At 37.9% G+C, this 134,904-nt stretch overlaps 12 protein-coding genes across 13 annotated transcripts; 8 read left to right on the plus strand and 4 right to left on the minus strand.

Moving 5' to 3' along the window:
* Positions 1–31,782: 31,782 nt before the first annotated feature.
* Positions 31,783–33,871, minus strand: ift22 (intraflagellar transport 22 homolog (Chlamydomonas); the record flags this gene model as incomplete). The annotated part of the gene is made up of 5 exons (XM_079243600.1): positions 33,657–33,871; positions 32,559–32,641; positions 32,343–32,426; positions 32,012–32,214; positions 31,783–31,931 (listed from the first exon to the last, which is right to left on the minus strand). The coding sequence occupies exons 1-5, from the start codon at positions 33,699–33,701 to the stop codon at positions 31,783–31,785; spliced, it is 564 nt and encodes a 187-aa protein (XP_079099726.1). The 5' UTR covers positions 33,702–33,871.
* A 698-nt stretch (positions 33,872–34,569) lies between these two features.
* LOC306757878 (protein BCAP-like) lies at positions 34,570–43,277 on the plus strand. Its single transcript, XM_079243051.1, has 15 exons — positions 34,570–34,733; positions 34,852–34,975; positions 35,068–35,199; positions 35,347–35,421; positions 35,615–35,686; positions 37,561–37,677; positions 37,768–37,953; positions 38,036–38,145; positions 38,251–38,386; positions 39,152–39,262; positions 39,633–39,737; positions 40,758–40,858; positions 40,936–41,098; positions 41,911–42,036; positions 42,188–43,277. The coding sequence occupies exons 1-15, from the start codon at positions 34,573–34,575 to the stop codon at positions 42,359–42,361; spliced, it is 1,893 nt and encodes a 630-aa protein (XP_079099177.1). The 5' UTR covers positions 34,570–34,572; the 3' UTR covers positions 42,362–43,277.
* A 1,254-nt stretch (positions 43,278–44,531) lies between these two features.
* LOC306758086 (CCN family member 1-like) lies at positions 44,532–46,480 on the minus strand. Its single transcript, XM_079243302.1, has 5 exons — positions 46,348–46,480; positions 46,040–46,253; positions 45,610–45,951; positions 45,319–45,515; positions 44,532–45,240 (listed from the first exon to the last, which is right to left on the minus strand). Exons 1-5 carry the CDS (start codon positions 46,387–46,389, stop codon positions 44,926–44,928), a joined length of 1,110 nt encoding a protein of 369 aa, XP_079099428.1. The 5' UTR covers positions 46,390–46,480; the 3' UTR covers positions 44,532–44,925.
* A 9,451-nt stretch (positions 46,481–55,931) lies between these two features.
* Positions 55,932–57,186, plus strand: bcl10 (BCL10 immune signaling adaptor; the record flags this gene model as incomplete). The annotated part of the gene is made up of 3 exons (XM_079243599.1): positions 55,932–56,049; positions 56,392–56,680; positions 56,777–57,186. The coding sequence occupies exons 1-3, from the start codon at positions 55,999–56,001 to the stop codon at positions 57,184–57,186; spliced, it is 750 nt and encodes a 249-aa protein (XP_079099725.1). The 5' UTR covers positions 55,932–55,998.
* Positions 57,187–59,495: 2,309 nt separating this feature from the next.
* mcoln3a (mucolipin TRP cation channel 3a) lies at positions 59,496–63,498 on the plus strand (the record flags this gene model as incomplete). The annotated part of the gene is made up of 12 exons (XM_079243403.1): positions 59,496–59,717; positions 59,809–59,973; positions 60,069–60,222; positions 60,452–60,533; positions 60,612–60,708; positions 60,853–60,952; positions 61,077–61,189; positions 62,329–62,478; positions 62,614–62,715; positions 62,816–62,938; positions 63,056–63,262; positions 63,358–63,498. The coding sequence occupies 12 exons, from the start codon at positions 59,496–59,498 to the stop codon at positions 63,496–63,498; spliced, it is 1,656 nt and encodes a 551-aa protein (XP_079099529.1).
* A 1,708-nt stretch (positions 63,499–65,206) lies between these two features.
* ssx2ipa (synovial sarcoma, X breakpoint 2 interacting protein a) lies at positions 65,207–71,305 on the plus strand. The gene is made up of 14 exons (XM_079244175.1): positions 65,207–65,344; positions 66,153–66,290; positions 66,499–66,662; positions 66,747–66,953; positions 67,362–67,472; positions 67,570–67,705; positions 67,804–67,879; positions 67,966–68,146; positions 68,366–68,516; positions 69,035–69,165; positions 69,326–69,499; positions 69,601–69,715; positions 69,980–70,133; positions 70,891–71,305. Exons 2-14 carry the CDS (start codon positions 66,257–66,259, stop codon positions 71,024–71,026), a joined length of 1,770 nt encoding a protein of 589 aa, XP_079100301.1. The 5' UTR covers positions 65,207–65,344; positions 66,153–66,256; the 3' UTR covers positions 71,027–71,305.
* A 242-nt stretch (positions 71,306–71,547) lies between these two features.
* LOC306758617 (guanine nucleotide-binding protein G(I)/G(S)/G(O) subunit gamma-5-like) lies at positions 71,548–74,194 on the plus strand. Its single transcript, XM_079243953.1, has 3 exons — positions 71,548–71,686; positions 72,539–72,681; positions 73,936–74,194. The coding sequence occupies exons 1-2, from the start codon at positions 71,606–71,608 to the stop codon at positions 72,662–72,664; spliced, it is 207 nt and encodes a 68-aa protein (XP_079100079.1). The 5' UTR covers positions 71,548–71,605; the 3' UTR covers positions 72,665–72,681; positions 73,936–74,194.
* A 1,109-nt stretch (positions 74,195–75,303) lies between these two features.
* gpt (glutamic--pyruvic transaminase) lies at positions 75,304–92,840 on the plus strand. Of its 2 annotated transcripts, XM_079244213.1 has the most exons (12): positions 75,304–75,468; positions 79,898–80,084; positions 84,002–84,091; positions 84,275–84,383; positions 84,512–84,645; positions 84,819–85,062; positions 85,740–85,819; positions 85,905–86,041; positions 86,207–86,381; positions 87,984–88,139; positions 90,104–90,216; positions 91,978–92,840. In XM_079244213.1, exons 1-12 carry the CDS (start codon positions 75,434–75,436, stop codon positions 92,066–92,068), a joined length of 1,551 nt encoding a protein of 516 aa, XP_079100339.1. In that variant the 5' UTR covers positions 75,304–75,433; the 3' UTR covers positions 92,069–92,840. The 2 variants fall into 2 exon arrangements, with proteins under 2 accessions (XP_079100339.1, XP_079100338.1); XM_079244212.1 differs by lacking the exon at positions 75,304–75,468 and having other exon boundaries at positions 79,538–80,084.
* On the plus strand, positions 75,786–77,072 carry fuz (fuzzy planar cell polarity protein; the record flags this gene model as incomplete). Its single annotated transcript, XM_079243978.1, has 1 exon — positions 75,786–77,072. One exon carries the CDS (start codon positions 75,786–75,788, stop codon positions 77,070–77,072), a length of 1,287 nt encoding a protein of 428 aa, XP_079100104.1.
* Positions 92,841–104,427: 11,587 nt separating the features above from the next.
* On the plus strand, positions 104,428–105,519 carry c1ql3b (complement component 1, q subcomponent-like 3b; the record flags this gene model as incomplete). The annotated part of the gene is made up of 2 exons (XM_079243454.1): positions 104,428–105,048; positions 105,340–105,519. 2 exons carry the CDS (start codon positions 104,428–104,430, stop codon positions 105,517–105,519), a joined length of 801 nt encoding a protein of 266 aa, XP_079099580.1.
* Positions 105,520–107,206: 1,687 nt separating this feature from the next.
* LOC306758457 (N-acetyltaurine hydrolase-like) lies at positions 107,207–110,347 on the minus strand (the record flags this gene model as incomplete). Its single annotated transcript, XM_079243785.1, has 4 exons — positions 107,207–107,417; positions 107,738–107,878; positions 109,339–109,604; positions 109,916–110,347. The coding sequence occupies 4 exons, from the start codon at positions 110,345–110,347 to the stop codon at positions 107,207–107,209; spliced, it is 1,050 nt and encodes a 349-aa protein (XP_079099911.1).
* Positions 110,348–110,937: 590 nt separating this feature from the next.
* Positions 110,938–115,080, minus strand: pter (phosphotriesterase related). Its single transcript, XM_079244382.1, has 5 exons — positions 115,038–115,080; positions 114,109–114,570; positions 113,532–113,797; positions 112,752–112,892; positions 110,938–112,473 (listed from the first exon to the last, which is right to left on the minus strand). Exons 2-5 carry the CDS (start codon positions 114,538–114,540, stop codon positions 112,263–112,265), a joined length of 1,050 nt encoding a protein of 349 aa, XP_079100508.1. The 5' UTR covers positions 114,541–114,570; positions 115,038–115,080; the 3' UTR covers positions 110,938–112,262.
* Positions 115,081–134,904: the final 19,824 nt, after the last annotated feature.

A 134,904-nucleotide genomic window follows, 5' to 3' on the forward strand; every position in this document is an offset into this window, starting at 1 on the left:
ACTCAACTCAATCTGTTGGTTTCCTTATATAGGCTGTTATGAATTGGCCTTCATTATGTTTTCCCCTCTGTCTGTAAAGCGTCTTGAGATGGCATTGCCGTGATTTGACGCTATATAAATAAAGTTGAATTGAATTGAATTGAATTGTTGTTGGTTCCTGTGGGATTAATAGTTGATAAATGACTGAAACATGACTCAGTATTTAGTTCAGTGTCATGAGTAATTACTTCTGCCCTTATAGCTGCTTCTGAACAATGTGGGAAGTGTTAAAAAGATCCAAGCAATGTTCAAGTGTAATATTTAATCAGTGACAACAAAGCAGCGAAACAAAAAGGTTTTAGCAATATTTCAATATGATGAGTAATCCACTGTAAAAATTATTAACTTTGGTCCAATATTTGTGAAGGCAAAGAAAAAAGATTCACAGAAGATCAATTGTGTGTAACTGTTTCTAAATTATACAGTATCTGAAACAGAACATTCAGAGTTTACTAATAGTCTGTGTGACTAACTTAGTACTCCATCTGTGATATGAGAGCGTTAGAAATGCAAAATAGGTCTTTAAGGATTCCAAAGTGGTAACTTTTCACTGATTTCCTGCTTGGAGGTGCAACCAGAGAAGCCACGTATCTGAGATCGAAGCTGTAAGACGACCAGACGTAACCCTATACATTTATGTAAAGGACAGTAAAGTGTAACATCTTTATATTAATTTTAATAACTTAACTACATATTTTAAACATGTAGTTAAAAGCCCATGTGCATGCTGCTACATGCACATGGGCTAGGTGGAGCCCAGCTTACATTTGACAGGATTACTGTGTTCCCAGTGTTTATCTGCTTTATACACTGAAGCTTTTGCACCCATCCATTTGTGAATTGCACTAGACTCCAATGACTTATAACTATGGATCTGCTTTAAAGTGCAAGTGCTCACACCACAAACAAGGTAGCTAAAGATGTCGATTGCGCAGACTGTCTTTCGGGACACTCAACTGACTCACTGACATTTGAGGAAAGCCTAGGAATATACTAAGCAGGCAGCTTATAATAATCCCCCATAAACAAAGATGTCTCTAACTCTGTGAACAACAACCGGCATGGACAAGCCATATAAAGGAATGAAAAACTGTGAATCTGATCTGGGCTGTGGAATGTTGTTGCTCATGTCTTGCTGTTAAACAAAATCTGAAAACTTCGTCTTTTGATATATATATTTTTGTATATATTTTCTTTTAAAAAAGAAAAGAAAATTAAATTGATTTACGACTGAACGCATACTCACACTCACTGTTAACTGGGGACAAACTAGTGACCTGGTTTGGTTCGAAAAGAGAAAAGGGTGAGAAGTTTGACCCTCTCTGACGAGATGTGCAGACAAATATTTTTCTGAATAAAGTTTCTCAACCACAAAGATTTAGGAGTGATTTGCAATATGTGATATTTTACATTTTTCAGAGAATCCTGCAAAATCTCTGTAAGCAGAGGGCTGCAACTAAAATGAGACGGTCTTGATTTTTAAGCCCTCAGGCAGGACTGCATTAAAAACAGATATGATTGATATTAAAAAGCCACAGTCTTTGGAGCCATCCACATGATGTCTTTTTCAGGGAAAGCCTTGCTTACTTTAGCTGGTCAATGCCAAACCACAGTCTGCACATATTACAACACCATGGCTCCGTATTGAACGAGTTTGGGTACTAGACTGGTCTGCCTGCAGTCCAAAGCTGTCGCCATCCCTAAACATGTGGTGTATTATTAATCGATAAATAGTACAAAAGAGATCCATGAGCCACGGCGGTTGGTCACCTCAGTTTCCAAATCCTTACTAAACGCTGTTAAAAGAAGGGAAGCGATACAACACAGACGTGATGAGCCGAACTGTTGATAAGAACAAAATACTCAATGCCCACCCAAAAGGTTTTTGGAGGGGAACAAAAAAAAACAAAAAAACACAAAAATGTTTCATAATTTGGTGCTGAATGCATACTCCCTCATTTCAAGCCAATGTGAAGGAACAAAGGCATGATGATGTAACACTACTGTCTGTTTGTCATTAAGGTAACAGAAAACATGGATCTGAGAATATCATGTTGAGTGCTGGAGAAGTATATGCAATGCCTAATAATCTAATGTTAGACAACAGTGGGGAATTTTTTCTTTTTTCAAAGTCTTTCATTCCACAAGTAGTAAACTATGAGACAGACCTCTGTAGCAAGCCACTTATTTGACACTTAACCAAGCTAAATTTGTTTTAGAGCAACTTTAAACAGGCCAAAAGCATATTTTTTTTGTTGCACCAGGAAGTTTACAGATTAGGACCCTCTCACAGGACATAATATCAACAAGATAAAGAGAAACAGAGGACTCTCCAATGCATTTCACCCCGTAACCTTTTTCTTTTTATGGAGCTAAAAGCCAACTACAGATTTTTTTTTTTTTTATTTTAGGGTCATCAAGTTCCAAGTCAAAGATCTAAGGTTTTATTTCAACAGCAGTGAACTATTAGTTGATATTTCACCATATGTGCCATATGTGAACAAGTGGTAAAAAGCAGATAGCATGAGAGTTTGAATGAAAGATCGGGCAGCACAAAGCGACCAGGAAAGAAGAAAGAGGACAAGCGGCAACGATGGGATCCCTTCTCTTCCTCTGAGAGGAGTGACATTTGGAACAAAGAGCTCAGTTATGTGAGCTGTTCTCACTGGGACAGGCAGACTGACAGAGGCCAAATACTCCCAGCCCGCCAAGTCAACCGCCCACGTAGGGTGGGGTCACTCCAGGATGACTCATTCATACACGGAGAAACAGGAACACGCACACACACACAAAGTGCACTGTTTTCTTCTTAAAAGCATTACTCCTGTGAAGTAACGCTGCAAAACTGCGAGAATGTGCTTTGTGAAAATGCTAAAGAAAATAAATATCTTGAACTCCTGATCACACTTCTCTTCCAGCAGTCGCTTTGTCAGCAGCACAGGTGAAAGTGTTCCTGGTGGGATTGCCTGTCTGGTTGTCTGTCTCAGTCAGTGATAGCGAGTGCGTAGTCAGCCTTTGTTTTCACTTGCCATCCGGGCAACCTGCCAGACCAAGTAAGACTTTTTTATAGTTTGTTTCTAGAGCCCTCCTTTTTTTGAAATAGCGCTTTACATGGTTATTTGGAAGGGCTTTGTCAGTGTTTCAGCATTCATTTATTCACAGTAAATTACACCAGCCAGACAAATAAAAAAAATGTTTACTGGAGTTTTTGTGGTTTTGGTATCACGAATGGGGTCGGCTAAACAACCAGTGACAGCTTTTGCAATGTTCCCTCGAACATTTCATTGTGTTTCTTTTTGTGTTTGCAGAAGGCAGCGGACGAGACAGGACGTATACGTTTCTGCTGGTCACTGAGCTGCTAATGTTAATTTGATAAGTTCAATAGAGCCAGCCGTTCCCTAGCAACATAATATTTTCCCATAAATAGACACTAATGAACAAGACGAGTTCTGGTTTCAAGACCCATTTTTATGAATGATTACCAAGTATGAACATTGCCATAATTGTGCTGAAGACTAAAGCCAAGGGAACTCCCTGAAAAAGAAAATGTTACATTTTTTGGAAAAGTTTGTTTTCACAGCTTAGTTACAAAGTCATCAGTCTTGAGTTTTCATTTGTCAACCCGAAAGATTTATTTCATTATTTAAATGCAGACAAAAATTCATGTAATTTTTTTCTCTGACGCTTAAAGGGCAATATGTCTGAATGATCACAAATGATTAATTTTGATTAAAGCTTCATTAAGTTTAGTTGACATTACATGAGGAGGGGATTTTAACTACGACTATATTTGTCATTTGTGTCAGCTGCTTGATAGATCTCATGGCAGTATTGGTTGGTTTAAGATTGGTTTCACACTCTGGCTAATAGAAATGTCACACTTCAAGTCCACAATAACAACAGAACAACAGCACTTGTGTGAGTGAAGAGAGCATATTAACTTGTACACATGACAGGACACAGACAAAATAAAAAAAAATAAATTAAAAAAAAAACAAACACAAAAATCAAGAAAGATGCAACTTAATTTAAATTTACTTCCATCTGTCTGAAATTATATTTGTCTTTGAAATAGTAAAATTAAACAAGTAAGTGCAGATTTGGTGGATGATGAATGTGTGCTTCCACATTTCTAAACAGCTACTGTGCAAAAGACAGAATAAAGTGTTCTGGTGCTAAATCCACCATTAGAGGAGAATCCTCTAGAGATATGAAGATCTCTAGATGGCAAACATGCATCATCTTAGAGCACACAATTTACAAATCAACGAGGTGTCCAAGGTGCTCAGAAACCTGAACCATGCTGGGTTTTCATTCTCATACAACATAAAACACACTTACACTGAAGTAAAGTGTTTGATACGAATTATTGGATACAATACACGCCTCCTGTTACTGGAAGAGTATAATAACTTTTGTGACACAAATACTCAGATGACTGTAAGGTTGTTAGTACCCACAAGTGTTGTCTTTGTACTGTCAAGTCCTAATGAAGTTTGCTGCTTTGACTGCAGAGCTCTATTGTTGTCTAGGTATGAAAACTAAAACAATCCTAAATAGAGTGACATGTTCAGAGTATTTTTTTCCTCTTCTAAAATAAACGGATCTCACATGCATCACATTTGTCCTGTTGCCATTTAAGGACCTCAACCTTGTATAAATCTTCAACTGTTTGTTGAAAACTACAAAGCTGCTTGAAGAAATCAATTTATTCCTGTCCTTAAACATTTGGACATAAATTGGTAACTCGTTTGTACACTTCCAGGCTGCCACATGCTTTGACAAATAAGGTTTTTTTTTTTTTAATTTAAATTTAAAGTCTTTTTAAGTAATAAGAACATATAATGCAGTCAATCTAATCCTACAGAAAAAACACTACGAATAAGTCAATGTTTACAAGTGAATGGACTTGTCGGTTATGACAGCATTAATTAATCCATATTTGGAGATTTACTGAGATATGAAATATTTTAAATGGAGGAGCGTGACACAGAGACAGCCAGGAACAGGAGTTTAACTCCTGCAGATCTGTGCTTTGCATTCACAGCGCTGTAAAACCATTCTGGATGAAAGAGGCCACCAAACAGCCTTATGTTATAATAAAAGTGAGATCAAATACATGGAGGAGCAGAAGAATTGCTCTGAGATCACACATGTTTAGTTAACACCAACCAGATGTAGGCATACAGTGTGATTACTACATCACAGCGAGGATTGTATACCCACTCAGACAGGAAAGAGATGGCAGCTGTTAGCCATCATCAAGAACGCACAGGCAGCCCTAAACTATAGGCTGTAGCCGTGCCTACACAAACACACGTGAACTTATGCACATGTTTGCGAATGTATACGCCACGCAGGCGGACACACAAAAGAACATGCGGAGGCATGAATACCCGCACACAAACTAATCCCTTTTATCTGATGTTTAACGTCAGGGCCCACTGTACGCCTTCCGCCATCTTAAAAAGCACCAAGCTTCTGGCAAATAACATAAACATCCTGAAATGACCGCTGCTCTGCGTCATAATTTCTTTTCATAACAGAGCCTGTTGCCTGGTTATTTCAAGGCTCTGATGGACCCTGAAACCAGAAGTTTCCTCACTCCTCCTCTGTTGTTATTTAGGGAAGACTTCAGTGTTTCCCTTTCTGCTCAGTCTCTCCCTCGGCTGGGTGTGGTTTTTCGAGAGGCAAACTTGTGTGAATGATGTGGACTCACTGCAGTCACAGCCTTGACTCAGTCCACACCCTTCAACTTGAAGAGGAGTTAGGAGGTGGAGCAAGCACGGCAACTGCTCGGAGCACAGTTTGAGCTTGGACTTGAGCTCTGAAGCTTTAGGGAGCTGTATGAATGCACGCTGTGACCTGTGTTGACTTTGAGTTGCACACTCTGACTTTTGGATCTCCTCTGTTTGTGCGTGTGGAGGCATCAGGGTCATTTTATTGAAAAAAAAAAGACATTTCTGATCCATTCAAAGATATGTGTGAGTATGATTTCAATTTCTGCTTCTGAAAAGTGAAGTGCAAGTGCTCTGGCGCCTTTAAAGGTGAAAATGAAAGAGGTGATTGAGTCTGCACGCTTAAGATAAAACGGTGCCTGTGATAAATGATATGCTCCTAATTACTTTCTGAAAAGTTGCTTGTCTTCTCTCTGTGTATTTTAGAGGTTTAATTTTAGTAGTTGTATGTTTATTTTTTCATTTAAATTATTCAAAAGTATCCTGCTTTTTTGGGCTAATCTTTTATAGCAGATTTAAAAAAGGTTTTAAGCCCCTCTGGTTGCTAATTTCTTCAGAAAATAAATGCTTGTGACTGTGAGTGACTAAGAGGCGATAATAGAAATGAAAAGATAAAAAAAAACTAACAAAAAGAACTAAAATTTTGTTTAAGATTAGAAATGATAAGCTCTTTTGGCTTTTGTTTAAAGCCAATTTTCCATCAGACTTGTTAGACTTCAGTTGAACGGAAAATAGCCAGGCTCATTTGGTTAGGACGACAGTTGATGAGTTTTGGCCTACATGGCGGGCTTTGGATGACTCTATGTTTTCTGTTGCCTCTAAATCTCTTATCTGGAAGTCACAATTTAAAATATTTTGGTTTGGAAATCTGCTTTATCAACCTTTTGCAACGGTTTTTAGTCAAAGTTTCCACTGTCTATACTGATGGAGAAATAAATGGCTTTTCCACTCATCATTTCTTTGACCTTCCTCCACTCTTCTGAACAATGAACAGCTTATCTTTTTTTTAAAAGCTGCAAATCACTTTTTATTAGGGCCACTTTCACTTAAAATTGTGCATGTTCAATATTATGTAACTTTAACATGCTTTTTCATAGGTTATTAGTTTAATTCATACATAAACATTAACAAGTAGATTATAAAACTCCATGCGAGCATGTGGCTTCTCTTCTTTCACTTTCCATCTTCCTTCCTCCTCTCCAAATGTTGAAAGTTGACACAGACAGAGGAAGTAGCTGGTCTCTTCCACCTGACATCACTTTGCGATTACACACACTGGTCTCCCCCCAGTTCACTGCCTGTCCAGTTGGCTTTAATAGTTGATTTGGGTTTTCTCTGCGCAGTAAAAATCCAGCTGATACTGTCAAGAAATGAAGGGTAAAAGCACACTAAAATCCCAGAGAAAACACACCTGCCTCCATCTGTATGACAGCAGGAGTGTGTTGAGATAGTCCAGAGCTGGTTCAGCTTCTCTAAGCGAGGCCCAACACAAAGGACTGGTGGCAACAACAGCAGCATGTCACTGTAACAAGAAATTAGATTACAGAAGAATCAATCTGCGCTGATAACCTCTGCAGCATTTTTTAAATAGGAAATTAGTGTAGTATTTCATACAAAATTCATAATACTGTGATATATATATATTTTTTCATTTTATTTTTCCAAAAGCTGGAAGGTATTTGGCAGTGAATTTCTGCTACAGGTCAGACAGCGTAACAATGAACATTAAATGTTAAATTAAAACTAAAATTGTCACCAACAATACACTTTAACTATTGAAAAGTTATTTTACAAAAATAACAGGAAAGAAGTTACATTCGGCATCTTTTGGCTGTGGTGCTGCTGTAAAAGGACTTGACATGAACATTGGATCTAATAAAGCACACAACCATAAAACAGGACTGAGACAGTGTCCAGGCCTTTCTGGTTGGATTTTATTTGCCTGATATTTCAAGTGCGCATTGGAAACTTGAAAACATTGTCTGTTTTATGGATTATTTTGTTTACATAACGCAGCTGCAATAATGTTGGTAATGGTGGGGAAAGAGCTTCCTTAAATTATGACAGGAAATTTAGGTTTAGTGCTACATTTTGGATTTGTGGCACATTTTATTCTCTCAGATTCTCTTTAATTTATCACCACTAGCAATGGATCTGACATGTAGGGCCATAACCTGTCTCCTAACAGCTTTACTGTTGATTATCCTGCAAATTGGTTACGGCAGTTTTCTTTTCCATCAAAGTAAAAACTTTAATTGCATGAAGAAGCATATCTGCATCAGCAAGGCGTTCCGAGTAAAATGAGGAAGACAGAAACAAAGGCTGGGAGATAGAGAGAAAGAAAGCTGATGTTCTTCTTAGGTTGAAAGGAGAGGAAAGTTTGGAAGAAATGGAGGAAAGAAGAGATGAAAGGCAAATTCTAGGCGGCAACGGAGCGTTGGAAGAGTGTGAGAGGATTTGTTCTCTTCGGTCTTGTTTACAGGAAGTTCTTTTAAAGTTCCACAGATGGCTGCATTCACAAAAAGGATTTTTATTGCATTTTTCCAAGCCTTGTAAACCCTTTTTACCTTCATTTATGTGTGGGAAACTATGATTACTGCTGCTGCTACTGCTGCTTGGCTTGAGGCTCTACTCATCTTGGGGCTTTGTCAAAGTAGCTTGCATACCTGCTGCAGGTTGACTCCCAAACCAAACTTTTAAAAGTGGATTTCATTGTTGGCAGTGTGTGGATGCATCCATGTGAGTTTTATTCTTCGATCCAACTACCTTGCAACACTTTAGGAAGGGACACTATTCAAAAAATGGCTACAAGAAAACAAAAATTCTTGTTTATTTCAATTATTTGGCTCACAACTGAACTTTGTTATAAACCTTTTGGAGGAGGCATTTTAAAAACTCCATGACATTCATTCATATCAGAAAACAGATATTTCTAAAGTTAAAAACAGAATGTATTTGTAATAAACTATGAATAGTTTTTCTGAGGACACAGTCAAACATGGTGTCCTCAAATATTTAAATTACTGACAAAAAAATTAGTTGCAACACACTTTTTTTTGTTGATTTTCATTACCTGTTATCAAGGAAACATAAGATTGCAAATTTTGTTATTTCAATAAGCAATTGAAATTAATTGGTGTGTTCTCTAAAATTACTTTGTAAATTAACTGTATAGATTTTATAGTATTAAATTTTCTTTTTTATTTCTAGTAGCTTATTTAGACTTAAATTGTTAGCTTCAGCTCCATGTTGCATACAGACTGCAAATATGTGTCATTTTCACATATTTCTGTAAACTGAAGGATCTTTAGGATCTCATGAGATTCAAAAAAGTCTGTTTGGTATCAGCCACCTAAAATACTAATTTGGTCTTCCAGGCAGGCCTGGTTGTAAGAACATGAACCCACTGAGGGCTCTTTAAGGCGCTGCAAAGGCTTACATTCACCCTGCAGCATGTAGAGACGTAAATAAATTTAAGGGCTCTTTAAGGGCTTTTTTTTTCTTACCACGCAGACTCACTGCGATGTGGGTCTGCAAGAGATTTAGAGGGTAAGAAGTTTCTGCAGAAGTGATTTGGCTCAAGCTGCCAAACCCTAGCCAAATTAATTTTGTTGATTTGTTTCACAGGCAAATGTAAACCATCGTATGGTTTATAATTAAGCCTATTTTGAAGCATTTCTTTCTAATGTAGTTTTACACATATGTAGAGGATTAGATTATATCTAAAAATAGACATTTACACCAGCTTAAGTATGTCTGTGAAAATCTACAAATGAGCAATTAAACAAGGCCGTGATTTTCAAATCTTTAAGATCCAATTGGATTGCAAATGTAAGGAAATATGAGTCTCTTATCTTGTCATTTTAATAATTAATAATAAGCTCCAGAAAGAAAAAAAGTTGTAGTTTTGAATTTTTTTGGTTACCCATTAAACATAAAAGATAAATGGGTGTTTCTAGACAGTTAATTCTGCTGAATGTTGCAGCAGTCTCTGCAGATAAAAAAAAAAAAAAAAGAGAGAGAAATTTTAAAGGTAGTCTTTAAAAGTGAAATAGTGACAATGCATCAGTCAGAAAAGGTTGGTAACTGCATGACCAGAGTTTACATGTCCAACAGAAGACGTAGAGTAACATGAGATGACATGTAAATATTCTAAAAAGGCACCACTGGTGACACTTTTAAGCTAGTTTTCCCACAAAAAAACAAAAAAAAAGTTATTTATAGTTTGACTGGGCTCTGCATTTCAGTGGTCCTACAGTTAAAACAAGGAAAAGCAGGTAATCTGAAATTAAATCTCTCTTTTTCCAAAACTGTACTGTTTAATTCCGGTAAAGTTTTTACCGTCTACCAATACGTCATGTCTATTTGCTCTGACTTTCCACTGCTCCCTCTTCCTGCGTCTGTTGTGCCACTTCCCCCCCTCTCACTGCCTGCTGCTCCTCACACCACAGGCACAAAGCCAAATGGCTGAGGAAACCCTCCTATAGCATAAAATAAATCTGCACCGCTTTTGCCTCCACTGTTTCCAGTGACACTTAGCTCACTGCTATGAAGACTTGTATTGGCAAAGGACTGCTTTGTCAATACCTTTAAACATCATGAACAAAGCACAAAAACAGATCTGATTGTCCAGTGGCTGTAATTGAGAGCAGGTTACCGGATGCCATAGGTCAAGCTAGGATAAGCCAACCATTAGCAAGCCCCAGACAGACCCCGACCAATCATGTGTGCTTTGGCTTGCTCCCAGAAAAAAAAAAAAAAAAGAGTCTAGCCAAAATACAGCACAGCTGAGGCTGTTAAAATCACGGGTCAATCACAAGAGAAGCGCTCTGGTGAGCAGCTCTCCAGTGAGTGAGAAGGTAAGCTGAGAGGAGCAGGGATTGTTTAGCAGCCTCCAATACATGAGATCCATCGATGCGATGAGTGTTGGGTTAATGCATTCCCACATTGCAGAGGCAGCTGCTGACATTTGGTGTCTTGGAAATGGTTTTGCTTTCTAGCTGCCTAAAGCAGCAATTTATGTTTCAAGCATACTTTTCCACCTGAAAAAAAATATGGTGACAAAAAGCAATTTTCTGTAAACTTTATGACTGTCATTTAAAAGAACATGTCAGCGCATGCAGATAAAAAGGTTTCAGCGCAGAGCTTCAGGCTCTGCTATAAGCATCACATTTGTTTTGCAGTTTTCAGTGGTGTAAAGCTGCAAAGGTTCAGAGCAGTCAATTTGGTTTTCTCTTTTTTTTTTAACCCAACAGGTCCTTGTAACTGTCAAGAAATGATTTCCTATAATATATCCTAAAAGGCAGTTCACCGGAGAAGATTTCACATTTGACTGAGCAACATTCAGAAACCATGATTACAGTTTCACAAAATATGCCATAACGTTAAGGTTCATCATAATTAAGGTTCTCACTTAGGGTAATTTAACATCTTCTGACATGTTCATAAAGAATTATAGAAATCTGCTGAGATGAACGGCAGCTGTTCTTTTAGTCTTATTTGCGTTAGAAGACTGAAGGCTAGAAAATGAGTGAGGACAAAAAAAAAAGTGTGCAGGCTGAATGGCGGGCATTAGTCATGTATGTACTTCCTGCTGTTATTGGGTAGCTCAGGCGGTCTGGAGCTCGGCCAGGCCAATTGTTACTCATTTAATTGTCAGTCATAACTGAGGGGCAGCAACAGGCGAGGAGGGAACAGGTTTTATGCTGGCTGAAATGTAAGACCGTTTAGACGATGCCATTTGAGTCTTACCTTCACATCACTATAACTTTATTCGTGTTGCTTTTTCTTAAATTGTGTTTGAAGTCATTTTGCTGATGAGACTAAAGGGTCTATGTGCAGGTTTTCTGCTTACCAGCATTAAATGCGGTTCAGCTACAAAGCAAAAGAACACATTAGCGTGAGAGAGATGGAAATATAGACAAAGACAGGCAGGCAGCACTGAGCTAGAGTTACTGTGGCTGTCAAAGCTAAGCCAAGAAATAGAATATATCACGGTTATCGTCAGCGAGCTGTGAATTTCAACCAAAGTGACAGAAGACAAATACTTTTAAATGGCATCTACAGCAGCACTGAGAAAAAAATTGGAGGCAACATCAGGTATTCCTCAGCCTTAAGCCTGTTGGTTTAGCAGCTTAATTGTTCACCCTGCTCCCCAGATAATGAATTACTTTACAGAGATGAATTTCAAGCCTACAGGGTTCTGGTGACAGAACTAAAGAGCCATCAAGTGTAGAAGGCCAGAACAACAAAGACTCAAAACTCCCTTTAAAGCTGTGTTTATATAGATATTGATTATACTGCAGAGACTTAAAACTTAAAGTGTGTTCAAGCAGATTCCTCTGACTCAGAGACAACTAAATAAATTAAAACACACTGAACACCTCCTTTCTATCTTGACATGTTGTAGCAATTCCAAACTTTACAGCCAAAACTGGCAGAAGTATTTAACAAAGAATATCTGTGTCAGAGGAACAGGAAGACTGCTGTTTACTCTGGACTGGTCACACATATTTCCTCTTCATTATAGTGAACAGTGCTGAGATAAATGTTTGAAAGGAACAGCCACATGCACCCCATTACTGTTGTGTCTGGGATACAAAACTAGTGTTTCTGAGTTGCCAAGTCACATTTTGTGCTTCATCTTATTCGTGCAGGTGAATTTGTGGAATAAGGACAGTTTTATGTAATCTAAATAGCAGGGAATTCTTTCTAAAATGGGTTTAACCCATTTAATATTCTCAGTTTGAAATATAAAAAGCATACACTTCCCCTGCCCCATAACTAAAACTTTTGCTGGTTAGGGTCATTTTTAAGGTCCACGTGATTGCTTACAGAGTCCACAAGCTTCTGCACTGCAGCTAAGAATTCATGAAAGTGTGTACAGCATAAAGTATAAAAGTGGAACTTACTGGGAATGACTTCTCTATATGTTTGTAACCTGTTTTGCAGATTTAATAGTTAATTGTTCTGGGTTGAAAGACAGACAGACCCAGACACACTCAGAAGATGTTAAGTTTGTTTTTCAGTTTTCTTTGTTGTCCGCCAGCACACAGAAGCTCCTCTTACTACGTATTATGGTTCTTTCTCATGCAAATCTCATAGCAAAAGCGAAGCATGAATGGAACTTTAAGTAAATCTGCAAAGTTCCACGATGTTGGATATAGCTGTGGAAACTACAAAGTGACCTGAACTAGATTTGTTTACATGTCACATCTCTTTTTTTCCTCATCTATCAGCTCACCTATGAAACCAGAAAAACATTTTTAAAATGATTAAACAAATTTTAGACTGGTAAAAGACTGATTTGACAAATTAGACCTTATCTCTGCAGAACTCTTAGTAATTCATTCATCCACCTTCTCGTGAAACAGGCATTATTTTCATACATTTCACAAGAGCTTGAGAAACAAAGCTCTTGTGAAATGTATGAAACATTGTATGAACATTGTATGAATGTATGAACATTGTTAATTAGAAACTGTATTTATTTACTGAATACAATCAGCACATGTTTAGTTCATTATGGGCAAATTGGCTCGATTTGTGAGGCAAATGTCCAAACAAATATTGAACAGAATAAAACGTTCAAAGGCTGTTCTTCCTGCTAAAGGGATTTATCTGTTGTTTGTTCTAGTGCTACTGGAAGCTAAAAACCAGTCTTTGCAGTATTTGTCTGCAAAATAAATGAATTCAGGGTGGTTGGAAGGGTGAACAGACTTTGTTACTTTGGCTCAGCTAAATTCTTCCTTCTCTTACCCTCATGTCCTTCTTCTATTTAGCCTATATAAGGCAGAAATGTTTATTCTCAGAACATCATGTCGTTGTTGCTAAACTGAAAAACGCAGATCTATGAAGCGCATCCATTTTGGTGATGTTGGTTAAAATGACTCCATCTCCTTCTCTATATGGCTGTTTTGTTGCTGTGTGTAGGAATATAAAAGCATGAGGTTTAACTGTGACAGTGAACCAACACAGGCCTGCAGAGTTTCAAAGCAGACATATAAGCTTGATGGATGACTTATGTACAATCTCATAAGCACTCGCTGACCCACCTGCGCCAGTTCCTACAATCACCCGGAGCCTATAGATTAAAATGCCGCTCTGTTTGTCCAGGTGCATCAGTGAAAGAAAACTACATTATCCCCCCCCCCCCCCCACACACACACACACACCACAAGCATGACGTGAGGGAGTGCATGTGCTAACATTTAAAAGTGTGTGTCCCATAATTGCCCAGTGATGAAGGGGTGAATGTACTCTGTCATGCTGATGTTTACTCAGATGGACACCTGCAGTCTGAACTCTTTTTCACTCCGTCTTCACCTGCAACATTGTATGCATCTTTCTTGCTGTGTGTCATCCCTCTTCCCTCTTATCCGTCCCTTCTCGTCTTCCTCTGTCTTCCCAAGCAGGATTGTGAATGCTGGAGTTGGAGGGATTCCTGGCAGAGTGATTTGGTTGTGATCTAATGTAAATCACATTGCCAGGGATTTCCAACCAGCTACAGCTGAAACCCCAACAAGTTTCCATTGCATATTAGACTGCCACTATAAATAAAGCCGTGCTCTTAATGATTTTTCCTGATTAGATAATGGTTAAATTGGAAAAAAAAGAAAACACAATAAATGTTACAAGTCTTTCTTACAAAGCTGTACAAAAACTACACATTTTGTTTCTGCTCTGAATGTGTTGTATAATGATAGGGCACTTTTTTGTCTTCCTTCCAGCCTGTCTAAGGCTTAGATTCCATAAATCTACTAATTTTTCAAATAGGTTTTTATGCTTCTGTGTGAATGAATGAATGAATATATATATATATATATATATATATATATATATATATATATATATATATATATATATATATATATATATATATATATATATATATCCATCCATCCATCCATTTTCTAAACCGCTTAATCCAATTCAGGGTCGCGGGGAAGCTGGAGCCTATCCCAGCTGGCTTTGGGCAACAGGCAGGGTACACCCTGGACAGCTCGCCAGTCCATCGCAGGGCTATATATATATATATATATATATATATATATATATATATATATATATATATATATATATATATATATATATATATATATATATATATATATATATATATATATATATATATATGTGTGTGTGTGTGTTGGTGTGTGTGTGTGTGTGTGTGTGTGTGTGTGTATACATGTGTTTCTTTTTGTTTTTCTGCCCCAAGTAAGTTGACTATCTCAACTTGGCATATAGTGGCAGAAAAAACACTTGTCAGGAATGTTAACAGCTATAGATCTCTATACTATAGAGTCTATAGTATAGACAAACCACTTGTATAGTTTTTGTACTGAATAACTTGGGTGTCTTTGTCTTGGTTTAATTGCCCAAATCATATTATATAAACAATGAATATTATTTTCACAATTATTTTAAATAAAACAGCTAATTATCAAAGGATAATTTGTGAAGCAACAGAATAAAGAGACCTACATGCAGATGTTAAAGAAGCATCATTTTAGTGTTAGTCCCCACTTAACCTAAGCTCACCTGCTGCTGACATAACTGTACAGACATGCAGGTGGTATCAAGCTTTTCATCTAACTCTAAACATAAAATCAAGTGAGCACATTTCAAGAATTACTCCCTCTGACATTCATGATCATGCTTGCTCAAAGCAAACAGAAATTGGACACACCATTTACAGTCTGTGCCTTCCAGATGCCTTCCATAAGAGTTTGGTGGAGGTGAAGGGCTTAGCTCGCTTCGTGAACAGTTCAGTGAAAGCCTGTGTTCACAGTGGCTAAGTTCCGCTCCTCACAAACCTGTTGCAGCAGCTGTAAGAAGTCAACATGGACTCAAAGGCACTTGTGATTTAGGGCTTCAACTCGTGACAGACACACATCTACACAGAAATTAACATAGAGGAAAAAACACACTGTGCTGAGTTTTGAGGTCCTCGTTCCTGCACATAATAATGTTCCAAACCTGCTGAACCACAGCTCACTTTGTTTTCCATAAATACTTTTATTTCAAAGGTAAAATAAAGAATATTTCTGCTCTAATATGTTGCTGGATAGTCTCAATGACATTAAGCACTGTTTTATTTCTCTTCGCAGCAGAAAAGGAAAAAAACAGGATTTTCTTCGATGTGAAGACCCAAATAAGGACTGGAAAAGAAGAGAGATGGCTTGAAGAAAGGGTTTGCAAGCAGGAGGCTGGGAAAGGAGGCTTAACTCGTATAGGAAGGAAGTACAGGAAATGTCCTATCAGGAAAACAAGTAGCAAACGTAATTGTGAACTCTGAGCTCATTTACTGTTTGGGTGGTCATGAAAGCAAAGCACTGATTGTGTGTCTGTGCATGTGTGTTTGACACTAACATTATTCTTCATGTGAATCTTAAAATTTAAGAATGTTTTTGTGTTTTTCATACAGATGAAAAGACTTCAGATCACAACATTGGAAAGCATTGAGCAACACAGGATTAAATAAAGAAAAAGGTTTTAGGTGTTTTTTTTTTTTTTAGATAAGGCCTATGTTGTTTTTAGTTAGACAGCAATATTGACCCTGATTAATCCTTTTTTGGTTTTTGTTGTAAGAATCTGATAGCATGTGCAGCTTAGTGTGTGTTTATACTGTAGAATGTTTTATTTTAACTGTATTTAAGTTATCACCGTCAAACTCAATTTTTTTTTTAGGTGTTAATGCAATCACATATTTTTTCCATTTTAACAATGCTAACTATTTATGCATGTAAATCTACAGTCACTGGCACACTTATCCAGAGGACTAGGTATGAATAAGAATTCAGTTTCAAAGTTCATTGAATAAATCAAGACGTAGAAATGTCCCAGTTTTTATTTTATTTTATTTTTTTTATCAAGGAAATAAAGCAGATTAAATATTGTTGTAAATATTACAAGTAAGTCAAACAAAAAAACCTAACAATGAGAACCAGAAGTGCCACTGGAGCTGCCGTCTGAGTCTGAGCTAGCTGAGAGTGATGGACAGGATGCTGAAAACAACAAAATGTCAATTTATACTGAATAATCCAGCAGTGTCCAGTTCCTGTCTTTGAGGGCCACAATTGTGCAAGTATTCCATGTATCCCTGCTCCAACACACCTCACTCAAATGAGTCAGTCATTATGTTGAACTTCGTTTGCGGTTAGATCCATTTAACACACACCAGGTGTGTTTGAACAGCAATACATCAAAAACCTGCAGGACAGCAGTCGTGGAGGACCTTAAAAAGGCAAAAGTACTTTCAGTTACCTAATTATGTTAAATATTGCAATCCTTCTGGAAACTGCGTTGTCTCACCAGTAGCTTCTAACCGGTAACTGTAACCAACTCTGCAGGGATAAAATAAAAAGACAAAGAACATCACAACTTTGTAGCAACTGGAACCAGATCTACGCTGCCACATCTGAGACAACAATTACTCTGAAACCTGAAAGAAGATTTTTTTTTCTGAATATATTTAGTTTTGTCATGTTTTCTATGAAAACATTTTTAACTCTTACAACTCAAATTTGCAATTAACTTGCATTTAATGACAACTGACGACACAGAGCGACTTAAAAAAAAATCATGATTAAAACATTCAATAACCTAAACAGTTAATTGAGTTTTTTGTTGTTCCTTAATTCATTTGTATATATTATATTGTATACATGTCTTTTAGATACCCAGCAAGAGCCATTTACTATTGTTTGTATTAATATTCAAGGTTGCACAACTTAATAACTATTTTTATGAACAAATGAAATGTGGAGACATGGGCAAATTGTTTTTTTTCTGTCATCTCTTAATGTCCTTGCTTCTCGTGGCAATGTACAGGCTATTAACCTTTCTTATCTTTAAACAGCGGGGGGGTTCAGGTGCCTGGGCTCAACCTCCTGTGCCTACTGAGCTGATAACAGTTGGATCTTAAACAAGTACTGGCTCAGTTCAGCAGGAACCGGAGTTAGGCCCTCTAAAGACAACAATTCATCCACAATCAACGGGTTTGGATGGCATGTGCAACCAACAAATCACACTTTCTGAAACAGTAATTTGCAGCAAACATAATGCTTGTCCAGTATTGCTCGCAATAGAGCTGTTTTTTCCCCAACTTAACTCAACTTTTTTTGGGGGTTTTTTTGGGTTTTGGCTGCTTTAAAAGTCTTTTCTACTTGTACCACAAAGCCTCATCAAGGCCATTCTGCAAGAAACAGCCAGGTCAGTGCAATACTCCTTTAATCAGAGCAGAGGAAGCACATAAATGTACCCGGACATCCTCTCCGAACCTAAACCTCACACACTAAAGCTTGTGATGGAGGAAATCTGCTTCTGTTGGTTTGCTATTTCTAAAACATCACAGCAGCAGAGTTTTTCCAGCTGTGTTTGCCACATTGTGCAAGTCAAAGGCTCCAGGAAAACTGCTTTGGGTGTCCCTTCAGCTATGCAATGCATTTCATTAAGTATATGACATGCTTTTATTCAGTTTCTTCCTCTGCTGTTAAGCAATGTACTTTAATCTGTGAAAACCAAATGATGGTTATAATTTCAAAAGTTGTAAACAGACAGTTTGAGTAGGATAAAGCTAATTTCACTGCCTTTATTGATGTGTCTTGCAGATTAGGATTTGTTATAAAAGATTATAGATAGTTAGAGGTTGATGTGCATGTACATTGTAATTCTTGTATTAAAATTGTATTCATTGTAATTATTATAGAATTATGCATGTAATTTATTTATAATTATAATTAATTATAATCATTGCACACTTTATAATCATAACCAATAAATAATTATAAATAACCTTAATTTAATCCAGTTTAAATTACTTCAACCAAACTTGTTGATAAATATTTCATTCATTAATTCATTTTCCAAACCGCTTATTCCAATTCAGGGTTGCGGGGAAGCTGGAGCCCATCCCAGCTGGCTTTGGGCGACAGGCAGGGTACACCCTGGACAGCTCGCCAGTCCATCGCAGGGCCTGATAAATTTTTCAAATTACTGAATTCAAGACATCTGATTGGACTTAAATACTTCAAACAATCCAAGTTAATGGGAAAGGAGTGAGAGAGAAAGAAAGAGAAAGAAAGAGAGAGAGAGAATATCCCTTTAAGTTTTAACCAGTTTCACTGGTCTGGCCGTTCCTTATTCTCTCAAAATTCCCTTTAAAGTACTAAATCACAAATAAAAAATAATTATAAATCAAGGTAAAAGTGAAAGAAAATAATAACTATAAGAATATCAAGTTATATTCAATATATTATTAGCGATGTTATACGTAACATGGTGAATGACATTTAATGTTACAAGTCTCAAGCTGTCTCATCTAACAGATATGCTCACATTTATTTAGAGCTTTTCAACTCTTCGGTTAATCCAAACAACCTTGACACACTTGGACTATTTTTTTCTCTTACTATTTAAAACCTAAGAAAAAAGCAACACATAACGAAACTGTTAATTAGAAAATTACAGCCTTATAACAGAGGTTTAGACAAATTGATATTAGTGAACATATTCTAAAAAAAAGTTAGATGCTGTTTTCTTAAAATTTGGGCAGCAGAAAAGAAGCACAACACTTACTTTTATGACCAAAATAAAAACAAAAAGGACTTTTGATCAGCTCAGAAACAGTATTTATTGTGTTAAAGAATAATCATTTGCTATGAACCTTTAGCTTTTTAGATATAAATACAGATCTTCACAAAAAAGAATCTGGCTGAAAAAAAAAATATAAAGGAGAAAGAAAATATAAAGAACAAAACAATGTTGGCCAAATTAAAATAATTCTTTGTCAACGACAGCTCACTAAAAATAGACCTGACTAAAGTCCTTTTAGTCTGTGTGGGCTGTCATTGAACACACCACACTTGGCTACTGACATTGAAGGTAATAAAAGACTGTTCAACCAAACACAGAAAACACTCGACGAGCCAGAGATTCAGACGTTCATTGCCACCAGATATTGGACATTCTTTGTGATTCTTTCATGCTTTAAAGGCTGATCCATGAAAAGATGTTAAGAAAAGTCCATTCTTTTTAAATATGAGGTCTTTATTTGGCTTGTTAATAAAATGTAACAAAAATGTATATCTTTTTGGAGGAAATTTGACATTGCCCTGCGATGGACTAGCGAGCTGTCCAGGGTGTACCCTGCCTTTTGTCCAAAGACTTCTGGGAAACGCTCCAGCTTCCCCACGCCCTTCATCGGACTAAGCAGTTGGGATAATAAATGAATGGATGGAATTTAACATTTTTTACTATGTGATATGTTAAAGTTATTATAGTGTAATCTTCTGCTGCCTGGTATCTATTAGGGGGCAGTATCAGATTGTGTCCAATGGGATTTTGAACAAAGATTTATCCATATAGTGATGCAAAATGTCTCCGAGACTGTATGCATGAATTATAATATGTTTGGCTTTATAGGGTTCATTTAAGATTTCTTTATACTGGTACTCTAATAATTTGGCTCATCACTCTGACACACCTGCAACCAGGTAGTATACAGTTTATCCCCCCCAAACCGGCCACCTAACAGAAAACTAAACGTTAAAGATGTTGGTAATTGGTCAGTGTTTGGACTATAAATCCAGTGGCTGCAACTGCTGAAAGGGTCATTTGCACTTACTTCCAGAAATACATTTTTTTGCTATTAGTTGCTAAAGTTTTACAAATTCTGAGACAAGTAGAAATGAAAAAGCAATACCACAGCTGCAGGTTATTGCATGTGTAAAGCTCTCAAACTGGATTGCAGTAATGCCACACCTGTGGCCTCTATCTTTCTAAAAAAATAAATAAATAAATAAATAAAAATTAAAAGCATGATCTAAGTTGATAAAAACCACAGATACAAACTGTGCACTTGGATTTGGAATACATCTGTGTTTCACAGTATTTGCCTTTATGCGTCTCCGCTCCTTTGTTGTTTTCCACAATCAAACTCAAGTTTGGCATGAGAGCGAAAATCACTGTAAAAGCAAACTATCTGCGTTTATTTTTCATAAAAAGAACGATTAGGTGAATGCTTCCTTTGTCACGACAACACATGCTGCTGAAGAATATGTATGACCTTCCTTAAACAGTTATCTAAATGAAAGTGACATTAATGATGATTGATGGTATAATATCCAAAAACTATTATTATTAGGTGAAAGGCAAAAAATACTTCTAATTAAAAAAAGAAATCAGAAAAAAATCTCCCCTTTTTTTTTTTTTTTTTTTTAAATATCGGGCTTTAACGGATTAAAAAACTATGTTACCATGTCTGTTTCTATAAGTCCAAAGGAAGAGGAAATAGGAGACTTTAAGCACCTCATTCCTGTTGTTACCCATGTGAATTCTGCAGGCATGAGTCATGCACCTGTATTTGTTTTTCATTTGACGTGTTGTATCAGCACAAAACAGCTTCACATTAATGGAAACACACAACTGTATCTGCACAAATTTCACTCTTACATAATCCTTACTTTTCACAGGTATACAGAGCCCACTCCTACAACATACAAGCAATGTACCGGAGGCTGGGTTTTCTCTCTGAATATTAATGCACCACCGGTGAGACTCTCAGCATCAAGTATCTGGAAAAACACAGATGTAACATTACACTGAAGGAGAAGCCAGTTCGCGTGACTACAGATCATCTTCGCAATGTGACAGAAACCACAGCAACAGCTGTTATTATGTGTGTGTTATGTGAAATCTGTGTTCAATAAGATAGTAAATCATTCATAAATGTGCACAGCTTGTTTTTGACAGCTTTAGAACCCAAACATAGCATGAAGCCTCAGACTTTGATAGCTAAAGCAGACTTTTTAATTCATGCTTGGCACTTCAGCATCTCAGAGACCATTTCACATTCAAGCATGTTTTCTAAAAATGGATCTAAAATGGAAAATCTAGAATAGATTGTGTTTTATTTTTCTAATAGAATGTTTTATAGATCATTTGAATTAAAGTACTCAAATTGCAGTATATCTCTAGGGTTTTTAAATTCCTTTTATGAATCATTGGAGATGAGTAATGACATTAAGTTAATGTGGTCTGAGGTCATTTGGTTCCAATTGTAGCTGTACGATTTACAAAACCAAAGACTGAGCAAGACGATGTGTATGTGTGAAAGTCAGTCTCCGTTGTTCGGTCATCTGGGTCTTATGGTTATGCCTTGTGAATGTTACCTTGATTGACTGTATTTTTAACATTATCTACAAGATTTATGTAATGCTTCTTTATCCTCTGGGTAAAATAATGTTAAAAAGATTGTGCATGTAGTTTACTTCCATAGATCAAATCAGCGGTGCTACTGACATCACTATGCTTGCAAAATAGGATTTAATTTGTTTACAGTGGCTGGGGAAGCAAAGATGTCTACAAGGTTATTGGCTCCAAAACACAAAGCCAGTTAGTATGAATGTAGAAGTACATTACAAATTATAAATTTTTCATCAACCCACTGACAAATAGTGATATTATTACAAGTGGCATTTCACATCATTGGTGTAAGAGAGACACAGGCTTGACTACAGATAAAATGGCTAATGTTCACTGTCAGCAATCTGAAAGTATTACATAAACTTGAAAATATTACATACTGTATAGAATAGGCTCACTGGAAAATAATCAGATTTATGAGATTTCCTGAATTTTAATAGATTTAAAAAACACACTTTCACACCCCATCACTTCGCCCCATCATCATTTTCATCAGCAATGTTTATTTATTGATAGTAGATGATTTAGAAAAGAAATTATGGAGCATCTAAGAAGAGAAAAGCTCAGACAAGAAATCCATATCCATATCTTTCAACTTCACCAAACCTAAGTAAATTTTTAGTTTTGAAATTTTAATTTTAACATGACCTGACGAACAATTGCTTTGTAAAGACACTATAAATTGCAATGTTTTGATTCATAGGTGAGGTGACACAGACTGCTCTACCTGCAGCAAATTACAGATGTTGCAAGCCTTGATTATTCAGCGATAGAAAAACCAAAACTCTAAATAATACTTGATTGTATTGTCATGAAGCATGTGGTTTATTAGTCAGTGGCAAAAATACAAAATAGTTCTCAAATGTAAAGAAGCTAATAAATAGTCTTTTTTCCCCACTGCATCATTCACTTGTATAATAACATATATTAAATCTTTTAAAATGCAATTTATGAAAGGTACTTCAGAAAAACCTTACTTAATTTATTCATAAAATAAAAAAATAAAAAAAAAGACGCTCCCAATCTGAATACATAGATGCATGCATGATACAGCAACATTTCTCAGCTATTATGCTTGCATTATTTTTAAACAGGTATATTGGTTTCTCATGTTACCCAATAAAAAAAAAAAATCAAAGCTTGATAATTACAAATTTAAAGTGCTTAAAACTGCTCTAATATTAAATTGAACCATACGAACTTGTCATGTTACTACACCAGCTCACAAATGGTGAAAAGTATCAACAAGAAAATTACATTTGCTGAGGAAATGAGCCATTACATAGTTGCCATCAAAGACAAAATTACTTCTGAGATACTAGTCTGAAACTATATAACATTGTTGTTGTGAAGCTGCATCAGTATGTAGAGTTATATCAGTTAATTCATTAAAATAAATTAATTCTTCAACTTGAAAATATATTGAAAATATAAAAATCATTCCTAGTGCATATCAGTCCTTATGCTGATCATTGTTGATAGCAGGCAGATGAATCCCTTGACATCACAAATAAACCAATCAGCAGGAGAGCCATAAAACAGAAACAGATTTGCTCTGAACATGCTGTTGTGCAAGCAAACAGAAGCTGATTGAACCAGTGAACATATCAGTAAGTTCGAAGGTAACGTCTGACAGCTAGAAGGGAAAAGCTCTCAAACATGCAACTGAATGCAATGGAAAGAACAGCTCATCTTGAAACAACTCTTGTATACACCAGGCGGGTTAATAACCTATAATTACAGTGAATTAATATGTCATGTTGGCTTAAATATATGAGATTGTGTGAGCTGCTGTTTATTTTCAGTTTGAGGAAATCAGCGATCATGCTTGTGTTATTCATGAAGGCTGTTAACACATGAGGAATTAGTACAATCTCCAGGTCAGACAGGATTGTGTGCATGGCTGTAACTAATGAATAGCATGAAATACAGGTGCACCTCAAAATCCAAAAGCTACTCAAGTGTGTGGTGTTTTACAAGTTTTACCTGTAACAGAGGAACACTTCAAGGCTGCTATGTTGGGCAAAGTCTCGACAGATCCCAACAACCTAGTTCATATTATTTGTTAATGTTTGGAGAGCTTCAAAAAGCTACCAGCATTTGATCTTGCTCTGTTGGGAGAAAAGGTTGATAATGGACAGGATACTTTGTAAATTACACAATAGAAATAACTGTAATGTTGGGCTGTTTTTTATATCTATTATGTATTCAAAGTTGTGTTTTTTAAGGCAGCGTTTTTAAGTATAAGCGTGTTTGAATTCAGTGCTGTGGGCACTACAGCTGTCCACCAGAGGACAATCTAATGACCCATGCAGCAAATATTGATGGCATTTATCTTGCAGGTCATGTCAAACCACTTCACTGATCATCACAATTCTCGGAGGTAGTCAGGTTAGCTTATTATTTTTTTTCGCAAAACTGTAGCTGTCAACCTCACACAGTGGGTCAGAGAGTGAGCTGCCAGCTGTCTTATTGATGGTAAAATTGATCAATCTAGTCTTGTTTTGTCTGCGAGTAGATCTGATCACTTTCAGATCTTCTGTGGAAGACAGGAACATCAAAACTGAGCGTGGCCCATTCTTGTAGGCCAAACCAGCATCCTTGGTGATAAATAGCATGTGCACTGGGATGTTGTGTTTCTGTCTGTATCTGCTGTAAGGTCATTAGATGCCAGACTGAATGCACTTAGCTGATTAAGCGCTTTCACATAATGATACTTGAAACCTTATCGGACAAAAACACAAGGCCAAGGGCTGTGGAATTATTTCCAGATGGACATTCAGCACACAGATCAAAAGTGAATTTTGCTATCACACCATAATGACTTGTGGAAATCGTTCATAAACATCATAATTCAAGAGAAAAGTTGACACTTCTTGAAATGTGACCATGTTGAAGCCAAGCGTGTTTAGAGAAGGCGCCTTGTGCCCATAAGAACTCCAGTATGAGACCCTTTCTCACTGGTTTCAAATTTGAAATCTACACCATGTCTTTCTTTTATTCAGTCAATGGGCTTCTCTATTGTATTGCTGGAAGAGATAAACTAATGAATGCCATTGAACAAATATTGTGGGGCCCTTCTGAAGGGATATGTCAAATCACAACTGTTAAAGTGGAACTATTATGTGCATTTCAGGCTAATTTATTTTTATTTCTGAGCCCAGAAGGGCTGGGATTGATTGAGTTATCGTCACAAATCGCTTTATTGACTTCAGACCGACCCTCTCCGTAGGCTGTCAGATCAGCCTGTGGGCAAATCGAGTGGATTGAGACTCTTCTGCATTAAGCCCCGCCTCCAGCCACTGCACTACATCGGGAGCGCGCACCGCACCTGCTTTTGCCATCATTGTAACATCTCATAAACACAAGGATTAGGCTAATATGAACTCAATAAAAAAAACAAAATACCATGACAACACATAGCATACAGCCCTACATGTTGGAACCTGAATCAGATCCTGAAAACAAAGTGGAAAACAGCAACCCACAGCAACAAATGCAGCAGGATGTCTCTCTTTGGTAAGCTCACCAGCCATCGTTGGAAATAACTTTATCCCACATTTTCCACCCGCCTGATGTATTTGTACATGCCCTTGTTAACCAGTAGAAGGTAACCAATCACCAAACCTTATCCCCTGGGACGTCACAAGGATTTCCAAGTAGAAAAAACTCTCTAAAACGACACGTTTTTCATTGCCATGGAAACCGAACGGAGAGCGTGCTGGAACTCAAACTCAAACTCAATCATGCGTTTAGGTGATTTAAAAAAAAAACAGTGCTGTTCACATGTCTGATGAGGATTCAACACAGTAACACTGTAGAAAGCTCAGAAAACTTCAATTACCATAATAGGACTCGTTTAATATTTCAGTTGAATTCCTTTTAAATCTACAAATAACATTTTTGTTCCTTTTTTAATGACACTGACAAGACTTGCATGAGCAAACAAAGGCAATAAACCATGCATGGGGAAATGTTGACCAGCATCATAGCTTATGCAAACATCAATATGTTAATACATATATTACATACATTGTTGCAGAAACTGTTTAATCTCCATATGCATAACTGTTCTCTATACTCACTGAATACACCATTGTACTGTGCAGATAATTACATAGAAACAAAGACACACTTTTTCCTGTGCATTCCATTTGGTTTTTTGTACTTTTCAGTTTTTAATTTTAATAATTTTATCCAATTTCCAAATACACAAAATAATCCTCTTGTCAAGCAGCATGACCACAAGGTCTCACAGATAAACTCTGCAAACAGCAAATCTACATCCAATCAGGGCATATCTGAGATCACATTTTATGCCAGTTGGAAATAGCCGTCTGTTGCAGATGGATTATACAATACTGGATGAGAACACGACCAGACAGATAGAAAAAACACACAAGTGCAAGATGAAAGGCAGAGAACAAACACTGATTTGAATTAAGATGATAATTTCAAAGCAGCAAAGAGTCAAGCAGTGACAGAAGCGGTTTGGCATCTCAGATTATAAAGTTTCTACATACGAGATTAAAACAAATTACTTCATCACCTCAGTCTTGGCAATGAACCACAGTCCCCCCCCCCCCCCCCCCCCCCCCCCCCCACAAGAAAATGAATGGGGTCCTTATATGTCTCTATATCCTCAGGACTGAGACTGATTACTAGCCGTTACTGCTGCTCAGTCACCCGATTTGTGTGTTTGTGTCTACTGCCAAGGCTGAGGTGGTGATGTCATTTGTTGTAATCACATCTGCATCTACAGACCATTTTAGAGCATGAAAAGAACTTCTTCACCACAACCTCTATGCCCACCGTTTTGTCTTTCTGGCTGTCTGTGTTCATTTCTGTCCATCTTGGACAGTTTCATTCTGTCTCACTTTATGTAGGACATCACTCCTTTGAACACTGAGGCCTTGTCCACATGTAGCAGGAAATCTCACAAAACAAAGATAACTTTCTGTGACTGGCCTATCGTCCAAAAAAAAGCACATATTACAGCATTAAAAATTATTCTTTCAAATGCGTTAGACCAAAGTGAAGATTTGTGAATACTCAGTTTGTGCATCTACATTTGGACACAACTAGGACTTTAGGTTTCAAAACGTCCCTGCCTGCAACAAAAAAAATGCTCTCACATCACATATGTTTACACAAAGCATGGATGCCCTCTAAATATGCTTTACAAAGCTCTATTGGAATTAAGAGTGAATTAGAAATAAAAAAACAATGTTGTTTGGTTTCAAGGTATTTTCTAGATGAATGAAGAGATTATTTGGTTTTACAAAAACTCGAATATGTGTGTACATGCATTGAGTTGAAGGACATCAGCAATAGCCAAATAGTGCTAAATACTGTATCTTTAAGATGATTAAAGACACTGATTAAATTTCAATGTTGCCTTTATATTTTTTTTAGGCTTTTGTGCTTCAATATATATCTTTGATTGTGAATATTAAGATACCATGCCTGTAAATATTGCATTCATTATTTACATCATGGCTTTCTTTACTTAAAGTAAAGTAGAGTAAGCCTTCTGGATGGAGATGTCAGATGTTTCTCCAGATATCTGTTGGAGCCACTTCCCCAGTGTGGGGGACGTAGACCCCATTGTTTCAATGACCACGGTTACAACTGTTGTTTTTCCCTTCCAGGCTTTCTCCAGGTCTTCCTTGAGGCCTTGGAGTTTCTCCAGTTTCTTTTTTCTGAATTTTGCAGAATTGGAGTTGGATATTGATTACCACGGCCTTCCTCTGCTGCTTTTCCATGATCGGTTGGTTGGCCATCACCACTTTGACTGTGTGAATCCAGAAGTCCCACAGGATGCTTGTCCTCTCATTCTTCACCACAATGGGAGGTGTTTCCCATTGTGACTTAAGCGTCTCCAGTCCATATTATGTCAGATGTTTCTGTAGACTATGCCAGTTACTTGGTAATGGTGTTTGATATATTCTTTACCTGCCATTATCTTGCACCCTGCCGGGAGGTGTTGCTTCTGGGGTTTCTTTGTACAGTCTGCACCTGGAGTCCTGCCTGGTTTGGACTTGTTCATATCGACCATTTCTGTGATCTGTCAGTCATACATCCCCTGCAGGGGCTTTTGCTCCCATGTTGGTTTCTCCATTGCATTTTTCTTCAAGTTCAGTTCCTGAGATATTCACTCAGTACTTAGTCCCTTGGATCCATCTTCCTGATGTGCTTGTGGAGCTTGGACCTTTCATCTTGGATAGTGGCGCTGATGCTACTATACACTTTTATGCGCAAGGATAAATATATAATGGGGAAAAGGAGCTTACAGAGGCCACAATGCTAACAGCATATCATTGCATGAGCTGACCGGGGTTTCATCTTGTACACATGTCCATTCCTTGAAAGATTTATCAACAATATTTTCCCACTTGTGAATAGTCTTTCTCCCCATGTTTACTCTTTAGCATGGTATTAGAACACACCTGAATGCTTCATAACAAAATTGAACAAATCTGGTTTCATAAAGGTGAGCACACCTGCTGATGATTTAGTAATCACATGCATGTAATTAGCACCACCTCAAACTGCTTGAACCAATGAAAGCAGTGAAAATATAAGACAACTGCTTCAAAAAACTTGAAAGAATGAAAATTAAGCTGAATCTGGTGAATTTGCTACAACAGAACTCTGAAAGTGAAAGCATCCAGGTTTTATTTTGGTTTCTAAAAGAGACTGATTAGTGTGAAAGGTTATGAGCTTCTTTTCCTTTTTTTATTGCTTGTTTGGTTAAGTGTGAGCAACATTTGAGTCCACACCCCTGACCAGTTAGTGGCAGAAATGTACTGTTGCATCCTAATCAGCAGTGAAAAAAGCAAGGACAACACATTTTGTACATACAACTTTAGCATTTTGTCAATATATATTTATTCATTCATTATCCTAACTATTTAGTCTTATGAAGGGTCACGGCAAAGCTGGAGCCTAACCTTGCAGTCTTTTGGGCAAAAGGCAGGGTAAACCCTGGACAGCTCGCCAGTCCATCACAGGGCCACACAGAGACAAACATCCACTCATGCTCACACTCATTACTAAAGGCAATTTTTAAAGTAAGCAATTAACCTAACATGCTTTGGATAGTGGGAGGAAGTCAGAGTACCTGGAGAGAACCCACGCATACACGGGGAGAACATCCAAACTCCACACTGAGGCCTCGCCACGAGCCAAGGATCAAACCAGCGACCTTCGTGCTATGAGGCCACAGTGCTAACCACTATGCAGTGCTGCCCATATATTATTCATTCATTCATTCATTTTCCGAACCGCTTATTCCAATTCAGGGTCGCGGGGAAGCTGGAGCCTATCCCAGCCGGCTTTGGGCGACAGGCAGGGTACACCCTGGACAGCTCGCCAGTCCATCGCAGGGCCACACACAGAGAGACAAACAACCACACTCATGCTCACACTCACTCCTAGGGACAATTTAGAGTGACCAATTAACCTATCATGCATGTCTTTGGATGGTGGGAGGAAGCCGGAGTACCTGGAGAGAACCCACGCATACACGGGGAGAACATGCAAACTCCACACAGAAAGGCCACTGACCAAACCAGCCAAGGATCGGACCAGCGACCTTCTTGCTGTGAGGCCAAAATGCTAACCACTACGCCACCGTGCAGCCCCCCATATATTATGTATTATTATATTTTTCTACATAGAATTAAACTCATGCTAACTATTTTCTTATTCTCTCATCCAATCCCTGCTTGCACACACTGAAAGAAATACCAGTCGGCATTCCTAAACATCTTAATTGATTTTATTTTGACCATCTTTCCATGAAACTTTGGTTGAATTATGCTATTTCTGGAAATGGTGGTTTGAAATATTTACATATTTGACTTGCTAGACTGTCAACACAATTTAACAGCAATAAACTCACCACATAATAAAACAGAAACAAAGTTCACCCTTTGTAAAAATGATGATGCAGGTTGAGTTAATATGCCTTTAATAACAATAGTAGGACAGTAGGATGAGAATATGATCCCACAGTTTCCCCAAAATAAACGAATGGTATAATCTCCCAAAGCATTATGACATCTAATGTTTCAACTAACATTTTGGAAAGCACAAGACTTTCAGGCAAACATTATTCCTGTTGTGCCTCTAATTCATTGTAGTTCTATAGCATATTAAATAGCACCCTCTAGTGATTTTTCTACACAATATATAATCCTGTCTATGTTTGCAGCAGCAGTACAAGATACTTATTTATCCCTCGTGCACACTGCCGAGATTTGTCAAATAGGATAGGGAAAAGTATATTTATATTGCTAGAGGTGCAGTGATTCATATTCTGAAACATACAAGTTACTTTTTTTTTTTTTTTGTGAACATGCACTGAAACTGTTACTAAATGACACTGGTGGCTGTTGTTTGCCTTGAAGGTTTATCCTCTGTTCTTAGTTGTTTAGTGTCTTTACACCATTTGTTTTCCTCTGTATGTGGGCTGCAGAGTTAGTCAGAGATTGAGAAATGGCTCAGTGATCCATGTAATACAGAACAACTGCATGTACACACGTACTACTTCACAAATGATTGACACATTTTGTCCCTGCCTTTTATACCTCCTTATACTTCACTTTCAAACCATGAAAGCACCCAAATGTAGAAACTATAATTATCCATTTCATGAGACCATTTTAGATGCTTGCACACATCGTGCAAAGTCTCACTTACTGCTATCTGCACACCAAGATGCATGAGAGGCTTGTTCCTTTCATAAATCTTCCGTGGAATTATATTGTGTTGTTAATGCAGTTTATTACAAATCTCTAATGTGCCAGTGAATTTAAAAAAAAAGATCGCTATAGAAGCATAAAGCTAAAGAATCTTTTTTACCTGCTTCACTGAGCCAACTTGATTGCAATTTATAAATAAAAAAGATGATCTCCTTTTCTTCTGATTTTGTTTTTCTGATGATATTTAGTGTCATTAATTTAGTGACTTTTGGGAAAAAAAATTATTGACCAAAATAATTCAAATTATTTTGAATGAAAGTTATTTTATTTGTTGTAAGTTGCCTTTAGACATGAATTCCCAACCTTCCTTCCCTGTGGACCCCTTCCTGTGCATGTGTTGACACCATAAAAAGGGTTGTACTTTTTTATTAGCTAGCTTCTCAGTATAAATTATGCATTCTGGCTGAATCCTTTGCTTTGGTAAAAATTAAAGTAATTGCCAACAAGTAGCCTATTTATTCTTTTTTTTTTTTTTTTGCAAAATAAGGATGAATCATCACTGTGACATTTCTCAATAATGTCTCAAAAAATAATGAAAATGAATGGAGCCTCTCAAATCACTAATCTTATGTAAATGAAACAACTCAATTAGATTAATTCAAAATTAAATAATAAAAAAAACCCTTAAAACAAATACACCTCAATTTGTCCCAGTGTGGACATTGCCCTAATTTAAAAGAATAATAGCTCTTGGTCCCCAGGTTGGGAACCGCTGCCTTATGAACTTGTGACCACAGAGTTGCTGAAGTAGTCCTTCATTTGAAAGGGCTCTGGCAAAAGAGACATAATTTGGTATGATGATTTTGAACATTTAACATTTTTTCTCTTTTTTTATATTTGACCGTTACATTCCCAACAACCTCTACTTATCTTTTTTTTTATTATTAAAAAATAATGTATAATCATATGCAAGGAGAAAACTACACAATGGTTCACATTTTATTCATAAAAAGTATTATAAAGTGTTCAATTAGAATTGGGATTATATTATGCACAAAAATTTTATGCACTGTCATTTTACATTTACAGAACTATGTGATGATAGACATCTCTTCTTGCTCTCGATTCTCCGACATTGCGTTTACAACATTTCCCAAGTATCTGTAAAAGGCCTGTCTCACTTCTTCTGGTTCTTCTTCCAGATTGGAGTGAATAAGCTGCAGTCTGTTAAGATTTGATGCTGTATCAAAAAGAGTAAGTGTGTTAGATAAGACAAGTATTTGTCACATAACAGATTTTAAAGGCCTGCAACAATGTTACCTAAAGGGAGCCGTCCATTTTCAACTTCACTGCCAGGTTTGTGGTGAGCTATAAGCAGACACTGTTTGTCCTGCAAACTTTGAGAGGAGATGAACATGGAATGCCATGTCTCAATTTCTTTGAGATGACTTGGAACATCAGGATTAAAAATGATCACCACACCGCTGCAGTCTTTCATGAGTGCAGGCCAGCATGATTCATATCTGTTAGGGAAAAAAATTTCATAATACCCCATCATACTGCAAAACAGGAGGAAGGAATTAAAACAAAAAATGTCTTATAAAACTGAAGGAATATTATATCAAAATGGGGTAATATTTTTTTCACTTACTTAAAATCACCTGAACAGTCCCAGAGTTCAACTTCGCATGTCTTGTCAGCACTGCCCTCAGGCTGCGATTCAAATTCCAGAACCCTGAAGAGAGTATATTTTGTTTGACTAATATGAAATAAAACCACTACTAACTATTGTTTGAATGATTTATATGACAGTTGTCACAATAAAATATTCATCTAAGCATGTTGTTACATTACAAAGGGTTTGCACCTGACTCCTTGGGTAGGTCTGTACTCGTCACCCACTTTTTCAGTTGTGTCGGAGAGAAAATTTGCAAGAACAGTTTTTCCACTCTGAAAGACAGGGACACGGTTTGTTTTCAAGAACAACATTTATATAATAATTAGCACATTTTCCTACATTATTAGTTGTACTAGCTTCACAGTGATTCTGAAAGGATTATTTCAGTTTACTTAGCTATCTTAACTTGAGAGATATAGGAAAGATGAACTCATGATAAAAATATATTTGTGTTTTTAAAATGAACTTTTAAAGTATTAACACAATTACCTTGAAATTACCCCGAAAACCCAAAACACTAAATGACATTTTCTTTAGTCATTAGTTCACCAATAAAAATAAATATAAAGTAAACTGTGTAAAAAAAAATTTAAAAAAAAGATAATGTTTATTACATTTAATTTTTAACAGTCATTTTCACCTGAGGCTTATATTGATTTGTCCAAACAGGACACTAAAGGTGTCTGGCTACTTTTTTTTTTTTTTTTTAATTTTGGCTACTAAAATTATGTTATATACACATTCCTAAAGTTTATGTAGCCACCATTTTATCAGTATAACAACAATCATTCTAATATTTGGTCACATGATGGATCGAAAAGCTCTACATTATTTTGAGTATACAACTTTTTTTTTTTCTTGTGATCAATACAGGTTTTACTAGCAAAATATCAAAGCAGGGCTTTAAAAATGACTCATCTTACAGTTAGGTGTCCTTTTAGAGACTGGCTAACAATGCTTAGTATTACTAATTTGGTATGGTACACATTTAGATTACCAATAAATATAATGACATTTATATCACAACAGTAAGAATTATATGTTGCTAAAAGTTAATAAAAACAGTTTAATACCCATTACCTATTCCCTCAAGCCCCTACAATTTTTGTTGAGACCTTACATTTTTATACAAACCCTGGATTTTAAAATTGACGCAATAACACCCTAAAGGAGGCTTGATCATTTGCAGAATTAAAGAAACTTTGACGTAAAGATAAAGCACATATTAGGTAGGTGTCGTGTCTACATCTGGAAGCTGGAATGACATACACTACAATATTTACGCACCTCATTGGGACCAACAAAGAGTACTTTGGTTTTGAACATTTCCATACAGTAGAAGCCGACGATTAGCTGTTCAGCTAACTAAAGAAGCCTAGCAATGCAAACTCATGCGAGTAATATAAATAAATCTCTTTTTTTTTAATGTAATGTATTTTAAATTTGAGTTATATCACACAAAAGAGAGAAATTTAGCTTTTTACATTGCTATAATCTGAACACAGTCTGCAGAATATGGTGTAGCTTAGACAAGCTATGGGTGTAGCAGTAGCAGTAAACTTCCTTACTGTTTCTATGGTTTCAGCCAGTCTTTCTTCTGTCTACACTTCATTGGCTGTTTGATGGTCTAGTCAAAATTACTCCCGCCTTTTTATCTTTAATGAACAAATCAGCAGATGGCAAATGAAAACATGGTATGACGTTGCTTCAGTACTAACCAATCAGTCTCCAGCATCAACACGCCCCCCCCCCCCCCCCCCCACCCCCCCCACCCACCCACCCCCACCGTTTAGAGTAGCGCAGCCGTTTTAACAATTGACTGAAAACTGAAGCGTGAGTGATATTTATATTTCAAGCGGCGTGATTTTTGCTAGGTTGATTGTTTCAGGGCCATTTGATAATTATGTATCGTTTCGTGATTCGATCTGTTCGTTAAATTGTCAAAATATTTGACATGCTATGACTAACCAAAAGCTTAGCAGCCACCTAACCTTGCCTGTTGGGTTGCTATGGAGTAAGCTTGTTAGCTGAGGTGACAACTGGCTCAGTTAATAATATTGAAAACATTATATGCAGTATGACATGCATTTGTTCCTTATCTGTTAATTGTTAATTATCTCACTGTGGACTCTTGGTCTTTTCTCCTTGCCTGTGTTGGCTATTTATACTGACTGTTTTGTTGTTGTTGTTGGTAGTACGAGATATGTCTCCAGAGAGTGAGCTCCAAAGTCCCCCCGTTGGTTTCACTTCCACCAGGGAGGATTTCACTATGAGTCGAGGGGATCTAGACAGCAATGGTGAGCTTGGAAGAAGCAACATGGCAAACAACAGTCAGCAAACAAGACCTGAACCTCAGATCAGTTGGTAAGACCATATAATGCATAGATATTTCAGCATGTAGTCTAATCTTTGGAATATATGAACCAACAGTTACAAGTTTACTAACTTGAGGTGTTTTCTTACTTTGCTCTCTGTCATTTAGCCATGGAAACTTTCCAGAAGGGAAAAGCCCTCTTCTGAAGCTACTGATTGATGCAGAAGGAGCTGCAAACTCTGCTGCAATACAACTTGTGTCTTTTAAAGATACACTGGAAGAAGAATTTGCTGTATGTGTGATGCAATTTCACATACCTCATGTTGAGTTTAAACCACCCAAACACATTTTTCTTTATTTAAGCTGTGTTTTCTGTCATTGTAGGATTCAGGACAGGTTTCCAAAGGCAAGCGCCGAATTACAAGACAGAGAGGACTTCTGCTGGAAAAGTTGGAGGATTTTAGACGAATAAATAAGTCTGTGCGACAGAAACTGAAACAACTACAAGATACAGAGGTTAGTTTAGAAGGTGTTAGGGTCATGGTTTTATTATTTTTAGTGTATGCAAGCATTCCAACTTAAACACTTTGTGGAAATATGTGAAAACCTGCTTTAGTTAATTGTTATATGCTGCTTTTATTATTTTTTCCCCTCCTCTTACAGGCTTATCGAATTGATGCCAACCAACAGATAGACATCTTGCTAAAAAAGATAACACAGGCTGAAAGTGAAAATGAGGTAATTGCCTTAAAACATTTATATACTATGCTTAAAATTCTTAAAAATGTCATTTCAGTTTTGTGATTAAGTTAACAGAATGACATGGCACAGAAACCTACTCTGTTAAATTTGAGGAAACTAAAGTTGTGGAATAGAATAATGAAGTTGCGAGCCTCTTATGTGTGCTGACTGGTCATGTATCCTCCCCTAGAATTTGAAAAAAAACTTGATTGAAACTGAACGTAGGATAGAGGAGCTAATGAATCTGCGGAGAGAAGAGCAGGTGAGCACAATAGAGTTTTTATATATTTTTGTATTATATACACACACACTACTCACAAAAAGTTAGGGATATTTGGCTTTCAGGTGAAATTTATGGAAAATGCAATATGTTCATGCTACAGTGATATAATATCATAAAAGTAAGACATTTAAGTAGAAGGATGCACTACTGATTTCCTCATCTCAAAAAATTCATTCAACACAAAAGGTAACAACAATGGTAGTTACACCACAACAAAAAATTTGAACGTCTCAATATCTCGTCATGTGCCCTTGAGCATCAATTACAGCTTGACAACGACGTCTCATGCTGTTCACAAGGCAACTTATTGCCTGCTGAGGCATGGCATCCCACTCTTCTTGAAGGGCAGCCCTCAGGTCATTGAGGTTCTGGGGTGCAGGGTTTTGAGCCTCTACACGACGGCTCAGCTGATCCCACAGGTTTTCAATGGGATTCAGGTCTGGAGAGAGTGCAGGCCATTCCATTTGAGGTACACCAGTCTCCAACAGCCGTTCCCTGATGATGCGGCCTCGATGAGCAGGAGCATTGTCGTCCATGAAGATGAAATTAGGCCTGTGCTGTTCATGTAGGGGCACAATCACTGGATTAATGATGTTATTCAGGTAGTATGGGCTTGTCACTGTACCATTCACAAAGTGTAGGGCAGTTCTGTACCAAGTGGACACCCCTGCCCACACTGTAACACCGCCACCACCAAAAGCTCGCCTGGTGACAACAGTGGCTGATGCATAGCGCTCTCCCTGACGTCTCCAACATCGTTGCCGGCCATCATTTCTGCTCAGTGTGAATCGACTTTCATCAGAGAACAGCACTGAGGCCCACTGGTTCCCCGTCCAGCGTAAATGCTCCCTGGCCCATGCAAGACGATGATGCCTGTGCCTGGTGGTGTGGTCAGGTACCCGTGCAGGTCGTCTAGCACGCAGACCACGCTGATGTAAACGGTTTCGAATGGTCTGACGTGACACTTGGGTGCCTCTCACCTCTCTTAAACGTGCCTGGAGTTGAGTGGCATTCATCATCCGGTTTCTCAGGGCAGTGTTCACAATGTAGCGGTCATCAGCACGGGATGTGGCCAAAGGACGTCCACTTCTAGGCCTTTCTGTGACTCTTCCAGTCTCTGGATATCTCTGTTGCAACCTGCTGATGACACTCTGTGACACTCCAAGCTCAGTGGCCACTTCTGTCTGAGAACGTTCTGTTTGAAGCATCGCAATGGCAAGGGACTGTTGTTCCATTGTTAGGTGTCGTCTTGGTCTCATGATGTCAAAATGTGAACAGCATGATGAGGACAACTGTTTAAACACCAGCTCTAATTGAACCAGGACATTTATTGGTCAATTCAAGGATCACACACCTGCCGTGATTTTTGCCATTAAGCTCCTTGTTAGAGAACAGCAACTTGTGCAAAATGTATTGAAACATTTAACAGTTGGACATGTGCATTTAAAAGCTTAGAAAAGATCACATTAAGTTCACCTGTACAGGTTTGAATGCATTTTAGGCGTGTTGTGAAATTTCACCCAAAAGCTGAATATCCCTAACTTTTTGTGAATAGTGTAATGTGTGTATATATATATATATATATATATATATATATATATATATATATATAGATATAGATATAGATATAGATATATAGATATAGATATAGATAGATATATATAATGTGTATATAGATAGATAGAGAGAGAGAGAGAGATACATACATATATACACACACACATATATATATACATATATATATATATATATATATATATATATATATATATATATATACTGCATGTGATCACATGCAGTGGTTACACACTGCTGAAAACATTGTGTTTGCAAGGATTTGTTGGTTTCCACAGGAGAACATGAAAAGTGCAGTTCACATGACCAAGTCTGTGGAGGCAACCCGTGCTCACCTGCAAGGGCAGCTGCGCCACAAGGAAGCTGAAAACAATAGGTTGACTGTACAGCTTCAGGTACAAATCCCCATTATCACCATAAAGCTCTATGAAGAATCACCTATAAATGTGTAATGTAGATTCAGTTACATTTATGGTGTTTTCCAGTCCCTAGAAAGAACTCTAACAGAGCAGAAGATGGAAATTGATGATCTGAAAGCATCCATTACCTCCCTCACTGAGAAGGTAGCACGGGACAAGGAATCTCTCAAGAAAGCAACCCGAGCGCAGAAACTGAGAGCTGAGAGATTTGAAGCTGCTATTGAGAAATGCTATGCACAACTGAAAGAAAAGGTTATATTTAAAATGGTTATATTTATTGTTTTCAGAAACTTTTATAAGCTGGAGCTGATCAGTATCTCTCTTTGACACGCAGGATGCTTTGCTGGTCAAAGCTCATTTAGAAAGAGACTCCAAGAAACGGCAGAAGGAGCAGATGACAGATGAGAAAGACAAGCTTGTTGCTCATATAGACTTACTGAAGAGGTTGGATGTTTCTCTGTTACTTATATCCCCTCTTGTAATGCACAGAGGGTATCACTCTGCACACAAGACAAGTTTTTAATGATGAATTATTCATCTCCAACAAAGTCAAATTTCAGACTTGACAACAAGATTGCAGAGAGAGAAAGACGAGCTAACTGCAACTAATGTAACTGCGATGCAAAAAGTGGATAGACTCATCGCTGACAACGGAGCGCTCACCGTCAGTAATGCAGCACTCAAGGTACAAGGTGCCAAACAGCTTATATGAATGAGTCAATACTGCAAAGGGTGTAGAAAACACTTGGCATTTGAAGAAATGTACAATCATGAGCCATTACTAGAACCGGCCAATGGGAAACCTAAAGCCAATTTATGATATAATTTTCACCAGAGGCTACATAATTTCTTTAGACACAACCAGTGTTTTCCCAATGTTCAGTTAGCCTTGGCAGCCTTTTTTTTTTTTTTTTTTTTTTTTTTTTTTTAGCAGCAAGCCTTCAAAAGGCAGAGAATGAAATCATTTAACATGGACAACTCTAAATTGTCTTAATTCAGCCTGCAGTGCCACCTCCAGATGTTTCATTTAGTCAGCCCACAGGCAAGGTAAACTTCAAGAGCATCCAACAAGCTTATTTTGTGTGGAGTCTGGAGAGAGGAAATGAAGCTTTTGTCAAGCTGTTTTAGATTTTACAAGTATGAGAGACATTCCAATGAAGATAATTATGACAAACAGCAAATGCAATGCTATGTGACCAAGTTAAGAAATTGGTCTCAACGCTACCTCTGGTTAGCTTGAGACAGTATCAGTTGCAATGGTATGCATTATTAGTAACTGACTGCACCCCTTTGGCTACCATATTTTGTTGGGGAAACAATGTACAACCATCATATTTGAGATGAACAAAGCATTCATTTGCTTTTAGTGCTTCCAATAAAATTGTGTTGTTCTTTTTGTTTGTTTGTTTGTTTGCTTTGTCTTGTTTTGTTTCTCCCTGCCTGATTGCAGTCATCTGTGGCTCGGTTGGAGCAGCAGCTCGCTGATTGTGATTCGGCCCTCATAGAAGAGAAGATTGTCTGTCAAGAGATGAAACAACAAGCTGAACAGTACCAGCATCAGGTTTTCTAAGTCATGAATACTAAACTGCAAGAAAATAGGTTATGAAATTTAAAAATATATATACATATTTTCTTTACAAATGTTAAATGTAATTAACTAGATAGGTAGATGGATAGATATTTCATAAAAATTAAGGCATTACTTGCAAACTGTGTGGGCTAGAACTACTTCATTTCTAGACAACTTCTGTTCCTTTTCTCTCTTACTTTATGATTAAGCATTCATTTTTCATACTGTTTACCAAGTATTTAATTAATATTTGCCTCTTTAGAGAGATGATTGAAGATATACTGTAGATTACAGTTGTGGGTTTTAGGGCAGAGCAAACCTGATTTAATTCAAATCTGGTTTTTTTCCCCTTCCTTTCTAGGTTGTAGAGCTTCAAGCTGAGATTGAGAGTCTGAGAATAAAACATGCTACTGTCTTAAGAGAGACAGAAAAGACACGAGATGGAAAAAATGCTGATGTTGAAAAGGTACATCTCCACCCACCCCACTCCCCCACTTAACTGTTTGAATGTTATATAACAATTTTTGTTTGAAAACTTGAATTAAAATCTAATTATGACATAATGTTTGGACTTTCTCAAGTATTTTAAACTCTGCAGCTATTTTTGTCCTGCTACTGAATGGCCAGAAAAAATTGCTCTGAGAATTTTTATTTATTTGGTTATTCATTTATTTATTTATTTATTTATTCATTAATTTCAACTGCACATTACCTGAACCTGCATGTGCTTCAACAGACCTAACCAGCTATTAATTCTCAACAGCAAAATATAACTGAAATAATGGGACACTGCACGCTTAGAGCATGCTGCACATCTACACACATCTTTATGAGAGGTGTCGATGAATATTTTAGTTAATACTCTGTCTATTCCCAACGCCTCACTCCTTCTGCTACCCTCCTCTGGAGCCCAGGTGAGGCAGGAGATGGAGGGGCGTGTGGTGGAACTGAAGGCTTACCCTGAGTTACTGAGTGCAGCAGAGCAGAATCTCCTCGAGTGCCAGGAGAATCTGCTACGTTTGGAGAGGAAGTGCTCAGAAAAGTCAGAGACCATTAACCAACTGCAGGTTAAGGTGTGCAACACTAGCTGTCGCAGTCAGACAATGTAAAATGCAAAAGTCATTTTACCATATCTGACCACTAGACGGTATCACAGCTCCATGTGTCTGGTGATGTGCTTCCTTTTCTGGTTGTACTGTAAGTTTGATGTTTGTCATTCCTGGAAAAAACAAACAAAAAACAAAAACTCTGATTGCAGTGCAACATCCTCTGTGTTTTGTGAGTCCTTGTTAGCCACCAAGATCATATTTGTTCCATAAATGTCAGCTTCATAACTTGAAAACTGCCCATGTTGTGCTTTCATGACTTGTAGCAATGAAATCAGTTATTATTTTACTCAGTTTTGCATGAGACAGCATGTCCTTTCTGCACCATTTGCATGTACCCTGATCACATGACTGTTGAACTGTATTCCTTACGTTTACAGATGGAGAGTCAGTCAAAATTACTGAGATCATCTGCAGAAATGAAAGACTCCATTCATGAAGCCAATTTACAGCTGCAAGAAAAAGTGAATTCTCTGCTAAAGTAAGATGTTTAAAGCGTTGCTTCCTTCTGTGTTGTTCAGACTGCGTTAGATGCAGTTGCTTTGTATTTGTGTACAGGAAGACAGATGCACTGCAGCAGGAGAACCTGGAGCTTGTACAGAGGCTCAGAGCTCAGGAAGAAGCTCTAAGCTACAGCAACCGACAAGTGGATCAGCGCTCGTCGGAGTGTCAGGCCCTGAATCGGCAGCTTGAAGCAGCTTTATCAGACGTCAGACAGCAGGTATACCCCAAGGAAGGAGATCTGATTTGATCTAAAAACGAAGGCATTTTACTCTTTATTAGTTGGTATGCTGATCAGTTACATGTTTGTGAAAATACTCTCCTTGTACTGTTAAGCAACACTGGACAGCCCAACTACAGCTTTCTGATAGCAAACTGTATCCGTATGTTCTCCAGATCCCGAACACAAACGTCTGCACAGTGCACTTTGACCTTTCTGCAGTGATTTTCCTACCAGTCCCAACAGTAAAATCTCTAGATCATCACATAGTAAGACAGTCTGTGAATATGCAAATATTTCAGAACGTTGAGATTTTTTCTTTTTTCAGACCTGTTAGCTGCTTTCTCTTTGCTCTTTGCTTTTGAGGATAAGAGCAGTTACATGCAGTACTGGTAGTTACACCATAAGGAGCCTCATCTGGTTGTCTCATCATGTTGTAAAGAAAACGCAGCCATTTCCAAAGCTTTCTTCTTCACATACTGCCTCCTGAACACTCCACAGCTGTTCCCCCTCACATTTCCATCCAGGAGAGCGCAATTCCTTCAGAATGCCTCCCAATGTGATCATCTTGAATGAAGAGCAGCTGCAGAACAAGACTGAAAGAAATTGTCCAGATGTTTGACTGAAAATTTCAACGCTCTGCCTTTATGAAATATGAAACTTTCAAAAGAGAAATGGTTTAAATCGTGCATGTGGATCAGTGTTTTGTGTTTTACCACACAAATACACTCAAACCCTCACAGGACATTTATACATTGAAACTACAAGAAGAATGAAGATGCATTATATTCACCTTTTTGCCATGTGACTAGGTCTGCAAGGTAAAGGACCAGGCTGTTTCTAGAGAAGAAGCACTTCAGACCAAAATCCTGCAGCTGGAAACTGAGAAGAGCAGAAGGGATAACGAATTGCGGCTTCTTCACCAGAGCAAGCTAACTGTGAGTGTCGTGCCTTTTGCATGTAACAAAGAACATGTGAATGTATGCATGCTCACAATACATAGAACTTGTTTCCAGAAACAAACAGTGATATGATTAATGACAAAAATATGAGATGATAACCATTGTCTGAATGTCTGTTCTTTTACAGGCAGAGAAACAATTTGAGGCGCGTCTGAAGGACCTACAGCTCAGTTTGGACCAATCAGAGAGCCACAAACGAAGCATTCAGAACTACATCGATTTCCTCAAAAACTCCTATAAAACAATGTTTGATGACGGGCTACAAACATCAGCTTTTGGATCATCGTATTTTCTAAAATGATCTTTTCAATTTGAAGTTTTTCTGTCTTTCGTGTACTTTTACATTTGTTTTAAATAAGGCTGGAGGCAAGACTTAATTTTGCATCCAGGGAAACTAAAAGGTAACCTTTTGTTTCTCAAATTCCAGCTGTTGGACCGTGAACGTTGAATTTAGTCTGCGATTTGGAGCTGTTTTCCTTGGAATAAGGGCTTTTATTGAGGGCTTTAAGTAATTTTGCTTAAATTCCCAATTTAAAACGTATGCACATTCTGGATGTACGCTCTTGGGGCTTTTGTTTTGTTTTTGTTTTTAACCAAGTCAACTATGAGCTAGCTGCACAAATATAAAGATTGTTCTGAAATTTGAGTTAGAATTGATTATGAACTATACAAATATTTCCCCTTTTTTTAAAAACTTATTATTGTAGCATTATGTTGGACAGGCTAATGTGTCAAATATGTGTATATTCGAGAGGTTTTTTTGTAATTATTTAGACAACGCTAATCATAATTTCTACTGTTTGATAAACTTATTTATTGATTAGATATTAATGTGATCTTGGTGGGAAGAAGTTATGTTTCCTTCAGGAATTTTTCTTCTTCCTCCGTCATCTACCTGGTTTCAGATTTAAAACTGTTCTGTAACTGTTGTTCCAGTTGCAGAACAGTAAGGGTTTAAGGGTTTAAAGCTCAACAGGGTATGCAATAAATTCAAATGTGACATTTAAGTAAAGTTTTAGGTTTAATGAGTGAGTGTGTGAGTGAACCGCTTTATTTAAAGAAAAAACTAAGTGTTTTCATGAGCTTATGCATGCAACCAGCAAATGATCTTATGTTTGATACAGGAAGCAAAGGTCCACTCACTTCTGTCGCATAAATCAATGCAAAAATATGGAAAAATCCAAAGGGCTCACACATTCAAAAAGCATTGCACTGTGGGACCCAGCCACGTTTACAAATGTAGAATGAAGCTTAATCGTTATGGTGCTACAATATATAGGATAAAAATTATGTTCTATGCTTGTTTCCATTCAATTCATAAGTCTGTGAATTTCACGTGACGATGAAAGGACATGTCTGATATTTTTATGTCTATGCGCTCAGCTGGGCTGAGATGAATTAGGGACTCATGTATTGTATTTCCCAGTTGTGAAACTCTTCTTGCCTTGAATTTACAAAAGTAATAAGTGAGCTACATGAAACATTGGGACATTTCCCAGCCACTTTAAACTTTAATGCTGGCATATTTTCATGCTTTTCTAATTTAAGTTAATTTAATTTAATTTAGTTTGGATCTTGTTCTGGTACTGTTGCTTGTGATGTCCTGGACTATCTATGCTAATAAACTGCTGCCCTGAGTTCAGCCCTCTGTAAGACTCCTATATGTTCTTGCAGAAGACATATTCATTTAAGCAAGCGGGACTCCTCAAGTTCTCCGATACAAAGCCCTATTGTGTTTTTGGTGTGGGGATGGAACCATTTCGCCTCTGTGTGCGTCAGTGCCCTGCTTTTCTTTTGCTCATGGGGTCTTGCCAGTTTATGTAATTCTGTTGATCACTTTGGGAATTTGCTAACGCCTGTGATTGGTTGCAGAAGCAGCTTACATCTGACTTTTGGCAGTTTGGCTTGTATCACAGTTCAGCACTGTGCTGGCCACACCCTGAGGTTGTAACTCACATCAGCTTATTTGCCAAAAGGGATTCAGTTCTGCAGAGACAGTTAGCAAAGACGGTAGCTTTACTCTTTCATATATTTAAAACATTTTCCTCTGATAATTTGCATTTGCTTACCGCTGTGTTAAAAACCCTAGATTATCCTCTATACTGCATATTATGGAATGTTTAGATTGACTTTGTTATATTATGATTTCTTCATAAAACAAAGCTCTGCAGCTTGTGCCCACCATCTGCCTCGCAGCAGGAAAACCACTCTGAGGTTTACGTTACAGTCATTCCCATAAGTATTCACTGACATGTAGGTCCTCTCAGATGTGGGTCAACCAGATACTGGAGAAAATGTTTAACTTAAATTATTTCTGACTAAATAGTGTTACAGTAGACCCCTTGATCAGTTTTCTAGATTATTGCAATGACTAATTTTGAGCTTTCCCTCCATAATCTGGAAAGAAATTTGGTTGTTCTTGATCAGTTTCAAGTCAAGTAAACTGGCACACTGCAGTAGGTTTTCTTGGTTTTATTTTAAAATATGTAATCATAAGATCAGGTATTTAGCAGTTAGTTTGCCGGCTTACAGACAGTACATTATGTGAACAGCCCTCTGTCATAGTTGAACAATTTGCACAAGCAAAAGAGGAAGGAAATCAGGATGACAAAATTCCAAGAAAAGCATTTAATATGACAAAAGATTACAGAAGTGGCATCTTATAAATACGGCTGTTGCCATTTCTGCTTCGTCTTATATTGCATGACATGTTTTATCAAGACAAGCACATCAAATATATCGAATAAAACAAGTTTCACAACAAAAAGCTTCAGAAAGAAGCAAAACGTAAGGCTCCAGTATTATGAAGCAACACCATAAATGTTCACAGAACTGATGTCTGCATCTCGATAGTCTTGTTTAAAATCAGACTTTTCTTGACAGTTTCCGTTTGTGAATGTCATTAGAAAGCCTGTGGAGACCAGACAGCTTCTCATTGCCGGCGGAGCAGTTAAAGTCACATTTGCAAGACTCGGTCACCATCACCTTCCTTCTGAAGGTCTGTCCATTTTCGCACCGGAAGCGGACGGAGAGCATCTGAGTCCTGTGAGGTTGGCAGCATCTCTCACTGGGACAGGACCCACATTGTCTGGGCTGGTACTTCCTCAGGCTACTGCAGCCAGCATAGGACAGTTTAACTGGATGGATGGGCTTTCCCATGTGGTTACATTCCTGAGCTTTCTGTAAGAGACATGATGTCTGAGTAAATATAATACTGTGCTGGATCACAATGCAGAACAACTGAGGTTGCAGCTGTACCTTAGAAGTGATTTGTTTGCAGGGCTGGATCTCACAAATTTGAGTTTCCGTCTCTAGTTTACAGTGGATATTGTCATTGGTCACTCTGGTGGAGACTCCAGTACCACAGGATCTGGAGCAAGGTGACCAGGCTGAGGTCTGAGGCAAACATTTCACTCCTCTGGAAATCATGCGGTCCTTTGAATGACTCCTGAAAGCTGTACAGAGAGAATATGTTTCATTTAGGTTTAAAGAAAAATAATTAGATGATAAAAGTGGTTATTTAAAAAGTCAATGTCTACAACTACTCACCACGTAACTGCCCTCTCCATGCCGGCACCAGCTCGTTCTTGTCAGTGAGGTCATCCTCAGATATTTTGTGTTTCCTGTGCTTTCGACTGTGCTTCCTCTTCATTGCAACTTCTGCTTTTGCATCCTCAGTGCAGATGAGTTGTTCACAGCATTTTCCCGGTACTTTGACCTGCTTTGGCTTGGTACAGCCCGGTTTGGGCAGAGAGAGCTCCCGAGGGCACAGGGAGATGCATCCAACCGAACCATCCATGCAAGTACACTGGTGTTTGCAGTTTGGGCGGAAAGTTTCTCCATTCTGGTAAATCCTGCTGTTGAACTCACAAGTTCTCCCATCTGATTTGGCTGTTGAAGAAAAAATGGGAGGTTAGGCATAAAAAAATGGTTTAAAAGGTGATGTTTATGTTAGCGAGAGAAGAGAAGTGCACTGTACCTCGGCAGACTCCCTTAGCTGAGTCATATCCACCTCCAAAGTTGCACTCCAGTCCCTTTGCAGCGTCACATGGCTGGATCTCATTGCAGTCTTCAAAGATCTGCCGTGCACAAACCTTGCAGCATCCACAGCTATCAAGCATGAGACTCACTCCTGCAGCACATAGCGGGACTTCAGGAGGACACTGGCAGTTTGTGGGGCAGGAGGCTGAGACCTGACATGAAACACAGCAACACATTTCTAATCCATTTGACCCCAAAAGTATGACAAGCAAGCATCTTGTGAATGACCATGGAGTATTTCCTCACCAGAGAAATGCAGAGGATCACCAGGACAAAGACTTTCCACATCTTTACAAGCTATACATGCAAATAGTCCTGAGCAGGAAAACACCAGAGCTGTCGAGTGCTTGTCTCTCTCTTTTGGAGACTGTCTCCTTTTATTCACTCTGAGCAGCTGTGACGTGTGTGCAGGCTGAAGAGGTGTCCCAAAACTATGAGAGGAATGCTTCTCTACACGTCCTGCCATGAGCCCAGCAGAAGGTTCCCCCTCTTCCTCCTCCTCCCTCAGTCAGTGTGCCAAGAACCACCCTGCACAGCTTCCATCCTGCCAGAGCTTTCTCTCCAATTTAACCATGTTGTGTCTTTTCCAGTCAAGTGGAAACAGATCCAACTTTTGCACCAGTTTTTTCTACAGTTGGATATCAAATAAATAAAATGATGGGTTGGGTAATGGAGTAACTGCATGCACACAGCTGGAAACTGAAGTAATGCATGTTATTGTTCAATCTTAAACATGCTGTAAATCAATGTGTACATGCTTGTTTAAATATGAATTTCTTTCTTTGTGCATGTTTTTTCTTTGTGTGGCTGTCAAATGCTTTATTCCTTATTATTTTCCTGATGATACTGACAATTTTTAAAGTATTGCATTTATTCTAAACTTTTCACTCCAAGACATTCATCGTGTAAATAGTATGTTTGCATGTGTGCAAATGCAATCAGTTTTATGCACCCGTTGAATCTGTGTTTAGTTTATAAATATGCATCAATATTCATAGATCTTAGAGGGCATGAGTGTCATTGTTTATATGCCATGGAGTATCTTAAATAAATGTATGTTTGTTGTACAATTTATTTATGAGAACTCAATTTAAAATATGGTGTCTGAACAAACATGAGGTAAGCTTGTTTGTTTTTTATTGATACTGCATGTTTCACCTAGTGAGTCTGGGTTAGAAGTGAAGTTGTCTATGATGGTTATGTGATTGTTGTCTTTTTCACTCTATACATGCTTATAAATGTTGCTTTTAGTATTCAAATATAAAAGTGGATTTAATTCAGCATAATTAGCTTAATGTTTACAAAGCACCTGGAGATTTCCATGTTGGAAAATATTTGATATCTTAAAGTTATATATGTTATCGGTTGCAGGTTTACAGCTGCTGCAGACAGTGTGTCGGACTTTTGATTGCAACACTTTTTTTTTTTTTTGTTGTCTCATGTACTTTTCACACAAGCTGTATTTTACCTGGTCTGCTTGTTACATACCATGTGGTTATGTAACACAACATTATCACTGACACATAAAATATTCCATCATCAGCCTATAAATGAGCTCAGCTCCTTATGGGATTCAGTACCAGGGCACTGCAAGTTCTGACATAAATATTGAAGAAAAGCTACATATTTCTATGAGCAACTGAATTTCTATCCCAGCTAAAGGTGTGTTTAGACTGCTGCACGTTGCCTGTGATGGGTGTTTGCATTATCTAACCATGCTTGTGTTAGAAGCCACAGATGAAATTCCAGTCAGTCACCTATAGGGTGTAGGTGGATTAGATTCTGGATCAGTATTTGACTCAGTGTTTCAAAGAGGAGACAAAAGCCTCCTGGAATGTGTAAACCTGAGGACTCTGTTTCGTTTGAAGGAGTGCATCCAGCCTCCCCACACCAAGAAAAAGAAAGAATAAAACTTAGGCCATGCCTGAAGCAAAATTCCTCTCAGGATGAAAGTTCACTGCAGGCTCCTTTGAAAGAGCTGAATAAAAAGCATCCCCTGTCCCCACATCAAACAACAAAGAAAATTATCAGAGAGAAAAATGCCTTTCCTTTCATTAGAACATGTAAGAACAAAAGGCCGATCAGAGCACACTGGCACTGTCTGCTTCTTATCTAATTGAGGTTACACAGGCCATTTTGAGTCCATGCCAGCTCAGGCACATGAAGAGTGAACAAGTGTGAGCTGGGTGCAGTCATTAATGCCTGGAAACTGCTGACTGTTGTGGTTTGGATGGAGAAACTTTTCCCAGAAGAGCTGGAGCATAAAGAATAAAACTATGTTAGGTAAGAAGCACACTGGATATACGTATGTAAAGCAGCTGGAGAACAAGAAACCGTTAAGTGATGTTTCCTTCCCACAAAGCAAGATGTTAAATCAAAAATCAAATCAAACTTTATTTGTATAGCACTTTTCGTGCTTAAAAACAATACAAAGTGCTTTACATTATAAAACAATTTACATCAAAATAGATAAAAATAGATAAAACACTAACACACATACACATCCCCTTTCACCCACCCACAACCACCCTCACCCGTGCCCTATTTGCCCTGTAACAGTTAAAAGAAGTTGAATGGCCAGGTGCATTTGCACCAGATGTGCACCAGATAAGGAAACGATATTCTCAGGGAGCCTCTACACAAAGGGCTACTCCCAACCAAGACCACCCAGGCCATCACCACGGGGGCCACCCGGGTCCGGGCAGACAGGACCCACGCCACAACCGTAAGGCTGCAGCGCTGGATCCCAACCCACCAGACAGGGACAGCCCCCACTGCAACACCCATGCAGTCAGAGCAGGGGCAGCCCTTGGTGAAGAGGACCCCAATGAGGAGAGAGCTGGAGTGATAACTAAACAAAAATAAAATCCATTTAAAAAAAAAAAAAAAAAAAAAAAAAAAAGATATATATACATATATATATATATATATATATATATACATATATATATATATATATATATATATATATATATATATATATATATATATATATATATATATATATATATATATATATATATATATACACACATATATATATATATATACATATATATATATATATATATACATATATATATATATATATATACATATATATATATATATATATATATATATATATATATATATATATATATATATATATAATATAAAATATATAAATAAATAAAATTAACTATAAAGAAGAATAAATATGGATTAATATAAGAATGTTAAAGCTTAGTTATAAGCTAAACTAAAAAGGTCTTGAGCGTTTTTTTAAAAACATCAACAGTCTCTGCAGCCCTGAGGCCCTCAGGCAGGCTGTTCCATAGGCGAGGCCCGTAATACTGAAATGTGGCCTCGCCATATGTTTTGGTACGAACTTTAGGAAGAACTAAAAGGCCAGTACCTGAAGACTTCAGGGTCCGCGATGGTTCATACCTTAAAAACAGATCAGATAAATAAGAAGGCCCAAGACCATTAAGACATTTATAAACCACTAAAAGAACCTTAAAATCAATCCTGAAATGCACGGGGAGCCAATGCAGCGACTTTAAAACTGGTGTAATGTGTTCCCGCCCCCTGGTCCTTGTCAGAACTCGTGCCGCCGAGTTCTGCAGTAGTTCTAAACTAGAAATACTCTTTTTGGGAAGACCAGAGAGCAGGGCATTACAGTAGTCTAGTCTACTAGAAATAAAAGCATGCATTAGTACCTCCGTGCTGGCAAGAGAGAGAAATGGGCGGACTCTGGCGATGTTTTTAAGATGGTAAAATCCTGTCTTTGTAACATTTCTGATATGTTGAATAAAATTCAGCTCAGAGTCAAAAATAACACCCAGATTTCGTACACACTGGGAGGATTTAAAACTCTGCAGTTTGCATGAAATGATCTTTCTCTTGTCTTCAGAACCGATGATTAAAACTTCAGTCTTGTCCTGGTTGAGCTGTAAGAAGTTCTCTGCCATCCATGACTTTATATCTAAAATACAGTTTAAAAGGGTGTTAACTGGCTCCAGGTCATCAGGAGACATGGCGATGTAAAGCTGTGTATCATCAGCATAGCTGTGAAAATCAATGCCGTGTCTCCTGATGACATCCCCAAGTGGCAACATTCATTCATTTTCCGAACCGCTTATTCCAATTCTGGGTCGCGGGGAAGCTGGAGCCTATCCCAGCTGGCTTTGGGCGACAGGCAGGGTACACCCTGGACAGCTCGCCAGTCCATCGCAGGGCCACACAGAGAGACGAACAACCACTCACACTCACACTCATTCCTAGGGGCAATTTAGAGTGACCAATTAACCTATCATGCATGTCTTTGGATGGTGGGAGGAAGCCGGAGTACCTGGAGAGAACCCATGCATACATGGGGAGAACATGCAAACTCCACACAGAAAGGCCACTGACCAAACCAGCCAAGGATTGAACCAGTGACCTTCTTGCTGTGAGGCCACAGTGCTAACCACTGCACCACCGTGCAGCCCCAAGTGGCAACATATACAGGTTAAAAAGTAATGGGCCTAAAATTGATCCTTGGGGAACCCCACATTTTATTTTATGGGTCTTTGAGGAGCATGTATCCATACTTATAAAAAACTGTTGATCTGTGAGATAGGAGTAAAACCATTTTAAAACAGTACCTGAGAGGCTCACCAGACATCTGAGTCTGTTTAATAAAATCTGGTGGTCTACTGTATCGAAAGCGGCAGTTTTTGTGCATCCAGATTGCCTCTTAGATCATTCACAATCTTTAAAAGGGCCGTCTCAGTATTGTGGTTTGTCCTAAAACCAGACTGACATTTTTCTAAGATATTATTCCTGTTTAAAAACTCATTTAGCTGAATAAAAACAACTTTTTCTATCATTTTACTAAGAAACGGCAAGTTGGATACAGGTCTGTAGTTATCAAGAATGTTGGGATCCAGATTACTCTTCTTCAGAAGGGGCTTCACCACCGCTGTTTTAAAGGCGGTGGGGAAGACACCCGTCTGAAGAGAGGAATTTATTATAAGTAAAAACTCAGACTCAAAGAAGCCATAAAATTTCTTGAACAGTGATGTGGGAATAGGGTCTAAGAGCTATTCAAGTTAAGGCACTGGTCAAGTTAAGGCAACTTGACCAGTTTAGTTTAATAACAATGCATGTGTTGCTCTTATGTCATTTTAGCACAAATGTTTGGTGGTACAAAGATTTTAAGTTGAAAATATCACCACATTCTTGCAGATACTTTAGGCCCCGGAGCTTAGAAAAAAGTTTTTTGGGTTTTTTAAAATCTTTTTGGGGAAAGACAGTAGATTTGTTTTTAGTGTTTGCAGTATGGAGTTTTTAGTGTCATTAAAACAGTGAGGGATGTTGATATCCTAAGTTCAGTCAGTTTTTACTTTTAACAAGAATGGAGAAGTTGCCAAGTCATTTCCAAGTTAGTACAACAATATTTGTACAATTATATAATTTAGTCCTTTTTGGAGGGAGATTTAATTTTGACCTGTTCAAGTCAAAGGCATCAAAACATTTGACGTTTTTCATCAAAATAGTTGTCAGATTTTTTTTCATTCACTAATAGTTCTCTTTTTTTTTAAAAAAAGATATTACTTAAAGTCAGCTTTGCTTTAACCAAAGTTGATGCTGTGATTTCTTAATCAGTGTCTCAATTGCTGTCATTAATTAAAACTGCAAGTTCTTTTCTGTTACTTGCAATCTCTTTTCATCTTTCCATATGTATGTTCACATCTTGTTCAGATTGTTGCAGGCTGTTTTCTCCATATAAGAGAACCACCAGCTCTGACTTTACTGCTTTTGGGGCTTGTTTTGCTTTATCTGTGTCATTTTGATAGGTTTTACGGGTTTCAACTTTTGTGCATTTACATAATCCTTTGTTCAGGTCATGTAATATTCCCTTTTTCTTTAAAAGGAGTATAATTGTTCAATAATCAGACTTTGATTACTTTTACTGGATGTTAGCACAGATTTTCTCCAGTTAGAATGATTGGGCAGTATCTTCAATAAAAGCAATTAAAAGTATTAATGTTATGTGTTATTGGTTTCTATGATTGTGTAATGTTCTTTTCTGTAATTTTGACCCAGATGATAATAAAAAAAAAGCATAAGTAATTAAGGCAAAATTTCAGATTATTGCACTTTTTTCCTCATAGCTAGCTGTATATGAATGGTTTTCAGAGCAGAGATATAAGTGATATCATGAAAGCATATGCGTATGTACAGTAACCAGCTAAGATTACTTTTAGCCTAGGTCTTTTCCTGACAGTATGTGTGAATGGATGAGTTGGCCAGAATGTTTTTAGAGAGTGGGAAATGATTTTTTCATATTAGACAAGTTCATACTGGGATATAAAAGCAAACAAGAAGAAATATCCACAAAATATTGGGTGCAAGAATGACTTCAGAAAATGAAAAAGTGACGTGTAAAACAACAGCAATTTTCAGACAAACTTGTTCTGACTGTTATGCCACAGATGGGAATGTCTGTAAGGACTGTTTGTTAACCCAGTTTACCGCAACATTTCTACAAATGTCTCCTCTTCTTTGTGTCTCATGCTCTTCAAAAGGGACTGACACGAAGGTACATTGAGTTCATATGAAACTCACTGTTGACTGTGCATTATTTTCAGGTTGCTGCACTCTGCCGTTTGGCATAAACAATGAGAAATGTCATAAAGCATTTCTGGGGAAAAGTGGGTAACACACTACCCACGGTTTCTGTGGGCAGTGTGGTTGTTTCCTAAGTGAATAAAACAGTTAACGTAGAAGATGACCTTTTAAGTCATGACATTTTAAAGAACGTCTTTCTGCAAGACCTCTCCGCCTGAAATTGTAGGGATGTAATAGCAGCTTTCAGAGCCTGCATTTCCCCTGCATTTTCAGTCATTATCATTACATGAAAAACCTCTCAAGTGGCAACAGAAATCATTGGACATTGTAGATGGCTTGGCTTTCTGCTTTGGGTTGGGTGTTTTTTAAGGATATGGTGCGTACTGCATTGCAAAACATGACAAAACAAGCCAGACGACTGTCTCCTCGGGGAGCTCCCGTCCTCTGCTTGTGGAATATTGTGACTGGAGTCAAGTAAAAAACTTTGTCTGCAAGTGTTGAACAGTGTTGGTGTGTTATGGATGATATTTAAGCCCCCGACACAGCTCCAACAAAAGCATAGCATAGGCATGTTGCTAAAACTATTATAGTCTACTACATATTAAGATTGTACAGTTTTTGGTGTTCAGCTTCTTGACAATATTGAGGGATCAGTTTGTGTTGTTGCAGAAGAAAACTAAAGATCCAAATTGTCTTTAAACTTGATTGAAATTCATCCTGAAAAAAAATTTGATTATGAGTGTTATTATAAATAACTGTCTTCTGTACAACTAATAAAAAAGAAAAAGTGTTATTTGTGAATAACTTGCCAAAAATATTATAATTAGCTGATATTTGAAGGAGATCATCCTTTTAATTACCATTTTGGCTAGCACTGTGGCCTCACAGCAAAAAGGTCACTGGTTCGAGCCTTGGTTGGAGGGGAGGTTTGAACATTGGTCCTTCTGTGTGGAGTTTGCATCGTCTCCCCTTCTTTGATTGGGTTCTCTGTCTTCCCCCCCACTGTCCAAAAACATGTTAGGTTAATTGGTTACTCTAAAACTGTCCCTCTACAACTGTGATGGACTGGCAGCCTGTCCATGGTGTACTCTTCCCAATGATTGTTGGGTAAGGCTCCAGTTTCCCCACGACCCTTAATTGGACTAAGTGGCTAAAAATATGAATGAACTTATTCAGGGACAAAGATTTATCTAGAGCTAGATTCTGGCTTTACTCACAAAACATGCCATCTACTTTTATAAGATGATGTGGTTTAGCTAAATAAAGGACCCATTTATCACTCAATAGTGAAACTGCAGGTACGTTGTTACTTTTAACACATTTAACACCATGATTCTTGTCAGTAGTAAAATGTTGTAGGCAGGTACTGTTTTGTTTGACTTTTTACCAATGTACTTCAGTATTTGGACTGATTCTTGTGCAATACCTAATGAAAATATAAATGATTAATGTATCTTTTCCAGCTTCACTGTTGTGCAGAATTCTAGGATCCCCTTATTTTTTTTTATAAATTTCTTCTCTGAAGAGCCAGAGTTTCTTTATAGATTACCAATCAAAGGTTTGGACACATTTTTCCCATAAGATTTGGATAAGTGGATTCCAAGTTTAATACTTAATTCGGCAAGAAGCCATCACAGGCATCATCATCACCATACCAGAAGCCATTTACAAGAAGGGACAAAGTAACGTCTGCACCAAGCTGTTATAAGTCTGCTGTGGAAAGTTGGAGCAGCAGCATCAGACACCTAAAGAGACTTAACAAAATGGCGGTTTCTGTGTCGTGCTGGTTATGACTCTTGAGCTGATTGTCCAGAAACAAACGCTGTACCAAAGGCTCAAAATATAAACAATTCTCCACTTCCTCTTAACAGTGTTTTCAGAATGAATCTTTGCCTAGGCCAGTGCGAGACAGAAAAGGTAATGGAAGTCAATCTGGCCAGCAGCCATCATCTTCCCAAACTGCCATACATGCACTGCCTCCTCCATAAAATTATTATTATTGTTTTTAATCTAAAATATATATATAATTTTTTTTTTTAATTAAACAAAAACAATAATAAGACAAAACTGTCATTTCCCTCTGTGATAAAGTTTTTTTTTTTTTTTTAGTCAGTTTGAGACCAACAGATCAATTAAGCATCAGGCATTTAATTTAAGAGATAAAACCAATGATGTTTCGTCATGTGACAGGTAACTTGACAAACTTTACATGAAATGTTCACAGCAGCTTGTTAATTTTTTTTTTATCTGTGGTAAATAGCAAGGTGAGCACAGGAGGAGCTTTAAACACACACACACACACACACACACACACACACACACACACACACACACACACACACACACACACATATATATATATGAACTTTTCTACATAAAAGAAGCTTATATAAAAGGATCCAAGAAGTGCATTTTGTCCTTAAGCTGACCTAAGTGCTGGTAATGACTGAAGCCTCATCAGAAATTGCCTCCAGGGTGGCTGTCAAGAAACAGCTTTGAAGGAAAAGAAACAGGGTGGAAAGTCTGTGGTATGCCAAATGGCACAAGGACTAAAAACCAGTGGCAACAGGTCTTATGTGGAGATGAATCCTCCCCAGGGCCCTGACATTAATGGAATGAAAAACAGCCAACATCCTTAGAAGAGCTCTGAAGATGCCCTTCAAGAGGCGTGGAGAACTATTCCTGAAAGCTCATTCAAGAAATTACAAGAAAGCTTGTGTAAGCAGGTTTAGACTGTTTTCAAGAATAACTTTCCATTTTATTAGAATGATGCAAACACATATGCCACAATAAAGGAGCATACGCAGTGAAATGAGTTGTATAAGGAGGTCCAACAGCGCCTCCCAGTGGCGTGAAAAGGGAGAGCGCCATACCTGAAGCAGAAACTTTGAAAAGCGAAACAACTCCGTCATCAGCACTGAAAAACAAAGAAAATTTATCTTTTTTTTCCTTCTATACATTCCAGATTTTTTTTTAAAATTTCTGTTTAATAATTATACGTAGTTAACGCAGGCTGAAAAGGAGATGTGGATGTGAAAGTGACGACAGATCTGGTTATTTCTCTCTCCTTGTGTCGACGTCGTTACCTCGACGCAATCAGGAAGTCCGGGTATTTTTTCTCCCTCATGACACAAAAGTTGAATGAACGGTGGATACGTCACTTTTTATCAGAAAGTAATAACGTGTCAAGTTATGTAAAGTTAACAGGTCATTAATTGTTGTATTTATCTTCGCTGTTACGAGCTGATAACTTAGTGTAGTCGTGATTGTTGACCCGGAACACCTGGGTTCTTGACGGGGATGGATGCTTCTTATATCACTGAAGATGAAATGGCAGAGATTAAGAAAGACGTGAGTATCTTAATTTAGTCATTTGTTAGCATTAAGATAAATTAGGGTTAAGTTGATAAGATGAGATGTGTGGTAACAGTTTTATTCACTGAATATTTAGTGTTAAAGGCCTATAAACAGAGGAAATACCACACCCTGCTTATACCTACATGAACATCCAGCAGGCTGAACATATTTATTTCCTGTTCTGTAAACACATAGTTTAGTTTTTATCAGAAGTGATACAGGAATAGACAACATGAGTTTTGACAACATATTTTGTACATAAAACACAGGCCAAAACTCTATGGAAAATGTTGACAAGTGACTTTTCTGTCCTGCATGGCTACTGTGGATGTCCAGGTGCTGACCAGACTACGGCACTACCTCTGTTCCAAGATCAGAGCAGATCGCCACCTGGATTATCTGCGTTCTCGCAGGATCCTAACTCGAGATGATGCAGAAGAAATCAGCTGCAGGACCACGCAGGCCAAGAGGACGGCCACACTGCTGGACATCTTGGCAGAGAACCCACGTGGTCTGGATGCTTTGATCGACTCCATCCGGGAGATGCGTTCACAAAACTTTATTATCGCCAAGATCACGGATGAGGTGCAAAAGGCTAAAAATGAGAAGATTGAGTCTCTCAGAGGTTAGTTGGAACCACCACAAAGTATTTGTGTCCAATATCTTCCTGATATTTTCAACTGTCGTTCCTCAATTTCCCCTTTTTTTTTCTGTCACTCAGCAGTCGGAGCTTCTTCTTCTTCATCCGACAGCACCTTTAGTCCTCCGACCACAACCAGTGACCTCCCCACTACATTTTCAAACAACTCCACCCTCCTCTTCCACCCATACGGAGAGCGGAGCCCTTCCACGTCAGATGTGGCAGGCTCACTCAATCTGCCATCTTTACAGAAGTGTGGAAACCTGGCCTCTGTGGCTGGCACCAGCATCGGCATCGCTTCGTCGACATCCTCCAGCCTCCCCAAGCCGGGAGACCCAGGAGCTCCTCCCCTTCCGGACGAGGTAATTGTGGAACCCCCCTCAAACATAGATGCCTCAACGACAGGGTGCACCAGTGGGGGAGGTGACCCAAATTTCCAGCCTCTCCGGTCACATTCCCTCACTCCAACATCACAGAGGAGCATCTTTTAAGTTTGCAAGTATCATTAAGACTTCTCCAATACAGATGTAAGGAACAGACTGACGGAAACACACAGCTCAGTAAATGCTCCTTATGTAGTCTTGGTGATGCCTTTGATTTAGCGGTTAGTAAGAAATGGCTACTTGTAATGAACCACTTATAACGATATCTCTCAATGTTTTCAAGAGGGAATGGGGGGAATTTAGCCAGAAAATGTTTTTACAGATTTTGATACTGGTGCCAGCACGTTAGCCTATTTTAATGTTGATCTAAATATCTTAATCATGATGGTACATAAATATGTTCTCCTTAGATGTTTCAGCGGACATACTAAGCTGTGGTTGGATAAAACACATTTGAGAAAAGAAAATAGTTTCAGTCAGAAATGTGTGTTTGATGCTTCGCAGCATTTAAGGCACTGTCCAAACTGTCTCGTGGTCATCAACCGGATTAGTCACAAACTACAAAAAAGCTGACTCACTCTGTCTGTAATCTTTTATTATTGTTATTATAATTATTATTATTATTGTTTTAACCTTTTACTGCTTTTACAACTAAAGTAGGACTTTTATAGATACTGTTGAGAGGAACATATGGCAGCTACAGTTTTGTTGCTGTGAAAATAAAATTATGTACACTGGAGTGACTACTTTAGCATAATGTGTGTGTTGGGGTGTGTGTGCGTGTGTGTGTGTAGTGAATCTGTAGATCTGAATGGTGTTTTCCAGTATTTCCATTCGCTCACTACAAGTGTTTAATCACAAACGAATGATGGAAAATAAAATTTATGCGCTGAATTTTTTTTAAATCTCTGTTTCCAGTCATTTTCTTCATAATAAAAGTTCTCTGTATAAATTTAGCTTATGAGTGTGTTTTGTTCTGTTTTTTATTGTCATTATTTTGAATATTTGATGATTTGCCATTTTGTCCGGAGGCCTTGAGGAACAAAACACATTTCAGACTAAAATGGATTAATACTAAAATAAAAATATAAAAAAACAGGAAATATAGCAACAAAACAATCTTACTGAACATTAACAGTAGGAAATAAAACATCCATCTATCTACTTTCTTCACCGCTTTGGCCAATCAAGGGTGGCGGCAACCACGGGGCGAGAGGCAGGGTACATCCTGGGCAGGTCACTGTAAGTCAGGAAATAAAGTAGTAAAAGTAAAGAAATAAATGCATTTTTTCTTTGTTATACCATATTTGGGGTTTTGCTGAGTGTTCTGTTTTGAGTGTTTTTCCTTTGAAATGTCTTGTGAAATGTTTTTTTTTTGTTGTTTTATGAGTTACTGAAATGTGTGTTTCATATTTCCTTTTTTTTTTTTTTTGTAGAATGATGTTTTTTATTTATTCCTTGCTTTGGGATGCTTTGAGCTCCATATCTCTGTTTTTTCCACAGGGTTCCCTGAAAGTGTGTTGTATTGTTGGCTTTGGTGTTGTGTAAACTTACAAACCCTATACATGTAATCTCAGTTAATGAGCACTCATTTTTATCTTCAGCACGTTCTCCAAAGGAATATTTGAGAGTTTAGTAATTATCCATTAGTGTACACACTGTGGCAGCCTCTGCAATCCGTACGACCAGCTTCTGAGTGCAGTGTATATCTGGAAGGCTTTTTTTTTTTTTTCAGAGAAACTGGAATAACTAAAGATGACACAGAGGAATGACAGTCACTGTGGTGAAGGTTGCTGCAACTGCACCACCCGGTCTTCATAAACAGCACAGAATCCCTGACTAGTGGATGATAGCTCTGTGGATCACTGGGACAAAACAGCTGTTAGCAGGTAACTCATTAATATTATCTTCATATGTTTGTTGTATTTCATTTAGCTCATGAGTAGCATGTGAAACTATGGCTGAATACATTTAAAGCTATGGTACAGTTAGACCAAGATGAGATTCCTGCTTTTTTCTAAAACTATTTGCTGTCATGAGTTTTAGACAAATACGATGACATTAACAGTTTGATTATATAATTGTTTAATAGTTTAGTGAAGTCTACATTCACCTTCTTATGTGTGCTCAATGTTGTGGCCATTTGTGCTTTGAGAAGTAACAGACATAATAATAATCACACGAAAAGTACATCTGTGGTTTCTGAGAACATAAGTATAGCATGATTAGTATGTATTTTGTAAATTTTGAAATTGAACCAACAGAGTAGACAGTGACAGTAGTGAATGTATGCAGGAGAACCAGTCTGATAAACATCAGTATGACTGGAATGGCTGCATGCTTTTCCTGTTTCATAAAGATTTATGATCAACTGCAAATATTCACCTTTTAACTTTTCTGTTTTGCATTTGAGTTTAATGGAGGAATCTGAGCCACTGTTGGCTGGGAGGTCAGAGGAAAGGAGGCCAAAAAGCCACTGCAGATGGAGCACTAACTCTCCAGGGTCGAAGGAGGTGGAGGATTTCAGACGGAGGCTCAAGTATTTCTTTATGAATCCCTGTGAAAAGTACAGAGCCAGAGGCCAGAAACCATGGAAACTGATGTTGCAAATTTTAAAAATTATTATAATCACAGTCCAGGTAGCTTAAAGCATGCTTTGATTTATGGTGAAATGTGAGTGTGCACTGAATAGCTATTTGTCTCACCATGCTTTTTCTCATTTGTGATCAGTTGGTCTCTTTCGGCCTGAGCAATGAGATGATGGTCACATTTAAAGAGGAAAATCTGATGACGTTTAGACATCTATTCCTCCAAGGATACAAGGATCACTGGCAGGGAAGCTATGCACTTTACACTAAAACAGATGTTTATCACATCTACTATATTATCAACAGGGTACATTAAATTCACTTCACTAACACAGATTGTTCATTGCATTGTGTTTATAATGCAGCTGTATTAAAGCTGTTTTTCATGTGTCTGTCTTTCAGTACACCAATCTCCAAAACCTGACTGTTGGCAATCTTGCTTATGAGAGGGTTGATGGCAAGTACACACCTCTGACCATATGTCAAGTGTTTTACAGAAACAGCAGCATCGATCCAGGAACCGACACCTTCGATATTGATCCACATATTGATCAAGGTACAAAAGCTTAAAGTTATGCTATGAAACTTTTTCTACCACCGCAGGGTGCACCCATGTTTAATATTTCCTGCATGATTTTTATTTTTTCTAAAAGCTGATTCACTGGCAATGAAAAATAATCACAATGCAGACTTCCCCATGTGACATGAAAAGGGGAAGTGGGATTTATGGTTAATTATTCCCCTGTGATGCTATCCAATGAATCTGAAGACCTTCCTCCTCACAGAATGTATGTCCATCTACCCAGCAAAGTCACTGCACAACGGTAGCTTGGCAGCACACAAGAATTTCTCTTTAGATTTCAAAAGGTGGGTAACTAAACCAACAAGATAGGTTTGATGGCAGGTGGTAAGCGTGCTGCTGATTATTTGTGTTTACATGTCAAGGCTGCTGTCAGTGAACGTCTTCCTCACTCTGAAAACCATCAATCTGCAGACTGTGCGGCACCACGAGCTACCAGACTGTTATGATTTCCACATTAAGGTTGGTTCTTGGCAGTATCTGTAAAATACCATGTCCTTTACTGAGTTCTTGGGATGTACCAACTAATAAATTATTTAAAAACTTGTTACAACACATTTTACAAGCCATGTCTCTGACAAAATCCTTTCTTTTGTTTTTACACAGATTGTATTTGATAATCGTGCACACAGCGGGAAGATAAACACATATGTTCAAAGCCATGTTCGCTTTTATGAATGCAGGGACTGGAACATGGAAGGCAGTTGTAAGTTATTACCCAAACTCATGCAGTTGAGGAGGTGCGATTGGTTGCAAAGCTGGCAGAGGGACAGAAGCTTTTTATTTTGCTTTAATTCACAACTGAATGGAAATATGGTTCTGATTTCCAGATGGGAAGATCAATTATCTCTATTTGTCATTTGATTCTGCGGTCATCCTCGCCTGCTTCACCTCTCTCATCCTCTGCATGCGATCTGTCATCAGTGGCGTCCAACTCCAGTTTGTAAGTTACAGCATGATGATTGTCTGACAGGTTGACTGAAAGAGAGTGAAGCTGCAGATGAACAGATGAATGTTTTACATCTCTCCAAACCTTTTGCTCATTTTCTGCTTTTTGCATGTGTGTGGTCATTTAGCGTGTTTATTATTTCTCAGTATCTGTGCATCCTTACAGTCAGTCTGAAATGTATTCATTTTAAAGCTATTTTTTTTAACTGCCTATGCTATCAGGTTACTTTGTGGTTGGATTACTAGTAAATAGCTTGGAGCCATTTTGCATCTGGTTGTCATCCTTTTGCGAAAGTTTCACAAAAAGTTTTTCTGTTTTTCTTTTTCAAAATCTCATTTACCATTCAACACTCACCCATCTCCCTCCTCAGTTTGCATCTCTAGTCATTTTGTGTTTCTGTTATGAAATATCTTGTTGATGTTTTTCTTTGCATTCTGATCATTTGGCATTTTATTCTGGTTAAAATGAGTCTTTGTGGTGGTTCTGCATTATTTCACAAACCTTTTCTATATAAAGATGCATGTCAATGCTGTCTCTTCTACATCTTTTATTTTGAAAAGATTGAAACAAATTTTTAAAAATTATTTTATGTAAGTTTGAATGTTTTTTTGTCATCTTTTTCAAATCACTGAATGTTGTGTTTTTTTTCTGATCGTCTTGGCCTGTTTACAGCTGTTTTGCAGCATTTTGCAGGTTATTTAGATCTATTAGGAGTGTTTAAGTGTCTCTTTAACAAATTGTAGTCTGACTGGTTTTATCTGTAGTTAAATTGAAAATTTCATTTGTTTTATATCTTGTTTCTGGGACCTTTGATTTATTTGTAGATGTTTACCTTTATTTTATTGTTACTTTACTGCTTTTTTCTTTTGTTTGATTTGTGTATTTCAATACCTCTTTGTGGTCTTTTGACTTTCGAAAGAGAATGTAAATCTAACTTTAATGGTCAAGGTTTGCAGAAACACCACTAACTTATTCGGATGGTCATAAACATCATACATACACTTTTTTTTAGGTTTAAAATGGGAGCTTACTAGTTATATTATTGATTAATTTCTCATTGAAGTTATTCAACTCAAAAATGATCAGAAAAGTTGTGTGCTTTGCCTTTAACACTGTTGATTGCCCATATGTAGGAGTTCAACATTTTCTTCCATGCCTACTACAATAAAATTGTAACTTGGTCAGACCGTATGGAGTTTGTGAATGGCTGGTATATCCTGATCATTGTCAGCGACACACTGACCATCGTGGGTTCTGTGCTGAAAATTGGAATACAAACAAAGGTTTGTTTTATCTTCATTATCACCTATTATTCACTGCAAAAATTAATCTGTCTTTTAGGATAAACCTGATCTCATGAAGGAGCTTAAAATCAGGTTCTTGGGGTGGTAGTATACTAATTTTGTTTCTTTCTGCAGTTCCTTAACAACTATGATGTCTGTAGTATATTGCTGGGAACAGCCACAATGCTCGTTTGGATTGGTGTTATCCGCTACCTTGGTTACTTCAAGAAATACAATGTAAGAACATTCATGAAACTCTTTTTGTGTTGTGGATAATGCATTTTCCAAATATCAAATGCATATCCAGAGGAGATTAAAGCAATCTGTCTATTTTCAGATCTTAATCTTAACCCTCAGGGCAGCATTTCCAAATGTAATCCGATTCTGCTGTTGTGCTGTCATGATTTACCTTGGGTATTGTTTCTGTGGCTGGATTGTCCTTGGACCCTACCATGACAAGGTACAAAAATTATAATCCACTATATAATCTAATGATTTTCCTCAAGCACACAGGTGCTCTGTTCTGGCATCACATCAGTCACTGATTTATTGAATCATTATCAAAATATTTTTTCAGTTCCGAACACTTGACAAGGTGACAGAGTGCCTTTTCTGTCTTATAAATGGCGATGACGTGTATGCCACCTTCACAAAGATGAAAGACAAGAGTTTTATTGTGTGGCTTTTCAGCCAACTTTACCTCTACTCCTTCACTTCACTCTTCATCTACATGGTGCTCAGTTTGTTCATCGCTCTCATCACTGACACCTATGAAACCATCAAAGTCAGTGTGAGCCAGCCATACTTACTTCTTGTGGGGAATTATTTTTTCTTAAACAATTATATCTTAATTATGTATTTTACCATGCTCTTTTTCAGCATTGCCAGAAGGACAAGGAGCAAGTGTCTGAGCTTTATGCTTTCATTGCTGAGTGCAGGGACCAGCCTGAGTCTGGAAGATACCAGACCGATGTAGAGCCTTCCGCCTGCTGTGTATCTCCATGTTGCTGCTTTGGATGAAATGAAAAGCAAATACAACCTAATAGAAGTGCCGGTGATTGCCCTGATTCAATTCAAGTCATAGTGTCTAATGATATTTCTATAATAATGATTTTTTTTTTTTTTCTTACTTGACTGGATGACTGGATTTTCTGACATGCAGCCTTGAGTTCTACTTATGTTGCTGGAAACTTGTGCAGTAAATTATTAAACCTGCTTAGTTCAAAAGTATTGCTTAGACAAGTTGAACATGTATTCATTTCCCCCTTACTGTACTGCTTTTAGGGGCACTGTGGTGGAACAATGCTCTTTACTCTTCATGAAAGAAGAGTGATATAGAGTAGTGCAATATAGCTTGTAATTGGCCTAAAAATAATGATATTCTATTTTTAGCATGATCACCTCCTATTGCAAAAATGTTTTATAAGTAGCTATGTTGTTTTTGTTTTTGTTTTTGTTTTTTTGTCACTTTTTTTTTTGTGACTTGTTTTAACTCCTTTTTGTACAATTTCAACAAAAAATTTGACCAGACCTGTAACTATACTTTGATTCTAATGTATAATTGTTTTTCATAGTAAATCATATTATTGTTTAAGTATATTCACTGACAGCTGTGGAAAGATGTGTTGCGTCGTAAAGGATTTAAATGATTTATGCAGTGTAATGTATTTAACCTAATTATTCACTGATGTAAAATGTAATATTCATATTCAGTGTGTTTTTTATGCTTGTAATGTTGTTGTTAAGTCATAAAGCAATTATTACACCAGGTAGTAGTTGTGTTCTAAATTTTAGTTAATTGTGTTGAGTCCGGGAATCTTCTAAAACTATTCTGGTAGTTGCAGTCAAGGACCATAGTTGATGATCTAGATCACACACCCACACCCCCACACACACACACACACACACACACACACACACATATATATATATATATATATATATATATATATATATATATATATATATATATATATATATATATATATATATATATATTATATATATATATCTGTAGTGATCAATGTATCCATCCCCAATGATGGCACCCTCCTTTCACCCTCCAGACCTTGGAGGGTGAAAGCCTCCAAGGTCTGGAGGGTGAAAACAACAGTAGTACCCATAGTGATCTGAGCATTGGGGGCTGTGTCCCCCACACTGGAGAAGGGGCTCCAACAGATACCTGCTGTCCAGAAAAGCTTAGTCCAAGGAACCGCTAAGATACAGTGTAGCACTCTCAAGCTCCCAGGACTCTGATAGAGAACCCTAGCTTGACAGATGAACAGCCACCCACCCTACCCTGGGGAGATGGGAGGGGGAGGTGAGAGGAGTCCACGGGTGACGCCGCCAGGTGACACCAGCGTTTTACCTTATGATCTAGAATCTAGATTCTAGATCATAGACATCATAAATACGCGTGTTTATAGAAACACTTACATAATACTGCCACACGGGGGCGCTGCAGTGCTGTCTCCTGTCTAACTTTTAACAGCGTTTTATCTGCATGGCCGCTTACGTCACTGTACATCCAGTTTACGGCTCGCATACTGGGTGCCTAACAACGCCTCCTCCAATAAGAATACAGTTTGTTTAGAGGGCACCACCGGAGAAAGCTTAAAAAAAAAAAAAAAAAAAAAAACTCTGCCCCAGCAGCGTGAATTAACCTGTTTGAAAATCTGTCTGGTGTTGGTCTCTGCATGGCTGCGTTTACGTGTTGTAGGGGGTAATTATTGCCGCTGGCAAAATGACAGCAGCGCTCGGTGCGACAGTGACAGGTGTTTTTGATGAAGGAGGGACTAGTTGATTTTTTTGCCACCACCTCCGAACTTGGAAACTCGAGTGTAGTTGACCCATTTCACGTCCCACAGTGAGTATGTTTAATCTGTGTGTGGATTTAGCATAGTTCTTCATGGTTAGCATACCAACATCATTATAGGTTAAGCAGGCTGTTTTTCGTCTTTGTAGGTTACATAAATTCACCAGAAATACCGTATGTGTGTTGGTAACACATGTATGAAGTGACGACACCTGATACGGATGTTTTTAGACATTAAAAAAAGATTATTTTGTTCTAAACTTGAGTTAGTAAACAGACTGACTAAATATAGCCGTCATTATCCTGCACTTGAATGCCTCACCGCCTCAGTGTTACTTGTGATAAAGTTGTGTGTTTCTGGTTTGCTTGATAAGAAGTCGCCAGAAAGATGCATTGGCATTACACAGTGCTGCAAAGTCTCACACCCTGCATGTGTTGTTTCATTCCTCAACACAAATGCAAAATTTTCCTTTTGTTCGTCTGCGCAACTTTCAAAACAATCCCTGAATACAAGTTTAGCTGTACAAGTTATGGGAGTGGCTCGTATCTGCTTCAGCCAGTTTCACCACTGCATGTTTTATAATGATGTCTTGAGGGCTCAAAGGTTTAAAACACACTAGCACAGTAAATTTAGTAATTCTGTAATGGTTTCTCTCATTTTTATCTCTGTGAATCCTTTCGCTTGAGTCAGATTATTTTACAGCCCAGCAGTTACAAAGTGAGTGGCAAAAAGGAGAGTGTGCTTCAACCCCAGTCTATTCCCTGCTGGCACACATCTGACAGTTAATCCTGTGTGGGTGTAGCATCAGCCCAGATTATCCATTGCTGGTCTATCCCACTGTTTGATGCTCTGTTGCAGGGCTGTGTTCCAGTGAGATATTCTGATCCACTGCCTGGCTGCTAATCCACTTCCCTGGTGGTAATTTATGACATCACATCCCTTTGCCCAGTGGTTTCAGCGATATGGGAGATCGGTGGACAACAGAGTCATCTATGGGTAATTTTTCTCTAATGGGGTTGCATGTGCTTGACAATTTCAAAAATAGAAAGCCTATCAGGCATTCCTTTTTTGGGATCTGCTTGAGGTGGCCCACATTTTTGTCCTCATTTTGAGCAGCGACCTAGTTTGAGTATACCTGAAGAAAGAACAATAGATCCAGTGTACCAACATTTACTATATTTTTCCTTTTTTTTTCTTCTTTCAGAAAACTATGAGATCTCCAGCATATCACATTTGACGATGTCTCCCTCAAGACAAAACAATCTTGTATTGTCGTACTCTTTTCCCTTGTCCAAAAACTCTTACAATGTCATAAGTGCCTTTTGCACTGATAGTAATATTCCTCAGTGCATTTCATACATTAACCAGGTATGGTCTTAATTCTCTTCATCTTCTTTGGATGTGATGTCATTAAACCCCATCACAATGACACAAGTCCTCATTCTTTTACAGGAGCTTTCCTCACTGGGCCTCTCCACATGTATTGAAGCAGATTCACCAGGGGGAGCCAGCCTGAAAGTAGTGCCAATTCTGAATGCCATGTATGAGTTGCTTCAGATTCACAGACGGAGTATGCACCATTTAGAGGAGCTGGAGAAGGAACAGCTAAAGAAATCCAGCACTTTGGAGCATATGCAGATGAGCAATTCCAGACTCAAGGCATGTATCACTTTACCATCTTGGATGGATAAATACTTTTTTCATCCCCATAGGAGAAATTCATAACTAATTATTTTAAAGATGAATAAAATTTGCTTGCTCTGCTTTCCAGGTGCTCTTAAGTGCTCAGGTTCTATTCACTTCCAGCTCAAGTGAAAAGAGGTCAAATAATAATAATTAAAAAAAAGAAGCCTCATGAATAAATTGTTTGTTCAGTTTCAAAACAAAGATTTAAATGTAAAACTGATGTGCATATAGGGCTTATTGTTGATATCCTTGTACATTCAGTTTGTTTAGTTTAATCCTGAAAATAGCCAGCTAATTGCAGGATGAAGCACAGGCTACTAAGAAATCCACTTCTGCAGCTTCAATCTTGAACTGATCCCTTTGTTGTTAATTTCCTTTCAGGACCAGTTGGAGCTGTCCATAAGAGAGAAGTCGGGTCTACATGAGACAGAGAGGCAGCTGCAACTGAAAATCAAGACTTTGCAGAGCTGCTTAAAAACTGAAAAAGACGAGGTGGAGATTTTCCTTTATACTCTAAGCAGAAGTCATTTTGTTTACAAATTTTTATTTGATGAAGCAAAAACATGACAAACTTGTAATTGGTTAACAGGTCCAGAAGCTCCAGAGTATCATTGCCAGCCGTGCCTCTCAATACGGTCATGATGCCAAAAGAAAAGAGAGGGAGTCTGCAAAGCTGAAGGAACGCCTCAGTCAACTACTAGTTGACAGAAAAGATAAAAGAATAGGTAAAGCTGCTATTCTCTGACAAGAGTTTATATGTGTTGGTGTAAACTTTTTAAACAATAAAAAGTTTTTAATTGTTCATAATATTTTTCATAAATAGCTATTGATGTACTGAACTGCTTGGGACGGTCCGATGGCAAAAGGAGCCACTGGAGGACTGCAAAAGCAACAGCCAGGTATCATGAAGCCACTTTGTCACTTGTTCAGTAAATAATTGGTATTTTTTAATCAGAAATGTGTATTCGTTCACCGCTGTGTGCAGCCATGAGGGAGAGATGTACAAATCTTTGCTCAGTGACTACGAGGCTAGTCAGAGGGCCTTGATGTTGGAGAATGCTGAGCTCAAGAAAGTCCTCCAGCAGATGAAGAAGGAGATGATGCATATTCTGAGTCCACGCCAGCCATCATCCAGAGGAGCAACTGCTGATGATAGTCAGGAGCAGGTATTTGACTCATGCAAAAACACAGTTTAGATTTAGATGAAAATTCACCGTTTCTCTACTAATCCCAGTTAAATCCCATGGAGCCTTGTCATGTACATCTCTAGTCACACCTGCCTAATCAGTGCCATGTCCAAACATTTGACCATCCTTTTTTGTTCAGCTTAAGTTACGTTACATCTGTATGTTTACAAGTAAAAGTTGTTTCTATGTTTTTTGCAGCAGGGTGATTCAGATGGAGAGGAGAAGACTGGGGAAACTAGCAGGGAAAGTCTGGACCAATCCTGTGAGCATGCCAAGGAACAGCTTGCCAACAGCATTCGGCAGCAATGGAGGAAACTGAGGAGCCACGTGGAGAAATTGGACAACCAAGGTGCATACATTCCCGATACATATCCTACTTAGACCTTTCTTTTTGGTATCCGTTTTATTTTTTGGTAAAATGAGCATATTGATGTTTTCGGGGACAGACTGGATTGAGCATAACATACATGTTCCCAGTGGGCAGATGCGTTTCTGGGCCTACACAGGTTAATTATTGATCTGACTGGTCTATAAAATCTGCTTGCTGTGTACAAAGTTATGAGGACATTAATGAAGTTGTTTATTTTCACGTTAGTTTGTCTCATTACAATTTCTAAATTAATTGTCAGTGTTCCTACCAAGAAACTAGTTGGTTAACTGAATGTGTTCACAGGTTAAAACAGCAGATCTTAAATTTTGTTATTTTGTCTTCCCGACACAAATAGTCCTGTGAGAAAATAATTTTCTTTTTTTTCTTTTTTAACCATCATTCATCCACATTGACAGTGAATCAGCATCTATTTCTATTACCATTTGCAGTATGCCTGGAAAGAAATGGGAATCATGGAGTGTTTTTTGTCTGCTTAGCTTCTCAAGTGCAGAATCAGTCCAACAAAGATGTTATCCCACTGGAAACTCATGAGGATGAAATGGACAGGATGCGGAGTGAAGTCCAGCAGTGCAAAGAGTTCATTCATGCACAGCAACTTCTTCTCCAAGTAAGCTTAGCTAAGTTTATACTGGGCTCCTCTTTGTGTGTTCAGATTGAGATGAATAAGCACTTTAGAGAAATTAACCTTGTCTGTTAAGGATTCCTGAAAATGATTTCTAGATATAAATTAATAATTAGCTGTAAAAGATGGATTTTTGCTCTTTCAGCAACAGCTAAACACATCATTTGATGATGAGACAGCAGCTCTTCTTAACGACTGCTACACACTGGAGGAAAAGGAGCGCCTCAAAGAGGAGTGGAGGCTCTTCGAGGAGCAGAAGAAAAATTTCGAGAGGGAGAGAAAGAACTTCACAGAAGCTGCTATTCGCCTGGGGCGAGAGGTACTCTGTTCTTTACATGTGACAGTGCAGTCTATTAAAATTTGTAGAATGAGTGCTGTCATTGCATTTGGGTCAGTATTTTTTATTTTTGTTTTGTACAGAAAATGGCCTTTGAGGAAGATCGTGCTGCTTGGCTCAAGAACCAATTTTTGAACATGACTCCCTTTACAGACCATAGATGTTCCTCATCAGATGGTCAAAGTGCCTTATCCATTAGTAAGTCACGGTTTATGAAGGAAAATCATATCACAGCAACAGATGCAACTTTTTCCTCTTAGAAATAGTTGACAATGTTCCTAACTGGTTTAATCAACGTTAGTTTTCTTTTTGTTGCTGCTTTCAAACAGTAAGATAAGTAAAATATACCTAGAGTTTGAATTTAAAGGTCCTGTAATGGGTCTTCACAAACGGGAGAATTAAAAACCCCAGATATATTATATAAATCTACAGCTGAATTATTATTTATATCCTACATTACAGGAAGTGAGCCAGAGATAAGGATGTCTTCAGCAAAAGTTCGACTGGCCAAATCATCAACATACACTACATTCTCCACTCCTAAACCTTCACAAAGTGCTGTTATACCATCTACATCTGAACTTTACAGGACACTCCGACTGATACCAGACAGCAGGTAATACTATCTGTAGATCCTTTTTCACTGCTGGAGTTAAATTTATAAATTTTATATGCGGTTTTTCCTAGGAATGCCACGAAGCAGTTAAAGCTGGGGTAGTAATGTTGGGGAGTGAGCAAGATTTGAAAGTGGCACCCTGTATTGGCTCCTCCCCCTCCAATCAATAATCTGTTTGACACACCACTGAGACGCCCAATCCAGGGCTTTTTTATTTGCAGCTTTTTCCACCTACAACTTTCTTTCTCGGCTGTTTAGCTGGAGGAGGCAAATAAACCAAGCTGGGTGTGGGAAATCCCTCGTGCATTTTCTGAGCTATGCTTGACTTCTGAGTTTTTTCTTCACTACTTTATATTTTCATCCTAACACACTATTTATATGCAGGGTGTCGCTATCAGGTTTATGTTGAGGGAGGGGGAGGAGGGGAGCCGGGAGAAGAAACTTATGAAATATAGGAAATGAACAACTTCAATTTGGCCCAAACGTTTTGATTGGTCAGTTTTTACAGATTTATAGTAAAATGATAAGTCAACTATATTTATTTATTATGATTACAAAATGTATAGACTACTATCAGAACGAGAAACCACTTCACCCAGAGTAAAAAAAAAAAAAAAAAAAAAAATTGTTTCGGAGCAAGATTACCAACTATAGCTTTAAGTATAAATACACAAATAATGTACCGTATACAGTGGCTGTAATTTATTGTGTGTTGCATCAATCATTTGTTGATTGAATGTTTTTCCCTTTTCTCCAGACATCCAAGTCGAGGGCGCTGGCAGGAAACTAGCAAAATCGAAAATGGAGATATTCGGACCAAGTCAAAAAACAGATGTTGCGCTGGTGACTTGAGTATTTTTTCATTGGATGAAGATCAGAACAGTCTAACTTAACCTCTTTTACCTTTTTTTTTTTTTTTTTTGTCATTAGAGGGTTTCATGCATCACCATAAACATTTGATAGATGTTTTCACCATAGAAATATGCAGACATGCACTGAAGTTGATCAAACAGGAAAGCACTTTAATAGGTCTGCCATTCTTCATGTATTTTATTTCTTTCATTCCCCTGTTTTTTCACCAAATGGTGCGGACATGACAATTCATGTTTTTAAACTGGATTCATTGCTGTGATTTTAAGTTTGAAGGAATTATTCTTTTTTTTTTTTTTTTTAGGCCGATTAAGATTAAAATGACTTTGTTTACTATCTAGAAACGTAGATGAAATTATTGTATTTAAATCACATATTGATGATAGATTATTTGCTCTGCAGAGGTGACGACACAATAAAGCTTTTTTTAAGAAATAAAAATACTTTCTTGTTTGATTTGGCGCCCCCTGGTGTCCAATAAAATTGTAGTTCAATAAAGTGAACAACCGGAATCCGGATGTGTTATTTGCTTTGTTTCAGTAGCATCCTCCCAAGAAAAGCGACTTCTGGTCCGTTTGTATTTCATTTAAAAACGAGTGACAATGTCAAGTTCCTCAAGCCTGGTAACCCTGAGGAAGACGGTCCAACAGCTCCGCATTGAGGCCAACCTGAACAGAGTGAAGGTGAGAAGTATTTGTGGCGAATAAGGCGGAGAAATCTAGACGATTAGCAACGCTAGCTTGTGCTAGAAGCTAGCGGGGCGTTAGCCCGCAGGCGCAACAGGGCGTTGTTTTGTAAAAGACGCGTTTTTAAAGTTGTAAATGACTACGAGTCCGCATCTTGAAAAGTTATTCAATAAAGTTTACGTTTGAAGCTAGCTGTTGTGCCATTAGTAGCATCTCAGGTTGTTATAAAAGTTAGGAACTTTCCGTGGAAAAGCGTATTGGTATATTTACATGGAAAATAGGTCTGGTGGATATTTAGTCATGTTTCGTGTTTTTCCAACGCCATCTCGACATGTAATTTGTCATCCATTGTCATCATGCATTTAGCCATGAAAGGTTGCATTTATAACAAAGTGGTAAGTGAGAAGTCACAGAACTAAACTTTTACAGGTTTGACTTAGGATTGGTAAAAAAAAAAAAAAAAAATACCAACATGACATTAACTTTTTTTTTTTTTTTTTTTTTTAATCGTATGTATGCTTTTATTTATCTTTACCCTTATAACCTTCTTGTCTTTAGCTGAGGATAATAATTATTCAAGTGTTTTTGCACTTCTAGCTGGCCAGCAATCTAAATTGATTCAGTCGGCTTTTATATCCACCTCGGATTTGATGGTAAAATCTGCCTTCAGGGCTATGTAGTTTCTTTGATTTTCCAAATGGATGAAAGCAAGCGGGTATTGTATCTTTGTATGAAACCCAGGAAGGGCCCCGTCATTTGATTTAAGAATTTCCCTGAGTTATGACAAGTAAACTACTATGACAAACTTTTGTTTTTTCCTTTCATTTTTTTCACCCCCTCTACCTTCAGGTTTCTCAAGCGGCTGCAGACCTACAGCAGTTTTGCCTACAAAATGCCATGCAGGACCCTCTGCTCACTGGTGTGTCTTCAAGCACCAACCCCTTCAGGCCACAGAAGGTCTGCTCCTTCTTGTGAAACCACCATATTCTTTTGTAAGTCGTCTACACATTACAAATTCATGTGTTCATATTTTTGCCCTACACTGATCAAATGCATCGATCAAAATAAAGATTAGATGTGCCAGAACTTCCTTCAGTTAAATGAAAAAAAAAAAAAAAAAAAAAAGCAGAAATAATATCTTTTTGGAGCCAAGTACAAAAGATTTAGTCATCGCTCGGCTTAAAACAGCTAAGTTCCAACTTAACAACAAAGCCAGAAATCTGGGAATTGCCTGAATTTTAGTTGAAGTTACATTAAGGCTGTTGTGGAAAAGAAAAATAAAAAAACATTGAGGATTATAGGGCTGATTACAGATTTCCCTATAAAGTCCATCAGACAGTTACTGTTAGTCCAGAGTGCCACTGCTCAAGTCTTCAATAAGACCAAGAAAGTGGATCATATTAATTCATTTCTCAGGTCTTTACACTGTCTTGCTGTTTGTGCTTTACAAACTAACTTCAGGATTTTCATGTAAATTCTTTGACAGAATGGTTTTGGACCAAAATACATTCAGGATCTTCTCTTCTGTTATGAACCAACCAGACCTTTCAGATCATCAGGGTCAAATTTACTTTATGTTCCCAGTCAGAACTAAACATGGTGTGTAAGGATTTGGATTTTATGCTCCTCACATATGAAGCAAAATCCCAGAAAACTGCATGTCTCCTGAAACTCTCAGCCTTTTTTCAGCCAAGGCTGAAATTGTTTTTATTTTCCACCTCTTGTCAAAACAACTGTTAATTAATCACACTCTAACTTTTATTTAATGCATTTTATCTATTTTGATCTTCCTCTGTTTGTTTTATGTTCTTTTATTGTACTCTTCAATGCTTCACACTCTCCCCTGTAATGCTTTGAATGTCATTTGTGAAGCACTCTATTGGTTTTGTACATAAAATGTGCTATACAAATAAATTTGCTTACCTTAAAAGTGCAATACATTATTGCTGTTTCCAGAAAACTTGTGCAAATTACTGGAGAGTTCTTGAAGTACATATATAAATGTGTGGTGTAGTGTTTTTTCAAAGCATTCTCCTTTTAAATTAAACTGATTTGCTGTAATTGGGAAAAAATGTAATGTGACCAGTTTGAAAATCAGATGAACAGTAATAGGAAATTGACACTAAAAAGGAATGAATTTTTGGCTTTTTCTTATAGCAAAAGAAGGAATGATCAAATTTAATGAAATCTCATTAGTAGGACTTTCATGACAACTTGTTTCTTTTATCCATTTGTTTGTTCGACAGGCCTTCTAGACGCAACAGGAAAATGTGGACCTCAACACCGCTACTCATGCCGAGCCATTGTACTACCACGGGCTATCTCAAGTGTAGAATCATCATTTGAGAAAAAATAATCTATTTTCAGCCACAGTAGCCAGAATAAAAGTTTTATTTTTTCATGGCACAGTGTGATTTTTAAGTAATTGTGCCTTTTCTATCATTCTGTGTTAGTCCTTAATACTACAACTTTTTTGTATTTAATTAATAAAAACATTCTTTAATACTCCAAGGCCTTGTTTATTTCTTTTCTCCTTTTGAACAGCTTCATAAGTTATTGCAAACAATGTAATATTTCTATCGCTGCTGGTGGAACAGCTGACAAGATGCATCTTTATCTTCAAGAGTTGGTATACATTGTATGTCGTCACATAAATGCAATGAAAAAGGATCGGGGACATGCCATCTATGGGTCCTGAATAAATAACTTTTGTCATATTGGGAAGCAAATTAGAAAAACAGGACATAAAAATATTCCGGTCCATCTGCATCATTCATTATGTCTGCTATTAAATGGACCACACTAAGCTGCTTATAGTGAAGTTTTTTGGAAATGTATTGGTGATAGTGGGTAGAAGTTAATATTTAATTTTGATATATCAACAATTGAAATAATATTACCAAAGTAATTACTCAGCTATATATACCAAATTCTTTGAAATGATGTGTTTGCACAAAAACTATCACCAGTTACTCGCTTCAACTGGGATATTTTATGTGGAAATCTTTTAGAATAGATATTCCTCATTTGAAGCCCAAGCACAGGTCCTCAATATTTTTGTGTTAACACTAAATATAGATGAGAAATTGACGAGATTAATCTGATCAGTATATTATCCCCCATTGTGATAAAATGCATAAAGTCTGGAGATTTGCAAACACTGCTCCGATCTCTGTCCTGCCACACCGCAGAAAGCAAGATTTATTTATTTCATGTCAAACTGTAACTGCTGTCCATTTTTAATAAAAATTTTGAGGCTGGAAGCGATGAAAACGTCCAATCTTTTTTTTTTTTTTTTTTTTAAATAAAAAAAAGCAAGGCCCTCTCTTACTCTTTGTGCCCGGCATAAAACGGTAATACGCCGGTGAATAAAAGTACCAAGATGTTTTCAGGTACAATGATGTGTACTTTTGATATTATGTTTATGTCATCGTAGATTTAGGCCGCATAGCCGTACACTAGAAAGGGTTAACAGATAGTGACTGGTGCCATTGTGTTGCAACTTGGCAGCATCATTACCATGGAGAGTATGGCAATCGCGAGCCCGGGAAGTTACTAGTTCAACTCTCGCGAGATGTGAGCCAGTCGTTGACAGATCCATGTTGTGAATAACGTTTCCACGAGCTCGGGCCGCTGAACCCAGGTCTGTCTCCCCGTCCCGCTCCTTTAGCGGCTATAACGGAACTCGTGCCTGGTGACTGCCGCTCGACCAGCCCAATGAAACCAGCCTCCATGGTGTAAAGAATGAATCATGGGACAGCGTTACTGTGGAAACGACGGTAACCTCTTTTGTTAACCTAGCATGTTAAATACAACCAGCTAACAAAAGCTAGCGGTCAGTGAAACGCCGGTGTCTGTTTAGTTGGAAGTGCTAGTTTTGTAATCTGTTATCTTGTGTCGATGATTGTACTCAGCTCAGAGATTTGTGTGATGCTCACGGGTCACTGTCGCTGATGCAACATTGGGCATTTTTGCCTCGCTGATCATTACACAACCGGCTCAATGAAACTCGTTAATAGACTTGCTCGATAATCTGCCACAGTTGTTAAACCAGTTGGTTGAGCTTGCAAATAGGCGTGGAGCACACAAAACCAGGATGATGATTCAGGATGGATCAACCCAGCTTCTCTGCCTCACAGCCAGCAGCGGGGTTCCTCTTTTCACAAGAGGGGCCTCCAAACAATTACCCTTCTCTGTCATCGGCTCGTTAAATGGCGTTCACATGTTTGGAGGAGGACAGGGAGTGGTGTTATCCTGCTGTGAGACTGAGGGTGGAGGCAAGGTGGTGTGGAGAGTTTTCCAAAACAGTGTGATGCTCATCGCTGTAAGTGGGCCATGCAGCAACAAAGAGAATGAGGTGTGTTTACATCGCCTCCTGGAGAATGTGTGGAGCTGCATGGTGCTGGTGTTGGGGCAGGATGAGCTGGCAAATATCAGGAATGTTGAAAGGCTGAAGAGGGACTTGCGCTCCTGCTTCAGTCTCATTGATCAGCTGCTTGAGGAGAGCCAAGAAGGTATCCTGGGAACCCTTACACACTGTGTCGATTCACTCCTGCCTCCAAACCCTGCTCTTGTCCAAGAGGCTGTGGATGGATTTGCTCAAGCTGTGGACAGCGAGTTTGGTTGTCTCATTGTCAATGGGCGGATAGCTACAGCGACTGAGAAGTGGTGGCGCCTGGCACCTCAAGAAGTTGTCCTGCTTTCTGCTTTGATACATTCCCTCTCTGCATCTGGATCAGTCTCCTGTGATTACCCAGTTTTCCTTCCTCAGGGAAGTCCAACTGTGGCCCATCGCCTGCTCCGCTTCCAGCTGCTACCTGGAGCAGATGTGTGTGTTCTGTGTGGTCCCACCCCTTCTCTGCACAAAGCCCAGACTGAGCTGGTGGGTTGTTTCTGGTCGCCTCTGGTGGAAACCCTTAGAGACTGCCTGGCTGTTGGAGAGCGCTGCTTACCTGGATCTGTATCGCTGCGGCCTGATGTACTGGCACTTCTTCTAATAAACCGCGAAACTCGTCGCTCTGTGTCTTGTGTGCACACTTCTACTTATAACCCGCTTAGTCATCCTTTACTCTCCAAGGCCCGCTGCTGGGAACTATTGAAACTTTTCTATATATTCAGCACATCACGTTACTTTACACAGGAGGAGACATTCAGTGTATCCCCAGAGGAGAGAGCCCAGAGAGGACACACTAATGAGTTTCTCCTTGGATTCTCCCACCAGCCTCAACAGTGCTATGTAGTTACAGAAGAGTGCAAAAGCTATGGACTTCAGACTCAACAGCATCAGCTCTTTTTGCTTCTGTTACCATCTGTGCCTACATTTGCACTGCGTACAGTGGCTACACAGACGCTCTCCGATATAATTCTGGCCACAGGGTTTTAATTGAACTGAAGAATTGGATCAAATATTTTCACTTCAGTTAAATCCACTGTGTCAGACCTATTAATTGTTTTCAATGTAAGAGAAAAGCTAGAATTCATAATTGTGGATTTATAGGGTATGTTTTCATTTTTTACTGACTGCAGTTTCATTAAATATTTACAAACTAATCCAGGGAAAAAATAAATTGTCTCTTTTGTAAAGAAAAAAAAAAACCTGCTGAAATATGAAAACAAATTGCACCTGACTAGACTGTCTTACAAATGTGTTTTATTGTACTGAAAGCTGGTTAGACTTGAAAATTACTCAAATTTCTCTGTAATAATTAATCTAAAATGTACTGAATAACAGTGCGTTGCTGTCACACTGGGATTAATAAGTGCCTGCTGTTTATTGTTCTGACATTCTCATCAAATGGTTTGCAAATTGTGATTTTTAGTTTTAGTCCTAGACATGATCACATACACTTGTCTGCCTGCATTCCACACCTGCTAAACGTTTTGCATATCACAAAAGAAAGTTCAGGAAGGAGGCACCGATCAGTTGAGGAGTAGAAGTAATAAGTAAGAATGAGGAAACATTACCTTTCAAGTGATGTAACTGTGGTTAAAAACAGTTTTGATATGTTGCTTGTGCTGTATTTTCATATAAATATAGTTGGTATTGTTTACATTTTGTTCACACTGCTTCTATGGAAGTATAGTTTGACTATTAACACATATTCCTACTGATAATGTGCTACTGGGGATGATGATGATGTGTTTTGCATTGTCTAAAACTAGACTAAACAATCAAATAAACCTGCTCTTCTATGACATTTTAGTGAAAGTTTCAATAAAGGTATATTTACAGTTCTAACAGTTTCTGCTTCAACACCTTTAACTTGCTGAATTTTGGAGCTACAGTTCTCAGATTTTTTTTATATACAATACTCACATTTGATTACAACAGATGGGGCCAACTGGGTTGTAACACAAAGTGGGAAGAGTTTAACAAACTAACAAGCAAAAATAAAGGGAAAACCATAGAATATGCTGAAAAAAGATGTGTATTGCAATAAAAGAACAATCTACAACAACATAAATCTCTCATGTGACCTTAACTAAAACACACTTTAAATTAGTGTGTATGAGTCCACTAAAACAAACTTTCATAAAAGTATGCTGCTGGAACACTAATGCATCTGTGTAAAAATAAAAACGTGTTGAATAATTTGTATGATATCATTTTTATTGAATAAATTAGTACTTGAGTGCTGTTAGTCTTGAAGTGCAGGTTTGGTGAGTTCAAAGACTTCCGGGGAAACATTTTGTCTTCACTTCCTTTGGCTTTGAAGTCTCAGTATCTTCATTTCCATGATGTCAGTTTTTTTGTAATTTTTTTGCCCCATTACCTAGACATACTTTCAAATGACTAACATCAAGAAATTATTTTTAGTTTTATATGAGATGATTGTTACAAGCTACATCAAGCCTGTCAGCCTTTGTTAAGATAACTGTATCAGCATAGTGGTTTGAAATTAGAATTAGGCAAGTTCATCATATTTTGCATAGAAGACAAAAAAATGATTTATTGTAGATATTTTACCTTCAGTTGTATAAGTACTAAACAAAGTTTAGCGCTAATGCTAAGTCATTCTTTTAATTTTAAAATCTGCACATGCCTGTTTTCCTGCCTGACAACAACCATTTAAGATTTAATGAGGAGGTGGGTAAACACTGAAATGTTCATAAGACTCCTAGCATATCCATACGTGGTGGAAATAGTGGCGTTACAACCCAGTGTCCCCTATCCTAGTCATTTCTCAACCTGATTTAATCAGATGATTTTCTCCAAAAGCTCATTTGTGTATTTACTGCTAAGTGTGAACGGCCTTTACAAATAGTATGCAGCATTACTTAACATCCCAGTTTAACCTGTGAAAAGAGAAATTTGACCCTGCTAGAAACACTGCTGAGCAGCAGAAACTCTATCTGTTGCCCTCCAGATATTCCAGCACGACTTATTTGGATTTTTCCAAAAACATTTAAAAGATTTATTTAATTCTGCGGTATATTGTGCTCAATATCTGTACATCAGTGCATCTCAGCAAGAGGAGACCATTTAAGACTCAGGTCTAAGCAGGAGGAGCGTCCAGGATAATGAAGTCCATCTTGTAGCTTTCAGTCTCCTCCCAAACTGCATGGAGCTCTCTGGACAAAAGGCGCTGCGCTGTGATGTTGGAGCAAAGCTGGAGGCTTCCCTCGGTTTGCTGTCTGTAACCCTGAACCACGACAGTCCTCTGGAGTTGTTCGGGTTAAGTAACCAGAGAAGCGACCCTGATTGGGGGTAACGGAGTAAAGAGGGGTGGGATGAGGGTGGTTATGAAGCCGTACAAAGGGGAGGGATACGCTTTCTGGCTGTGGCCGTGTGTGCACCCTCCAAAAGTTGCAGAGTGAAAAGTTTTGTTACAGCGCGTGGATGTTAGTAGGTGGATAGGGGGCCACCTTGTGTTGTTTTTAGCGCAGTTTAGTCGAAGCCCCATTTGCAAGGGTCCAAAGGTCCGAGCCGGAGCGTTGAAGCTTAAGTTACACAACTTCGATTTCACTTGTGTGTGGAAACCGGCAAGGCGCTGTGCAACACGGAGGAATTTAAGCTTAACCAGCGTGTAGAGAGGAGTGTAAAATGTCAGCCACACGGATGCAGCTGCTGTCGCCCAGAACCGTCCTGCTTTTTAGCCCGGGGCGGAACGCGTTGTTAGCCGGTAGCTGTGGAGCCCATCGGCCCGGTGCTGCTCCCAGGGTCCGCTCACTGACATCTCCCTCTCTGTCATCCTCCTCTCCCGGCAGAGCTTTATCGAGTCTGAGCACGACGCGGCGTGGACTTCCCAAAGAGAAAATGTCTGAGAATGGGATGATGTCCCGGGCCAAGGTGTTGACCATCGACACCATGAACCCCACCGTAAAGAAGGTGGAGTACGCCGTGCGGGGGCCCATCGTGCAGAGAGCAGTGGAGCTGGAGAGGGAGCTCAGCGAGGTTTGTATTTAAGCTTTCTGGTTAAAAAAAAAAAAGGGGGGGGGGGGAAAGTCATCTGGATCTTCTGTGGACATTATTCAGTGTTTAATCTCACGTTTTAAACAACCACATCTGTGAGAGTGCGAAATCTAGTTTCCAGCTAACGAATTAAAGTTATATTATTCATATAATCAATTAAATCTGAATTACCCTCACAAATGGAAAACATATTCACTTTATATTCAGCTGATGTGGACTGAAGTTTTCTTGTGAGTCGCATTAACATCTAATCATTATCCTTAAGAGGCAAACCCTTTTTTCTGTCACTTGATAGGCTGCTCTCACACCCTCTTATCAAAGTCCATCAGTTTGCCAGTCTTGGGAAGAATAACTATGTTGGACATTGTGGACCTGTGTGATCTAGTTGACACTGTTTGATGTGATCTCATTTGTCTATCTCAACTGCTTACAGTTGATCTATAACCTGTTTTTAAATCACCATTCTTTAGTTATGTATGACCTGTATTTCCACTTACTAAACCATGCTGCTCATGGAAAAGACCAAAGTCTAAACTATCTATACCAGACTTTTTTAGACTACTTTTTTTTTTATCAAGGTTGCCTCCAAATTGTTTCATATGCACACTCTGTCTTTGCATTTTAAGCTTCTGTTGAAATCAGTTGCATACCTGCAATTTGTGATGTTGGATCCTGTGTAATTTTATCCCAAAATATATTTAAATGCACATTTAGGAATCCTATTGTCTAGTCAATGACATGGTGAATCTCCCCTGCCACCTTAAAAAAATTTTTAAAAAAAAGAAAGAAAAAACAACAGCTCAATCTCTTCCTCACTGTTTATGGTGATGTGGCAGCTGTTAGTGTACCAAGTGCAGTCTGGTGTGAAATGCGTCCTCTCCTGGGTGCTTTGCTCAGGAAGGGATGAGTATGTGAACAGGTTTTGTAACACTGGCCAGCAGGGCTGTAATGATAGTGTCAACCTTTTAACTAGATGGTTCACTGAGCCCCTAGATGTGATTTTCTGTTTACTCAAACAGACGCTGACTACCTTGATGGGGTTTATTCTGTTTTTTTTTTCCAGTTAATTTCTTCCCAGCAGTCCAGGAGTGTGATCAGGTGTGATAGGAGTGCTATTTGGATGCTCAAAAAGCAGAAAATGCTGAAGTAGACCCACTTGGTCAAACTCGGGCAAACTGTGAAGGGATTGGTGAATTTTTGGTGTAAATTCATTAGAAATACCAAACTTCTTACAAGTGAATTTAAGCTATTTGGTTTTTATCTGGGACACAGGCATAGTGGAGTTTTTTTTTTTCTTCTCATAAATTAAACCAAAAGTGGCCCCTATTTCGTTTTGTTAAACACTTATCAGAAGCTCTAAACTGTGAACTTGAAAAGCTCCTAATTGCTGTTCTAAGATTAAGCAACTCTCTCCATTTTCTGAATATCAAACTGTTTTTGATGGTTTTAGATTACTTTGTGAAACAGGTCACAATGGTCTCTTTTTTTTTTTTTTGTCTTGGGCTTAAACAACACAAAGACACTCTAATCCCCGACTCCAGTTTCCTACACTTTTTTTTTTTTTTTTTTTGGAACCAAGACAGATCAAGTTAAAAAAGAAAAAAAAAAGAATTAAAAAGTTTTTGTGGTTCAGAAAGACTACAGGACAGATTTTGAGCTAACATTCTGTCCCAGTAGACAAGTTCCCTGATAAACGCTTCACGTGCCGTTTATTACTTTGTGGTCTTTGTTTTGTCTTAATGGGCCAATATCTGATAGTAAATGGAGATCTTTTGCGAGAGTTACCATGGTGACAGACAAGTTCTTTGTTGTTTTTTTCCCCAGATTCTTTCCACATATCCCGGCTATGAAACACAGCGTACAAACTTTAAAAAATTGCTGTACAGAAGTTTTAAGTAGCTTTTATTTCAGACACACCGATTTTGCTTTTGTGTGTATGTGGCATCAAGGGAACAAGAACCATCTGGAGCACAGTTTACCCTTTAAAAGGCATAAACAAATTACAAACATCAAAGTGTGAATTGAAGTTTGTTTTTTTTTTCTTTGTTTGCTATCAGAGTTTTCACCTTTGTCCATCATCAAACATCCGTTCTAAATAAAATGATTTTCTCCCCTTGGGACATTGTTCGTTGGGGGTTTTTTTGTTTTGTTTTTTTAATTAGAGGACAGAGGACAAACTCATCATTGGCCTTTCAAGTTAGTCCAGAGGAGCAAGAGGTCAGCTTTTTTCCAGAAGGTTGCCCCTATGAATGGGAGGTTTCTTTCACAAAGGGGAGTTTATCACATAGTATCACGTTATTGGCTCAGCCTGAGAGACGCCTCTTATGTGTGACCAATGAGAAAGCCAGGAACCCAAGTTTCGTCAAATCTCAGCTGGATTGGACAAATCAAACAAACAGGCTGTTTTGATTACTGCGGGGGCTCAGAGGTTCCACCAGTGGCTTTTCTGCAGTCACGCTGTTCCTAACATCTGGTGTGAGGTGTGTGTGTGTGTGTGTGTGTGTGTGTGTGTGTGTGTGTGTGTACATACCTGCTTGTGTTTCTTCTGTGTCAGTGGTCTCAGCTGCCCAGAGATCATCTTTTTGAAATATTTATATAATTGATTTGTACATTGAGTAATGAATAGTTTTGTTAGTGATGCAGTGAACTCTCCAAATGATCCTAACCTTCTCATAATGCCTCTTCATGTCATGTATCCAGTTCTTTTACAGTAACAAGGTTAGAGGTCTGTTCAGCATATGTTTCTGTGTTAATGTGTCAGAAGGTTATTAGTATGATAACATTGTTTGCTAAGGTTGAAACTTTGTCCCTGTACTTAGACACACTGTCCAAGGCGGTTGCAAGTCATTTTGTCCCTTTTTTTCCCACAGAGTTCACGTTTCCCTCACAATCTTCCTCTTAAAGCTGGCTTCTCTTGTGAAATTCATGTACATTTTCTTTAGGGCTAATTATCCCCACAGATTTTCCAAATTGAGTAAATTGAGGTTGTCAGTTTAGTTAGGAAAAAAACAGTTAAAGTGCCTAATTTACTTCCATATAAAAGAAGAGAAGAAGACAGCCTTACTTGGGAATATAAAACAGATAAAGCCTCACACCTACATGGTAAAATATATTGGTATTAACAAGTCCATTTTTGGATTTTCTTTTATTTGATGTTGCAGATAAGGGTAGAGTTAATCACACAAGTATGTGTCTCTTTTTTTCCCATGTTTTTAAAATGAATCCTACATTTGTAAAATGTTTATATGTCTGTAAATTTAATGTAATTTATTTTACATGTGCCCCTGTGTGCATAAAAATAAAAAGGAAGTGGTGCATGGTTGAAAACAGAAAATTACAAAAAAAAACACAGATGTTGGATTTTCTGTATTTTGTACTGTATAGGTTATTTCTGCTGTTATGTCTATGTCCTGTCAGACAGCTAAATCTCATGATAGCACCATTGTTGGATAACAGGAAGTTTGTGGCATGACATGATATTGTCACATTATTGTTGGTAAAAAAATGACATTTGGGATAAAATATCTAATAGACAAAAAAACTAAATAAGTAGATTGTTATTTTTTATTTACTTTTCAGTTGTAGATGATCTATGAGTGATACAATAATTCAGCGTGTGTGACTGCAGCAGTCTAAGTCTCTCTGCAGACTTGCTTATGAACCAGGAATTCATGTGAATACATGTATGTAGTCTATGCTTCAAAGCAGGGGGCTATGTAGTGAGCTTAATTTCTTTTTTTTTTTTTTTTTTTTTCTTTTTTTTTTTTTTGACAAATGGAGGCATCTTAGTTAATGATGATGTGACTTTTTTTTAAAGCTGTTATAAGTTAACAAGCATGCTAACTGTTCACTTATTTTCTGTCATTTACCTTTGTGTACATTGTGTTTTTCATTGGTAGGGAATGAAGAAGCCCTTTGCAGAGGTCATAAAGGCCAACATTGGTGACGCACATGCTATGGGGCAGCAACCAATCACTTTCTTCCGACAGGTTAGCTTCCAACCCCCCCACCCCCTCCAATTTTCCATCTAAATATAGTATCTCCGCCTTTCTAGTGGATAATGAACTGATTTTGTGCTCCCTAAATAAGTTCCTGTCTGCAGTTTTACTGTGTTATGTAATTATCCATCTTAGCTTTAACACCCTTATGGTCACATATCTCTTTGTCTCAAGGTCTTGGCTCTTTGCTCCTACCCTGAACTGCTGAATGACAGCACATTCCCTGAGGATGCTAAAAGTAGAGCCTGTCGCATTCTGAATTCTTGTGGAGGGAACAGTATGGGTGCGTATGAATGTGATATATCTTTTTCTTTGAACATAAAAAGCTTTATAAAACCCTGATTGATTAACATCACACTTTTACACTGGCTGTGTGGTATTTTATGCTTTGTATTGATGTTTTGTTGCCAGGTGCCTACAGTGCCAGTCAAGGCATAGACTCCGTGCGCCAAGATGTTGCCAGCTACATTGAGCGACGGGATGGTGGTGTGCAGTGCGATCCAGACAACATTTACCTCACCACAGGGGCCAGTGATGGCATTGTGGTATGTTGTATTTTTGTTTTCCAAAGATGAAATGTGGAAACTGTGGCAGTCTAGGAACAATGAAAAGTAGTTAGTTGTTAAAAGTTAAATTCACAACAAAGAATCGACATGACTTCTTTCACATTAACTTGTGTTTATCTATTCTTTCCTGCCTTCCTGTGCTGCACTTTCAGACCATGTTGAAATTGCTAGTGTGCGGCGAAGGTGCAATGCGCACTGGTGTCATGATCTCCATACCTCAGTATCCCCTCTATTCGGCTGCGCTGGCTGAGCTGGGTGCCGTGCAGATCAATTATTACCTTAATGAAGAAAAGTGCTGGAGTCTGGACATTGGTGAGCTGCAGCGTGCTGTGGATGAGGCCAGACTCTACTGTAACCCCCGAGCCTTGTGCATCATCAATCCTGGAAATCCTACTGGTAATTGATTTTATTTATTTCATTTGAATTATACCCGTCTTGGCTGCTGTTATAATTGCAAGTAGCAAACTCGCCAAACTTTCTTAACAATTAGATACAAATACAAATTTTATGGAGCGAAACACATAAGTTGTTTCGCTACCATTGTTGTTTTGATAGTCCAACCATTTTAATGTTGTTTGGTTTTTTTTGGGTTTTTTTTCATCATCATTTCATGTACTTGACTTTAACTCAGAATAAAGCTACAAGCTGAAACTGGAGCTTTTAGCTTCTATTGTGCCTTCTTTAAAAGATGGAGTTCTTGGTTGCTATTGTTTTGAAGATAGCTCTGTTGCCATCATGGGGCCGGAGAATACTTGTTATATGTAGTAATCCAGTAACACCTAAGCAATGCTCCTAACAGCTGAGTAAACTCAGTTTGCTGAGTGAGCCAAAAGACCATTTTTAATGCGTTAGAAAAATCTAGATAACTTTGTTTTCATACATGCATTAAGTTTTTCTCAAATTGTTAACAGATAGAAGCAGTGCAGACAGACTGGGAGTATAAATCATTGTTGCATGAAATTATTAGAAGACTTCTCTTATGTCATGTAAGAAATGGCCACTAGATGGCAGCAGAATAACAGAATTGCTTCTTTAAGCAGAATTACACAGACGGGCCTTTTTCTTTTTCTCAGGTCAGGTTCAAAGCAGACAGTGCATTGAGGAAGTAATCCGATTTGCTGCAAAGGAGCGCCTCTTCCTCATGGCTGATGAGGTACTGTCTCAGCGTATCTTTAGAACAACTGTCTTCTGTAGGTCCTCTTCATCCTGTGATATCTAATATTCTGCTGCATGCGCAGGTTTACCAGGATAATGTGTACGCTGAGGGTTGCCAGTTTCACTCTTTTAAGAAGGTTCTGTTTGAGATGGGGCCAGAGTACTCAGAAACGGTTGAACTGGCATCATTCCACTCCACCTCAAAGTGTTACATGGGAGAGTAAGTCTTCTTATTTTTATACTTGTGGGTTTGGTTTATTTAGATGCTACTCTGAATGGAAGTTCACTGATTAGATGATTATGTCACACTTTCTTTGTTACTAGTTTTTGTTTTGCTAATTTTTTCTTCTATATTGATGCAAATTCTAATCTTTTGTCCTCTCAGGTGTGGCTTCCGTGGAGGTTACATGGAGATAATAAACATGGACAACGAGGTGAAGGCTCAGTTGACAAAGCTGTTGTCAGTCCGTCTGTGTCCTCCTGTTCCAGGACAGGCTCTAATGGACCTGGTGGTTAACCCACCCCAGCCTGGGGAACCTTCATATCAACTCTTCATCAAAGTAAAGAGACTACAGCACTTCTCGTAGCACTATATATATTTACAAACATGGTGCAGCGTGTTTATCAGTTGCACGCTTCAACAGTATCTCATGTTGCATCATTTTACTTTCTCAGTATAAGACGGAATCAGTACAAAACTATTGAATATGAATTTTAACTCGAACAATTTTTTGTTGTGTAAATAGGTTATGAAGTGGGGAAAAAGAAAATAAATTAGAATATTTTAGCTATTTCCTTCCTCATCAGGAGACTGATATTCTGTATTCTGACACTTCTGATTATATATAGTTACATCAATGTAAAAATAATTTTTATAGAAATCTGCCTGTCCTAAATAAGTTCCATAGTTAGAAATAAAAAGCTCGCATTTTTTGTGAGTAGTTAGGAAGTAGTTAAAAATAACTTTGTGAACAAACAAATTGCATATTCATTTTTAATGTGATGCTGGGAACGTATTGCCAAAACATTTGGGAATGAACTTGTTGAACGTGTTGCATTGCTTCTGTTTGTTCAGCGATGCTGTATTCATCTGCAAGGACTGATAAGACCAGTTGCTATGGTTTTACCATCAGCTGGTTTTTTTATTCGTGCAACTCCAAAGTTCAAGGCCTCATTTCCTCTATTATGTATGATACACTAAATGTTTTTAGTGTTCAACAGGTCCAGACTGCAGGCAAGTCAGTTTGGATCTGGACTCTTTTAAAGTTTAGCTTAGCTTTGTCTTCATAAAATAAGCATAACCCTCGACAGAGACGCTTTCTGGATGGCAACATAGGCTACTCCAAAACTTGAGAATTTGTTCAGCATGAAGGATTCCTTCATTGATGTGCAAGTTAAACACAATATGTGCATCAGTGCACACTCACACAACACATTCCTGAGTCCACACAGGGATTTCCAACACAGAATAATATTTTCATTGTACGTCTGCCTGAGGCTAGGGGGGGCAAGGCCATTCAATGTCGGACTTGTTTCAAAACATTACGTTTCTTACGTGGTCAGAATCTTAGACTTACTTCTGTTTTTTTTTTTTTTTTTTTATGAAGACTTGGTATAATATTCAAACTTAATCCTAGCTTTTTCAGAAAACAGAAATGTTAACATTTCAAGATTTCAGATTTCATTTTTAGTCTTTTTATATTAGTTTTGATTACTTTGAAAGCACACTGCTTTCCAGATCATGGCGATATTGTCGCCATATCTGTTTTTTTTTTTTTGTTTTTTTTTCATAAATGAGTTTCTGGTAGAAGAGTCTGTGTTCACGTAATCATATTCATGTTATAGCTGTATAATATTTCCATCCAAGATCAAGCATTATTTTCTATGACGAAGCTCATTAAAGCTGGAAAATTAAAAAAAAAAAAAGTCAAACACCTGACCACTCAATAAAGATGACTGAATGACTTAGTGAGACCAAAATAAAACACTGCAGAACAGATCATTAACATAAAATCTTCTTTTCTGAGCTTGACAGTACAGATTACAACATAAATATATGTATTTTTTCTGTTCTTTTTAACCCAGTGTCTCAAGTGATGCTGTTTTGTTATTTTAAGTCCATTTATACATGAATTCACCTTGTTCTTTTTTTTCTCTTCCAGGAACGCACAGCTACATTAAGTACTTTAGCAGAGAAGGCCAAACTTACAGAGCAGGTTCTCAACACTGTGAAAGGCATAAGCTGCAATCCTGTGCAAGGGGCTATGTACTCCTTTCCTCGCATAACCATCCCTGAAAAGGCTGTCAAAGAGGCCACGGTCAGTCCAGAACCTTCTGTAAATGTTCCAAATGAGTATCACTGTGTTGTTGTCTCAAGGTAATTGGATTGATTGGGTGCAGCAAAAAAGAAAGGAATGAATAAATTAAGCTGTTACACAATTATTTTTTATCCAACATGTTTATTCACATTCATTTCTTTGTTTGCTTGTTCTTATTAGTCACCTTGGCTTTCACAATCCTTTGAGCATTTAACAGTTTATGTTTTGGTACATGCGATTAAAATGTTTGCACCTTATTTGTGGGAACTAAAGCCCTGTGTTTGACTTAGTAAGTCTTTAAAGAAGTTCAGCGTGTTGTGCATCCACCATGCTGTTTGCTAAAGAGAACAAATGATTTCCAATAGCTGATAGTTTCACTTTGGTCTTGCAGTTTACTGCTCTGTGGGAATTTTACGTCAGGTTGAAGAACAGAGCCCCTGAAAATCTGATTAGCCTTACAGAAGATAAGGTCAGAGTCAACCTGACCTACTGACGCCTGATCAATCCAATGACTCTGCTCACCACATTGATCCCAGTGTTTTGTTAGCAAATCTCTTCAAAGCACTCACAGAGATAGAACTCCTTTATGTAAACATTATCATTTTTAGTTTTCAAATAGAGTGGCATTGCTGTGAGTTTATAGAGTGGCATTGCTGTGAGTTTAATTTGTCTTGATCTAAATACCAACCTTTTTAAGTTGGGTCTCTTTAAGGGACTATATAGGGAAAGTTTTGAGCAAACTATTTGAGGTTGTACACACCACTGCTTCAAGCAGATCAAACTGCTTGTTCTCTAACAAAAGAAAAAACAAATAGATATTTAAAGCAGGAAACAGAAATCTGTTCATAAACCAGAATTTATTCTCAACTTTTGTTTTCTTGACACAGGAATAACCTGTGATTTTAAGTCTGCTGACAGTCTAACACTACCTTGTTGTTAATTGCATTTATTGATGTCATTTTATTAGTAAAACACATCTTTATGCCTTCATGTTAAAATAATGCTCCAGAGGGCATGCTGCCACAGTGTCCTCCAACGTGGCTTCAAAGCAGACAGAAGAGTTATAAACAGTCAACAGAAGGTGGAATTGGCAGGAATTGGTTCAAGCAATTCTTTAATTGCTGCAAATCAGCATTACAGTGTTATTGCAGTGTTATTGTCTAGTTTAGTGAACACTGAGTGCACTGGTTACAGAGAAAATCTTCAACTCTATTTCACTTTGTTCTGTTCATCACTCACTTTTTTTGTGCAGAAAAACAAAAAGAGCATCCTTCCTATATGAATTGTGGGTAATGAAGTTCCCATATTGATGCAAGAATCTGAGCGCATTAACCTATCTCAAACTCAGGAACAGATTCTCTTTTACTGTTAAATCATCAAATTAATTCTGTTAAACTTGTAACTTAAAACCTCTATGAATTACCCCTTTAAAACAGAAAAAATTTCTAAAATCTTTTTCTAAAACCTCTGACCAGTAGTGTAAATTCGAAGGGCACTTGTGTTGTTGAAGATAAACAAAAACGGAAAAGAGCACTGTCATTAGCAAGAAATGAACTGAAGAGCTTTACAGAAATGTTTTGCAGAACTAGCACACTGACTAACAAACTACAGTGATCCATTTTGAAGTACAACAGTGAACCTTTGGTTTCTAAGGTTTGATTCAGTTCTGCCTAAAATAGTTTGTTTTCAATTCAGTAAAACTAAAAAAACAATTCTAATGAAGGCTAATTAATAGTCTAGTAAGTCAATAGAAAGTATAGCTAAGTAGCAAAAACAATTGTAATATGAGGATGTTTTTCTGAAGGAAAGGTACAGTTTTCTCTTGTGACTTGCATGAAGCAAATAGGAACAGTGACTAATTCATTAAAAAAGGGAATTAATTCAAGTCCTGATTAAATTCCTCTAAAATGATACCCACAGAATAATAAGTGTCTTTCATTAAGTGTTTCTTTTCTATCCATCAGGAAAATGGGCAGCAGCCAGATATGTTTTACTGCATGAAGATGCTGGAGGAGACTGGAATTTGCCTCGTACCTGGAAGCGGTTTTGGCCAGAAAGATGGAACCTACCACTTCAGGTACAAAACCCCTTTACTGCAAATGTTACATTTTCTAGATGATTTTATATATTTATTTTGTTGATGTAAAATGTCTGTCAAGTTGCCAAATTTGAGTCAAAGCGTACTTGTGTCATATATAAAATGTTGCTCATGATGAGCCTGGTTGGTTGTCCTGGTGTTGGGTCAAATGGTTTCCTTTGGCTTAGTAAAGTTAGTGAAGGGGAAAAAGCTGCAGACATGTTAAGTGGCACTGACACTAAAACCTGGTTGAGTTCTCTAAACACTTAAGGTGGGAACATCTGTTTTTTGTTTTTTTTTGTTTGTTTTTTTTTCATCATTGCCGCTTAGTATGTTAGACATTTGTTTACAGAAGGAAGGTGAGATGATGTCATCCAACTTTTTGTTGTGTTCACAAAACCTAGTTGTTGAAGGTGTTTTTCCACTGACATTTCCAGGAATTTTTTTTTACCAAAGTAAAACCATTCCTGTTAATCTGTGTGGTTTGCATTTCCGCCACACCCCAAAGTTCCAGAAAATTTATTGTCATGGCAGATACTACAGCTTCTTTAATCTTGTTTCAGTTTCTTTGCTTTTTCCCAAATTTGTTTTTGTTTGTATGTTTGTCAGCTCTGCCAGCTTATCGACTTTTCTTCCAGACACTCCATCATTTGGATTTGCTGACTTGAAGTAACGCTAAATGATGTCCATCGCAAATACACTCAGAAGCGCCTTGACCTTATTGTCTGTTCACTTCTAATGGTGCCATTTTTTAAAACAAACAAGAATTAAGTGTCAGTGTAAAATAGACATGTTTGCAGACACACAGCAGCTTAAACACAGAAGGGCAGTACACTGCATGTACATGTTCAAAGTCTTTCACCAACAGCTCATCGCCCCTCAGGTATTCTGGAAAGTCTGAAAAGTCCTATTCATGTATTTTTCAGGAAGGATTTTGGGAGTTTTTATTTTATTTATATATGTTTTTTTAAACTGGAAATTAAATGTGCCAAGATTTTCTAAAATCCCGTGTCAATGAAAAAAGCTCCTCTGCTGGAAAAGAGACTGTTGTCTCTTCAGCATTTTAGTACTAACTATCAGTAGTAGTAGTAGCAGTAGTAATCAACTCATATCCTTTTATCTAATATTAATACCATATCTAATATTAATTAGATATGGTGCTTCAAACAAACCCTTGATGTTCTTTCTGTTGACTCGATATTGAACATTTATAGATTTACGAAAACAAATCTGCTGATTTCACCATCTCAGTGTGTTTTGATTCTGTTTTCTGAAGCTGTGACAAACCCCCTCTGATATCTGTCTTTGATTTCTAGCCTTGGGATGTTTTCGAGGACAAGGAGCTGTTTAACGGAAAAATGCCTCATCATACTCTTTCTTTTTTGTTCTTCGGTCATACCCTAGGCTTTAGCTCAGTGACTTATCATGTAGTCATTATTGGGTTGGTCAAAAAAAGCAGCCAATGTCTAGCTCTTGCATAGGGAAATTAGTACTCAGACAGGTGTCCAATTATGCTACAGCAGAAATGTCTTCATCACACTTTGTCCCATGTTGATGAAATACCTGTTATTCAACACAGTGGGAGAGGCTTCAGTCTGCTACTTCAAGTAGATGTGCCTGCCTTTAAAAACTAATTTAACCACACTACTTCTGGTTTAAAGACAGTTTTATGCCATTGTGGAGCACACTTGCATATTTACTGGTTTGTGATTTGTGAGTTATAAATTACTCATGTGAATTTGTCCCTTTATATCCCACCAGAATGACCATCTTGCCACCGACTGACAAACTGAAGATCTTGCTGAACAAAGTCAAGGAGTTTCACCAGAAATTCACCCAGCAGTATTCTTAAATTTCAACCCATGTCCCCTCCGCAAGAGGGATGTTGCCAACCACAATGAGAAGTATAAGCCAATTTAGAATTTATTTGTTGTGAATAAGTGCCTTCTCTAAGGTGGCTCTGGTGGTCTCTGTGATGACGCACTTCAGCCTCTATAACTGTCACATTAGGACATTTTTTCGGACCTTAATCGCAAGGCACTGTTTTTGTGTCAGACCACGGAACCAAACTGGAAATGAAATAAGTCAGACCTGCAGCAGTTGTTGTGCAAAGAATATGGCTACAGCTATTCTCCGTGATGTTTAATTTTGGAAAGATGTATATAATTTAGGCCTGTGAATTTGTGAAATAGCAGAATTGTATTGATGTCAAACTCAAAAAAAGTCGGTACAACTCAAGAAAAAGGTAAAGCTGCTTATAATCTGAATATGTGAATAACTGGTTGATAAACTTCATTCCTGCAGACGAGTTAACAGTGAGAACATAGAAAAAGTCCCGCTTGCATGGTAATTCTGTAGGAGGTCATTTAGTAGAAGTATAATAAATGTAACAGCTTATGTTTGTCTTATTTTTTTATGGTATAATAACAGAAAACATGCTTTTCTTTTAACCTATGAACATTAACGGTGACATCACTGTGTCATTTCTGCGCCGCATCCTCCCACTGAAGGTGTTTTGTATCACAAATGTAGTAAAGCATAAGTTTTAGTGATGGAATTGTTTTACATTCACCATTTTTACCCTCAGTTTTCATCTTGATATAAAATACAAACTAATAATTTTGTCATTTACCACCTTTTTTTTTTTTTTTTTTTTTTTTTTTAATGCATCCTAAGTAGGCTGAAAGAAAATTAATCATTGACAAAATGTCACAGGTTCCAGATAACCAGTAGGTTAAATAGAACTAAAATTCTAGCTGTGGAAAACTAAATAAAGCACTTTTGCCTCTTTTTAAGCTAATTAAGAAAAGAAACTCATGTTTATTTGATGATACATGGAGGGGTGTTGTTTTTTTTCACATTAAAGTGAGATATTTAGAGGTAATGTGTAAACACTTGATAAGATTAGCTCTTCACTAATAACAGTTCTGTTTTTTCATGTCATGTGATGTTAGCAACAAAACTTAACGTGGGTCATACTTATGTAATCACTGCCGTAATCACTTGTAAGGTTCAGAGATTGATTGCTAGGCTTCATTTGATTTCGCTCTTTTTTTTTTCTTTTTTTTTTTATCACAGCGAGGCAGGATGAAGGCTTGTGGCAAACACGAGCACTTGAACAGGTTAGCCACTTCTATGTTTGTTTTTTTTAAGAAATGTGTGATCCTCTAAATGTCATATTTTCAATTAGTAGCAAAGACTGTATTTGCCAACGTGGCATTAAGTGGGTGTCATAGTTGCCAGCAGGTGTTTTGCAGTTGGATTTTTGAGCACTCTTCTTCTGCCATTCTCTCCATCTGGACACCTGAAAGCTTAAGTTGTCAACATATTGGCTTTATTTACCTTTCTTATATTTGGAGTCTGGTTTTGTTCTTTCAAACAGTGGCTGCATGTTTTGTACTGTTGCCTTGTTGGAAAGTTCTTCTTTTAGCCTGACTGGAGTTTCCTCCCTAAACTATTTTCCAAGCAAAAAGATCTTTACTAATTCCATGCTAAGATATTTTAAAGGTCCAATATTATACATGTTATCAACAATTTTGTATGGGTGTCAGATGTTCAAAAACATTGTTTTCAAAGTGTAGTATCCAAAATTTAGCTTTGGTCCTTCATTTTAGTCATTCCAAAAAGTGTCTCAAGTGAGTTTTACAGAGAATTGGCTGGTTCTGCATTTGAACCTTTAAATGTTCATAAGCAGTACCTGTTCATGCCCCTTTGGGGGGAGAAGATGAAGCTTTTTGCTGACTGCTCAGTGTTTGTAGAGCACAAGCTCAGCTTGCTGGGTGGTGGGTCAATAGCAGTATCAACTACCATGGGGGTATCCACTACCACTGGGAGTTTCTTTTCCCTTTGTGATGTCACAACGAGAAAGATTTCAGACTCGCCAATTTGAGCACACATTTACTTCAAAGTGGAGCAAAGAAGTGAGAGAGGTGATATAATTTTCTAATTTCTAGGACTCATGTCGGCTATGAGGACACATATGACTGAGAACACCTTTAGAAAGGGAGGTTTTGCATAACATGGAAGCTGTAGTATTTCTGGTACGAAGCTGACTCCCCAGCATATGTTGTATCATAATTATGTTTATGGATGTTGACTGAGGAGTCTCCACCAAGGAAGACTCACATAAGCTCACTTTGCTTTTCCAGACCCTCCGTTGAACTACAAAGAAAGATTCCAGTCTTTATTTTTGTTGTTAACTGAGACCAAAAGGCAGTGGACCTGTAGTCAAGATGGGAATCTTACCTTTACTGAAAGGACCTAAAGAATAATATGCTGACAGAAAAGCTTTTCATACTTGCAATGATGGTTATAACTGATGACACACACCCATTTAAGAGCAGGATTCATGTTGTGTTTGGAAATAATAGTTAAACCAACTTTGTAATATCAGGATATTTTTAATCCTTGTTTGAGGAGTTTGTAGTGTTAAGTTTCAGAGCCCTGAAACTGTAAGGATTCATCCAGACAAACATCTGAGGTTGTTCAGCACAGCAGTAAAGGAAAATCACACATCCAACACTACCAGTGGGTAAAAAAGGACAACTTAAGCTGATTCAAGTGAGCTAAAAGATCAAGGAGCTCTGTGAGAGTCATGCAGGCAGAGGAGATGCTCAAAGCTATTAAACCTTGGAGTTCTTTGCTATTATTTGTGTTAAGCTTGAGATTTTAGAGGCAAATATTAAGAAATGTTGTTTGAATGTAAATAGTTTACTTATATGATGCCTTTTTACCTCATCTAGGTTCTATAAAAGGCTTTAAATGTGTTTATCATTCACACAGATAGTCATAAAGATCTATCTATATACTGTATTCAGAACCTTTTCTCTCCATATATGCACCACTAAGCACAACAGGGACAGTGTTTCTTGTCCAAGGATGCTGTGACTGGACATACTGGAGATAAAACCACTGATGCTTCGGATTGGAAGATCAAAACTACCGGTTAAACTACAGCTGCCACTTTTATCATATGGACAGCGTTTGGGTTTAAGTACATGAAACTAAACAGTGTAAACTTGCACTGTGAAACAATTGCCCCACAGTTTCATCACAGAATGTTCCCTCACACTGGCAAAGCTCCTGCTCTGCACTGTTGGACCAAAGGTTTATAGTTTATGGGTACTAACCTAATATCCAGTAAAAAAAAAAAAAAAAAAAAAACCTTTTAGGAATGCTTAAATAAATAAGAACAGTTAAAAACTTAAAGGAAATGACAGCGTTTGATCAGCAAGGTACAACAAGCCTTCATATAGATGCTGGACTCTTCAAAGTTTGGCATTTTCCATTATTGCCTTCATGTGACGTATAAGAAATGGAAGTTATCGCAGAAGTAATTGCTTTAAAATTTCTGTATGCATCCAAAAATTATAAAACATTATTTATGTAATGGCGTTCGATCACTAAGAAAAAGGTACGAATAATTCTAGATCCTATCCAAACAAATGTAATGAATTTAGCTCCATCAATAAATGACTGATTCATTTTCTAATTGTGAGTACAAATCTTTTGTCTTTTTCATTTCTGACATTTGCAAATGTTTTTCATTTTTATGATTTTTGGACAGTTGCTGTTTACAGATAGATACAGATACAGATGGATGGAGCTGCTGCAGAGCAGAAAACAATGCTCATGAGTTAAATGTTTTGTAGCATCATGGCTGAGTAGTTATAAGTCATTCTTTGGTGGTTATCTCTTGTCAGATGTCATTTAAACCATTACTTATATTAAAATAGGGAAGCAGGGAAGGTTAAAGAAAAATTCTAAAAAAAATCCACATAGAATAAAATAAATATTTCCTTTAATCCAGCTGATCATCTTTTAGCCTTGTATTAGTAGTGTTGAATTATTGGGCCAAATGTGACAGAACCATGTCATATTATGACTAAACAGATAATTGGCCATAAATTTCCATTTTAGCAGGAAAGAGTGAGGTTGAGATGGTGTGATGTGGGCTGTCTACACATAGCAGAACCTGCCGCCACCAATTAATTCAATCAAATGCACTTGTTTCTGGTTCAACAAGCTGCATTGTGCGTATAGTGCCACTGCTTTTATGGTCTGCCTTGTTGATCTGTCATCTGCTTTAATGCCCGGTGTGCAGTTTTAGAGCAAGTAGGAATGATGGATGGTGCTGCAGTTTTGTGTGTGTGAGGCAGAGAGACTGAAAGATGGTGAGGAGTGTGTGTTAGAAGTGAGGTCTGTAGTTTGAAGGGGTTTTCTGCTCTCTTCCTCTAGTCCACACTGGCTGTCAGCTTTAATTATCTTTGACAAAGGGCCTTCTGAATCCTAATTACCCTGAGCTTTGTCTTTCCTGGAGCCCTTCACTATTCACTCTAGCTGCTTGATGTACTCACTCGTTTCAGTCCTCTTCACCCAAAATTAATTGGCTAAGTTTGCAGTTTTTCTAGTGTCTCCTGACATCTTTTGGGAATCAAAGGTCATCATTAGTTCGGGTGAGGATGTAGGGCGACAGAGAGACAGTTATTCATCTGACATCAGTGCTGTCATGTGGCTGTCCCGGCTATGACAATGACCAGTCTGTATTCACAGGGCACAGACTCATATGAGGAGATTCATGTGACTGACTGTTACAGCGTGTTGAGTCTCAGTGATGTTTGTCAACTGACAATCATATTGTCTTCATTATTCTGTATGTACGGACAGTGATGACCATAAGAATCATTTTGTTTTGTCAAAGTCTTGTCCTTGGTTGGCATTTACAGACTGGGTGGTCTGTCTCCGTTTTAGTCCAAAGCAGCTGAATGAAAATAACGCTTTCAAATATTCCATTTTGCCTCAATCCTTCATCAATATTTCCATGAAGGAAGCGATGTGTCTGGAACTTATAAATATGGGTTTTTCTTCATATGCTCAAGTTCCACTTGTAGAGATGAGGTGTTTTCTCTGGCAATGTTTTCAGAAGTATTGCTGACCTGACATAGTAATATACTATTATATAGTAATATTATATAGTCAAGTACTAGGTTTTATTAAATATATATTGATTCACCCAGTAACAATAACTCACTGCATTGCAAGCTAATATAGTTTATTCATACAAGCTGTGTCAATTGATTAATAAAGCTCCTATCAAATTTGCCTTTTGATGCCAGTGTGAAGTGGAATTGCAGAACAATTCTGCAATTCCATCTGACTGTATCCTAAATAACCAGTCAGATGGTTATTTAGGATACCAGTAAGAGGAAGAAATATGAGTTAAGACGTTAACTAACAAATATGTTTTATGGTTTAAAATGTAATTTCCCAAAACATTTCTTAATAACCCGCAAAAATGCATTTTCCAGTTCCTGTAAGCTTTTTTATTTGAATAATAATGATTTTAAACAAATTTTCACTTCTCTTGTTATACAATTAAAAAAAAGAAAATGTATTTTTGCATTTGAGTGGTTGGCCAGTGCAGTTCTTGGTCTGATGATGTTGTATTGTATTGCAGTGGAAATTGGGCCAAACCCTATTCAAATAAATGACAGACATGGGTTTATTTACTCAGGACTGATCAGTTAACACAGCTCATACCAAAATCAATTGAAATACATTTAAATATGGAGGCTTCAAAAAAGCAGTTGACCTGAATATCGTGCAGTTTTTATGGTTTGCTGTTAACCTGAAAGAGTTGCACTGCTAAGATATATTATGTATGCTGCAACACAAAATCCGTCATCCAGGGCCAACGTTTATCTTTATCCTGTGTTTTTCCAATCATCTCCACTGTTAAAATGTGCTGGAAGTAGAAGTTTTATGTCATTCTTATCTGAAAGTAAGAAAAAATTAAATATTTGCAGTGCATTTCTTATTTTAACCCTTAAACGTAAATGAGACTTTTGCCTTCATTTACAGAATACAGACGATTTACGTATATTTTCTTTTAGTTATGCACAACTGCTAAACAGTTAAATTTCAGTAAGATCTTACTTAACACAATGTATTTGCTTATATATTCCAATTTTTAGGATTAGAAAAAGTATGACCAATTAAGCTAAATAAAATGGTGTTCAAAAACTACTAGAAGCTTTGAAGTTCACAAAGTCTGCCAATGACTGCTCATGAATCGTACATTTGAAAAGGAGCCCAAATTCCTCAATAGGATTTAAGTCAGGTGCTTTTTTTTTTTTGACCTGGACATAGGCCATCAATTCAGACCCATATCATTCAGTATTGTCCCATGTATGTACACACATACATGTGTATATATATATATATATATATATATATATATATATAAATACACAATTGTAATCAATATGAAATCAATGTGTAATCAATATGTTATCAATGTGTAATGAAGTGTAACAAACAAAATGTGGGATTAGACCTAGAAAGGTGGTATACATATATAAATTATTACTTACACAGCCTAAATAAAATAAACATAAAAGCAGTAAATGCAAATGTATAAATGTGTAGCTGGGCCAGATGGATGTGCAGAATAGAAAAAAACACTGCAATAAACAGCAGTACAGATTATAAAATATGCAGATAAATGATAAGGTCTGAACACTTATCTCACTGGTAACCATATACACAGAACTGATGGTGGGCTATGAAGTTGAAAATGTATTTAGTTGGGTCCATTGTTGACCTTGGACACTGCTTTCAGCATATAAACAAACAAAGCATCCTCAATGGTAGAATATGCTGAAGAGTTTAGAAGAATTTTGTCCTTGTTAAATTGAAGTAGTATTCAGCTGTAGTATTTTTTTCAAATGATTTTCTCTGCCACACTTGTAAACTGTACTCTCTTTAATATGCCACTTTGTTCAGATCTATTCCTCTGTTCAAGGAGTAGGCTATATGAAGCATATTTTTGGCAATGAAATTAAATTTCAAATATTAGCACAGAGCCTAATTATGTGCCGTTGTTTGTTTTTGTTATCAGTTTTTATGAGTTTTATATCCTTGGGATTAAAGTTCACAATAACCTACTTTTTATACTATTTTTAACTGTAAAAAAAAAAGGAGGAAAAACAGAAGAGAGATGGGTAAAAAGAGTCATCCACACTTTCATATGACATGCCCGAGCCAGTAAATGGAGAAACAGGGACAGCTTTGTGGAAAAAATAAATAAAAACATGAAAAGAGAAAGAATACAGATGGGTGGGGTGATGATACAGAGATTGGGTGATAAATCTTGTTCTGATCAGGTTTCTCTAGTGCCCTCACACCTCAGTCTCTTTCTTGGGGTAATTAATCAATCCCAGACTAAAGTCATTGATCGGCTTCTCGTGGCCCTCGGTATGTTTACACTCCTCGATTGTGTTTGCCACTAAGCCCCTCGTTGCCGCTCAATCTCATCGGCAGAAAATGTGACACTCCGCCCTCTGATGCCATCAGCACAACAGAGCATCGATTGACATCTCGATGAAAATCAATCTACTTATATTTTTTGTTGCACAGGGGGATTTGGTTTTGTCATAATCCTTTGTTGTAATCCCGTGTTAACCTGGTTGCAATATGTAAAGTCTTATTTGAGCGATCATACCACTCCTGGAATCAGGAGTGGACCCTTCAGCATACAGATACGACCTGATTACATCTCAGTATTACATCACAAAGACACTGATTTCATTCAGCTTTCTTGATGCACTAAAACATACAGATGGGGCTTTAATGTGCTCAATTCTGATGGAAAATGTGTCATGAAATAATATATTTTGCAAGCAACATCTTCTTCTGCAAAGTAATAATCAGTCGTGTGAAAAGTGCTCTGAATTTGGGTGAGTAGAAGTTTGAAGTGTGGTATAAATAAGAAACTATAAAAGTTAAGTACATTGAATATGGGCCTGAGTGCAGAAAGTACTGAGGATGTTGTCACTAAAAAAACAAATTTGCTCGGTTCCCATTTAAACACACTCAGAAGCATCTTTCAGTCTTTATACTCAAACTCTGAGTGGAAGCAAATCAAATGCAGTTTGATGATTTGGTCAGTAAATCTTACTTCTGAAATGTTCTACTATGAAGTCTCACCAGTTTCATGTTTGTCTCATCAAACCACTTCTGTGACTTTTCTATATTGTTCTTCAGCCTCTCACAGGCTGCGAGCCATGATTCAACATCTTATTCAAAGATCTGAGCGATGACGTGTTTGGCTTTGAGCTCCTGCTGGAGGACAGGAGGACGCTGCAGAGGAACAGGGAAACGTGATTATTGAATTAGTAACATGAAACAGTGCTGTAGTCATTGATGCAACATAACCAGAAATGTTCATCAGATTGTGTGTGTATGTGTTAAAGTGTGTTTCCATGTTTCTGTGCTATTAGCTCCACTCTTCTTGACCACAGCTGGAATGTGGCCAAAACACTCTCCCTGCTATCTTTAAGAGGATGAAGTAGGTTTAAGAAATAATTAATGAAATAAAATTATTTTTATGAGTACATTTTGTTAGAGATTATAAATGTTTTTTTCTTGTTTTTTTTTTTTTTTCATTAAGGATTCAAAGTCGTTCTTTTAAAGAAAGAGGCAAGATTTTTAGGGCGCAGTGCCTACCTAATTATAGCTGGAACAAAATAGAACATTTGGAACAGTTCATGTACCTTGCTGTTTTAGTGTGCAGTGACTTCATTTGACCAAATGAAGCACTGATAATTTAAGGATGCTTTGTTAGAAACAGCTTTCACAACTTACTCATAACCAAACATATATTTCATCAGTATCTACCTCAGCAACCTACAGTGACATGCTAACCATTTGTTTTGTGCTCAGACGGACTGTCGTTTGTTTTTCGACAGGTCAACCCAAAGCCCACCTTCAGGTCAGCTGATGACTAATTAACCAAGGAAAGTAATGGAGCGTGCATCAGATGACTTGCTCTATAAAGGCTCTGATTAGTCTCACTGTTCTGTATTCATGAATGAAACCATTTTCTACCTGTGGGAGGCATGAGTTGTAAATCTATTTTGAGACCTTCTTCTGTGCTTTTACATGTCTACAAATCTGAAATGATTATTTCTAAGTCTGCACGAGAACATGCACTGCTTTAAAAACACTCCAATGTTGACGTATAATGAAAAGACCCAAAGAATGTGAACACTTGAAATAAAAGCTTTGACTGCAGTTAGCTGGCCAGCTGGAATTCAATTAAGAAATCAAACAACACAATTATATGTTGATTTTTGCTCCCGTGTCCCCCACCTAGGACAATTAAGATGGCTGCTCCATTTCAAACACAGCTCAGGAGCAGCTTTGAGTAGGTGGCGTGGTAATGCACACTGTTCCCCCCCGCTGAGCAGAACCGCGGAGTCCAACCCTTACACTGACTTTTCATCGGAAAAGAAACATTAACACCCGGATACACAAAGAGCATAATGTGAAAAGTACCGAGACTCGGCACACATGCTGTTTCATCAGTTGATAAACGCTCGGGTGTCAGTGGTCGCATAATGTTTCTGTTTATACTCCTGGCTGCTAATGAGGTCCATTCTGTTTCCTTCCATTCACCACTTAAACTCTCTGACAAACCTGTGTCAGCTTTGATTGTCATGAGCACAACTGAACCCTGTTTAGCCAATCAGGTCAGGCTACATAAAGGTCATACATATTTCATAGAGTATCCCACTTATCTGACAAAGGGTTTCTTTTTTTTTTGCTTGTGAACTGAAATCACGCCTCATATTTCATTAGACTCTCAGAGAGTCTCCAGTCTGTGGTCAGATGGGCTGCATGTTTTATTCATGTCCTCTGAACATCTGCTTGTCTGGGTGTCAAAAAATCATCAGACTCCCAGAGGACCCCTGCCTGACTGGCTGTAAATGAACTCTGAAGCTGAGACTCCAAACAACCTGTCAGAGCTGTACACCACCAGAGGAATCTCAGTACAGTGAACCGTGTAACCAAGATCGAGCACTAGAGACGATTGATGGAAATCAACTTTGGAAATACAATATTTAGACCCTGATTGAGTCAGTGTGATTGCGTGAGAAGGTTCTAACACAAGTTGATTTCTCCTCCCACAGCTTTTTGGTGAATTTTGACACTGTTGTTCATGCTGGCTCCTGGTCGACAAGTCTCCCTGAGTCACTGGAGGCTTGTGCCAACTGGAGGGAAGGAACCTGACCACTAACAAGTGCTCACTGACTCATAGCCGCCACAGTATGTCCCACTGTGTTTGTGCATGTGTGAGTGTTCACAAGTGTTTTATATACTATTCAGTTATATGTTTTTCTATCTATCACCCATCCCACAGAAAACGTGTTCTTTTAGAAATAATGATGTATTTTAGCTCACATGCCCTCAAAACACACAGACGTTAAAGCAGGACACAGAAGGGGATAATGATCAATACAAACATTAAAAAATATTTGTTTGTTGTTTGGTTTTTGTCACCTGTCAGCTGCCAACTTTCAGCCGAGCTTTGCTTTTGTTTGTACCAACAACAGCGGGAAAATATCTGAAGATATCTTTATGACAAAAAAAATACTCTGAGTCCGAACATTTATAGAAGCCAAGAGTGTCGTACTTGAATTATTATTACATCAGTATCTCTATATAATAAGCAAACTTATATTGTAATCCAATGCAGGGTCTCAGGAAAATATGATAGGAACATGAATGGTGTTACTTTCTTTTAGTAAAGGCAGTGGAGCCACTTGTCTTGTGACCAGATGTCTGCGGTTCGAGTCCTGCTCCGCTACACTGCTGCAGCCCTAAGGGGGACATGATTGTTCTCTGAATGTATATATATATATATATATATATATATATATATATATATATATATATATATATATATATATATATATATATATATATATAACAGAAAAAAACCAAAGACTATAAACGGAGAAATGTGGTGAAATGTCATCACAGTACTAATGACGTTTTGGTTTAACTATTGTTGACTTTTCTTTCTAATCTGCAACTCAAACTGCTTTATACAATTCTCCAAAAAAAAAAAAAAAAACCAAACCAGCAAGTAGCAAGATGGATGAAGATAGAGGAAAGAACAGGTTTGTGGTCCAAAGTTTCTAAAGTAATGCAACTCATCTGATAACTACTTAACTGCATGCCTCTGTGTAGCGCTATTTGAGATGATGAGTCTGTGAAAGTCCTATTCTGAATTTTAGACTTCTGAAGAATTCAATTTGTCCTGCAATAAAAGCTCATTTCCATGGCAATATGTCTTTTTGACCACCTGCTGGTGAGATGCCTTTAACATCTTCTACCTTAACATCATGAGTAGCACATCATCATCCTCACTAAGAATCAGCTTTTCATTTGTTAAACTTCACAAAAGCCTGCACTGTTATTTACAGAAGACACTTTTTCAGTCTCAGAACCCATTTAACACATTTTGTCTTTTTTCATACAAATATTGCATTTAAAAGCAAGATTTTTTTCTCTTTACTTGCAGCTGTTCATGATGGATTTCCATAGGTAATTAATTAAGTGATTCCACCCTATTTACTTTGTAAATGGCCCAACAATAATTTCATCAGTATATCTGTAGAGCCATCCTTCAACGCCAGCTCCTACTGACTCCCCCCTTTCTTTTAGTGGCTCTATAGATTTTCTCAAAATGATAAATTGGACAGAGGGAGCCACTAAGGTGTGACCTTTTGTCTTAAATGGACCTAATTATGTTCAAGTTGTTTGGAGAAAGCCTAATAACATTTTGTGGGGCGTGACGTTTCAATAATCAATAGATCAAAGTAATACATGCTGAAATAATCTCACTCCAGACAAATGCATGAAATGAATTTATATAAATAAATAAAGCAGTCCCTTTTAACAGCTTCGAAGTTGCATCAGTGAGTGTTGGTGTGTCGCTTACCTTCTCCCTTTTGATTGAAGAAATGCGCGGATTCTATCCCATCCATCACTTCCACCCCTCCCTCTCCAAACCCTGAAACGAGTAGCGCTTAATTTCTAGCCCATTCTCTCCTGTGACACTGTGTCAGACAGAAACTTGCAGAAAGCTGCTACCCATCGCAGACTGAGGGATCTTCAATAGGAAAGTGTTTTGGTTTTTAAGTTAGGTGAAATTATGGAAATGAACCAACTGAACGGATTCCGCAAAGCGTAAAAGTTGTGGATGGTTACTTTTACGCATAAGCATTTAAAGGACTATTTCGCATCCAAACGTTGCGGTGCAATTGAAGAGCAGGTCAATTTCTTCTCTTTGCAAAACCATCGTCCACAAGCAGGCTGGAACACCATCCAATTGGGAGAACACCGCGAGCCCGCAGAGCGCAGATGATCGCAACTGGTGTTTGTGGCGTCGCGCTGGTGCTGGTGTTGGTGGTTCTGATTCCGGTCATGGTAAACTCCGCTGGAACTCCTGCCCGCTATGAGATGCTGGGATCTTGTCAGATGGTGTGCGATTCCCATGGCACGGCGGCCACGGCCACGGCCAAGGCAACCAGTCCGATTAAAGACAACCGGTTGGTGCAGTCGCTTCCAACGTTCATCCAAGGCCCACCTGGAGAGCCAGGGCGCGTAGGGAGAATGGGCGCCAGGGGTCCAGTCGGTGAGCCAGGGCCACCTGGACCTGCCGGTCCGCCTGGTGAGAGGGGAGCACCTGGTCCACCGGGTCCACCCGGATTACCAGGAGTCAATGGGCCAACTGGTGCAATCAGCGCAGCCACTTATAACACCATCCCAAAGATAGCGTTTTATGCTGGGCTGAAGAAGCAACATGAAGGCTATGAAGTGCTGAAATTTGACGATGTTGTCACAAATCTCGGCAACCACTACGATCCCTCAACCGGAAAATTCACCTGTTCGATACCTGGGATTTACTTCTTTGTTTACCATGTGTTGATGAGAGGCGGGGACGGAACGAGCATGTGGGCTGATCTCTGCAAAAACAACCAGGTAGGGCGACTCCCTGTAGTTTATCATGTAATAAAATAGTCCTTCAGTATATTTTATCATCTCTGTTCAGAGTTACATTTAGTCCACATTCGTACTTTTTGCGTTTTTACGCACGAAGTGTGCCAAAAATACACCATCTGGACATCAAGAAGCCACATAAAGACATAAGTTAAAGTGAAATGTAGTTGTTTAGGGCTGGTAAAAAAACAAACAAACAAACAAAAAACATTAAAATGAGCTGTCCGAGGTTCTGATCTCTCATCAGCAAATTTGTTCAAATTTGGCTTCCAGGTGAGAGCCAGTGCCATCGCGCAGGACGCCGACCAGAACTACGACTATGCCAGTAACAGTGTCGTCCTTCACCTGGAGCCGGGTGACGAGATTTACATCAAGCTAGACGGCGGGAAGGCGCACGGGGGCAACAACAATAAGTACAGCACTTTCTCCGGCTTCATGTTGTACGCTGACTGAAACACGGAGATCTGCACAAGGAGAGAGAGAGAATAAGAGAGAAGGTGGAAAATTATATAAAGAACCGCTTTGCATTTAGTTTGCTTCATTGCTCCTGCTCAGTTCAATGTCAGCAGGATTATTACAAAGGGAGCTCAGTATTTCTATATTCTAAAGAATCCAGAGTGATGACAGATCATGCAAAAACTGTACTTTTGCAGCTAGAAGAGCTGACAATGTAATTACAAGATGAATTTTAATTTGTACAGCAGGGTTGTACCCATGTCAGATTGATTAGTGTGGCTGGTGCACTCTGCCTGAACGATTAGGCTTTATAAATTAAGTTTGCTGATATGTCAAACCAACTGTAGCTGCTGTGGTAACATTTACTGAGTGACTGTCGATCGAAAGTTCAATGTGTTGACGTTTAGCACTCAACTGTAGATGATTATACTATACTCACATACAACTCTGTTCAAAGTGTTAGCCCATTTGTGTGCTTTTATTTTCTAGATTTGTCCAGATTGTGGGACTTTGGGTGAAAATGTTAAGTCGTGATGATGCATGTTCATAAAAAAAAAAGGACATTTAAACACTGTGCAGCATTTAATGTAAAGACCAAACCTAATGTTTGAAACACTGTCACAAAACGATCATTGCAAGTTATTTTTCTTGTGTGTGTCAATGTGGCGTCTGGTTTAGGCAGCAGGGTTGCCTGATGGTTAGTCACCATCACAAAACTGAACAGTCACACTGACAGATATCATTCCTCGAGCTCGTTTGCCAATCTGCTTGTTGATTTTTAAACGCCTCCTAATGAGAATGTCAGTAAAAAAAAAAAAAAATGAAGTGAAGTGAAGTCTTCTGTCTCAGTTTGTAATCCTCTCAGAAGATTAATCAAAGTTATTTAGTTGTTCACAGAACACCGTCAGCTGTGGTGATGGCACCATTGATCATGTGGTGAAGTCACCCTGTGAGGCCACCTGTTCCCAGATGAGAGGAGGACGCGTCCTTCATCTGGACCAGCCAGCCAGTCTCCCATAAACACACCCAGACACCCAGCATGGGGGCAACAGGACACCTCATCCAGCACAGCCACATTGTGTCAAGAGTTGAACTGCATACTGATTACTAAGGGGTTCATTATTTCCCTGCCAGAGAACATGTTTGCAGAGATGTCACAAACACACACACACTCACAAAAAAAAAACAAAAAAAAAAAACAAACAAGCAGTGATGATGGTTAAATTAAAAAATGTCATTTACTGGTGCACCATATGTGTGAGCACGGCAATAGTCACTTCAAAGAATGGAAACACTTATAAATGATTGTTATCGAATATAAAACACAACCAAGTTATTTTTTGTGGCAAAAAAGAGAATTAAATTTAATAACCAATGCAAAGCGCCTTAATCAAAAAAATTCTGCCGCTGGTTGAAATTACAGCCTGTAATTTTCCGTTGCTAAAATGAAGTCATAAAACATTTTGCTTTGTTAGAAAATGTTTACAATATTGAAATTGTATTCATTTATACACTGTGAGCTTAACTGTATAAATGTCCAAAATAACACTGATAAGTCAAGATTTCTTCTTGATTCCTGCTAAGATCTTATTGTTTATAATGGAGTGTTGATCAGTTATGTGGATAAAAAAAATTGCACCTCGATCAAACTGGCCACCTTGTGTGTCTTTTTTTTTTTTTTAAGTTATCTGAAGGTCAGCCAGCATTTCGGATTGTCGATGAGGATCTTGTCCACCTGGTGCTGCGAGATGCCTCTCCTCAGCATCTTCGGCACAATGTTCTTCAGGATGTGCGAGTAGCCGTGGCCGCCAAACTTAGTCAGACGGTTCTTGGTGTGGAGGTCGTGTCCAACCACTATCTTGTCTTCATAACCCTCCTTCACAAGGAATGCTAAGCTGAACACATAAAAGAAACAACTGAAAAACAAACAGCCTCCAATGTGACATAAAGAACGACGTACTGTCTTAGCATTTCTATCTACAAAACATTTCTATGGAAAATCAGCCACCCAAACCTTGAAGGCAACGCATTTAGATCAGCATGTTGACATAAGTATACGCTATTCCTTCTATTGTGGGTAAATGTCAGCATCTTAATAAAATAAACTATAAAGACCTGATGTGGAGGATAACACATACATTAAAATGTAGCATTAACAGATGCTGTATAAGACAGAGAACGATGGATCAGTGTGACTGCAGGCATCATAACTCACGCCTTCACTCTCTGGCTGTCACTGGGCATGTCCACGTCCAGGTCAAATGGGTAGTTCATCATCTCGGTCCCGAACAGGTCGTATTCCAGGTAGCTTCCCAACATTGCAAACTCAAGCAGCTCATTATAATCAAATATAGTCCTGGAAGAGGGTAGCAGAGGGGTGAATGATCCGGGTGTCTCACACCATGTTTTTCATACTTAGGTTGTCATGTCCATCCAGAAAAAAGTAAATTCTTCTACTTTAAATGAGAACATTTTGAGAGTTTGAAATGCAATTAAAACTCCAGATCAGCACCTAACACGCTTGTATGATCAGGAAGATTAAAGCAATTATAGCAGAACAGATTTTATTCAATATTATGTTTCTTATCACGTTCTCAATTAAAATTTTCCTGGATTTTGTGTGAAGGTATTTAGAAATGTTAATATACACAGATTACATGCATAGTACGCAGTTGGGGTTACTTTTTGGTTTGAATTTTTTTTCTATAACAGTGAGATCACTGACCGCTTAGTTCATCGACAATGAGTGAAGCTCAGGAAAAATGAATTCAAACTAAAGTGGGAAAACAAATCTTTTCTCTACTGAGATCTTTCTAATTGCGTTATGATGCAGTTGAGAAAAATATCATTTTAATATCAGGACAGCACTGACATAACCCTTTAATTCTGATGGAAACAGGACATTTCTCAAGTATTGGGGCAGCAACAGGCCACATCATGCACCAAAGCTTATTAGGCTACTTTATACTTTAAAAGAAATTGATCAAGATCAGAACCAAATATCCTCCTTAGCTCCTGCTCCATCTTTCTGTCAAGTTTTATAAATTTAATCTAAGTTGATGTGCTACATGTAATCTCATGAAAAACAATCTAATTAAACATACATTTAGGGTCCTAAAACATTTGGATGCTGGCAAAATGACGAAGATTTCAATGGGCTTCAGAAAAAAGGTTCTACATTTTAGGATTATGTCATTTCTAAATCCTTACTCTAATTTTGACATCATCACCAGTGAGTATGTACTTTACGTCCATATTTTACAGAAGTGTACCTTGAGAATGTTTTGGCAAACAGTTAGAATAAAATTACATATTCTGAACCAATTCTGCTTCGGAAACCTTTTTAATGAGGGCTCAAAAACAGGGTTCAACATCTTAAAAAGCTGGAGTCCCAATCCGTTCTCTAATCTGGATGATGAAACTGAAATTACACTTTATAGTTAACAATAATCTGGATATGTTTTAGCAAACAGCTAAAATAAAAATTAAGTAAACATTTGTGAGTAATTTTAGCTCAAAATCCCATATGAGTACAGGAAACACCATCATCTTTAAAATGTTTACATTTTTAAACAGAGTAAATGTAAAACTTCATTTCTATTTTAGAAAAAAAAAGACAAATTGTCTTGAGAAGATGTTTAAGCAGCTTCACTAAATATCACTCGTGTGACCAAACAGGAAGATGGCTACTGGTTTTACTCAAAAGTTACATACATCAGTTGATATAAATGGATAACAATTTTCTTCAGTGAAAGAAAATAAATGTGAGGTAGATGAGCACCTGGAAGTAAGTAAATCTTTTAAGGGACTTCTAACCTGTCCAGGTGTGACATGACAGTTTTGCTGATGTCCCCACCAGCTTCCTGGAGAATTCGAACGACTTCAGCTGGAGCGGCAGGATTCCTGCCAGGATGGATGATAACTGGGCATCCCAGCTGAGCCTGAGCATGTGCTGTGGCCCTCAGCACCTTGGCTTCGCTCTCTGTGATTGGCCAACCAGTGCCAATCTCACCAATCACACCGCAGCGGATGTCTGTGCCATCGGCACCGTGGAGCACCTCACTGACAATGATGTCTGTCAGCTGACAGAGATGAAATCAGAGTTAAAGGACATCATCACTCTTCAGACAAGTAGTTGACATGTCTATCCTTTCCCTTTAAGGGAAAAGAAATACGTGGTGCACATAAACTACATTTATTAAAGTGACTCATTAATGCAAAGGAAAACATTGCACTTAGAAACTGTGATGAATCAAAAAACCAGCACAACATATTTATCAAGTAGCAGTGGCCACGTACAGACACAAACATAGTGCTGCTGGAGTTCACACTATCAAGGTTCAACTGAGAGAAACTTTCTGCATTTTATATTTGACCACAGACTGGGTCCCACCTTCTCCACACTCATTTTCTTGGTGGCGTCAGTGTGAGTGCAGTCCACGTAGTACCCTGCTCCAGCAATGATGTGGACCCCAGTGTCCTTGGCCAGCTGCCGGAGAGTGGGCAGGTCTCGGTCGATGCCTGTTGTCGTGTTCTCCACTATGGTGCCCCCTCCAGCCTTCCTGTAGACCAGCAGCTCGTCCCGCACGGCGCTGGACTCCTGCTGCAGGAGCAGGTTCTCATGGCATCTGTAGGGGTTTTGCCTGAGCCAGTACATGTGCTGCATCTGGAAGGGGTTCTCCGCCACTGCTTCATCACCAGGTGGAGGGGGGAAGTAACAGCACTCAAAAGTCATGGTCAAGTGCTCATGGGTCATGGTGCGGCCCAGCTGGTCTGGATCCACCAGACCCAGCACAGTCTGGACCTTCCCGCTTAGAGCTGACATGATGTTCTGATTAAAATACAGCTTCCCACAACCTGAAAATCACACAATTATTTGGACATTACTGAATGAAAGTTCAGACAGAAAAGAGTGATTGGAGAATGTTTTTGTGCAGTCTGTCAACTCATTAACAAAGCTAACTTTATTGCGCATGCACTAGATGGACCTTTGGACTGGTAAGACGGCATTGAAACATTTTCAAAAGACTGAAAAAACCCCACTTAGTATAACATTATCCTCAGCGTAACAGGTAGCCATGTGCAACTTGGTAAAAGCAAAGTGATGATGGTGCTAAAAGGTAAATGATCAAAAACTGCACAAAAGAAACATGCATTCATGTCACTCACAAGAGAGCAGGAAGGAAGCCATAAAGTTTAAAAACACTCATTTCTTTACAGTGTAACTACTTAGAAGAGCTTTCTGACCTTGTTTCTGCTAAATGTAGTCCACGTCCGCCACCAGCTGAACACAGACAGCTGGTGGCGGAAGGTCTTGTTGATTATCTCAACAAGACCTTGAGAAGCGGGAGTCAATCATCGCGAGAGATTATGAGACAACAGTTGAGAGAAATGCTTATATTTAGCAAAGTTTATTAGTAAGAGATTGAAGACATCCGTTTGGACAAGAATTTAAACGATACAAGCTTTTGCTATATAACTGCATTATTGCCCCTTCAGAAGACAAGTATGACATTTCTTCTTTGTTCATTTACAGTAATGTTAGATAAAGTACAATTTACTCATTTGTACATAAACAATAAAAACATTCAGTTTTAAACGCTTTTTACCAGGTTTTTAGGTTAGACCTGGACTGGTTCCCACTACTGATGCTTTATATCAATAATTACTGGTTTAAAGAAAAATTCATGAAGACCTATATGATCATCCACGGAACTGTTTCAACATAACCCGATAAGTCCAACGTTATAAATGTTGCTATGGAAAAGTTTTTCTGATGAGAAGTCATGTTGGGGAAGACTAAATGTTAGTTAAAAATACATACTGAGCAACACAATTAACTATAAAATATCAATTAGAAAGAGTTTATAGAAGATGTATGAAATGTAATACAACCAGCTGGGTTAATAAACAACTCCCAATGCAGTCATTTCTAACATTCATCCAAGATCCACTAGGATGCTGGGGTGAATCTGGAGGATAGACCCCAGGGGTCTAGTTGGTGAGCCTGGGCCGCCTGGACCTGCTGGTTCTCCTGGGGAGAACAGGGAACCTGGCCCACAGGTCAACCCGGGTTACCAAAGTCAAGTGGGCCAACTGGTACCATCAGTGCAGCCACTTTCAGCAAAGCCCTAAGATAGCATTTTCTGCATGACTTCTGGTTAAATTTTTTCCAAGCAAGGGGCAACAGGACACATCATGCAGAACAGTCAGATTGTGTCCTGAGTTGAGCGGCATACGGACAGGATTTATTTTGTCCCTGCCAACAAAACATGTTGGCAGAAATTCTCACCAATACAAAAAGGCAGTAATGATGAATTCATTAAAAAGTTAATTATTGTAGCACCATACATATGAGCACCATTGTAAAGAATAACTTTAAAGGATAAAAACATCTATCATCGATTGCAATAGCCCTTCTAAGAACAGAATCAAGTTATCCTTTTGCACAATAAATTAAAATGTGTTTCATAAAGAATGTAAAATGCTTTTAGGTGGATAAAACATCAGCTTGTAATTTCCTGTTGCAAAAATTAAGCCATAAAAAATTTTACCTCGCTGACAAAAAAAGGAAAACGTTCAGACTGCGTACATTTAAACACTGAGAGCTTAATTGTCTAAGTCAGCCTTGAGATTCCTGCAAAGATCTCAAAGTGTTTACTATGGGCTGTTGATCAGCTGTGTGAGGATATGAACTGCCCCTCCATCAAATCACCTTTCTTGTAGTTTTTTGTTTTGTTTTATTTGAAGGTCAGCCAGCATTTAGGATTGTCAATGAGGATCTTGTCCACCTGGTGCTGCGAGATGCCTCTCCTCAGCATCTTCGGCACAATGTTCTTCAGGATGTGTGAGTAGCCGTGGCCGCCAAACTTAGTCAGACGGTTCTTGGTGTGGATATCATGTGCGATGACTATCTTGTCTTCATAACCCTCCTTCACAAGGAATGCCAAGCTGAACACATAAATCAACAAGCGGAGAAACATGAGGCCTTCAATATGACGTAACTGCAAGAAAATTTTGCAGACAATCTGTCCCAAATGGTAAAAACAACACACTTGAATCAGCAACAGCTTTTGACACAAACAGACTCTATTCCTGCTATTGTGGGCCTTTGTTAGGGTCTAATTAACAGCAGAAAACACCTGATGTGGACAATAACACATAAGTTAAAATATGTAACATTAATGGATTCTGCTTATGGCAAAGAAAGATGGATCAGTGTAACTCACGCCTTCACTCTCTGGCTGTCACTGGGCATGTCCACTTCCAGGTTGTATGGGTAGTTCAGCATCTCCATTCCAAACAGGTCGTACTCCAAGTAGCTCCCTAACTTTGCAAACTCAAGCAGCTCATTGTAATCAAATATAGTCCTGGAATAGGGCAAAAAAAGAGAGATGACTGATCCAAGTGCATTATGGGTAGTGCATTTAGTATCTGTAAACATGTGCCACAGGTAAACACATCATCAGGAGCAAAATGACATGTTTTCTTCCTTTGCTTGTGTTCTACATCTGAAACATTTTTAATGAGGGCTCAAAAACTGGGATCAACATCTTAAAAAGCTGGAGTCCCAATCCGTTCTCTAATCTGGATGCTGAAACGGAAATTACACTTAAAGTCCCCATTTTTATACTTAACAATAATCTGGATATGTTTTAGCAAACAGCTAAAATAAAAATTAAGTAAACATTTGTGAGTAATTTTAGCTCAAAATCCCATATGAGTACAGGAAACACCATCATCTTTAAAATGTTTACATTTTTAAACAGAGTAAATGTAAAACTTTATTTCTATTTTAGAAAAAAAAAGACAAATTGTCTTGAGAAGATGTTTAAGCAGCTTCACTAAATATCACTCGTGTGACCAAACAGGAAGATGGCTACTGGTTTTACTCAAAAGTTACATACATCAGTTGATATAAATGGATAACAATTTTCTTCAGTGAAAGAAAATAAATGTGAGGTAGATGAGCACCTGGAAGTAAGTAAATCTTTTAAGGGACTTCTAACCTGTCCAGGTGTGACATGACAGTTTTGCTGATGTCCCCACCAGCTTCCTGGAGAATTCGAACGACTTCAGCTGGAGCGGCAGGATTCCTGCCAGGATGGATGATAACTGGGCATCCCAGCTGAGCCTGAGCATGTGCTGTGGCCCTCAGCACCTTGGCTTCGCTCTCTGTGATTGGCCAACCAGTGCCAATCTCACCAATCACACCGCAGCGGATGTCTGTGCCATCGGCACCGTGGAGCACCTCACTGACAATGATGTCTGTCAGCTGACAGAGATGAAATCAGAGTTAAAGGACATCATCACTCTTCAGACAAGTAGTTGACATGTCTATCCTTTCCCTTTAAGGGAAAAGAAATACGTGGTGCACATAAACTACATTTATTAAAGTGACTCATTAATGCAAAGGAAAACATTGCACTTAGAAACTGTGATGAATCAAAAAACCAGCACAACATATTTATCAAGTAGCAGTGGCCACGTACAGACACAAACATAGTGCTGCTGGAGTTCACACTATCAAGGTTCAACTGAGAGAAACTTTCTGCATTTTATATTTGACCACAGACTGGGTCCCACCTTCTCCACACTCATTTTCTTGGTGGCGTCAGTGTGAGTGCAGTCCACGTAGTACCCTGCTCCAGCAATGATGTGGACCCCAGTGTCCTTGGCCAGCTGCCGGAGAGTGGGCAGGTCTCGGTCGATGCCTGTTGTCGTGTTCTCCACTATGGTGCCCCCTCCAGCCTTCCTGTAGACCAGCAGCTCGTCCCGCACGGCGCTGGACTCCTGCTGCAGGAGCAGGTTCTCATGGCAGCTGTAGGGGTTTTGCCTGAGCCAGTACATGTGCTGCATCTGGAAGGGGTTCTCCGCCACTGCTTCATCACCAGGTGGAGGGGGGAAGTAACAGCACTCAAAAGTCATGGTCAAGTGCTCATGGGTCATGGTGCGGCCCAGCTGGTCTGGATCCACCAAACCCAGCACAGTCTGGACCTTCCCGCTTAGAGCTGACATGATGTCCAGATCAGAATAGTTTCCCACAATCTGAAAAACACATATTTTTTATTTGGATATAACTGGGAGAATGGTCAGACTGGTGATAGTTTTGGCAGTTCTGTGCAACAGATAGGGAGTGTGTGTTTCACCACACAACCTGTCAACTCATTCCAACAAACACATTTCACGGTGCATGCACTACAATGACCTTTGAACTGCTACCAGCAGGTTCCAGACACTTAGAAAGAAGTCCGAAAGTAACACTCTCATCGTAACGCGTTTGCTGCATGCTTAAATCTGCCCTCAGTATAGCAAATAAAAGACGAGCTACTACTTGGTAAACGCGAAGTTTGAAAAAAAAAAAAAAAACCAAAAACGTGTAATCTCGTCAAAAATCACATGTAAAAAAAAAAGTGCACGTATGTTAGAGCTGCAGCATTAAAAGAAGGGGAGGTTCCATTATATTTACAACAAATTTCTAAAAGGTAAAACTAGCACAAAAACAGCTTTCTGACCTTGTTTCTGCTACGTACAGTCCACACCAGACACCTACAGACAGCTGCTCCTGTGGATTAACAACAAGCGAGGAAATGGGTCAATCATCGCGAGAGATTGCGAGACTACTATCCTAAATGTGTCTGGTTCTTAGCAGAAAGACAACCTTTTAAAAACACAAAACAGTAAATGAACTTGCATCTCGACAGGCTTTCATGACTGATTATGCTTCATAATAATTTAGATGAATAAATGCATGAACGTCGTTCTTACTAACACTAACCCATTATGCCCAGTTATGAATGTCTGAATTCTTAAATGGTTTACAGTTGTAAATGATGAGGAAACGAATAACATAAAAACAAAAGTTTTAATATCTTTCTTCATAACCACAATGAGTTGGAAGACTCTACAAGATGAAGCAGCATTCAGAAGACAGACTGCAACTGTGGTTGCTTTTCACCCAGCAGATGGTCTCCACAGCAGCATTTGGTCTGCCGTTGCAGGGAACTGCCCTGTGCACAGTCACCACCATCCTTGCAAATGGTTGTGCAAATCCACAGACTGTGGGGCCTATATGCCATCTATTTGTCAGCAAGATGACTACTCTGTAGATCATATGGGATAGTGTTTGGCTGTCATGTTCAAAAGAGATTAATGTCAGCTGATTACTGTCTGTCTACACCGATGATCACTCACTGTGTTTCGGAGATGTCATTCCTGTTGTCACTGTCACCCACTCTGAATTACTCTTATTTTTGTTGGTGTTTTCCAGAAGTCTGCTTCTCCTAAACTATTAGCCTTACAGGGACCTTCAAGATAAGATTAATAAAATTATGAGCTACCAAAAAAAAAAAGAAAAAAAAAGTGAAATAAATCTGAGAGAAAACACCAGATATACAGAAGAACTATTGAGCAGCATCTGGGAACCAAAATCAATACAAGCAGCCATTGTGACGGACACAGATTGAGAAAACAAAAAACAGACAAGGCAGCATGGATGCAGATTACATGCCAAAACATACGATCTTATGGAATGCTGTTACTCATAAGTGTAGAGTATCATATCACTCCAGGGTTTCTCATTAGTGACAAGAGAAATGTCACTTCCAATTTATCTGTATGGCTGATATGTTTCAGATGAATACAACCACAGGGCTTAAAGAAGAGGGTGACTATCATCTCACCCATGGGGACAAACCTTCTGAAAGCCACTGTAGTTCAATAAGAGGAATTCATATTTCATATTCAGTTTGATTTCATAGTATATATTACCTACCTGATCATTTTTGGAGTTCTGATGTAAGAGCACTGAATGATATGAAAATGTACTAAAAACACAAGCTAATGTCTTTGTGCTAAACAAATTGTTAAATAATAGCCAACTATCTGATTTGTACTTTTTTTTTTATGTGTTTTTGCTTTTTATTGTATTTTGCTGCAATTTATATAATTTGAATACACACATTATTCATGACTAAAAGAAAAACAATCAGAATATATGTGTTACTGGAAAATATTATATCAGGATTTAATGTTTTAAACTGAGCAGCATGGAGAGAAAATTACACAAAAATTGTGGTTTGGTGCCCTCTACAGAAAGGAGGGGCAATATATACCATTTTGTGTATTGGCTGGATTTACCAGATACAAGCTGCTGTCTAAGAACAGGCCAGGGTGCTTTCTGTCAACTTAATTGGCATGAACAACAATAAAAGACACAGTGTTTCTGAAGTGGTCTTTATCTCATTCCCAAGTTGGTTAAGCTGTTCAGAGCCTCAGTAACGAGAATTAATGGGCAAGTTTTAAGCAAGCTGAAGAAGTTACAGTATCTGTCACCTAACAACAAAATCAAAAGTTTGTAGTTTGTAGAAAGAGCAGACACAAACAGAAAATGTAGTCAATTTAATTTAATTTAATTTAATTTAATTTAATTTAATTTAATTTAATTTAATTTAATTTAATTTTACTTTATTATTATTATTTTTTATTATTTTATTTTGTTTTATTTTATTTTATATTATTTTATTTTATTTTGACATTCATGGCAAGTTCTCCAGCAAGCTCGCTACAGAAATGAAAGGCTACTATACAAAAAGAAAAAGAAATCAGTCTGATCAGACCATATAATTATGATACATCTCCTTTTAAAACCAAGACGGATGAAATTCTGCAAAGACTTTGTACTGAATCCTTGCTACTTCCAGTCAACCATAAATCCCATCAGTTAAGTCTTTCATATTGGTCTGTTAAATTCTGGCTTACTGACCTCTTTATTTACACATAAGTGCTTAAAACAGGAAACAGCTGAGTTGTACAATATTATGCTTTTTAAAGTCTTGTTTAATATATATATTTATTTATTTTTAACTGAAGGATTTTTAATTCAGCAGGAGACCAAAGCAACATGACCCTCGTGTTTAATCCATATCTGTATGCGGAAAGATGCCTGGCGCTACATGCAAACTGTCACACAAATTGTTTTTCCATGGCTCCACATGACTGCACGATGGTCTTAGACGTGGTACTTTTCATGCAGTGCCATATATAAACCCCAACTGTACAAGTATCAACTCAGTCCTGCCTCCGGAACAAGAAAACAAACATAAGCATGGGTGTGCGCACCAGGTTTGTGGTATGTACTCTCCTTTTGGGAATGGCATTTGGTGCTATTGTCAATGAAACAAACATCCCAACGACAAACGCCTTCTGCAAAATTGTCTGGTAAGGACTTATTTTCCTGTCTGATAGATAGATGGACATTAGTTGATACTTTTAATTCTTTCTATTCTCAGGTTACTTGGAATCCCATGCAGTCAAGTTAACATTGCTCTTGTGACTCAGATTAAGGCCATGGGCTCCTACAAGGTGAGAAACCTCTTATAGAGTTACTTTGTCAAATATGTTTGTTTATAACTATCGTGTTTAACATTTTAAGTGTTTTACCTTTCCGTTCCAGCTAGGCTCAGTGACCCCAATAGCAATTCAAGCTAATCACACTTCAGGGTTTGGCCAAATTGAAAATGTTAACTTCACCATGACACCTACAACTATGGTCCTGGGATGTCATGTGCAGGTAAGAGATTCAATCATCTAAAACTTTTTAGAAAAAATAGAAAGCAGATTGTTTTAAATGAATCTCTTTTGCAAAATCCAATAAAATGTTTTTTTATTTGGTTGCTTTTAGGGAACATCTGTGTCTGCAATCTGGTTCAGTCTGTTTGATAATGGCACAAACTATTGTAACCTCCGCAACATAATAAAAGGTAAGTTATATTCCTAAATGTGAAAGAAACCTTTAAATCCAGTTCTATTGTTTAGAAATTCAACCTCAACAAAATCATTTTTAAATTTGTGTTTCTTGTCCGGGTAGGAAGTGGACTTACAAAAGCTCCAGGCTTCCTGGAGTTCACCAACGAGTGGCTCTGCCTTGGATGTGGATTTTCTGCTTGTTGAAAATTGTAAAACCTGGAATGTGGATTTTTGTTATGGCTGAAATTACAGTCGTCATACAGGAAAGAGAATTTCTTTGCTGAACAAAGGCTCTGTTTGTGATGATCATGTGATTTTCTTCAGCACTGGAGCGTATTTGCTCCAGTTCAACACGCTGCATCTCTAAAACAATCTTTAAATAAAAAGTCTCCTTTTAAAACTCATGAAGTTACTCATCTGTCCTGTCCTGAGCTGAAGTTATGAGACATGGTTTACAACACACCATTGATATGCTTTCATTTAAGCCTTGCTGTTTAAAGTATATATAGAATAAGAATAAGAATAAGAATAAGAATAAGAATAAGAATAACAATAACAATAACAATAACAATAAGAAAAACAATAAGAATAAGAATAACAATAAGAAAAACAATAACAATAAGAATAACAAGAACAAGAAGAATAACAAGAACAAGAAGAAGAACAAGAAATTTATACAGTATGTGAATGTAAATTTTTTTGTATATGTGTGTGTTTGCTTTGCATTTTATTTCTTTTTGTCCTGTTCCATGGATGTACACCTTCAAGCTTGTTGCTGAGTTACTTGGTCAAGTGTTGTTTCAGGGATTAAAGAAATCAATTCAATGTTACAAGTCACGATTTCCAATACAGGGGATTTTCTTTCTAGCGTGGTGAAACTGGTCATAATCTGATTTTGTTTATGTTCCACGGAGGACTGTAAAAGGTGTGTTGACTTATGAAAGACTATCAAGCATAATCCCATGTGTGTCAAAATGTTGACTATAATCACTGTCATCGAAAATTTGTTGAAGTATTGCTGCCTGAGTCAATCCAAAGCAAGGTTTTGTTATCCCATTACAAATCTTGAGCATTTAACAATTGTTACTTTATTAATAACCATCATCTAAAAAAATGTGTTAAAAACATGGATTGTTATTATTATTGTCCCAGAAAAAAAGGAAAAAAAATGCAGTGAAGAATTTTTCTTGTTATTCTTTCAGTATAAAGTGCAGTGAAAGATGGCATATTGGAAAAAATTATATTTTTGTTTATTTTAAACAATTCGTCATGTTGTTTTGAATTATTGGTAATGCTAAAGTAAATAAATGAATGAATGAATGAATGAATAAGCACACACAGAGGGGAAAACCACATTATTTAGAAACCTTGTGAACGTGCTCACCTGCCATGCTGTTATGGACCATATTTACTTTATTTGTTGATTTTTTTTTTTTCAATATTTTCTGAACAGAATGACACAACATATTACAGCATGTAATATACGAAATCCCATGACATTTGGTATTTTACAGTTTTATTTACTTTCTGCAACCGTTTTCAATCAAGAATAAAATATTTTAGCATGTGCAGTATTTCCTGTGATGGACTGGTGATCTGTTCAGGGTGTACCCCGCCTCTTTCCCAATGATTGCTGGGATACGCTCCAGCTTCTCCGCAACCCCAAATCAGATCAAGCGATTAAGAAAAGGGATGGATGATTGTTCAGCATTTGCCACAAATAAGTCATTTTTGTATATTTTAGGAGGCAGGAATTCAAAGTAAAATCTGAATTTTATTTCTCCAGAATGACAGAAAACTTAAAAAACCCAAATAAATTCTGAAAAACCATCAAGTCTTTGTCTTCTTGCTGTAATTCGTTCCGTCTTCCACCTAGTGTATTTGTTGACTGTCTCAGAATAAGTGACAGAAGAGAAATCTAAAATCATATTAATTTTTTTTCCTGTGGCATTCTATTAAAAATAATCAGCTTTTTTTTTATTTTACTTTCTTTACCTTCTTTTGTCATAAAGGCTCTAAACAAAATTAATACTTAGAATAAAAAAAATGTCTGCTTAATTACAACAATCCACCTTGTCTGTGTGTATGTGTTTTATGTGAGCAATTTTAATTATGTAAATTTTCTATGTTGTTTACTGTTTTAAAGTAACTATGGGCTTTTGGTCAGGGCTCCCTTGAAAAAGAGATCTTTGATTTCAATGGATCTAACCTTATCATAGTTTGCTTATCCTTCACAGTGTTCTGATTTCATTCACATGGCTGAATCACACATGCAGTTTTACAAATCAACAATGGTGCAATTTAAAGTTGAAACAGAACTGATTAATTTCCTGTGCACCATGTCTTTGTTTATGAAGTTACAGAGAACAAACAGCATGTGCTCAGATATCCTGCTAACAGCTGCCCTCTAAATGATGGCAGTGATGACAGAGAGACTGATGCACAGCTCCAGCTGTTAAAAAATAAATAAAAAGGAAAAAAAATAACACTGACCAAAATCTTTTCTTACTTGTGTCTTCAAAACCTCCCATATGCTCTAAAAGCTACTTGGACTCATGATCTTATGATCTGTGGGCAAGTTTGAAACCTTGTGTTTTCATTTTTTAGTTCATTGTATTTCTACCACTTCTGCATGCATGATCCTTTAACGCTCACTCAATGTCTTTGGTGCTTCAGCCAGGGGCAGCTTTTCTACTGTACCTTAAGACACCCTGATAAAGCTAATGATTAATTCCCCTCATGCAGTGAAGGCAATCTGTTCACAGCCAGAGGTAGCAACAGCTCCAAACGATGCTCCCTCCATGACGAGGTTTTCGTATAAGTCCGTTAGCCACATTTTAGGCCATGTATAGATTTTCTTGTTCTTCCAAAGTCATTGAGCCTTAGCTTGTTCACTGAACACTTTTCTAGAGCTGTGTTATACTGGGTTGGCTCCCCAGCATGTAGAATCAGAACCCAATCTGGTGTTGACTTCTGGTGCCCTCTGCAGACAGATATTTTGCTGTGTAATGTCCACAGAGAATTTCAATAAAATATCAGATTTATTTGAAATAAAACACTTGCTTAACTCGAAGCTTACATTTTTTCCCCAAAGGCAAATCAGTGGGCTTTCCAGTTAGTTTACATGACCTGAATACAAATGAAAGCAGGTGGTTTGTTGGAGTATTTGGTTTTTGCTGTTTGACTCTTCATCACACTGCTCAGACACTGTTCAGAGCTAAAGGCTATTTGAGTCAATAAATTAGTTTGTTTGTAGAAATAACAGGAAGATCATGCATTTTTAAAAGGAATGCACCATAATAAACTCTAAACCTCAGTTTTATTACACATATTTTCTGGTGGTATAATGCACAATAATCTACATTACACTGAGGGTGGGAGAGTTCAAGTTGTTACTACTCACACTAAGCTCTACCTCAGAAAACAACACTGAAAACGTGTTACTTGTTAGGTGGCTCAGAAGCTGTGGCCACTACAGGTCATCATGTGATGTTATTTACATTCTATTAAGAAGATGCTTCTTAAAACTCGTTATTCAACTTGAAACAGACCACAAATGATTGATCAGAGAGGAATTGTCATTAAGAAAATGTGCAAAGTGCATATCTGATGAACTTTTGTTTCTTTTCACAGTCCTCTCAGTCATATAAGAAACCTTACTCATACCTGAAGAAATTAACCTGTCACCTTTAACACCTACTTTTCAAATCAAGAATTTTGCTGAAATATGTATCAAGACTTGTAAAATAATTCACATATTTGTGTATTTCTATTGTCCCTGTCACTATGTGATTGTTGAGTCATTTTATAGACTTTTTGTTGAGCAGTTACAGTAGTAATACTGCTTTGAATGATTGTGTATAAAAACAACTTCATCTGTTTATTTGAACACAATGCATATTAATATTAAAAATATATTAATAATTAATATTGATGATAAATTACTATTATTAGTAATAATATTGATAATATTAATGTATTAATAATATTGATAATTAATGAATCAATAAACAGTTCTGTTAATGTAAGTGCACCTGTGGCAGTATATCTCACTTTCTATCTTTTTTTAAAATATATATCAACATTAAGTGTATAATTCATCACTTCAAAGACCCATTAGTCACCTTTACACTGAGGTTTGACCTGTGAGAATTATAGTTAAAAAAGAAATACTGTTAAATATGTAAGTAGACCCCCCCCACCCCCACCCCCAAAACTGCCCCAGAATCCTCCTGCAATATCCTCCTGTAATAAAACACTAACTGGTATAATTAAAGAGGAGAAATGACCAAACACACATTTTTTTCAATTTTGTGCTGAGTTTATGTATCAGTGTAGAAAGTTTGTGATAAATTTGGAATTTTATGGTAAACACACACAAATGAAGACATCAGCTTTGATGAAATCCCAAAGGCCAAAGCCATGGTATTCTAAATATTTAACCATATTCTCAAAATAAGACCCTCATCTGTTTGTTGTGGAAGTTCCAACATGGTCAGGCAATTAGAAAATTCCACTATTCCACCATTTCATAAGGACCATTGGTAATCACTGCAATGGACAGAGTGGACCCTGCCTCTCGGCTACTTAACTGCTGGGATAGAGTCCAGCTTCCTCGTGACACTGTTTTGGACAAGGTGGTGAAGAAACTGAATAAATAAATGCTGGTTAATTAAAGAGAATAAACAAACAAACAAAAATGAAACTTTTGAGCATAATATGTGGGATAGAAGAAAAGAGATAGCCACTGGCTTTGGGTTGAAGAAAGCAACAGTTGCTGTTAGATGTTAAAGGTTAAGAAAATCATGAGGATAAAGAAATTTAAATCCACCGGAGGAAAATAATTAACAACAAATAATGAAGGTCAAAATAAAGAATGAGTATGTTTCTTTTAAACAGCCGGGTCTGATCAGAGCTGTGAAAAACACAGCATGTACTTAATGCGGTCTGTCATGCAGAATACTTTTTCATGGCTCCGCATGATGAGCCTCCGGGCTTCAAGTTGTTCTTTATCTGACCGTGATCTATATAAACCTGGTGCTGTAAACACATCCACTTGTGACTCTGGAACAAAGAAGAAAAATCTCCATCATGACTGGGAGGACTGTTGTTTTAGCATCTGCTCTTGTTTTGGGATTGTGCATCATCACAAGTGGAAAAACACCTGAAATTTCCCATGCTTTCTGCAAGATTGCCTGGTAAGCCGTTTTATTATCCATGACTGAACTTCATGTTTTAAATAGTTGTACAAATTTCACACTCCCTGTTTCCAGGTTACTTGGTGTTCCATGTGATCAAGTTAATGCTGCCATTGTGACTAAAATTAAAGAAAAGCAGTCCTACAAGGTAAAAAAAAAAAAAAGCACTTATAATCTATTCTGTATATATATATGTATTTTTAATTTTCATTATTTTTTTGTTTTTCATTGTTTTAGTTACTGAAATGACTGTCGAAGTCCATTTAGATTTACAAAATCTGTTTTCTGCATTTCCTTTCCAGCTCGGTCCTGTGACTCCTGGACAAATTCTGGCCAACCACACCTCTGCAATCGGGCAGATCGAGAACCTGAACTTCACCTTGGTGCCAACAATCATGAACATGGGCTGCCATGTGGAGGTATCAGACATATTTTTGCAAATGAATTATTTTCACTAAATCCCTCTTCATGCTAGCATAACTGGTTGATATTTAGGGTTCCTCTGCATCTCCAACTTGGTTCAGTCTGTTTGATAACGGCACTAACTACTGTAACCTATACCGGATTTTGAAAGGTAAGCTTTCACATCTTGGTCACATTTGCCTTGTTTTGATAATCTTTCTACTTAACTGAGAACAAACAAGTCCAGTCAGAGCTCAGTCACTCATTTGATCCCTTTTATGTTTGTTTCTGTGCAGGAAGTGGACTTACCAAATCTCCAGGCTTCATTGAGTTCACAAACGAATGGCTCTGCCTTGGATATGGAGTCTCTCTTTGCAATTGATTGCAAAAATGCAAAAAAATTTTGTCATATACCTGGATGTGTTAATTTCAAATAAGTTCATTAGAGAAATCAGTATATTATTATTTTTTTTAAGCAGGTCAAGATTTTCTTTGTGTTGTCTCAAGTATGCTTGAACAGCGAAGCTTGTGATGATTAATCTCAATTTCACTTCAATTAAACCCCTTCTAATGTAATTTTCTGTGGCACAGAAAATCTTGTGATTTGATTAAATGTGTGAATTTTCAAAACAACACTTTCAGGATTTAATGAACATCTGTTCTTTAGGGAATAAATGGAGAAGCTACTTTAAGATATCTGATCAAAGACTCGAGCAAAAATTACATTAACAACTACATTAACTTTAGAAAGGAGCAAAAAAATTTCAAGGAAAATGTTGCATCTTTTGGAGACTTATGTTGGATGCTTATCCATTAGTTCATCACTTCAAAGTTTTGCCATTTTTTGTCTCTATAAAATAAATCTAGCTGCTTTTAGTTAATTGTGATCCTTTTTTTTATTTCTGACAAAAATATATATTGTAACATATCAAACTGCAAAAAACTTTGTTAATGAAGCACATACATTTATCCATATTATACACAATAGCAATTCAGTAAGCATCATGCCAAGGCAAAATGAAAAGAATATTTAATATGGGTAGAAAAGCCAAAAAGTTAGTTTATGTATTTAAATTATTACAATGGCATCAAAATCCATGAAATATCATTTAAAATAAAACAAACAAGAATTCATGTACGTTTGATAAAAGTGTCACGTCCAAAACCCATTTATTTATTACTTAGTCCAGCAGATGGCAGCAGAAAGACTAAAAGCTGTCACACCTTTGGTTTCAGGTTCAGTCGCCTCCAACCAACCACTCCTTATAGATATGAGACACTTACTCAGCTTTAAATCAAAGATACACCTCAGAACTTTAAACATTGGGTAGAAACAAGAATGACCTTTTATTTAACTCTACATTTAACTCAAAGACAGCACAAATATCTGCAGACATATAAAAGTCTTGATTGAAAGGCAATAAGGAATGCATTGTTTACCACCCTAAATACAATAATGATCTAAGTTTCTTTTGGACATGATAGTTCTATTCTGAAAGAAAAGAAAGAAAGTAAGTAAGAAAGAAAGACAAACATATTATATACCTGTCCTTGTATAATGTTATAACATTTTGTCCATGTGTTGTGATATTGCCCTGCGATGGACTGGTGAGCTGTCCAGGGTGTACCCTGCCTTTCGCCCAAAGCCAGCTGGGATAGGCTCCAGCTTCCCCGTGACCCTGAATTGGATTAAGCGGTTTAGAAAATGAATGAATGAATGAATGATGTGTTGTGATATTCCATTCAACTGTTTTTTTAGGTCTAAATTTTGCATATTGCATAAAAATGTACATTAGTATCAGGAGTGCACGGGTAGTCCAGAAAAAAAGTTATTACTGGTGTCATTTCAAAGATCTGATTTTGCATTATCTCTCCATTGTGACTTCTGACATTCTGGTCCACAATCTTTCCTGAAATTTATTTATTAGGATTTATTAGTACTCATATTGTATTGGCACTCTGTATTGACAATTACCCAAATATAAGTACTTGTACTCGGTTTCAAGAAATGTGGTGTTGCTGCATACCCAATTAGAATGGGTTGTCCCCATCCTTAAATAAGGAAATAAATAATGAGACTTTAAAGTTGAGAACTTCTGTTAGATCAAAATTCCTAAAATAGTGCATTCAAGTTTGCAGCTTTAACCTAAAAAAATGTGGAAAAGTTCAAGAGGATATGATACTTTTTGAGGCACAGCACATTAGGAGGGCATTAATTTTACAGATTCACTAAGTAGCACTTTTTAATCCTGAAACTTCACAAAAAGGTTCTAAATGTGGGTAATTAATCAACGCAAATAATGTTTATTCATCTCTCAGATATTTGTCTACCATTCCAACAAGATCAATAAACAGAAAAAATGCCACAATGGTAAAAAAAAAAAAAAAAGAAAAAGAAAGAAAGAAAGAAAAGAAAAAACCTCAGAAAATAAACTTTAAGTGCCATCATCCATGTCACATAACTCTGAAGTATGAGCAGTTAAAATATTGAGAATTGTAATTATTATATATTCTGTATTAGCAGTTACATTATATGCTTTAATATTATCTGCTGTTAAGCTTCAAGATTCTCAGATGTTTCACTTTTAATAATGTTCAGCTGATGGAAGTCAACTGACTCATGAATGGTAATAATTCACCATAAGTCAAAACAAGTCAATGGTCTGATAAAGAACATTACAATTCTTATCAACAGAAATCACACGAAACAGTTGGCCCTGTTGGCCTGGGTGTGGTTGAGTAATATTCAAACATAAAATATTTATGGGTCAGGTTTGTGGAACAAAGTAAGAAAGAAAACGTCCATGGAGCTTTGGTCACAGAGCATGTTAAAATGAATGCAACAAAAGGAAGACTTGTTTGTTGCTGCCATGTTCTACAAGAAGGTAAATTCATAGCAAAACCATATACATGAGACGATCACCCATGAACCCTCGTGCCATGTATGTTGAGGCTATTAACCAAAGCAAAAATGTGGGAATAGTCAGATTATTCACAAACTGAAAAGAGATTAGTCCATGAGGTTGAAAAAAGAAGCTTAAAGAACTATTATTTCAGGACAAAATTGTTCAAATGACTGAAGCACTAGTGTCCATTTCCACATCGGACATTGCTATGATGCACAGCTTCCCATAATAACAGTTACTTTGTCAGAGAGAGAACAGACATTTGTCGAAATTCTGAAATAAGGAACATTGACTTGACTAGCAAAGATCAGCTCTACAAGCTCTGGAGAAGTGTGGTGCTCCTATGTAGACATATTGGTTGTTGAAAAACTATGCATTTCAAGATGCAGTTTGCAGGTGTATGACTGAAAAAACAAAAATTTGAGTCATAAGAGTAGATTTATAATCGCACATGTAGCATTTTGAAGGGACAGAGGAAAGAACATTACAAGATGCAGCACCATAGAAGAAAAACACAAATAATTTGATCAGGACGCACATTTCACATCAAGAAAATAGAAAAATTCTGAGTTTATCACATCAAACATTGAAATCTGCCACATGTTGCCACATAATTTTGAGTATTTGTTTTTATTCCAGATACATTTGCCCGTAATTTAAAAATACCAACATAAAAAACTAATTACATTAGAATGATGTTGAATATTCTTTTTGGGTTATTTTTCACATTGGTAAAGAATCCTTTAAAAATTTAAAAAAAAAAAAAAAAATTCCTGTGTGCACAAGTCCTTCTAAATCACTTCCAAAATTATATGGATTTTATATCAGACCAAGATCCATTGCCTGAAAATCAGCTCAGTTTTTGCATTGGGTTGCTCACAGGCAGATGGACAGTTAAACATGGGAGAGAAAAAAAACCTTTAGTGAAGGTAAAAAGGCTGATGTTAAAAACCAGCAGTAAAATATACTCATAGTAACAATGTGAACTTTTGCTTATACTTCATTCAATACCACAAGTTGTAATGTTTGTGCTTGTTTGGGTCTAAATGATTGGGATACCCTTAAATTATAGCAGTAAAATAAGTGAGAAGTGTTTTAATTTGTCATGTCTGAAGATTATTCCATATTTTTAAAAAAAAAATGTGGATGTCCTCCTGCATTGGACACAATCATGTCAGACTAGCTGATTAAGCATCCACCTGCACGACACAAAGAAGAGAATAGAGGTAAACCAGAGCTTTACACTGTATTGCTTCATAGAGAAATGATGCAGTGCCTCTTTTCAAGCAGGGAACAATGTCCAACCCACCAATGTAACGATTAAAGAAGAGAACCCAAAACTCAAGGAATGTTAAACAGATTTATTAAAATAAAGATGGTGTTTAAGTTGGTCTTGCTTAGTCTGATAATCAGGAGGTCTGGAACACAAAAGACAAGTGAGCCAAAAATCCAAGAGTGAGATGATACTGGAGACCAAAACAATGAGTCTTTATCAGGAGATAGATGAACAGGCAGTCTCAGAGTAGTTCTTCAGAGTAGGAGAAACACTTTCCACAACCCAGAATAATAAGGTCCAAAAACAGTCCTGACCAAAAAACACAAGAGAGTTGAAAAATTCCAAGGAGTAAGCAAGAGGCAAGGTCAGGATCAGGCAAGTTTCAGCAACAGATGGGAGGGGACAGGTAGGGTCGAGACTAGGTTTTCTATCAGATCGAGACACATGAACAATGCTTGGAGACTGTGGAAAGACAGACCATCTCACACTGAGCAGATCTAGAGCAGGTGTTTAAATAGGCGGCAGCACAGGTGAGAATAATCAGCAATCAGGCAGGGGAAGCGTGCAGCTCGTTGAGGGCAGCAGGAAACCATGACAACCAAGATATAAATAATAAGGTTAAGATTAAGCGTCTTTAAAATTAATCTGAGATGTGAATTTTGAACTCTTGTGGAAATGTATAGCAACATAGTACAATTTGACCATTATATTAGTAGGCTATGTATAAGAGCTGATTGGGGATGACACATGTATCACACACTTATGCACAAATCCATACATAATAATTGAAAACCTTGCCCTGTCTGTGTTATTTCTGGAACATGCTTATAAATACCATCATATCTTTGGCAGAAAGGGCTATTTTTACTTTAATATCCTTAAGATCCATTAACATATGAATATTGAAATCAAAATTACAACGTAGAAACTTGAAGATCTCATTTATTCATTTACAGAACAATCCAGACACTTTGTGTCAAATGATGTTTTAACCAATCCACAGCAATTTGCTGTTGTTTAAAGATTGAATATTTCCTGGTGATGTTCAAATCTTATATTTGCAAATAGTTCATGCTCGTATTTAACATTTTAGAAGTATTGAAGACTATGTTTCCATGCCAGTAGTCATGGCTACCAGGGCCCTACATGTTATGGTGATCAGATGAGGGAAGTTACATTCAGTTGCACTGAAAAGGAAAAACGAGGCAACAAAAAGCGCAATGAAATTGCAACCTTCTTTATTAGCATTTTTCTTTTTGTCAGAAATACAATCAACCAGGGAAACTTTGGTCTAATGCACAGTTTATAATTCATACATGACTAAATTAATTCTGCCATTGGATGAATAGATGACAGGCCGTTAGGCTGTACATTTGGACATGGCGTATCCCAAGCAGGCCCACTCATTGGTCATCTCCATGAAGCCTGGAGCTGAGATCAGACCACTTGCTGGAATTCAAAACATTGAGAGAAATTATGTCACTCTGCAGTCATGTCTTCATATGAAATAGTACTAAAAAAAATTAGAATGGACTTCTGTCCTCACCTGACAGCAGGTTGTGGAGGTTGCAGTAATTAAGGCCATCATCCAGAAGGCTGGTGAATCCAAGAGAGGTGGACTGTGCCTGATGAAATAGGACAAAGATAAGAACTTAACTTTCAGCAATGTGCATCATTTTTACTGCCTGAAATCTACAGTAAGTAACTTTCAAACACAGATTTCTAAATACTTGACAAAGAAGATTTAAAAAATGTGAGTTATAGATACGTACAGACACATGGCAGCCCCCAGTTAAAACAGTGGGGCTGAATGAGAATGTTACGTTTTGTATCTGGACCCCATCAGGTGAAGTATGGTTGGCTTTTATAAGCAAAGGAGTCGATGACACAAGCTGCAACAAAAACCATTACATCAGATTAGATATTTGCTTTAATTTACCACCAAATTTCTACTCTTTATTCAAAATAAATTATTTTTACTGTATATTCAGGAGCAGACATCTGAATCTGTTTTGAAATTGTGTTGCTGATTTCAGCGCAAGGTTCTCCAAAGAGCCTGAAAAAACATACACCAGAGCCAGTCAGGACCCAGTCATGGCACAACAAAGAAACCTTTGTTCTGCTGCCAATGCCATCTCACAAAAAGTTGAATTCACATTCAAGTTAAGTGAAATTAAATGATAAAATAATAGCACCAATTGTAAATAAAAAATAAAGCTAGTTAACTTACCAGAGGGATCTGCAGAAGGCATGGTAGGGAACAGGGAAAGGAGCAGGGGGTGGAACAGCAGCTAAGGTGCTGAAGAGTCCAACAAATAGAGCAGAGACCAGCAATAGAGTCTTCATGGTGAAGTGTTGCAGATTTCTTCCTCCTGAGGTGCAATTTTACCACTCGAGCTGTTTTCCTGCTCAATGGATTGTGAATAAGCACTGAGAGGGCAGAAAGCCCATTTATACAAAATGTCAGGCTCGTCATGAGGCCCAGTAATGAAGGTTGAAATTGGTGTGAGCAACTTGTGAGCCTTGTGGTCATTGTCTGACTTGATGGGGTTATTTTCCTGACTGGCTTGAGTCTTAAGTGAGTTACATTTCTTTGAGTTTATTTAAAATCTTATGTTCATTTAATAAAATGAAGATGAAGAATAATGATATATATATATATATATATATATATATATATATATATATATATATATATATATATAGATAGATAGATAGATAGATAGATAGATAGATAGCCCATTAATGCAAAATGTCTGGCTTGTCATGAGGCCCAGTAATGTATGTGAGTCTTGTGGTCTTTGTCTGACTTGAAGGTGCACAAACCATAATTAAGTTAGCTGTAAGCTACATAGAATATATGTCAAAGTGACAGAACTATGGTGATCAGCTAGCCTTGCCCTCTGGTTTTGGTTTTATAGTTCTCTATATTTTTATGCATGACAGTTTTATTTGCTGTGAATTTTATGTTGTGGGCAAGGTCACTACTGCCACTACGTTGGCAGGTAGTTAATTGGCCAACTGGGAACAGGTGTGAAGGAGGTTTTAAGGCCCAAGTGGAAGAAGGAAGGCAAAGGAGAATGTGACCACTATGGAACGCAAGCAGCTTGGGCTGCACTATCTTGATGGGCCTTGAAAGGACTGGTGCCAGCAGCAGGAATGAAGGACAACAAAGGGGGAAGGACTATGGCAGTGGGAACCCAAGGAGGATGGTGGCTCGTAATGTGAAGCGCTGCTGTGGTGATCACCAGCCAGACTAAGAAGCAACACAATGCCAAGTCAACAGCTAAGTTAAAGGAAAGTCAGTACATCTAACTGTTTGAGTGGGCTGGTTCCCCTCATGTAAGAGTGCCTTATCCCCTGTTCTGTTTCCCTCCTAGCAACCATGTGGCCTAGACTGAGGTGGGCAGCGACGCATATCCTGGCGTACTTTGAGGAGGAAAAGCCCACACCTTGTCTACAGTGGATCCCCTTCTTGAGTGTGGGCCAAGTTTTAATCATTTTAAAGGGAGAAGACACTTTTTTTATCCTGGAACTTTTAATAAAAAGAACTTTCATCCCTTTGACCCTTTTCCTGGCATTCTGTTCCTTCAGCAGTGGGGAACTATTTGGAATCACAAGAACCCTATGTGACATATATACTTTATAATTATTTTCACTTGTCAGATGAAGCTCTCAGCTGGTTTTAAAAATCAGCATGAAGCTGAACAATGTTTATCGTGACTGGCTTTGAGGTGTTATTTATTCACGGCATCATCCTCTTGCTTTCTCCATCACAAACGGGCCACTGAGGGTGATGAACAATGAAACACTGTCATGCACATCATTTGCTGTTCATGTGATCATAATTAGCAGTCTGGACAACAGTACTTTGAACTGTGACCACAACAACTTGTGTTTCCTAGCATGTCATCAAATGGACTTCATAAACTAAGACAACAGAGAAGACACTTTGCCATATCAGGAATAGTCTTTGATTCACAAGATCAACTGGTCCTGACAAGGTTAGTTATTAAACCAGGAAAGAGGTGACAAAAGGGATGGAGAAAGATCAAAACAGGCAATGACACAAGCATAATCTGACATTTATTGGCAACTCATTTTGATTTGAATGATTTTTTTTTAAACACCCAACACAATTTCCTAGAAACCACTGTTTTTAAGAAGTATTCTAGGAAAATTGAATTTATCATATAAACAAAGAATATGCTTAAGACTGTTTTTTTTTTTTTTTTTTTTTTTAGAAGAATTTGAAATCAAAGTGAGCAGGAATTATTTTAATCACGAGGATTAAACTCATTTTTCATGGTGCCAATACAGTGAAGGTGACCACAGGCTACTCTGGGCAGGGCATGAAAGCTGCAGGTGAAGGCATGTAAAGGGTCATCCTTGTCGTCAGAATGTAGTACTTGTATTATTCAAGAAAATAAAGGGATAACTCTTCTGTGTTTATTCTACAGCCTATCTTCAGACAGTAAAGTGCCTATTAATTACAACACACAGTTCTCTAACGCCCTCTTTTGGTTTTCATTCATAAAGCTGAATGCAACACTCTGGGCTGAGTCCTTATATCGGCTGCACAGTTTTGATATTCACTTAATAAATCATATGCCTCCTTTTCTTGGGTTGGATGGAAGCATGTTATAGGGATGTAATCTTGTCCCTCACTGAGACCTGATGGACAAACATAAGATCCAAACAGAATGCTTAAAATCAGAGCCAACAGTCGAAATTGCTTTGACAACATCTTACCTTTGTCCCTTTTCTACAAATTAGAAATTATATCCATTGGTGAGGTTTTTTTTTTTAATTTGTGAAAAGTAATACAATGTGGGCTGCACAGTGGCGCAGTGGTTAGCACTGTGGCCTCACAGCAAGAAGGTCACTGGTTCAATCCTTGGCCTTTCTGTGTGGAGTTTGCATGTTCTCCCCGTGTATGCATGGGTTCTCTCCAGGTACTCCAGCTTCCTCCCACCATCCAAAGACATGCATGATAGGTTAATTGGTCACTCTAAATTGCCCCTAGGAGTGAGTGTGAGCATGAGTGTGGTTGTTCGTCTCTCTGTGTGTGGCCCTGCGATGGACTGGCAAGCTGTCCAGGGTGTACCCTGCCTGTCACCCAAAGCCAGCTGGGATAGGCTCCAGCTTCCCCACAACCCTGAATTTGAATAAGCAGTTCAGAAAATGAATGAATACAATGTATTGATGACCAAGACATTGAAGAACTGCATGATTTTACCTGAGACAGTCAGGAACAGCTAATATTAAAACCACACACTTTTATCTGGAATACAAACACATGGAGAGAAAAATTAAGCCTCATGTGACATTTTTCATCATCACCTCACCTTCATCTTACTGACTAGCTTTCAGGATGCTTGCTACACTAGCTGTTGTTGTAGCTATTTGCTCCATACAGTTGTCTTATTGTGTCAGAGGCTTTTGTGTCTCATTGTGGATCCCTTCAGGTCCACCAACAAACAGCATTGAAAAAACACTAATTGCATCCTCCAATTGACAACATGGAACAAACCTGTAGAAACTAGGGTACCCTTCTGACAATGCAGTTTAAGGCCTTGGACCCAAGGGCTCTGACCTGCACAGGTCCCCGTGTGGCCCTCTAGCCCCATTGTGTCTTGATAAAGTGAAGCATGTTTCCCACTCACTCATAAAAATGAAAATGATTCAATCCTGGCTTTTACTGTTTAATCTTACATTTTCCCCAGATATGAAAACATCATCTTCAATCATGTGATGATAGATTGATGTGTTGTTTACTGAATGATCTAATTTTAATCGTGTATGTTTTGCCTCTCTATTAATAGTAATGTAGGATGAAATTGGTGTGAGTGACTTGTGGATCTTGTGGTCATTGTTTGACTTCATGGGGTTGCTGTCCTGACTGGCTTTAGTCTCATGATGAAATACACATTCCCAGCATTTCTAAAAGAATATTTTTGTGACATTGTGTTGCATTAGGTATTGACAACTTTAATGCAACGCTAAAATTATTTTGAGACTAAATAAAACTGACAATTTAGCAATTATGTTTTATAAATAACCACTGAAGTTAATTTGTAGTTAGCTATTTATGTAGCATAAAAGGCTAAAATGGGGTTGGCCAACCCTGGACCTCAAGAGATGCAGTCTGGCAAATGTTGGCATCAGGTCTGGGAGGGAGGTGGACACACACACTGAACGGCGGTGAATTCAAACAGTCATTTTATTCAAGCAGTCATTTTAATCACAAAAAACCAGCAGGATCGGCTGGCAGGGTGAGGCCAGAGGGACACTGAAAAAACAACGGGACTGAAAAACATGAGGAAACTGGCGGGAAAGACGGAGCAACGCTGGAACGCAAGGAGAGGCTAGACGATCTGACAAGAAGAAAAGACAGCCAGCCACCAAAATAAACTGCAAGGGGGGAAGAGACGCAGGTGAAACACATGAAGGGGATAAGGAAGCTGGGGGGAGAAGATGACGCACGAGGGAGGGGCACCTGGAGTGACAGGAGAGTCAGACACAAAATCACAACACCAGAGGTGCAAAAACAGAATCAAAATAAGGCAAGAATAAATAAAAACCCTGACCCAGAAACCAGATTCTGATAGTTGAGAGTTTCCCTGCTACAACACACTTGACACACATCAGACTTGTGCAGAGCTTGACAAAAAAACTCTGCCTAAGTCTGATAATTCATTGATTTGAGTCAGGTGTGTTGGAGCAGGGAAACACTTGCAGGACTGCAGTTCCCGAGCACAAGAGTCAGCTACACCAAGGCTAAACATTTAAGTTTACCTTAAATTTCTCTTATTTTGCACGTCACCTCAGAGCGAATCTGCGGGTGTTTTGG

The sequence above is a fragment of the Telmatherina bonti genome (assembly GCF_933228915.1).
Source record: "Telmatherina bonti genome assembly, chromosome: 7".
Taxonomy (NCBI): domain Eukaryota; kingdom Metazoa; phylum Chordata; class Actinopteri; order Atheriniformes; family Telmatherinidae; genus Telmatherina; species Telmatherina bonti.

What these genes read in the sequence shown, in the direction of transcription:
- LOC306758617 (XM_079243953.1), top strand. Translation starts at nt 71,606, where the DNA reads ATGTCAAGTTCCTCAAGCCTGGTAACCCTGAGGAAGACGGTCCAACAG. An exon ending in CCAACCTGAACAGAGTGAAG is followed by an intron (nt 71,687 to 72,538) that starts GTGAGAAGTATT and finishes CTCTACCTTCAG; the next exon opens with GTTTCTCAAGCGGCTGCAGA.
- gpt (XM_079244212.1), top strand. Translation starts at nt 79,734, where the DNA reads ATGTCAGCCACACGGATGCAGCTGCTGTCGCCCAGAACCGTCCTGCTT. An exon ending in TTGTGGAGGGAACAGTATGG is followed by an intron (nt 84,384 to 84,511) that starts GTGCGTATGAAT and finishes TTTTGTTGCCAG; the next exon opens with GTGCCTACAGTGCCAGTCAA. An exon ending in CAATCCTGGAAATCCTACTG is followed by an intron (nt 85,063 to 85,739) that starts GTAATTGATTTT and finishes TCTTTTTCTCAG; the next exon opens with GTCAGGTTCAAAGCAGACAG.
- LOC306757878 (XM_079243051.1), top strand. Translation starts at nt 34,573, where the DNA reads ATGTCTCCAGAGAGTGAGCTCCAAAGTCCCCCCGTTGGTTTCACTTCC. An exon ending in CACTGGAAGAAGAATTTGCT is followed by an intron (nt 34,976 to 35,067) that starts GTATGTGTGATG and finishes CTGTCATTGTAG; the next exon opens with GATTCAGGACAGGTTTCCAA. An exon ending in ATGCACAACTGAAAGAAAAG is followed by an intron (nt 37,954 to 38,035) that starts GTTATATTTAAA and finishes TTTGACACGCAG; the next exon opens with GATGCTTTGCTGGTCAAAGC.
- ssx2ipa (XM_079244175.1), top strand. Translation starts at nt 66,257, where the DNA reads ATGGGAGATCGGTGGACAACAGAGTCATCTATGG. An exon ending in CTGATGATAGTCAGGAGCAG is followed by an intron (nt 68,147 to 68,365) that starts GTATTTGACTCA and finishes TGTTTTTTGCAG; the next exon opens with CAGGGTGATTCAGATGGAGA. An exon ending in CACAGCAACTTCTTCTCCAA is followed by an intron (nt 69,166 to 69,325) that starts GTAAGCTTAGCT and finishes TTGCTCTTTCAG; the next exon opens with CAACAGCTAAACACATCATT.
- LOC306758086 (XM_079243302.1), bottom strand. Translation starts at nt 46,389, where the DNA reads ATGTGGAAAGTCTTTGTCCTGGTGATCCTCTGCATTTCTCTG. An exon ending in TGATCCTCTGCATTTCTCTG is followed by an intron (nt 46,254 to 46,347) that starts GTGAGGAAATAC and finishes GTTTCATGTCAG; the next exon opens with GTCTCAGCCTCCTGCCCCAC. An exon ending in GCAAACAAATCACTTCTAAG is followed by an intron (nt 45,241 to 45,318) that starts GTACAGCTGCAA and finishes TGTCTCTTACAG; the next exon opens with AAAGCTCAGGAATGTAACCA.
- pter (XM_079244382.1), bottom strand. Translation starts at nt 114,540, where the DNA reads ATGTCAGCTCTAAGCGGGAAGGTCCAGACTGTGCTGGGTTTGGTGGAT. An exon ending in AGAAAATGAGTGTGGAGAAG is followed by an intron (nt 113,798 to 114,108) that starts GTGGGACCCAGT and finishes CATCTCTGTCAG; the next exon opens with CTGACAGACATCATTGTCAG. An exon ending in GTCATGTCACACCTGGACAG is followed by an intron (nt 112,893 to 113,531) that starts GTTAGAAGTCCC and finishes GCCCTATTCCAG; the next exon opens with GACTATATTTGATTACAATG.